Raw genomic sequence first — 117716 nt, 5'->3', positions numbered from 1 at the left:
AATAGGTTTCTCTACACCTCCTGAAAAAAGACTGTACTGTCTAGCTCTCCATTCCGCTCCCCTGTTCTTCATCCCTCCGTCCACCAGGCAATACATCTGTGGCAAGACCCAAAACTGAAAAGAAGGGAAGACTGAGAGAGAAACAGAAGAACGAGAAGGAGTTCAGATCACACAAAAGGGTAAGGACAAACGGTCATTAGGCTTATAGAGGCATGTTGGCTTTATGCTTAATCTCCTTACTGTGTGTGTGTGTGTGTGTGTGTGTGTGTGTTACCTCTTCGGGACCTTCCCTGGTTAAAAACACTAACCTTGTTGGGACCAGTAGTCCTAATGGGGCCCAAAACCAGCTTCTAATGAGGTAAACCATCATTTCCCTGCCCTGGATAAGGTTATGGTTCTGGGTTAGGCTGTCCCCAATTAATGGATGCATTCAGCATCCTAACAAGGAAAGCTGAGCAAACTGTGTGTTGAAACCATGTGTGTGTGTAGTAGTAGTAGTGTTAGCGGTAGAAAATTTCATTATTGTGTCAAGTGTCTTTCAAAATGATGCAAATACCTGTTTTCCAATTCACTGTATCTTTAAGATTATGACTTGCTTCTTAGTTGCGTATCATATTCTGCAATGTTAATAATGCATGAATCAACTGCTACCGGGTTATGATAGTAATAGGGTACACTATAAATAATGTGGTTATTATATAAAACTGAGGGTCAGTAAATATGAGAGGTTTGTGAAATGATTAACAATACACAAGAGAAGAAGAAAAACACATTTCTGCCTTTTAGAATTCTATTTAGTTAAACTGTTTTAGGGAACTCACTGAAATGACAATGCTCTTGTTTTTCTTGGGAGGAGAGTCTTAGTGAAAAATAGTCTCTAACACTTCCAACCACAGATCTGTTATTAGTATTAGATTATCTGCTCAACTGTACTTTACTTATACGTTGTTCATTTTTAACACACCTTCGACGTACACTGCATTTGTTCCAGAGGAATAAAAAAATGTTTTCAGTCACAGTGTAGAAAAGCTACTGAAACACTGTTAAAAGTTAAACAAAGTCTAATTTAATTTATAACCTCTGATTTGGGTCTGTCTGTGCAGCTGGTTGGGTTTGACTCCTGGTCCCTCCCTGGGTACTCACAAAGCTTTTATACTCTTATCTTGATGTATACATTGCGATAATATTTTCTGAACTGGGTGTAGCCGAGGTCTTGTCAACATTCATGTTTTGACACAACCTGCTGATGTGAGCAAATTATGGCAGATAACACAGCAATATCAATGAATTAAACATGAATTATTGGACTTTTTTGATCTGTAGGAGTTGGTGACACAAGCTGAAAACACAGTATCTGATATTGCCACTAAGGTGTGAATGTTTTAGCAAACAATTGCCTGTTTATACATACAGCAGATTTGGAGAAACAAGTGCATTTGAGTCCTGTTTGTGTCCAGTGTAAGTCCGATATTCATTCTTCTTTTAGTGACTTTTAATGACATAAAATCACATCGGAAAGGAATCAATGCCAAATGTGTGCACAAAGTTCACCAGAGATATCAAGCAAGTCTCACTGATCACTCTAGTTACATGGAAATGAATGATCATGTGATTATTTATTATTATTTATTATTATATAGTCAGTGTGAGAACAACATGTTAAGTGTTAAAAACACATAAAACACTTAAAAACAGAATTGTTAATTATTTGCTGATATTGTACAGACCAAGTGGTGTGTGCATGTAGCTGCTGGACTGGAAATTGAGTGACTTGGATCATTTGTAGGTGCTGACAACTAAAGTAAGACTTGGATTCAGAATCTCTCTGCGTCTCTCTCAGCTGTGATCAGTCTGTCATCTGGTTGATGGAATTTCAGACGGAGTCAGATTATCTGGCACAGCGAAAGAAAAGGAACAGATAGAGAAGATTACAACATACATTTAATGTTTATCTGTCTTTTTATCTTCCTCCTTGTGTCTCAATAACAGCACCTGTCTTGCTTTTCTTTTTTCTCAATTATTCCTCTTTTCCCTCTCCCTGTTTTTCCCTTTCTTTCCTTTTACCCTCTCTCCTTACTTACGTACCTCTCTGCTATTTTTTCCCTCTCCTTCCTTAATTCCTGCCTTTTCATTTCCTCATATCCTTCTTCCTCTTCCTCTATTCTTGCTTTTGACCCTTCCTCTTTCTGTTTTCATCCTTCCTTTCATCCTTCCATTTTAATTTCTTTTTCTCTAAATATTCTGTCTATGTTACAAGATGTTTTATTTTTCACAGTGTTGCTCAACTTTAGCTAATGTGTCTTAATCTACAGGCATAAAATCTGATATGTTTAGACAACACACACACACACACACACACACACACACACACACACACACACACACACAGAGGCCATGGCTGCACACTTTGTCCCAGACCTCTGCTGTGGAAATTAGATGCTGAAATATTGATAGGGAGTGAGTGAATGTGTGTGTGTGTGTGTGTGTGTGTGAAAGAAAGAGAGAAGGAGAGAGGGAGGGTGCTTACATTTAATTTCTTCTGTTCACATTGTATGTGTATATGTATAAATGTGATGGTAATTCTATTTGTTTTTATTATTAGATTTTTTTTTATTATAGACATTTCCTTCTTCAGAGTCAGCAAAGGTCTGTCAGTGAGAGATACAAAATGAGAGAAGCAGATGAGTGAGGGAGCAACGGCTGCAGGAGGCCTCATTGCTACATGGGGAGGGAGGCAGGGAGGCTGACTGACCACTGCTCCGTGTAGAGGGGACACAGACATAGAGCTGGTAGTCAGCTAACAGCCACGAGAAGCTGCCCTCTGACTGTGTCTCTGCAGGAAAGACAGGGACTCACTAGAAGTACATTTACAACCCTCTGAGAGAATCACGGTGTGGGAAACTGTGTTATACCTGGGGTTGCAAGAGGCTCTGTGTGTGTCTGTTGGAGATTGTCAGTATGTAGCCATAGTCCTCAAAAATACAGAGCTATATTTTTTTTTCTCAGTTCAGCCTGTCTGAAACATGCTGGTTCAGCTCCCAGTGAGCTTGCTCTGTTCCACTCTGCTCCGTTCAGAGCAGTCTGAAGCTGGTGACTTTTGCTCACATGGAGCATTATAGGTCCTCTCTAAGGTTACTGCTTGTCACCCCTAAATATCCCTTTATGTTCTGAAACAGTGTTTGAATTAACTCTCCCCAAAAAGACCAGAGCTCTTCCAGAAGCAACTGAATGATTAATATATGAGTATGATTAATAGATATTTTTTCCATTCAGTGACAAGTTAATTATGAAACAAATTAGTTATGAAACTAGAAACAGGATCAAATAGTGACCTTTTTTTTCTTGTTATATTTGTTGTTAAAGGTGGCAATAGTTTAAATAGAAGGTGTGTAGCTGGTTTGAGTTTTGCCTACAGAGCGTTCTCCCTCTGAAAGGCAGCTGTCACTGCTGCCCGGTGTCAAACGTCAAATGATCTAAATTAAGCTGGATAATGTGAGAGTAAATAATTTAGTGTGTTTAATTTGCATGTATATAGGTTTCTCACATTCTTGAGGGCTGTTGACTGCAATCATTGATTGAACTCACAGTAACTTATGTTTGTGATTTGTGATGAGAAAGACAAAGAATTTTCATCAGTCAAAACATCAAGGAAAGATTTTGGTATCGGTCCCAGAGAATTAAATGCCAATAGCTTCTTTCTAGAGCGACCATTCTTTGAATAAAATTACCTTTTTTCTACTTGGGTAATATTTATACAACTGTATGCTGTCTTATCCAGCTGGTGTAGTGGGTCTATTCCTGTGTTGTGCTGCAAAGGGGACCACACACACACAGATTTATGACAATACACCAAGAAGAGCAACAGCATAACTCCCAGTAAAAAAATAATTAAATTAAAGAACAAAATATAGAAGTGTTTACTAATTTGTTAAGGTTAGAGGACCTCGGTGACAATAGAATCAGAAAATAGTGAGTTTTAAACAATTATCGCCACACTAAAAAAACAACAACAACATTAACCGTCAGTAACAGCTGTGTCCAGAGTGTCTCTGAATTTTTGGTCAGATTAAAATAAACAATATACAAAATGTCACTTATTGAGCTTCAGAGGTGCTGGCCAGCAGATTCTACTCCCTCTGGACAGAGCCAGGATAGCGTTTCCAGCCTTTGTGCTAAGCTAAGTTAGCCAGGTACAGGCAGTCCCTTCCTATTTACTGCAGAGACATAAGAGTGGTATCAATTTTCTCATTTAACTCACAACAAGAAACATAAAAGCAGTTGCAAAAGGTTGAAGTATAGCTGGTGGTGCAAGTACAACACATACTTATTCTTGATACCACCACCTCATCATTCCTTTTAAACTAGTGCGACACATGTTTCCTCTCATAAATAAGACAGCAGCTAAACTCCCTTTTAAAAAGTTCATTTACATAATTTCCTTGCAAAATTACATCAGACAAGCAAGAGACCACAGATGAAATGTGATAGTACAGAGAGGGGTTCTAAGGGAGGTCTTTAACTTTAAGCCCTCTTGCACTTCAGGTGTAACTCGCTGACTCGCTTTTCAAAAAGAAGCCTGAACAAAGTGTCTAATGAGGTTCAGGAGTCACAGCTGCCAGGTGTCAAAAAGTCAAAGGATCAAACTAAACCTTCATCAAGGGAGGCTGAATAATTTACTAGGACTAATACACTTACACACACACACAGACACGCACACACACACACACACACACACAGCTGCAATTAGTGTGGCTTATATGCACATCTAAATCTGTCCTCAATGAATAACACATGCAAGGGCACATAACTTCTCTCTCTCTCTCTCTCTCTCTCTCTCTCTCTCTCTTCAGTTTATACTACAACAAAAAGAGGTAGGGTTGTCAAGTCCAGGGTCACATGATACAATCAGTCACAGGTCACATGTGAGTCTGATCAATTTGACCAACAAATGTCTCTTACTTGGTCCCGATCATTAAATGTAAAGCAGCAAGAGAGGAAATTAGACAGGAGGTTTTTCTCTATAAAAGCAGCTATAATTGTTGGTGCTACCTGAAAAATCTTGACAACTGTTGGATGGATTGCTCTGACATTTTGCACAGACATTCATGGATCCCAGAGAATGAACGGTTGGTTTTGTGATCTCCTTACTTTTCTCATAGTCTCATAGTGTTGTTATATTAATATTCTAGTTGTAAGGTTTTCCCTCAAGTGGTGGTTATGGCTAGAGTAAGAAATGAAAGTGAAAGTCTGTGCAGTGTCCTCTGAAGTGATGAAAATGTGACTGTGTGTGTGTGTTACCTATTTATATGGATCCTATGGATCCTATTAGCAGACACTGCTCTGTTATCTTACTGACCCAAATGAATTTTAACAAGCACTGTTTTCATGTGTCTGCTGATACTTTGATGTTTACTGGTAAAACAGCACCTCTCTCTCTCTCTCTCTCTCTCTCTCTCTCTCTCTCTTGCTCTCTCTCTCTCTCTCTGTGTATGTGTGTGTGTGTATTGCTCCCAGTAGTCACCACTGGGGCTAATCTACACACAGAGCAACAATAACAAAAGTACATTTTGCCTGTTGTTGATGTATGCATTACAAGTTTAGCTTATGCTACAGTACTGTGCTGCTGTGTAAATATAGATATAACACCCTGATGGACTGTAGGAATAGATAGTAAATTATTATTTTGATAAATACATGTTCTTGTCATTCTCTGTGTCTTTCTCAGGGTCTATAGGTGACTGCCGATGTCCAGTCTTAAGGACAGAAACCAGAACCATGGTCATTCTACAGCAGGTAAACACACACAAACACACACACACACACACACACACACACACACAGAGAGAGAGAGAGAGAGAGAGAGAGAGAGAGAGAGAGAGACCCACCTGACACTAGAATGAAAGTTGAACTTATGCATTTTTTTCAAGTTTGCCTGTGTGTGTGTGTGTGTGTGTGTGTGTGTGTGTGTGTGTGTGTGTGTGTGTGTGTCTGTGTGTGTGAGTGTACGCCTGCAACTTGTTTCAGTAAAAGTTCAACAACACTCATTAAGGTTTAGTTACTCATTATGCTGCACTGTTACCACTGAATCATTGTAGTCAAACACACACATATACACACACAAAGAAATCAGACAACATGCTGGATGAATTTGTACCATACGTGTGTGTGTGTGTGTGCGCGCGCGCGCACACGTGTGCATGCAAGCAGGCATCGGCCTCAGTGTTGGTCTTTCTGATATTCAGTTAATGCGTTGCTGAACTTTTCAGCCTTTCTGATCAACTAATCAACTCTGACAGCATCCCCCCACTGTGGAGGCCCAAATGGGTCGAGCCAATAAAACACATGCGAGCACACACTCACGCAAACACACACACACACAGATCAGCCCTCACCCCCTCTCTGCTGTGTATCTGACCTCCATCTAAACTGCACAGAGTGACAGAGTGTACTGGACAGGAGGTGTGTGTGAGTTAAATCTCCACTGCTCCTGGATAACACAGGACTTTATTTATTTATTTATTTTTTTTAAAGGGAAGAAGAAAGAAGAAGCATTGTGGATAATATCTGATTTCTATTGAACAGCTGAATATTTTTTGTTTTCATTGTGGAGGAAAGCTGAAAGATGACTTGGAAGGGAAAATGATTAATGATTAAATTTACAGATTTTTTTTTTTTTACATTAACAACAGCTATGCTTAGTCGACATATCGAAACAAGGAGGAAGCATTCATGATTTTTTTTTTTTTTTTTTCTGTTCACACTCAGCGTGGTGTGCAGATCTTAACTACACATTTTAACCATGACGACAAAAATGAACAGGAAGGGCTCTGATTGGTCGGTGGAGGGCTGGGACGCGAATGTACGCCGTCTCAGCTACAGATACACCACCCTCATTAAGGTAAACTCAGCATTCAGTCAGGAAGACAATATGCTACTGAACACTGATGCTGAATTTAACAGATTTTATGTAGTGAGTATCAGCACACAGGTTAATTTAGACTCTGAGTTGACCCATTACTAATGTAGTTTGTGACTCTTAAGTTACTCAAGTTAGTTAAGTTAGTTCATCATGTCCTAAACACTGTTTGGGTTTTTGCTTTGTTTGGGGTGGGAGAGGAAGTTTGTGCTTTGATTAAAAATTGATTAAAAAATGATGATAACAAACACCTAACAAACCACCATGTACCATAGGACTAGACGTATGTTTTCTACATGTCTAGTATTTATAATGTGAAACTTTGCTGCATCAGTGTGGTGTTGTGTGATCTTAGGTTTGAAACCTACACACACTGGAGGCCATGATTTCATGGCATCACAGTGGTGATTTTTCCTTTTCCTTAACCATAAGAGAAAAGGTAGTTCCTTGCTCCTACAGTGTATTTGCTAAAACAGATATGTATTTCCCTATAAGGACTCTTGCTTGGCATGCTGTTGCATCAGTAATAATGGTTAAGTGTTTCTACCTGGCTTATGTGCTAACAAGTGCATAACTGTCTGTATGTCAGTGATTGCATGTTGGTGATTTCTTTGGTGGCTATTGTGTTGTTTTTGTTCAGTCATGTGTTATGCTCCAGTGAACTCTGAGCTCTTTCCTGATCTCAGAGGTTGTTAGCCTGGTTTGCTTTGTTGCAAAAGGAAAACAAAGTGGCCTGAAGGGCTCTGGTCGCAGGAAGGTGAAAATGTGATCCGTCAGGAGAACTTGGCTCAGGGCTCAAAATTGGTTTACATAAGTTTAAATCAGACTCCTGAAGTGGTAGTTTGCTTTTTTTTTTTTTTTTTTTTTTGAGTTGTTGAATTGAAAGCAATGTAGCTAAAACTCAGGTTGCATTGAACAAAGCTAATGAGACAGTTCAGTTTTCTTTCAGAAGACCTGCAATTTGTTTCACCTTCTGGTTTTGAAAGTGAGGCTGATAGTGCTGCCATAGCAAGATACTGTCACATGCAAATGCTCACTTTGTAGCATTCAAACAAGTTTGGCTTTCAGGCCCCACAGCAATTGTGAGGTGTTCTAACAGAATAATCATACTCTTTTAGTATTCAATCCTAACAGATGTATTAATTTCAAAAAGCTAATACAAACAAATAATTTAAATGATACATTCATAAACACTATCAAAAAGATTTATGAATTAATAATCATTTTACCTTATCCTGTCTTTAAGGGGCCTTTACATTACATTGCATTTATGTGAATATTTTGCAGGATTTTTATGCTAGTTTGATTTTTCAGTTTTTAATAAATTAGTCTATTTATTATTCAACACTGCACAACAAAAAACTACACGAGGTAAAAAACGAAATATCAGAAATGTCAGCGACTTCTTAACAAGCCACAAGATACTTTCAGAAGATGCTACATGATCCTGTAATTGTTTTTTCTGCATATCTACTGTAAATGTTGTGCGAAGCAGTGATACAGGCTGTAATTTTAATTTGTTTAGAAACCATTTTTATATTCTCACAAAGCGTTCCCATTCTGAAAGTTACTGAAAGCCAGTCTGTTTGTTGTTTTTCTGTTGTGTTTTTTGTCTCTGCTATCTTCAGTGACATGCTGAATTCCATTGTGATGGAGAACTGGCATTCATTCGTTTATTCAGCAGCTCTCACTTATTGGACAATCACAGGACAGGGTCATTATGGTTGTTACAAATTTATAGTGAACTTTCAGTTCATTGGCTTCCTGGTGAATAACTTTACTGTTTTAATTCACTCTTACAGCTCCCATCAGTGTGGTGTTTGCCTGCAGCTATGTCCAACAAGAAAGCTGTAAAAACCCACTGTGCATAGAACTGGGACACAGTTCAGGCAGTGTGTTAATGTTAGAGAATCATTGTGGTTTGGGCAAAATTACTTCTTTGTTATGGTTAGGGGACTAGCTCTCAGCAATTCTAATTAGGCAACGTTCAATCTACAAGAAATCTTCGTCAGGCATTTTCAAATCATTTTTATTTGACAATGCCAGACAAAGATCTCTCTAAACTACACAGCAATATACAAAGAGTTAACAATAGTGGCATCAGTAGGGCATGGTGATATGGCTGAAATCACTGTAAGAGAATTCACTGCTAATATATGTCATTATATAGCAAATGTTTAACCACATATGAAATAATCAAACTGAATTTCAGTGAAATGAACTGTTCTGTATTAAATCAGACAAAACTCACACATTAATCAAAACTTTACATATCTATTTTACTTGTAGTAATTTTCCAATACAATAATATACAACTCAAATAAACCACTCTGAAATAGGTCATTCTGCAGCATGAATACTTTTACTGTTAATACTGTAAGTACGTTTTGCCAATAATACTTCAGTGTTAGTGTTTGAAATCTGGACTTGTAATTATTTTTTGTTATACTGGAGTATTAGCACTATTATTTGAGTAAAGGATCAGGATACTTCTTTCACCACAGACTGTTTCAGAATATCATTTTCATTTTATAAAGATACTATCTCAGTACACTTGCTGTGTCTGCTCTTCTTTTCTGGAGGCAGACTAGAGACAAAATGTTAATGCTAATTGTTCATTGAAGTAGAAAGAAAAGCTGGTCTGTCTGTGTTTTTATGGAGGAGTTTATTCAGTGATTCAGAAATACCAGCACAATTAGCTTGTCACCATATCTCACCCTCTGACCTTTGACTTGTCTAAGTGATCTATCTAAATGCAAATGAGGTGAGCTGGTAGTACCTTTGTAAATCATATGGCCTCTTAGCAATCTTCTGCCACCCTGCCTCTGAATGTAATTGGATTAGTCTCAGTTTCAGTTTTTTAAAATGTTCCTTCAGAGGCTTTGTCATTCTTACAGGAACAAAATATTGGGAAACACATTACTTAAAAAAGTGTATCTGCAGCACACTGTTTTCTAACCGGTGAGTGAAAGTTTCATAAACACCAGCAGAGGGCACACCCATCCCTGAAGAAGACCTCATACCTGCAGACAGATACTGTGCAGTCTGCTGTGGTGAGCTGTGGTCTGCAGTGCTCACTTACAGACCCTGGAGGGAGCTTGTATTACTTGTAGTAAACCTTTTACACATTGCGGGTAACAAGATACTGCAAAGTCCTGAAAAATAGTCTAACATGAGCAATCTTGCTCCAGAAGAATGATACTGTAAAAAAATAACTTATGCAAAATCCTGTCATAGCAAAATGATCATATTTTGTGCCTGCAAAATGTACCTTTGAAGCAGCTTTAATATTTTTTACAATGATGATACATAAAAGCTCAAAACTGCAGTTATCCACTTGCTGATGAACATCATGAAACATGTACCCAGAGTGGGTAGAGACCAAAAACAGAGTGAATTCACGAAGGGACAATTAATATCCTATGCCTTTATTATACAGTGATGATGGACAGATGACAGGGAATTAGAGAGATGGAGAAGACATGTAACTAATGGTCCCAGTTGGATTCAAACTGGTGATGTTGTGGCTCAGCATTTTAACCCATGGAAGTGCCCCAACACTCTTTTCTGTTTGTCGTCTTGTGTGGTTTGTTACCTTTCCACACAAGCAGCCGTAAGTGAATACCTGGCTCATGTCTGGCCTGAATTATTTACCTGAAGAGAGAGATGATGAGAACACACACCCATCCCCCACAGGCAGCATGGACATTACATCACTGCTAGCACCACACCAACACTGTGGCTTGTCGTGTTTGTCTGTGTTAGCTTAGAGTAGTAGCCATGGTGTAAGACTTTTTCCCTGAATCTGTCCTGTGTATTTAGATAGGCATAAGATAAGCTTTTTAAACGTTAAAAGTAAGTTACAAGTACTCTTTATTATTTATTTGAAAGGCTTGGATGCTGCTTGACTCTAAATTGAACCTGGTTGGTAAAGCACTGGTTTTCACTACAGAGTGACATGGGGGTGAATTTTCTCTCTTGTGCCATCCCACTCTGACAAAAATACCTTAAATGCCTTAAATTCTGTCAGTGTGATACACAGACCGTTGTCCTTTACTCTGCATTGCAACCAAACAGCAACCACCAAAACAGACAGGAGAGAATAAAAAGACAACAAAGAAACTACAGTCATGTTCCCATTGACTTTTTTCCCTGTCCTGTCCCAGTCATATAATGAATAGTAAAACTGACCTGGCGGCCTTTTCGTGGAAAACATGTAACCTTTTATGCACGATGACTTCTTCAATATCTGCTGACCTCTCACAAAGCTAGCTGAAAACTACCAGTCCGTGGTTGCACTCTGGTTACACAATCAGTTAAGAAAAAGCTACACAATGCAAGTGAGTAGATGAACAGAAGAGTTTTGTGTATTACACACCTACTGCCTGGGTGCTGAAAATTAACCACTCCACTGGATTCTCAGACAATTAGTGGGTCATGAATTACCCCATGGCTGGCTTTATTTGTCTCGGTGTCTGGTTAGTTGACCTGGGGGCTTCATCGATCTTTAAATGACCTCTGTAAAAAGCCTCTAAAGGCTGTGAAACACTGTGTTATAACAACTCTCTGGCCATGTGAGACTGATGGTTGTGATGGGAGAATGTTGTATAAAGACACCCACAGCTAAATGATTGTTGGAAAAAAAATCAGGTCAGGCAGTTAGCAATGTGCGCAGCTCTTAATACATTTAAGATATATTTGGACATACAGACATTATGTGTTAGTAGTCATTGTTGGTTTTGGTCTTCAGAATGTCACCAGACTTATCCATTAGCCAACAGCAGCGGCATTATTCCTTGAACTGTTTGTGGTGGCTGGCTGGTTTGCTTGTCTTCCTAGCTTACAGGAATGGCAAGTGTCTGTTATGTTTAACCCTCTACAGATCATGAAATACTCCATCCTGCTCTGTCTTTTTACCTCACACAAGATTTCATTGTTTCACTAACTTTTATTCATTGTATAGCAAATACAGTATATTTTAGTTTTCTTTGTAGTTCCTTAGATTTACCTCTAGTTGCGTATCAATATCACCTAGATTATATCCATCTGCACATGGTACATGTACTGTGAGAGACTCCTGTCTCCTAAGAGATGAGAGCAACGAAAAGTAAAGATGTATGGATGATGGGAGAGAGGAAGAGATGAAGGAAAAGAAAGAAAGGGGCACAGAAAAAGAAATACAAGAGGAGATAAAAAGACAGACACCAAACAGATCCTCTGAGCTAAATAATTCAACATATGGTTTCTGATAGTTTGCCATTGGCCCTGCTCGCTGCTATTCACTCTGTAACAGGCTCTGTTTGTGTGTGTGTGTGTGTGTGTGTGTGTGACAGGTGCTTGGTGGTGTAATGTTCAGGTGGCTCAGTTTGCCAGACAGAGTATTTACCTAATTAAACTGACATATACAGTATGTGACACACACTCAAACAACCATCACACACACGCACATACAACCTAGAGTCATCAGGTCACATCTCATACTACACAAACAGCTAGTGCTCTTCCCATTTTTCTCTCCTCTTATAGAGTAGGAGAGGGGGGAGGAAAGGAACTGTACTTGAGCTAAATGCTAACAGCAGCATGCTAACATTTTTACAATGTTAATGCTAACAGTAGCATGCTGATGTTTGGCAGGAAAAAATGTTTACCATGTTCTCATGTTCGTTTAGCTTGTTAGCATGCTAACATTTGCTAATTAGCACTAAGTACAAAGTACAGTTGAGGATGATGGAAATAGCATCAGGTATTTTGTCATAAGCCAAAATATTAAGTTCAGGGAATCAAAGTTATTACAGTTCATCCTCTGGGATCATAAATGTGTTAAACCCTCTGTTGTCAATTTGGAAAAGTCAGAATTAACAAAGTCAGTAAGACATATCATGTGGGAACCATGAATATTGGTGAAATTTTATTCCAATCCATCAAGTAGATGTTGAGATATTTCACAGGATAAGTGAAAATGTTGACATGTTTGCACTTGAGGAAAGGTTTGTAGCTCATTTCATCCTCTGCAGCAGCATCCTCTCCCTCTGTAGATCATCTTGAGCACCTTATTAATGGTGTCCTGCCAATAGGGGCATCGGTTCAGAAAACTCTCTTATGGATCATGTTGGTCCCTCAGAGGATGAACCCTTTAGGAACACAAGGATCTAGACATCTACTGTTATTAGATTGTTTTGTTTTTAATAATATCTTATTTTATGACTGCATATTTTATCATTTTTGTATTTATGATCATATTAAACTATGATGATGATGATGATGATAATACTCTTTCTGGGTTAAATCTAATCAGGAGTGTGGTCTTTCACAGATAGAGGTGAACTAATTGTTACCTAATGATTTATTAATATTGTAACTCCCAGTATGTTCTCCAGTAACTCATCATTATCTACCATATAGTCCTCATTAAGAATTTATTAAATATCAGGTCGTTCCTGATTTGTCCCTTAGTAACTACTCACATTTTGTGTACTGTCTTGTAAAGTGTTACCATTTTCATCACCAGTACACTTATATTGTCCTTAATGTTTCTCAGTCAGTAAACACATAGTTTATGCTGTATAACCTGCAGAATTCACATTGCAATATGAGCCTTTAGTGTATTTATCTATACAGAAATCCAACACCATAGGACACACCTGAGGAGGAAGTGACATCTTGTTGCCATGGGCGACAGGGGAGGTTGTAGGTTGACAAAGTGTGAGTGTGACAGAGAAAGAGGGAGGGAGAGCAGGAGGATAGTTCAAAGATGTTACTGCAGCTGAAAGTAACAGGTAGCAGGAGGCTGGATTGTATCTGATATTTTTGATTTTTTTTTTTTAATGTTCTCGACAGTTTAGAGTGGATAAGAAATACACAGAGAGATGGGATGGAAAGTCACAAACCATTATGCTGTTTTGTGTGACCCTGTTGGACAGTAAGATGTCTGATATTAGACCTGTTTTTCTTGTCATCATTTCTCTGGCATCACTTAAAGGGCATTTCAGGCATTTCAGCTTTTTTTAGATGAACCCCTGGAAGACAAGCAGAGGTGACATGTGACTCTGACACCTCTCTGGAGGTGCACCTGTGATGAAGATTTTGATGTTTTCAATGACAGCTCTATGTGTTGCCCTGTGGACTTAACCTGAGTCATGATAGTTTGATATTTTATTTATTTTCCACAGGAGTGGAAGATACAGAGGAATCAGAAATTATCAGATCACCAGATCAATTTACACACCTTTCTACCTGTTGTGGATATCTTACTTTTTCTCTGTGAACTGGAAGACTGCCACCATCAGATATCACAGTCAGAGTGTGTGTGAGTTTGTACTGTGCATGTGAAGATGTACAAGCGTCGGGATTATGTGGAACTCTATGAGAAGGATCAAGCCAAATGGGCACTGATACGCAACGTCAACACTGTAATGAAACACAGCACACTGCTGCCGGTACGCTGCAACTGTGTGTGTGCTTGTATGTGTGTGTGTGTGTGCATGTGAGTGAGTGTTTTAAGTTTCATGAATCATAATTATATGTCTTTACTCTGTGGGATTTGTTTTGCGTAAGTAACGTGTGTGTTTCATGCATCAAATGTTAATTATCACCAGCCACAAAAGAGAGGCTGGTAACCTTGTGAATCTGTGTGTGTTTGTTTGTGTGTTTGTGGGTCATTATAGCACAATGTGGTTCTGGCAGGTTTTTATATTTCTGTCTGTCGACAGATTTTCTTATCACAATAGCATCACAAACTTGCAGCATACATTCATGAAACTTTCCAGGTGTGTAGTTGAAATGAAGGCTCGGTTTGAAGATGGGTGTAGTCTGACCCATGAGCACTCAGTACTAATGTAATAATGTAGTGTAGTGTGTGTGTGTGTGTGTGTGTGTGAGGGGGAGAGAGAAAGAGAAAGACACAGAGAGAGATGTTGTCTCATCTCATATTGCGTAACTGTATGTTAAAATAATTATACCTGAATCACAAAAATGTGGTTTTCTGTTTTAACGTACCTTTGTGTGTGTGCGTGTCTGTGTGTGTCTTGGTGGATGTTATTAAGATCCACATCACAAAGGCAATGCTTTAACTTTAACTACAGTCGTGTACATTACAGAAAATAAGTGATTCTATTTTAAAGACATGGTCTTTAAAGAGAATTGTGCTTATTTGCTTTCTTGCCAAGAGCTTATTGAGACAATTTATATAATTCTCATATCTGTCTCATATCTGTTAAATATGAGGCCAGTTAGCTTAGCTTAGCACAAAGACTGGAAACAGGGGAAAACAGCTAGCCTGGCTCTTTACAAGAGTGACAAATTCAGATTTTAACTGTGTGTGTGAAAAAATAAATACAGCTGTCTTACTCATTTAAATGTGCTGCACTGACCAAAGAAGTATATGCAGGTGCATATTCCTAGTAATTTTTTTCAGTGAAAGGTGTATTTCTGCCTCGCCATTACCGCGCTACAAGATAAAATTGCCTTTGTGATAACTTGTCAGAGTAGTTAGATCCTGTCCCAGAGAATTACACACCACTCTGCAGTGTTATGACATCTGATAAGCCTTCACACTCATGGATCTGTTATTTAAACTGGATTTTCTGCATCATATTTCAACAGCCTATACATTTTACAGGAAACATTATAGCAACCAGAATACATTCTATATTAATAAAATGAATTTTGTTAATTGATATATTTGGCAAATTGCAAATATGCTGATACTAATTTCAGGCAGTGTAATTGTTTTCCAAAAATATTTGATCAGTACAGTATCCATTTGTGGTAACTACATCATTATTTAACAAACATGCCTCTGAATGTCCTACAATTATGTTTCCTACATAATGCATTTGTTCTTGCAGTTTAGTTGTTTAAATGTAATTTCCAGGAGAAGGGTATAGAATGCCAGACTAGTTCATGGTCAGAAGCAGTAATTTCCTGAGAGGCACAAACTATTCATTAAAGAAAATGATGGTATGGGCCTCAGAAGAGAAAAACATATGATCTCATCTCTCTGTTCTTACACGATTTCTGTTAGGTACTGGTACAATTAGCTGTTTACCTTTGTTTAGCACAACTATGAATATTAGCACTGGCTGTGAAGTACAAATGCAAACAGCTAACTAACTTTAGCCATACTTTGTCAGGTTTGGGTGAGATGTTGTTGGTTTTTATTTGCCAGTCTGTGACTTGAATGTCATGGTGATATAAGATAGGCTCAAACTGAGGCTAGTGGTGACTCTGTGTCACTGTTGGAACTGTAACTGATTACAGGTATCTGCATCCAGGAGTGAAGCCACTTTTCAGGCCCACATGGGGTGAAAGTTGGCTACTCAAAAGGTCTACACCTCTCTGTACTAACCCTTCTTTCCTCTCCTACATAACAACTGTGTGATGGTTAGATGTCCTCCCTGTCCACCTCGACAAATTCCTGGTAACATGTTTTGTGTTTTTTCTTGCCAGAATCTCTCAGTCCAGGCTGGACTGTCTGTCTGGATCAGGAGATCATCTGGGGTTTATATCACCCTTTTCAGACTGCACTGTCTATTTAAAAGCTAGAACTGATTTTCTAATCCTGCTGACTTAATGTAACAGCTTTGTAATCTGAGTAAAAGTCAACCCACTGTAAAGGAAGATCTATAGTAATATATATGATATGAGGCTTAATTTGCCACACAGTCTGACCTTACTTAAAAGGGTTCATATCTCTAGACTGTATTAAGCCTGGTCTACGTGCAGAGTGAAAATGGTTATGATTCAGATATTTGAAAAAATAAACATTGATTCTAATCATGGGTCTGATCATTTTATAACATTCATTTAGATGGTGTAATCTAGGCACTGTTCGTTTTGGCTCTGATTCTGACTCTGATTTCTCATGTGGTAGTGCCTCTTGTTGTTGATTTAAAATCCTGATTCTTTTTCTGATGCTGATTTGGCTAAATTATCATTCTGATCCTGATCCTGATCCTAATTGCAGTTTTAATTCTTGACTTCTTTCCAGGGCGACTATGTCTGGTTGGACTTGAAGACGGGTCGGGAGTTTGAGGTGCCGATCGGTGCAGTGGTCAAACTCTGTGACTCAGGACAGATCCAGGTGGTGGATGATGAGGGAAATGTAAGTTCTGAAACACTGTGTGTTTTCTTACTCAGTTTTTAAAGGTCCCTTTATGTAATGAATGTGTAGTGAAATCACTGCACTCCCCACTGTAGCATAATATATCTGTTATGCTGTCTATTATGGGTGCTGTGAATGAGTCAACAGGGGAGTGATTTCAGGCACAGTGCTATTCAGTGCAACTGATTCTAAATAATTTGAGATCCTAAATTCATACATATTTCTCTGGAGCAGTAAAATTAAGTTAAGCTCAGCTAAAAAGTTTCCAAGCTTACCTGTACCTGACTCAAATTAATTTTCACAACAGCAGTAAGCAGTTCGTTAGAACTATGATCCAACAAAACTGCCTTTAGCCAGGAGCTTATCATGGCTATCTGTCAGTGTAGCACAAGTTACCTCCAGAGCATGCATTCATCCTGTAATGTGGCAAATTCAAGCAAAGCAATCTTCTGCACATGTTATGACATTATGGCTTAAATACAGTCCAGCTTTGTTCCTAGTGTGGAGATAGTGAAAATTGCAAGAATCAGACCCAGACTGGGTCTGCGCTATCTGCCCTCAAACTAGAACTCCAGAAATTATGTCTTCAAACATAAATGCCAGTTGAATGCTATAATAATGAGACTGTTGTGTTATTTACTCCCTCTCCCCCTCCAGGAGCATTGGATCTCCCCCCAGAATGCCACCAACATCAAACCAATGCATCCCACCTCCATCCATGGTGTGGAGGACATGATCCGCCTGGGAGACCTCAATGAAGCTGGAATTCTCCGTAACCTGCTCATCAGATACAGAGAAAAACTCATATATGTGAGTATTACTGTTTTGTTTTTGTTTATTAATGCAGTCTGCTTGCAGTGTGATCTTCTGTTTTTCTCACTCAGATATAGATCACAAGTGAAAACCTTAGGTTACACTTTTCCAGTCTTCAACTGTCCAGTGTTGGTGAACCCACTAAAGCCTCAGATTTCTGTTTTATATACTTGCTTTTCAACCACATGTTTGCATAGACAACCAGCTACATTATGAATGGAATTGTTCACGTACTTGTCTATGTATTATGTGTGAGGACATTTGGTGAATTCTGAGATCATCATCATTATCGTAGAAAAAATGTTGTGACAATGGCAAATATGTTTCTCTCTTGGTGTATTCGCTTATCCTCAAAACTTTCCTCCACTGTTGTTGCTGCTGATGTACCTACCCTGTCACAATCCCATGCTGCCCCTACTACACTACCATTCATGTTAACTTGTTGAACGTGTTGTGCATTCTGAGATGCTTCTCTGCACACCTCAATTGTAAAGAGTGGTTATCTGAGTTACTGAAGCCTTTCTGTCAGCTCCAAGTCTGATTTTTCTTTTCAGAGCTGCTACTCACTAGACATTCTTTCTTTTTCACACCATTCTGAGAAAACTCCAGAGACTGTTGTGGGAGGAAAATCCTCAGAAGTTTCAGAAACACTCAAATCAGCCAGCCTAGGACCAACAGTCATGTCACAATCACCTTTTTCCCCATTCTGATGTAAACATTAACCAGATACTGACCTGTATCTGCAGGATATTATGCAATTACACTGCTGCCACATGATTAGCTGATTGGATAGCTGCATGAGTAAGCAGGTGTACAAGTGTTCCTAATAAACCCCTCAATGAATGTATATATGTTATTACAAGTACCATAATATCTCAATATCTTTTATTTGAGGGTTTTAATTGAACATGTTCTTTTAATGTGTTTTTAACCAAACGATATGAGTTTATTTCTTATTTATGTGCACTCTGCTAATTCTGCCGTTTCTGTCATAACTTGATGGCAGTATGAGGCAAGGACAATCAATTCAGTTTCACTGATATGATGCCAATAAAGATGGCTTCATTGCTAACTGTTGAATGGTTTCTAAGCATTAATGTCTTACCTTAGTCCATTCATAGTTAACAATGCACCAACACTGATACTACATTTTTTTTATTTGGCCCCTCAGTGACTACTAGGCGTTTTAAACTTTTATCCAGGGCTTGAATGAGCTTTACTAACACTCAAATCCATTCTCAGATTTCTGCTGCTGGCTTCTTCTCTGCTTTCGTCTCAATGTCCTGCTTCGTTATTCTCTCTGTTTCCTTACTTACTGTCCTCCCTCCTCCCTCTTCCTGTTTCCTCTGAAGACAAACTGTGGTGGCAGGGTAAGTCAGCACCTTCACCTCAAGCATGGCTGGAGAGGAATCTGACCTACAATATCACACTAAATGCATGTATTTAATGCACATCTTTAATGCAACAGCTGCATGGTCTCAAAAACAGCCACATGTGTATTCATGCAAATGTCATATTCACCAGTATCTCTAAACAGTATGCATGTTGCATGTTTTGAATATTTCATGTAGGCACTGTTCTCTCCTCTCATTAACTTGATTCTACAGATTCTCCAAACAAAGAAAATTTTAAAGCTAAATGGACATTATGATGGACTGAATGTTTAATTTTATTTTGCTCTTCACAAACTGCTACCATTGAGTGTGACATACAGCACACTGTAGAAAACACAGTATGTCATGACTCAAAGACAAAACTAAACTGGCATGGAGGGAAAACGACCTCTTTTTTTAAACGCTGTGGAGGTGTCATGTTGCTGCAGGATAAGTTAAAAGGCTTTATAGGACTGATTGGCTCAGAGTCAGCGATGACCATGTTCAGCATTGGCGCCTGGGTGCATGTTGATTTGTTTTCAACATGGCCGTCTGTTCTCCTGTGGCGAACACTGATACGTTCTCATTGTCATCTTTCAACATCTGAGCTACGAGACCTGTGTCACCTCTACCTTCCACCAATCACAACTCGTTGCCACAGGTCAAAACAACAAAATAAACGAATGAATTAATCAAGCTGAAAACAACAAAAAGAGATAGTGTGCATGTGTATATGCATGTGTTTATGTGTATGAGAACTGTATGACACTATGGTGGAATTCAATTTAATGAGCAATTTTACGTTTGTTACTTAAAGTTTATTTTGTTAATTGTACTTCTCTACTTTTACTTAGGTATAAGGTTGAATGTTTGACCTTTTTTTGTAATGGAGTATTTTTACATCGCAGTATGACTACTTCTGCTTGAGGGATCTGAGCAATGCTGTCCAGTATGTCTTACATATCACTGGAATGAACACAGTCAAACTAGCCATAAAGTTCAGGCTAACAGCAGCTTCAGTCCAAAATAATTAGCTGTTCATTCTCCTCCTCTCTATGCAGACATATACTGGCTCCATCCTGGTGGCCGTCAACCCTTATCAGCTGCTGCCCATCTATACGGCCGACCAGATCCGACTCTATACCAACAAGAAGATTGGTGAAATGCCGCCCCACATCTTTGCCATTGCGGACAACTGTTACTTCAACATGCAGAGGAATAACCGTGACCAGTGCTGTATCATCAGGTAAGAAACTGTTCAGACTGCAAGCAAAAGTGGCTCAAATCCAAATCCCCCATATGTGACAAAGATCTTCCTTTTATCCACACTTTTGTGATCCCTTAACTTTTGGTCTGGCACGATCATCAAGTCACACAAATGTGTCAAATGCTTTGGTTTACGATCAAGTACCTGCAAAAGTCATGGGCTGATTATGAGACAATGGCCTCATAAAAATGTGTGTGTGACTCTTAATAGTGGTGAGTCTGGAGCAGGAAAGACAGAGAGCACCAAACTGATCCTTCAGTTCCTGGCAGCCATTAGTGGTCAACACTCCTGGATCGAACAGCAGGTCCTGGAGGCCAATCCTATACTAGAGGGTAGGAGCACACACACACACACACACACACACACACACACACAGTCTGAGTCTGAGGCTCGTTACTTTTTTACTTTTTGTTATGTGATTGTTGTTGTTGGAGCAGCTGATAACAGCACAGAACAGAAACCACATCGACCTGGGAGAAGGTGTGTGCAGGCATGGAGGAGGACAGTAGGTGGGCAGAGGGGCATGGCTGTGTCTGAAATGACATGAGAGTTAGTGGCATTGTCAGCCACAGCCGTGAAAGTCACATTTATTAATTTTTTATGGTTTGCATTTTTATGGCATTTTTTTATGGCTGTACTCTGTGAAGTACAAGGGATTTGACTTTGCCCTTTAAAAAAATCCATTTAGGTTTAACTCAGGGACAAGATGATAAAATGTATTGGTCATCTAGTGGTTGTATGTGCATACAGTTTATTTACAGGTGCATTTTATGTCTGAGATGGTGATAAAAGTATGTTATCTGTCCATCCCACGCTCCATGGAGAATGGCAAAGTGTGCTATAGTTGTACTGCATTGCATCATTTACATACATACAGTGCAGTGTGAAAGCCTCACCTAAAAGAAAATCAATACTGCAATGTCACACCACACTATGTGCATCTAATGTTTCAGTCTCATCTTAGGTTCTCCCTCATGGAACCTAATGAAAACATACAGTGTATGCATTTGCAAGAAAGAGAAGATATAGGACAGTTCCACTAAAAGTCATCAATAAAATCCTTGAGGAGAGTCCTGAACCTCAGCTGTGTCTGAAACACAAAATGTAAAACTTTGGTTCTGGCAGGTCTTTATCTGGTATTAATACAAATATATACATAAGTACACATGCATGCATGTGTCATCATTATGACAGGTTTCTGTTGTTTCTCTTCCAGCCTTTGGCAATGCTAAAACAATCCGCAATGACAATTCATCTCGTTTTGGGAAATATATCGACATCCATTTCAACAAGAGAGGAGCCATAGAGGGAGCCAAGATAGAGCAATACCTGCTGGAGAAATCCAGAGTCTGTCGACAGGTACGGCACAAAATGACAACACCTGTCCAACGTTTACACTCCTTAGGATATTTTCAGTGATGAACTGAAGCAGGGAATGAAAAATAATGTTTCAATTTGTTGTTTGGCATTTGAATATCCCAGAAGAGCTTACAAAGTGGTTAAAAAAAAAAAAAAAAAAAACTTCAAGTTATTTCTGTTTTAATGTAGAATCTATTGTGCAATCATGATATTTGGTCCATTGAGTGCCACTAAACACAACAACAATCAAAAGTCATTCTACTTTTCTACTACTGTAATTTGTATTTCATAGCAGTGTAGTTATGTGTATAGTATTTACACTGCACACATACTGTATACACTCTTCACTTCAGATGTTAATATATTATTGGTGCATTGTTCTTATTGTTCATACTTACACCTGTATGCTTATATTATCAGTTTGTTCTCACACAAATATTTGCACAAATTGTTTACCCACTCTAAGGTATTGTGATGTGTATATTGTGACTTTCTTTTTTTAATATCATCTACTTAATTTTACCATTTTTGTTTTATGCAACATTTAGTTTTTTCCTCTTTCCTCTCTCTGCAGGCCTACGATGAGAGAAACTACCACATCTTCTACTGCATGCTGAAGGGCATGACTGCAGACGAGAAGAAGAAACTGGGGCTGAGCAAAGCCACAGACTATGCCTACCTGACCATCGTGAGTAATGTTTCACTTTCACTCTCATGTGTTCAGCTTCGGCTGTGTCAGTCATTGACTTTGAAATTTGTACTTATTGAATGGTCACCCAGTCAGTGCACAATAACCTTTAAAAACTGACAAAACAAAGGTGATGATACAAGTTTGACCTCAGGGATGTAAAACAACAGCTGCTCAGACCAGTTATTAAGTTTTATCCTCTATAATCAACCAGTAGGGATTCCTTTTGCTATTCACTAATCCTTCAACCCAACACTAACTGAAATATTAAAGGACAAAGTGATGATATTGAATATCTGATAACTACATGGTGTTTTTTCTCTCTCTGCAGGGTAACTGTACAGTGTGCGATGGCCGAGACGACTTGAAAGAGTACTCCAACATCCGCTCTGCGATGAAGGTACTGATCAAAAGCACACACTGATTACAGGAAAACAAAGAGACATTAACTACAGGTCTGTGTTACTTTGACACTTAAACCAGCTAGTTAAAATCTTGAGCTGATTAAATATCACTTTAAAAAGTGGATTCTCATGCATTCCAAACAAACTGGAAGGTGATTATGTGTCCACAGACTTACAGATTTCCTTTGCTCTGTCCTGCAGGTACTGATGTTCACAGACAAAGAGAACTGGGAGATTTCGAAGCTGCTGGCTGCTATTTTACACATGGGAAACCTCAGATATGATGGTAAAGTGTCATAGTCAGCACATAATGTCACAATGTCAGATGTTTTTATTAAACACAGCATAAGTTTAACCACAGGTTCACTATATAGTCATTTAACAACAGTATCTCCTAACAGCAGGCATTTCCTCTTCAGTCTGCATTTAAACACATTTCCCATGTATACAACTATTAACAGGCACATATGTTGAAAAAATGTTTATATACAGATTGTGACTGAAAGACTAAAGCAAGAGTACAAATATAGAAATAGAAAAACGATACATGATTTTAGCGTGATTTGCGATTTGCTCAGTTGATTTAATTGTTTTTGCTGTTGTTGTTATTTGTTTGTTTTTACTGCATAGTGACCTCCCCACACCTCCAAAGCCAAATCTATATTCTTGCTTTACATGTGATGTAATGTTTCTCCAGAGTTGTGTGTCTGACACTGAGAGAGAAATTTGACTGGCATTGTAATTTTTAAACCCCTTTTGCTCAATATTTTTGTATTTTCATTTTCATCCTCTCTATATGCTACACACTCTGTTTAACTTTGACCCTGCAGCTCGAACCTACGACAACCTGGATGCCTGCGAGGTTGTCCGCAGCCCTCACCTCACTACTGCTGCTACACTGCTGGAGGTGATACACACACACACACACACACACATACACACACAGAGCAAATCAAATCTTTCAGAAGCTTTTAGGTCAGATATTTTGACAGTAAACCTTTTGATAAAAGCAGTTTTATATAACATAAGAATGAATAACCTGAAATTTTATTTTTCATTGTAGTGTGATTAATTGAATGAACTAAAAAAGAACTCCTGTGTGTGTGTGTGTTTGTATGTTCAGGTGGACGGTAAGGATCTGATGAACTGTCTGACCAGCCGAACTCTGATCACCAGAGGAGAGACCGTCTCCACCCCGCTCAGCATGGATCAAGCTCTGGACGTACGGGACGCCTTCGTTAAGGTACAACACTAAATCATTTAAACTGTCTTATATTTATCTTTGTTAATCCACTCATTAGTTAAAAGCCTGGGGATATCCTCTGTCAGAGGAACTCAACATGTTATCACTTATAACCTTAAATGTGGTTATGTTTGCATTGAGTGTTACTCAGTGTGTGAACACTAACTAAAGTGTTAAACCTATTTCCTTCCTCATTCACAAAGCCAATATTTTATATATTTTAAATCTATCTTTGTTTACATTCATGCTTTCTAACTAACAGTCTTCTTCTTTCCTTCGCTGATACATTGCTGCATTTCTTGCACATTATTGTCACTGAAAATCAGTGAAATAGCATGAAACCAATGGTGCTTTTGTGTGTGTGTGTGTGCACAGGGTATTTATGGACGTTTGTTTGTGTGGATTGTGGAGAAGATCAATGCGGCCATTTACAAACCTCCATCCTCACAGCCCAAAGTTCTTAGACGCTCCATTGGACTGCTGGACATCTTCGGTTTTGAGAACTTCGCTGTCAACAGGTACCACACATACACACACACACACACACACACACACTTGCATGCTCACATACAATAATTATACCCTTTCCCCATCCCATTTCTGTTTCTTTTTTTCTTTTAAATTGGCTACAGCAGTCTCAGTCCTGACAGGTCCACACAGCCTGCTATACATTATAAAATGTAATGTGTTTATTTAGAGCAGCAGCCTTGAGTTGGTCGATTGAGAATTACTTTGACCTTGTTGTTGCTGCAGCTGTTAACTGGTTAAATCTGGTAGCAGTTTGTTTTGCTTAAGACTCAGGAACATGTGATTGTGATTGGCTGAAAGGTGAGAGGGCGGTGACAGCACCACTGTGACACTATTTTCTATTATATTTCTTCCATCTCTTAACATGCATTTCCTATCATGAGATTGGATTCCATTGTTTTCATCTCCTGTAGTTCTGAGGAACCATATATCAACTCTGAATAAAGCTGTTGTATCTCTTGCCTCTTACAGTTTTAATATTCAGTATGTGAACCTGCACTGAAATTTCCTCCTCTCAACCCTGTTGTTTGAGAGTGAAACTGTCTTCTCATCATCAGTTTTCGTTTCACCTCTCGTCCTCCTTCCCGCAGCTTCGAGCAGCTGTGCATCAACTTCGCCAATGAGAACCTGCAGCAGTTCTTCGTCCGTCACGTCTTCAAACTGGAGCAGGAGGAGTACAACCTGGAGCACATCAACTGGCAGCACATCGAGTTCACTGACAACCAGGACGCTCTGGACATGATCGCCATCAAACCAATGAACATCATCTCACTCATTGATGAGGAGAGCAAGTTCCCTAAGGTACGAACACTCAGATGACAGATGGTGGATCGTTTATCGCAGGTTTATGATTTATAACAAGTTTTCAAACAAATACATGTATCTATTTCTATCTGTCTTTGTGTCTCCTGCAGGGCACAGACACCACTATGCTGAACAAGCTGAACTTTCAGCACAAACTTAACACAAACTACATTCCTCCAAAGAACAACTATGAGACTCAATTTGGCATCCAGCACTTTGCTGGGGTGGTTTTCTATGAAACGAGAGGTCAGAGTCACTTCATGCACACTAGAAAGCATCACTATCACTAACCTACATGCCTACAACTTGTTTTTCTATTCCTAACTGACATTGGTCTAAATTGAGTTTGCTTTTTCAATCTTTTTCACATAGTCAGTGAAACAGCAGTCTCTTGCTGCTTTATTGCATACTTGTGCTACACTGTGCAGTGCTGTAACACAGTGTTTATGTATGTGTTTGTGTTTTTATTTTATGTGCATGTGTGTGTCCATCCTGTAGGTTTCCTGGAGAAGAACAGAGACACTTTATACGGTGACATCATCCAGCTGGTTCACTCCTCCAAGAACAAGTTCATCAAACAGATCTTCCAGGCTGACGTTGCTATGGTATTGGACACACACACACACACACACACACACACACACACACACACACACACACACACACACACACACACATACAGTATATTGGCCATTCAACACTCAACAAGGTTTGGCTTGCTTCAGTTTACACACTTCCATTTATTTTGAAAGTTCTGACCGGAAGTATTACTGTACACCGCCTTGTATGTGAACAGCGAGGGACCAAACATTAACAAAGGTGATATTAACTGCAGGGATGTTTAGTAGAATGCATTACGTGGTGCAGGAAGAATTGAAAATTAAATATACAAGTAAGTACAAGTAACCATATTAATACCGCTCAACATAATAGCAATAATCATTTTTCGTAATAATAATAATCATCACGAGGATTATATCTATCTCATTTCCACTGAAGAATGTGAAGTTTGAGTCTCTCTTAAAGAACAATCACCTGATAATTTATTTCAATTTGATTAATTAGATTTATTTTGAAAGTGATTAGCGAAAGTTTTACTGTTTATTGTGTCTAACTTGAGAAGTAATTTGATGTAGGTCCTCCTTGTGACCACTAGAGGGCAGTACATGGATGAAAGCGTTGACAACAAGTGTTAGCAATTCTACGTCTCCACACCAGAACTGCATTAACAACTCTTAATAATGATATTAACTGTAATTGCACCAATAGTGATTTAGTACACATTGACGTTAGGAACGATTAGAAATAACGCGTTAGTCAAATGTACGTAGACTGTATACCAATAGTATAGTAGTGTTGCAGTTTCTTACTGTGACCACTGGAGGGCAGTATTTACCTTTCTAAATAGTGAGCAGCACCAGTGTAAAGACACACACAATACCGGTGAAAACTTTCAAAGTAAAACAGGATACCGTCTCCGAATGCACCGGTTGGTGCAGGAGTCTGTCGCTAGATTGTGAGGGTTTCCTGTCTTGCTTTATCTTTAATTGGGTGGTTAACATTTGATGTGGGCGGGTCATTTTTATGACAATGAGGCGGTTTCCAACCAAGTTAAGGTTCAGTCCACGGTGGACATTGAGGTAGGCTAGCTGTCTTAACGCCAGATTGTCGCAGTTTGTGTCAAAACAGGAGACGTCTCTCAAATCTGAACACACTTATGAGACAGGAGAGACGACATTTGGCGTGACTTTCACTTTCCACTTATATGATTAGCTCCGATGTCCATCGAAAACAAACACCTAACTCGTTTAAAAATCATGGAAAAAGACGCTCCCCTAAAACACCAGAACTTACCTGAGAATTAACACGTTTAACTATTTTCTTTGGTATGAAAGTAATTCACTAATAGTTGTCAGTACATTTAATGGTCTATAGCAAACATGAACTGCTAACGTTGAATTCGGCTTACTTAATTTTCCGAATTGTAAACAGATAAAAGTTTTAAAACGAGGTTTAACCTGTAGTCCACAGCATAATGCATTGAATCCATGGCCGCTTTACATGGATCCATGTAAGTGAAAACTTGTAGCTAAGTATTATCCCAAAGATCTTGTTGAAAAAAAAATATGTATTACTATTTAAGCCCGTGCTGTATAGAAATGTAGATTTATGCAGTGATTGAATTCCTAGTTAATTGGAAAAGTGAAAGAGAAAAAGAAAGTTTCCTTAAAAACATAAGATAAGTTTATGAAGTATGTCTAAACTGGAGCAGCTGTTGTGGCTTGAGTCTGGCTTGACTCATGTTTCAGATATCTGTGGTTTCCACCAAAGAAAAATATCTTTTTAAAGTAATAACTTCAAACTTTAAAACAGCAGTTTGAGAACCAAAGAGATGAAATTATTCAATAATTCACACACAATCAGGTGAATGTTTTGTGAGGCACAACCCCTACTAATGAACTGTATGTAAAGTAGTTAAAACTAGCTTCACCTTGAGCAGCTACTATATTAAAATGCTGCATATAGATTGATGTATCAGTATTAATAATCTCTTGATGAGGGATCAGATATCAGTCACAGGAGACATTTTAATGCAGAGCTAGTATTTTACACATTAAGATAATAAAACCTCTGTATTTTTACTTAAGTATGATTTCAAATGCATAGCTTTTACTTGTAATGGATGTATTTTACGTCATTGTATAAGTAATTTTTCTTGATTAAAAGATCTGAATACTTCCACTGATTTGGACTGAGCAAATAATACATTTTAACAATGATTGTAATTATAAAGATGTCTCCCTTGTGAAATTATGTTAAATTAGCAGTATTTCATTATCGTTTAATCTGCCATCATTATTTTCTGAATTAATAATCTGTTTTGTCTGTAAAATGTCCATAATAATTTCCCTCAGCCTAAGAGATGTGTCCAGTTTATTTGTTTTATTTGACCAATGCTCCAGTGCTCAAACAAATTCAGTTTGTTATCATATATGATCATGAAAAAGCATCAGATCCTCACAGTTGAGAGGCTGGAATCAGCCAGTGCTTTTCATTTTTGCTTTAAAAATAGTTGCTGGTGAGTCAGTTGACTTATCAATCATGGATAATTGACTAATAGTCCACCCTTTTGACATAGTAGTTGCTGTTTTTGTTCTGTTGATTGCCATTTATCTCTGAACCTGCGACATCAGCAGACAAAGACTTTTATATTTAGAGACTGAAAGAGGAAAAAGGTTAGTGTCAGAGCTCAGGAAGAGAAAAGAGAGTCCTCATTGTTTCTGACCCTGAAACTTTCTACACTTTGTCACTTTGTGTGCATGTGACTTTGTGTGTGTGTGTGTGTGTGTGTGTGTGTGTGTGTGTGTGTGTGTGTGTGTGTGTGTTCAGGGAGCAGAGACCAGGAAGCGCTCACCCACTCTGAGCAGTCAGTTTAAGAGATCTCTGGAGCTGCTGATGAGGACTCTGAGCGTCTGTCAGCCTTTCTTTGTTCGCTGCATCAAACCCAATGAATACAAGAAACCCATGGTGAGTATCTGCACTTTATATACAAACAGAATAGAATTACTTTTTAAGGATTTTGAATAAAACCTTTTGGTAGTACATAGATCCTTAACTTAAGAGTACCAGCACAACAGTAGAATAATACTGCACCATAAGTAAAAGTTCTGCATTTAAAATCTGACTCAAGTAAAAGTACGAAAGTTTACTCAATCAGATTACTGTGCTTTAACTATCAAAAAAGTAAAGTAAAAGTACTGGATCTGCAGCAGGCATGGGCTAGTATGAGATTCTGATGGTGTCATAACCTTAAGCAAAAATATCACAGTTTCTCAAAGTCGTGATATTGAAATTTAAACTGAGTTATTTTGCAATGCCTCGTAAGAAAAACAACTTTTTCCATTGAAAACATTCTATTATAACACATAATATTTGGAATATTAGTAAATGTGTGTGCTAAGCTAAAATAATCAAATGTATTTGAAAAAAATTAAATAAGTGCTGTCCCTTTAAAAAAACAAACAAACAAACAAACAAAAACACAAAGAAAAAAACACATTTTAACATTCCAGCTACACAGGAACGGTATGATGGAAAATATTGGTGGTTTTGAAACCTTGACTTTTTAAAATCACGGCGGAGCTTGAAACCAGTAACCAGCCCATGCCTACCAGCACATTCTGACAGGTATCAGTAGGGTAGCACATTCCATCAGGTGGAAAATAACTAAACTAGTGTAGAGATTCTGATGGTATGATAACCTTAAGCAAAAATATCACAGTTTTGCTGTATCATGATGTTGCAATTGAAGTTCTAAAGTGAGTTATTTTGAAATGCCTGGTGAGAATTTTATTTTTTAGACACTACAGAACAATTTAAAGATTAGCAAACATGTATATTAAGTTAAAATAATATTAAAAAAAATAATATTTTTTAGTTTTAAGACTTAAATCTCCTACAAAAAAAAAGTTGTGTTTCAATACTAATAGTTTTTCAGTATAGACCTTTTCAGACTATTTGATTAATCAGATAGTGTTAAATGGAGGGCCAATCAGTACACAGATGCATGAAAAAGAAAACATAATAGAAAATTAGAAGCAAAGACAGTAGCACCCAGTGTTTCAGACATATGGCCTTTTAAAGTTTGGACTTTAATTTAAACACCTCTGACAAGGTGTGAACTTTATAATGGCCACATTTTGAAATTATGACCTTTAACCTCAGCACCTTCATCAGGTTATGTTTAAAAAATAGAACAAAATCTACTTGGAGGTAACTCCTGAAGTGTTGCCTGATTTTAGAGGACATAATCTGAAATTCAATAAACTGCAAACTTTTAACACTCCAACCTTAAATTCATGCTTCCAGTTACAGCTGTCATGTTTGTGTCTGTAGTTATTTGACAGGGAGCTGTGTGTGCGTCAGCTGAGGTACTCAGGTATGATGGAGACCATTCGTATCCGCCGTGCAGGATATCCCATCCGCTACACCTTTGTGGAGTTTGTCGACCGCTACCGGGTGCTCATGCCTGGAGTCAAACCGGCATATAAACAGGTAGAGGTGTAACTATGGTGTGTGTGTGAGAGAGAGAGAGAGATGAGGTGTGTTTAATTACTGTATTAGCCTGAATATAGGACAGTATTTTTTTCCTGGAAATTACTGTTGTAAAAGGGGGGTCATCTTATATGTGAGACAATAGTGTGTCCACAACATTAGATATTGTTTTTGAATGGAGGGTCCCAGTCTTCTTCAGAGTGTTGCATAATGGGTTGTTTGTAGCCTTGATGTTGCCAGGCTAGCGAGTTCATTTATAGAGTTAGACAGCCCTGAAAATGTTCTGTTAGCTCAGTTTAACCTTCAGGAGCTTCTGAAGGATTATATAACATTTATGCTGCCAGCGAAGAAATAAACTGATGACAACTGACCGGTGCAGAAACAGACTGTGGACTGAATCATCTGTCAGGCAGTCAAGAATGACCACAGTCTCAGCTCCAAAACACACTAACTGCTGGAGAAAATAATGTTGCTTGTGTTTGTGTGTGTGTGTGTGTGCGCGCGCCTGTCACGATAACACAATTTCTGATGCCTGGAATCAATCAAATGATATGATGTCTGTTTTCCTTCTACCCGCCTGTGTTGCAGTTTCCTCCCTCTCTCTGCTGGTTTGGACATCCTGTCTATGTGTGTTTGTGTGACAGTTTAGTGTAAGCTTTTATACGATTATATTTAAGTTTAAGTTAAAATTGGGGACATTGTTGGGTTTTGGTTTGGTCTGTACAGCTGTGACTCAAGTGATAATCCTGTTTGTTTTTCTTAAATTGAGCTCACAGTAACTTATCACAGCACCAAACCTATTCTTTAACATTGTCATTGTGACATGTCAGTATTTAGCTCAAAGCATCACTGTGCCTGAGTGCAGCCTCATAGAGCTGCTAGCATGGCTTTAGACTTTCAGTCCTTTAAATATGGTAATCACAGTCTCTCTCTCTCTCTCTCTCTCTCTCTCTCTCTCTCTCATTCTGTTGTTGTGTCTCTCTCTCTCTTCAGGAGGACCTGCGGGGAACCTGCCAGAGGATCGCTGAGGCGGTGCTCGGCAGAGATGACGACTGGCAGATGGGAAAGACCAAGATCTTCCTCAAGGTACTCATGCATTGAAAAACAAATCTACTCAACTGCACTGACATGAACAATAAGATGAAACAATAACATATTTAGATGCAGCCTTGGGGAAATGTTTTCAGTTAAATTTTAATTCTTTATGCAACCCCAATTCTGCTTTGTTACTATACCTTTACTAGAAGAGTTTTATTATGTTACATTTTGGAGGGAGATGACTACAAGAAAATCCCATCTGGATCAAATCTGACCTTGAATTTAAAAAATAAACTGACCATATCACAGAAGAATGAGCAGATCCTTCATACGGCCTCTCTGATGTTCATGACACCAACACCTGCAAATAGAGTCACAGAACAAACATAAGAGGCTTGTATTTTGTGAGGCCACATTACAAAATGAAATTGAGTGTTTAGGATGTGTACTAAATAACCACATCATTTTCAGTTCAGTCATTCACTCTCTCCCGTTTCCTAAATTTTAAGGGTTTTCCGTATGTGCTGGCTTAAACAATTTCAGATGACTCCTGTCTTAATATTTCAAGTCACGTCACCATCACTTTTTTCCAATGTCATAATCTTAAACTGGATAAAAGGATTTTTGTCATCGGACATCTGGATCTTAGCTGAGCAAACGGTCCTGTGTCCTCCCAAGAATGTCTCAGAAACACAGATTTTTTATGTGAAACTGCTTTATTCTCTGTTTTTACTGATTTTAATTACTTGGCCTGTTTGTTTTGGTTCATGTAACAGAACTCTTGAACTCTTGAGAAACTAAACAAGCTAAGCTAATGTTAGCACCAAAGGTTTGGTCTGAACAACAACTGAACCTCTTTAGCCCCTTGCTGCCACATGACTGACTGATTCTATTTTCATTATGAACAGGTGTGTAGGTGTACCTAACAAAGTGGGCAGAGCATTAATACAGTGGTGTATCATATAATCTTTATAATTTTTTCCTTGAGTATTCAACACATTATACAACAGACAACCTTGTTCAGCCTGCCCAGCATCAGCTGACTGGGAATGAACCATTTGATCACAGTAAATGAGGCTGTCATTGTTTCCATTACACATCTCTGCTGATGGGAAAGACTGTGTGTTTTGGTTTCTCACTGTGTGTGTGTGTCTGTCTGTCTGTTTAAGTGTGTGTGTGTGTGTGTGTGTGTGTGTGTGTGTGTGTGTGTGTTTCAGTTCCCATCAGGTGTGTATATAAAATTTGAGTATGCACTGCATATGTGTAAATGTGTGTGTTCTGGCTTCCTGCCACATGAGGACAGATGATGTGCTAAGGTCAAAAGTCACTGGGAAGGCACATCCGTTAGCTGGTTGCCATGGTGACACTGTCATTTCTTTCCACAGAGGTTAAATGAAAACGTCAGCTGATGATGACTGAGGCTCAGCGGTTTGTTTTGACAGTATGGGACTTGTGGAGCTCCCCCTGGGGAGTTTTACATGATGTCAGATCTTGGTTTAGGCCAAAATACATTTCTGAAACATCCAGGCCCCTCAGGTTGTCTAGGACAGGTCTGCTCTCTTTCCCAAGAGTCAAAACTCAACATAGAGAGGCAGCTCCACATATCTGGAACAAAGTCCCAGATAACTATTTTCTGAGAATAACCATCATTATCATACAACTGGTGATCCCAGCTTTCCCCGAAAAGGTGGAGTTGGGTTTGTGAGAAACATTTAGATTTTTTGATTCCTTCACGTCCTGTGTGCAGAGCTGTCCCACCATTGACTGTGCCTGAAACCGATATGAAGGACGGGGTACTAGGAAGGGTAATAAAATCTATGGCGTTTGAACTAGAGGAGTTAAGATGTGTTTCCCTGTCTTAGCCCAACTTTGTGTTTTAAATTGATTGGTCAGGTTTATTTTCACACAAATCTCTTAACTCTTTTTTTTTTACATCTCATCTCTGTCAGGCCTCACTGCTCCACTTAACAGGAAGCAGGACAGGAAGTAGAAAGTGCAGTGCTGTGAAGGCAGGGCAGTACCCACACATCCCTGACAGGATGTGGTCAGATCAGCCAGAGGGCAAATGGACAGATGACAGGAGGAAGAAATGGAAGGATTTTTAGTGTCATGTAAGCCAGTTGGGAAGCTGCCAGATCAAAACCTGCAGCAGGAAAGTTCTATAAGTGTAGCTTTGTGTTTAATGTGACAAGTGACAAGTTCACTTTCAAACACTTTGGTTCAGACTGAAATATCTCAGCAACTGCTGGATGGATTTCCATGAAATTTTGTAACAATATTAACATTTTATAGAGGATGGAACTTAATGATTTGAGTGATCCTTGGACTTTTCCTCTTGCGCCACCATGAGGTTGACTTTTCTTGTCTTGAAAAATGATCGGATGGATTGCTGTCAAAGATGTTCATATCTTCCTCAGGTTAAATTGTAATAACTTTGGTGAGCCCTTAGGTTTTTCTCTAGTGCCATCCTCAGATAAAAATTTCAGCTTGTCCAATACTTTGGTTTATGACAAATCACCTACAAAACTAATCACATTCCCATTGTCCTCCATATGTCCTGTGCTTTGTGTTTAGTGCTAATTAGAAAAAGTAAGCATGCTAAAATGGTTAGGTCTTGACTGTAGTAATCAGTATACCTTCAAATCATCAGCATTGTGAGCATGAACCACCACCAGTGTCCCAGTACAGCCTCACAGAACTGCAGAGCTTGCCTCTAGGGACTAAAAAGAGAAGCCACTTCACTTATGGTATCTAATTAGGCAGTGCTCTGACATTTTTAATTATTTGTCTAATTGAAGTGCAACAAATACTTGTAGGATAATCAATATTTATCCTTGCTCTTGCTGTTCTTGTTATCTACACTACAAAAAAGTTATTCTTCTTCAGCCCCTGTAATTACAGCCATGACACTGCTCTCCTTTGAGAGGCAACTCTTTAAATTTTACAACCAAAAAGTCAGAATGACTCCAAAACATCAAACAGAGTCACTGTGTCACACTTCTATCATTTAGATCTGGTTAGGCTCAGTACAACTAAAAATACTTGTTTAAGGTTTGCATTTTGTGCTCACATTTGTTATTTATTAGTTCTATCTCCTGTGGTGTAGGATCACCATGATATGCTGCTGGAGATCGAGAGAGACAAAGCCATCACTGACAAGGTCATCCTTATCCAGAAGGTGGTTCGAGGTTTCAAGGACAGGTAGGCCTTAAAAACCTGATTTCAGTGTTTGTATCCTTTGATGAAAGTGCACAGTTGATCCTGCTCATACGGCGCTACTGTAGCTACCTGTGCTGTTCACTCCAGGGCAGTGAGCCACTGATAAGATGGATTCATTCACATGTTCACTAAAATACTGTTCATTGTCTGGGTTTAGTTTTTTAGTTAGAGGAGACACCATATTGTCAATATATAATCAGCAACATCAATACTGTTACTGTGATATTTCTATTCAGTATCTTATCTTATTTCTTTAGCGAACATCTAGGGGGAGATTTAAATTTAGATCACTAAATCTCCCACTAACATTACTGACTGAGACAGAGCTTTTCTTGGTATTTCTTATTAATAGTAGATCAACAGGTCAAGCAGCTAAATCATCTTCTGAACAGCAGATTCGTTGATGAAACATGTAAAACATTTCGTCATAGTTCTCGTTTTTAAAGGTTACTTCTTATTGAGTCTTTGTTTTGTTTTGGTTGTGAAAACTGGGTTGACAACAAATTATTTTGGTCACTGTTTTTCATTAACAAAGTTAATGCTGTTGGTGCTAAAATGTTTTGCCATGTAAATATTCAGGAAAACTGATTTTTCATCTCCTGCCATCAGATCTAACTTCCTGAAGATGAGGAAGTCGGCTGTGTTGATCCAGAAGACATGGAGAGGGTATCACTGTAGGAAGAACTATGGAGCTGTGAGGAGCATCTCTGTGTTTCACACCCCGCACCATTAGTATCAGAAAAAGTATCCGAAAAGGTTGATAATAAATCTCTCTTCTTCACTTGCCATGTCCTTCCTTCTCTGTGTCCCTTCAGATGCGAGCAGGCTTCTCTCGCCTGCAGGCTCTGGTTCGGTCCAGGAAGCTGTGTGCATCGTATCACGTGGCCCGTCAGCGGATCACAGGCTTCCAGGGACGCTGTCGGGGCTACTTGGTGCGCCGGGCGTTCAGACACCGGCTCTGGGCCGTCATCACCATTCAGGCCTACACCAGAGGCATGATTGCTCGCCGGCTGTACAAGAGGCTGAAGGGAGAGGTAGATGCACAAGTCTGCCAATTTAACATGCCCAGGGCTGGATCCCAAAGTTGCACCATTCCACTGTTCTTTTTATTTTTCCAACTTGTTTTACCATTTAAAATGATCAAGTAATCTCTCAAATAATTCCCTCAAATTAATTTTGCCACCGTTGTTCCATAGGTCCCTCACAACATGCTGTTTTTGATTTTGAACTGAGATGTCAGCAAGACAAAGTGCCCACTGGGAGCTGAGCCTGTGTTGTTCTGGTAACCAGCTGCTGTTGTTTTTTAATGGCGGACTCCTTTCTGTTCCCCTTCAGTACCACAGGAGGTTGGAGGCGGAGAAGATGCGTCTGGCAGAGGAGGCCAAACTGAGGAACCAGATGTCTGCGAAGAGAGCGAAGGCTGAGGCTGAACGCAAACACCAGGTGGGAGTTGAACAAGGAATTCACAAATTTCTATTCATATCTAAAACCTCAGGTCATGTGTCATTTAAAATGAACTGGAATACCGTGTTCAACTTCAGGATATCTTGTATTTCTTTTCTGGAATATTCCCCTGGTCTTACTCAGTATGTTTACTTGGTGAATATATTTTCTCTCTTGTGAATCCAGTTTTAGAAATCAGGTCATTGGAGAGAGACTGCAACTCTGCAACTTATTAGCATAAGACCCACACTGATTGTTAGCTTTTTGAAAGCTACAACTTTGTTTTGTTCTGTAAGCCATTCCAACAGAGGGCACCCAAAATGTATAATAGAGCGTAGAGGCCTGCTTCACAGATATTAATGTGATACTGTTCATTTCTAGGAGCGTCTGGCCCAGTTGGCCAAAGAAGACGCAGAGCGGGAGAAGAAGGAGAAAGAGGAGGCTCGGAGGAAGAAGGAGATGGTGGAGCAGATGGAGAAGGCCCGTATGGAGCCCGTCAACGACTCTGACATGGTGGACAAGATGTTCGGCTTCCTGGGGACGACTAACTCTTTCCCGGGGCAGGAGGGACAAGCCCCTGCTGGCTTTGAAGTGAGCTAACAGTTTTCCTCTCACAGTAGAAGACAGAAGTTGATTATTGTCTCTTGGATGTTTGAGCCACAAAATATACTAAACTGCAAATTGTATAATCAGCACAAATATAGAATTGAATTGAAAAAATCTTTAAATTATAAATACATATGGTAAGGATTTATTTTAACTGCAGGATCTGAAAAAAAAATCTTAAAAAATCACTGAGCAAAAAAAAAAAAAAAATTAGAAAACTGACATTTAGTTACAAAAGACATAATTTTTCTCTTTTCAGTCACATTCAAATATTGGATCTGATTTATTTCAGCTCCCAGTCAGTCATTTACAGTACCTTAAAATATTAGAAAGACTTTACAGATGTAGTTTGACTACTGTGACTCTGAAGTGTTTCAAAGAGAACTGAAGGCACTTGTGATTTAGCATGAAAATGTCAAGAGATTTCCAAGGATTTTGTCATTTTTCATTTTAGTAATCTTGACACATTTTACTGCAAACTTGAAAATGTAAGCCTGTTGAGCTCTTTCTGTCTGCAGCTTGATGAAAAGGAATTGTTGTATTTTGTTTTCAGTTATTTTATTTAATTTCAGCATTTCATGTACTGTAATGTGTAATTTTGATACAGCCTCACATTTTAACATGTCAGTGTTCAGCTGCCTCTTGACATTTATCCCACTTTAAGTGCATTCAATGATTTGTTGTTGCATGTTTATTTAAAAAACTAAAATATCCAGACACATTGAGGACATGGAGACTGATGAGAAGGAGGGAAAAGAAATGTCAGTTATCAGAAAATGTGTGGCATGTAAATGAAATGGATTGAATAACGTTATTGCTTATTCTGACATTGTCTAAAGAGGTCAGAGAATTGTCTCATTACTTAGAGAAGACTCTGATTTGAAAACATTAAAAAAACACCAAAGTTTCAAAGCACTGACTGAAGCCTTGTCCCTGCTGCAGGACCTGGAGCGGACCCATCAGGAGCTGGTAGAGGAGGATCTGGACGAGGCTCTTCCTCTGCCTGAGGATGATGATGAGGAGGATTTATCTGAGTACAAGTTTGCCAAGTTTGCCGCCACCTACTTCCAGGGCACCACCACGCACACCTATGTCCGACGACCTCTCAAACAGCCGCTGCTCTTTCACGACGATGAGGGAGACCAGCTGGTACGTCACCTGTGATCCTGTAGCAGTCTAACCAGTTTTATACAGCTGTGCAGATTTTTGCTGTTTCTTGGAAAGAAGTTCACATCTGGCTGACCAGTCAACTTTAGATACTTTTGATTATGCATTAATTAAAAAGATGATTCATTATTTTGTATATTTCTATTTAATTTACATCTGTATGAAAACAGAGAATGGTGCAACATTTCATATTTTTGAGGCTGTAATGTAACTTTTTCAGTCTCTGGTCAAAACATGTCATAACAGGCATTTTTAAAGAACATTTCACCTGATGAACTTGATGAATAAATATATCTTCCATGTCCCGGCCCAGGCTGCTCTGGCAGTGTGGATCACGGTGCTGAGGTTCATGGGAGATCTGCCAGAGCCCAAGTATCACACGGCCATCAGCGATGGAAGCGAGAAGATCCCCGTCATGACCAAAATCTATGAGACGCTGGGGAAGAAGACCTACAAGAGAGAGCTGCAGGCTCTGCAGGGGGAGGGGGAGGTGAGGAAGATGAGAGGTGGGAGGGGAGGAAGAGTTAGGGTTAGGGATTTTGAGTTTATAAATGATTAACTGCTGCTCTGTACTGTGCTGCTGTTAGTGATCTTACTCTAATTCATCAGCACCGTATCCCCCTGTAATGACAAACAACATCTCTTACATTAGATTGTCTCCCTCTGCAAATAAGTTACAATAAGTGGAGTAAGTCTGACATGAGATTTACTGTGGACCTCCATCCACAGAGGATGAGGAACCTCCTGATCTTTCTTATATCGCCACCATCAGGCCAAATTTCTTTAAACGTCAAGATGAGAAAGAGAAGAAACCAAGAACATTTAGTGATTCCAAAAGCCCAACTAACTTAAACGTATTATGTAATACATAAGATTATTATATCATCAGTTCAGGTGCATGTTGTTTCTCGTAATGAAACCATTTCCTCCATCTTCTTTCATGAAATTCTGAATTTCCTCTCTCAGCGTGGACATGATTTCTGTTACCATTATTTAGTTTTACATTTCAGAGCAGAAATCCTTACAACTTTAAGTACATTTTCATCAGGTAACTCCCTCGGGTTTTTACATTTTTAGCCCATTAACAGAGGTCACCTAATTTATTTGATGTGTTGGGATATTAAAAAAAGGCATCTGTTTGTTACTCAAGAATGAATGTGAGCAGGACTTTGTGGAACATTCAAACCACTTACTGGTCCTCTGCCTGACTTCATTCTGAGTGTGTTATGTATCATGTGTGCTGCTAGCAGGAGAATCTCAGATGAGCCTGTGAGCTTTTTCTTATCTTGTTCTGCGTCCAGACGCCTCACTCTGACAGCCACAAGAAGAACAGCGTCCGACACAAACTGGTGTCCCTTACCCTGAAGAAGAAATCCAAGATCACTGAGGAGGTGAGAGGCAGAGAAAGGGGGATCATGAAAACAGCTTACCTCTATGATATTTACATCTCTTGGTGGCATGTTGCATTACTAGAAAAGTTACAGTGTGATGCTTCACAGGTCACCAAGCGCCTTAACGATGGCGAGCACGGTCTCCATGGCAACAGCATGCTGGAGGATCGGCCAACATCCAACCTAGAGAAACTTCACTTTATCATCGGAAACGGGATCCTGAGACCAGCACTCAGGTACACACACATGCAAAAAGTCATAATAGAGTTTAGCTGGTAAAAATTCGAATTCATTATGAGCATCGGTATATTAAAGTGTACTGTCTGGCTTGGATGTGATTAATGTATTTATGAAACATCAGCAGAAGATCAAGGCTCATGTAAAAGATAGTAAAAATCCTTCACTTTCACTTCCACCTTTGGACTTACAAAGATCTTTATCAAATTTCTTTGGACTTAAAATTGCTCTGAATTGAAGAGAAAGCTCAGAAGACTTTAAGTTGGTTAAGACTGGTCTGAAAACCATGGTTAAACTGCTGCAGGTATCCATAATAATAATAATACTGTTAATACTGATGATCCAAGATGACAGAGTGGTGATGATAAAATCTGTACTACCAAAAAAGTAATAAGTAATATGCTGTAAGTATAGCCTTTTTGAAAATAACCTATTTCATCTGGTGTATGTGTGTTTGCTTGTGTCTGTGTTAGGGATGAGATCTACTGTCAGATCTGTAAGCAGCTGAGTCAGAACCCGTCCAAGAGTTCCCACGCTCGCGGCTGGATCCTCATCTCTCTGTGTGTCGGCTGCTTTGCCCCGTCAGACAAATTCGTTAAGGTCAGGACATCATACGTTTTGGGATTTTCAGAATTTTTTTCTATTTAAATACACAGAAGGAAGAAGCATTAGTCTAAAATGACTTACTCCATTTAATATAATAAAACACATGCTCATACGAAATTGACTGAGATCACAAAAGTATTCGTATATTTCCACAGCTGGTTGATTTGTTCCCAGAACTGCTACTCTAAATTTACAGATAGAGCAGGTGAATTCCAGGAGTGTTTTTTTTTTGTTTTTTGTGTCAAACCTAGATGTTTACATTTGTGTTCAACCTGTCTGTACTCTGAGGCAAATTCAACATATCCAGGACATCTTTTTAGTTACCTGGCTGGTTATCTAGAACACTGTGCTCCACGGGATCCACTATGAATGATGATGACATTTTCCAAGAGAACTGATTGGTCAGTGAGCAGAGTGTTCATGTGTGCTGATCTGTTATCTTGAACATAATCTGCTCATGAGACCAGCATAAATTAACCCTGAAAATCCAGAGTTAAACCATAAGTTACCACTCTAACCCCAAATCCTGCTTAATACAGGTCTCTGATCCTACAGTTTGTATGTATCAGTTGCTGTCACTTGTTGTTGTTTTTTTTTTCTGATGTTTTTTTTTTTACCTACAGTACCTGAGGAACTTCATCAGCAGCGGGCCGCCGGGTTACGCTCCGTACTGTGAAGAGAGACTGAGACGAACATTTGTTAACGGGACGAGAACACAGCCTCCGTCCTGGCTGGAGCTTCAGGTTCAGACACACACAGATCTGACTGATTTAAGAAAAAAACTGAAGGCAGTTGTCTGTCACACACATAAACATCTTTTGCAGCAGTTTCAAGAGGCAATTTATCATTCATTCACAAGCATTTCAGTTAGAAACTAAGTCAACCAAAGCTCTGAAATCTGTATCCAGGCCACCAAGTCAAAGAAGCCCATCATGCTGCCGGTGACGTTCATGGACGGCACGACCAAAACGCTGCTGACAGACTCTGCCACCACAGCGAAGGAGCTCTGCAACGCCCTGTCCGACAAAGTCAACCTACGAGACCGCTTCGGGTTCTCACTCTACATTGCGCTGTTTGACAAGGTGGGCACATAAACACAACTCACGCATTTGTACCACCATAACCCTAAAGTTCCCCTCCAGTCAAAATGTGTTTTGTTCTCACATTCATCTGCTGAAAAGGGAAAGTTTCCAGTTTAACACATGTATGTATGAGCATGATTTCACTAGTTCTGAGCCTGCTGGGGTTCAATATGCACCTTACAGGAGTGTAATGTGAAAACGTTCAACCTCTACCACACACACATACACATACAATAGACCTTTCAGTGACGTCTGCAACATTTTGTGTTCAGAAGAATATTTGAGAAATATTTACCCATTCATAGTTCCTGGATTTTTCAATGAGAAGGAATGAGTAGATCTTGATTGAAGTAATTTAACTTTTTGTGGAAAAAATATCAGTCAAACATTATTATTTAGATCTGAGTATATTTGTGTTTCTTAAAACATGTCTTTTGATCTTTAACCTAAACCTATTCTACCTTTAACTGTAAAATGAAGACTGCCTTGAAATCCTTGAAAGTTTGTGAATTCGAGAAAAAAAAATCAAGGCATTGAAAGTTTTTGAAAATAGATATGAATAGACATGGGTCATTGAAAATGCTTAAAGTTACATATTTTAGGAATAGGCTACATACCACTATCTGCTATCTGTGTGTCTTCAGCTCTTTTACTTGTAAATGAGTCTCTGTCTCTATCACTCAACTTACAAAATATGTTGTTTTGTTGTGCTGTGTAAAAGACCACATAGTCAACCATCTCTGTAACACAGCACACCTGAGAAGTGTTCACACATTCAAGTCTCTTTCTTTTAATTGTTGTCTGTGAGCTCCTGTGAAGCTTGATAGTTTTCATTTTTGTCATAAATTGTAAAACTGAAACTAGTCTTTGACAATAACACTAGTCTATACTAGTATATACCTTTGAGTAATATTAGTTATAAAATCAAATGATATTTTTCAAATTCTGATTTTAAAAGTCCAGTTAAAGTTAAAATATATTTAAAATATAAATAAATTAATTGCTTGTGGTAGCAAAAGTAGCACTAAATATATTTTCTCCTCCTCCAGGTCTCCTCTTTAGGCAGTGGGAACGACCATGTGATGGACGCTGTGTCGCAGTGTGAACAGTACGCGAAGGAGCAGGGAGCCCAGGAGAGGAACGCCCCCTGGAGGCTGTTCTTCAGGAAGGAGATCTTCACACCCTGGCACTGCCCCGCCGACGACCTGGTCGCCACCAACCTCATCTACCAACAAACCGTCCGGGGGGTCAAGTTCGGAGAGTACCGCTGTGACAGGGTGACTGCATTTTTCTTCGTGTTGTTCTGTATATTAAAGGAATAGTTTGATATTTTGGCAATTTAGGTAAGAACTAGCACAGTCCCCATTCAGAATGTGCCTGTCAGTAGGGGCTTACTGCTTGAAGTCTAGTGCTGTTGCAGTTGAGTTCCACCTTTCTTAAAACCCTGGCATGTGTGTGCTATAAATTGTCTGGGTGCAGCACTGCTCTTGTAGTGTAGCTCCACCTTTTTATTCAAATCAGGTAACATTTAGAAAAGCGATGCGATCAGAACCACTCAGCTAAAAAAACTTCACAGTTGATACTATACACCTCCTCGGGTCCTCAGCAATACATACGTGAAGTTTGAAGTACAGACAGAGATTCCTGTTAGAGACACAGGAAACAACATCCCTCAGAAGTAACACATACTACATACATACTGCGTAATGATAGGTAGGAAAAAAACATGCCAGAGATAGAGAACTGATCCAGATGAACAGAGCAGTTCATCTTCATGTTTCTCAGAAATTGTCAATTGTCTCACAGCTTAAAAAAAAACAAACTCTTCTTTACTTTGTCTGCTTCTCTTGCCTCTGTGTGTTATATAGTTTTTTTCTTTTGTTTTTTGTATCCTCAACATTCCAGCTTACCTTTACCTGTCTCTCTGTGTCCTCAGGATGACTTGGCAGAGCTGGCCTCTCAGCAGTATTATGTTGACTACGGTTCAGAGATCCTTCTGGAGCGCCTGCTGAGCCTCATTCCCTCCTACATCCCGGACAGAGAGATCAGCACTGCAAGGACGGTGGAGAAATGGGCTCATTTTATCATGGCTGCACACAAAAAGGTGCTCATCACTACAACAAAGTCTGTCCACGACCTCCCAGTGAATTTATCTAGAATAATTAAGAAAACAGTTTTACTATATTTGTATGTACATTAACTGCATGTAACACCATCTGCTGCTTAGACACCATATAGATATCTCTCTTTCTTTTCGAGCATTAACATAATAAAACACGTCACTCTCTCTATGTTTGTTCAGGGCATCTACACCCAGAAGAGGTTTGACCCACAGAAGGTGAAGGAGGAAGTGGTGGACTTTGCTCGCCACAAGTGGCCTCTGCTCTTCTCTCGATTCTACGAAGCCTTCAAGTTCTCAGGTGACCATCAACAACCTCTTTCACACCTTAACATGAGGCACAGAGACTGCGCCAAATATCCAAATCATCCAAAACACTCATTAAAAGGTCATTAAAAGGACCATTAATCAGAATTTTCTCTTAGTATGTTTGTTTTTATTACCTGCTGCAGGCAGCTTCTCTGTACCTATTTAAAGAGAGTTACTTTGATAAAAGGAGCTTACAGTATAATTTGATTAAACTAATATCAAACTGGATTTAATTGAAAGTGTCACTTGTAAGTGTAAGTGTTAAATTACAGTCCTCTCCCAGGACCTCTCACAGTTTTTAGGAATCTATGGGGCCTGTAAAATACAGAATTACTGAGAATGTGTTTTGGTTTTGTGATAGCGATTTCTTCTCTTTCTCTACCTCTCAGGTCCCAGTCTGCCTAAAAATGATCTGATCGTGGCTGTCAACTGGACGGGAGTTTATTTTGTAGATGAGCAGGAGCAGGTCCTCTTAGAGCTTTCCTTCCCAGAAATCACTGCAGTTTCCAGCAGCAGGTGAGGCACACTGGGAGCTGTAGTCACTTACGAGAGGGAAGAGGTCTGGGTGGTTGAATGGATCAACAGAACACTGGAGTTTGATGCTGGAGATCACTACTCGTTTACCTGACAGTCAACACTGGTTTCCTTTAATCATGACACCTTTAACTCTAAGTAGTTATTTTAACTTAAACCAATTATATATATATTATATATATTATAACCTTAAACCTCCCTGACCAAATAGTTTTCGTGGTTAAGTCTCACCAAACCTTAACTGTAGCTCTGTCAGACCAGGAAACTGGAAAATAATGTTCTCCTGTTAACAGGGATGTCTTACCTGGAGGTAAGTGAAAATCTGCATATTTTCTTTTCTATTTTTTGGCAAATTACACTTTCAGGGGAGGAAAGTTGCAGGGTCAGAGTTTCACCTTGGCGACCATCAAAGGAGATGAGTACACCTTCACTTCCAACAATGCAGAGGACATCCGTGACCTGGTGGTGACCTTCCTTGAAGGCCTGAGGAAGAGGTCCAAGTTTGTGGTCGCGCTGCAGGACAATCCCAACCCCAGTAAGTCCTGAGGGTACAGTTTTTATTTTGTGATGATTTTGGTTTCCTTAAAAATCCAATAAATGAAAAAAGGAGATTTACACCTGATTTAGTTTTTCTTTTGGATAGGTCTATTTCCTTGTGGTTTTGATTAGTATTTTATACAGCAGCTGCTCAGGTGACAGTCTGAAGGAAAAGTTCAAATCATCCAACTCTGAGCAGTTTATTTTTGGTTCATTTGTCCACAGATGATTTTTTACAGTTATAGAGAAATCAAAGTGTCCGGGTTTAAAAATGTCCCAAAATGTGTAATTTTAGCAAGGAAAGGATCTATTTTTGTCTGTGCCTATAGAATAAAAATAAGGATTTTCATTATCAGTTAATCTGACTTTTTTTTTCATAATTAATCAAATCATCATTCAGTTTGTAAAAAGTCCCAAAATAGTGAACAGTGTCTCTAATTTTTCATAATTGCTGCACTGACTGGGATGTGGAATTGTTGATCCTTTAACTCAGAGGAAAAGGAATTTGTTTCAGTTTTTTTAAGTTGAGATCTGTGATATTTTGGTATTGGTATATGTTTTGGCCCTGAATGTACTCAAAAGACTGTGTTTACATTAAAATAGTTAATCTGAAATATGTGTAACAGCTTTTCTGAGTGTACATACTGCATCGAAGACAGTCCATGTCACCACAGAAAAGCTTAGTTAAATAGTTAAGTTAATCATCTCACCTCAGAACAAACTCTCTTTTGGTTTTTTCCCACAGCTGGGGAGGAGTCAACATTCCTGAGCTTCCTGAAGGGAGACCTGATCCTGTTGGACCAGGACACCGGCGAGCAGGTCCTCAACTCTGGTTGGGCACACGGCGTCAATGAACGAACAACTAAGAAAGGAGATTTCCCAGCTGACTGCGTCTATGTCCTGCCCACCATGACCCGACCTCAGCAAGAGATAGTGGTGAGAGGGGAAAAAATGCAGACAAACACAGACAGAGGTGTCTGTTAAAGCTCAGTCTGCACAACTTCATTCCAGCGAGGGATAAATATCAGTAGCAAGAAACAACAAAAACCAACTGAATCCAAGGAAATGAAATACAAAGGGTCAAAATGAACAATGTAGAGATTTGACATTACTCTAAGTCCATGAGAGATAACAGAGACAAAAATCTATTTCAGCCAACATTGTTCATAGAGCAGCAGTAACCATTTTTAACAGTAACCATGAGTGAATTATATTACAATTACAAACCTTTGACAGAGCAAAAACAAAAAAGACATTCACTCCAATATTATTGTTCTTTTCCCTGGCAACATAAAAACTTATTTTGGGGGAGAGAGACAAAGAGCTGAGAGGATCTCAGAACTTTTAAAGGCGATAAAATAAACATTTTAAAGAGAGCATTCTTAAGTGTTGCGAGTCCTTGGCCAAGAACTTTACATTAGTTACTCTTTTTAATCACTGAAAACTCCTCATCTGGCTCTTGATCCTTTTGTCTAAAAACAAATTTCAATCAAATGAATAATGTTATGTAACCTGATGTAATCCAACCAATCAGGCGCTGGTAACCATGACACCGGACCAGCGACAAGAGTCGGTTCGTGTTTCGCAGCTTGTCATGCCAGAGAGCGACGGCAGAATGAAACCCTACACTCTGGAGGAGTTCTCTTATGACTACTTCAGGTACACAGACACACACTACGATAAAAAACAAATGAACATGAACATTATACACAGTTACGTACACATGCCTAGAAACACAAGCACAAAACATACAGGTACGCCCAGGCTCACATACACAAAAGTAACACTTAAGTTACATTCTCACAGTCTTTTCAATCCTTAGATTATTTCAGCTCAGGTGTCAGTCCTCATACCTTTGGTGTTCTTAATTTACCTTTGAGTCAAATAGATACATAACATTAGCTGACTCAGATTTATTGATTTAAATTGTATCTGCCTTTATAGTTACAGATTGTCTGTTTGGAAACTTCCTTCAGTTAAACTCAGACAATAATACAAGTTATGAGCACAGGACTTGTCCCTTGACCCTCAGTCTACTTTCGTCACACTTTCTTCAACGTAACATCTCATATTATTAACACATAGTGAATGACAGTTGTGTGACAAGTCACATGATTTGAACTCTGTATATTTTTGTTTTAGCTCTATTGATGTTTTATACGTCAAAGACAGCTCTCCATTTTTCTGTCCTGAGTTAACCTCACTGATCACTGACACTTAGCATCATTTTGGATTATTTTCCTGTCAGCATGTCACTAATGAAACCTGCTTCTTTCAGGCCTCCCCCCAAACACACTCTGAGCAGGGTGATGGTCACTAAGAATCGTGGGAAGGACAAGATGTGGAGCTGCACCAGAGAGCCGCTTAAGCAGCCGCTGTTGAAGAAGGTTGTGAACCATGAGGAGCTGGCTCAGGAGGCCTGCATGTCCTTCATATATATCCTTTAAACAGCTGATGTGATGTTGTTGCCGAGTGACAGTTTTGACCATTTCAGCATTTTCTGCAGCCTCACAAAAAGTTCAAATTACTCAGGCTCCTCCACCTATCAGGCTTTACTAATATTATCAACCCTGGATAACTGGACTAACCTTACAAAGCCAGTAACCACATTTATTATGTATTATTAGATTATTTTTATAGCTATGTAATGTTGCACAATTTTTGTATATATGTTTTACAGAAACCAAATACTCAGTGAATATATTTTATGAATTTCAAAACAGATTTTTAATCTGTAATTTTTTTTTATCTATAATCTGCTGCCTACAGGTTTGTCTTAAATCTTTTGACACACGTGAACTTGACCCCGTTTCTATGTTTTCATGACCACAGCAATTCAATATAGTTTTATTTAAATAAATGAAACCACATCTTGAACGTTTTTGGTGTTAAAAACAGGTGATCCCGTCTGCAACCCCACATTGAGAAACACTGGAGCAAATCTTCATGTGGACATTAACCTCATGATTTTCAACCAAAACCTTGACTTTTAACAGGCTCCATTATTGTCTGATGACATACATTATCACAGATTACACAGCATGTAATTCATTCAGTGACCGTGTATGCAAATAGATTTCTATACATCTATAAGTCATCATGGACCAATGACTTCACTTGACAGAAAAGGTACGTTTGAAGAGAAATGGTTTGTGTTGGATGTGGACACCAAACAAATTTAGTTATATTTTTAATTCTTTTATATAGTTTGTTAAAAAGCACCAGAATATAAAATGGAAGTATCCTCTATACTCTCTGTGTTACATCCAGATTTTCATTTTAAGGTCAGATAGACTTTATTTATCCCACTTGTGGGAAATTCACTCATTACAGCAGCAATGACAAAAAAGAAAAAAGAGTGAATAATAACAAAAGATAGAAAATATAATATAAAAGAGGCACAGAAGGATAAAAAAAAATGTTGTTCTATAATTTGTATTCAAGCTGATTAGGTTGTTATATTCCTTGACATTTGTCCCACCTATGATGAAGTACATGGGCGACTACCCATCCAAACGGACGCGCTCAGTCAATGAGTTGACAGACCAGATCTTTGAAGGAGCGCTGAAGGCTGAACCCCTGAAAGACGAGATCTACTGTCAGATCATCAAACAGCTCACTGACAACCACGTCAAGTGTGTAAACTGACTCCATAGTTACTCAATATAATCAGTGATAATAACTTGGTGCAAATTCAAGGTTCACACTCGCACTTGTTTTTGACTCATTGGAAAGATATGATCATGTACATGAATCACTCAGTACAGTAATACAGCAGGCAGAACTTTTCTGTGCAGAAGCTGAATGTGTGTTTGGTGCTGCTGCAGGTACAGTGAGGAGAAAGGCTGGGAGCTGCTGTGGTTGTGTACTGGTCTGTTTCCTCCCAGCAACGTGCTGCTACCACACATTCAGCGCTTCCTCCAGTCCAAGAAACACCACCCTCTGTCTGGAGACTGCATGCAGAGGTTGCACAAAGCTCTACGGTGAGACTTACACTTTTATTTGTTTTGACTGATTACTGTTGAATAACGTGTAAGTCACACAGGTTTTATAACAATATAAACCAGACTTTTGACTTTTTACCTGTTAATTCATGGTTACCTCTGGCCAGCTGGTTTATAAATCTGGCTTTTAAAAGACTTCGACAAAAGAGACGTATTTTACTGTCTAACTAAAAACTTCATAGACAGTAGTCATTTACTTTAAACTCGAGAAAGTTTGTCAGAGAGAACAAGTTCACAGTAATTTAAAGCTCTAAATTAAGGTGATAGCTTATCATTTCCAAAGTTACCTATCATTTCAGTCTTTCTGTCATTGTTGTCATGGTAACAGTAATGGATCCAGGAAATATCCCCCACATTTGGTGGAAGTGGAGGCCATCCAACATAAGACAACCCAGATCTTCCACAAAGTTTACTTCCCTGATGATACAGATGAGGTACAACATGAACCTACAGACACAGACATTTCCACTTGACAATGACATTTTAAAGCTGAAATTGTTGGTGTTTGTCTCAAACCTTCAGGCGTTTGAGGTTGAGTCCAGCACCAAAGCAAAGGAATTCTGCCAGAACATTTCGACCAGGCTGCTGCTCAAATCACCTGAAGGCTTCAGCCTCTTTGTCAAGATCTCAGACAAGGTGAGAGGTCAAGGATTGTCTCTCAGAAGTTCAGAAGCAGAACTAAATGTTCAAAACCTGTCACTGCATTTTTAAGCAAATGATCAAGATCAGGATATGTGAATGTCAGGATATGTATTTTGTCTCAGAGGGGTTCGTCAAAGCAGTGACCTTGTTTTATTCCTCAAAAAAAAAAAAGAATTATACGTTGTGTATATTATTTCTCATATCCCTACTTGTTTTTTCAAGCATATTCTCTTAGTCTTCATATATTAAGAATACACAGGGTTTTGATCCTTGATGATTTTTTTTTTTTTTTTTTTTTTCCTGTGTTTGCTTTTTACTTTCTGACTGTGTGTTTGTATTCTCAGGTGATCAGTGTACCAGAGGGAGATTTCTTCTTTGACTTCGTCAGACATTTGACAGACTGGATCAAGAAATCTCGACCAGCTAAAGACGGTTGGTACCAGCATCTGTACTGTTGCACTAAGAATCACTCACCATCAGTGTTTGGCATCACTTTCATTTTTCCCACATTAAAACAAATCTGGGTCTATGAACAGAGAGTTGAGGGTTTGAAATTTAGACCATTCATGAACAATTATGTTGGAGTCTAAACAAACCTGCACTTCAGTAAAACTAATATTATACCAAAGTTTTAAGGTTGATCACATTTATGTTTCCTCTCTCCCCTCTTGCAGGTATCGTTCCCTCTCTGACCTACCAGGTGTTTTTCATGAAGAAGTTGTGGACCAACACAGTTCCAGGGAAGGACTCCTTTGCTGACTCCATCTTCCACTACTACCAGGTCAGTTTTATGGTATTCACACTGAGGAAAAGGAGAAAATAGTTGAGTTACAGTAGAGTTTTAGGCAGAAATGCTCTGCTACACTTCACAACTGTTTCAGCTGACACATCCAAGAGAGACTCATCCAAGGTTTTTTTTGAATTTTAAAATCAACAGGATTATCACATGCTACTTATCTTTTGGCGATTTGCTTCTAACAATTTTAAAAGGATCATGATTTATATTTTATTTGTACTTGAACTGTGTAATTAATGACAGCTCTTCTCTAAATCAGGAGCTGCCTAAATACTTGCGTGGCTACCATAAGTGTTCACGAGAAGAGGTTTTCCAACTTGCAGCGCTCATCTACCGCGTCAAGTTTGAGGATGACAAATCCCACTTTCCCACAATTCCCAAGATGCTTCGGGAGCTGGTTCCTCAGGATCTCATTCGTCAGATGTCACCAGACGACTGGAAAAGGGTAAAACCTGCAAAACGCCAGTGACATTAATTTCATTTTTCCTCACCTACTAAATGTTTACACTAGAAAATTAGTTATTTTTACCTGTAAGATAGTGAAGGCAGTTGCTGTCTTTGAATCTACTGTAAATCAAAATTTGGCATCATGTGATTAAGGATTGAACTGACTTTGCGTGTTTGTGTGTGTGTGTGGATTACAGTCTGTGGTTGCATACTTCAACAAGCAGGCCGGTAAATCAAGGGAAGAGGCCAAACTGATGTTCCTGAAGATCATCTACAAATGGCCGACCTTTGGCTCTGCTTTCTTTGAGGTTAAGGTAAACACACCTGAGCCATACTTCCTGTCTGCAGCCCTCACTCATTAGTCTTAGCTGTCTTCTTGTTTTCCTCTCTGTTATCTTTTCCTTGTGTCTTATGGGCAAAGCTTTTTTAAAGCCTACTTTGACATTTGTTTTATCAAATGTAACCAGAGGAAACACCTGATTATTGAACAAGACCCTCCTAACTTTTCAAGTGTCATCTGTCGCAGAACTATTTAATATGAAACGTTACTACTCTATATGTAAGATATGATGACGATCAGTGGATATTTAGACGTCGCATCAACATCAATATCTGTCTTTTGTCTTTAGCAAACGACAGAACCCAACTATCCAGAGATCCTTCTGATCGCCATCAACAAGCATGGGGTCAGTCTCATCGATCCGAAGACAAAGGTTTGTATTTGAATTACATCCCAACAAATTAAAAACGGATTTTTTAAGCTGATGCTGATGTTGGTACTTGAGGGGTTAAACTATATATCAGCCGTTATTCATTTTAAAACAGAAACAGCCAATATAAATAATGTGTTGGTTTCTTTAACCAACACAGGGTATCTCAGTCAGAGGCCCGGAGGGTAATCAAGGCTTACCTCTGTTTGTATTTGTGCAGGACATCCTGACCACCCACCCATTCACCAAGATCTCCAACTGGAGCAGTGGGAACACCTACTTCCACATCACCATTGGCAACCTGGTCAGAGGAAGCAAACTGCTGTGTGAGACCTCATTGGTGGGTGGCAGCAACACACACGTTTATTTGACAGATATAATTACTAGCTAATATACAGATTAAAATTTTACCTAAACAAAATGTATTAATTACAATGAATTGTTAACAATTAAACTAGTGGTTTTCAACTTTTTTGGCTTGTGACCCCCCACAAACCAGTCTTGTGAAACATGGTTTAATTTAAGTAGTGTTAAAATAGCTTACACCATAAAATACTACATCAATATTAACAATTTCAAAATCTAATATGCTCACTGTTATATTGGTACTTTTACTTAGGTAAAAGCTCTGAGTACTAATCCACTGAAACACATCCATGTTGTTCCACAGAGGATTCCAGTTATGTCTTTTCAACATGTCTGTGTTTCCATCACGCCTGCAGGGTTACAAGATGGACGACCTGCTTACCTCTTACATCAGTCAAATGCTAACCACCATGAACAAGCAGCGCTCCGGGCGGGGCCACAGCAAGTGAACTTCTTACTGGCAGGAGGCCACTGAGCTCATCCGGCTCTTGCGCCCTATTGGTCAGCACTGCAGCTGGGGGCGGACCTTTGCGCACCAGCTGTGGAGGATGAGCCGCAGTCCTTCTGCTAGCTCAGAAGGGTCCAAGCTCACCGGGGAGAGTTCAGCTGCCAGCAGCGAAGACCCTGGTGAGGGCCCCAGCAACTATTACCACTACAACTACAACTATGATGAGGATGAGCCATCCAGTGAGGATGACTACCTCTAACACATCCACCAAACTCTCCGTCCAACATGTCAGTCCTCCAGCTTTGGTTCAGGATTCAACAGTCAGACTGGCATGTACAGAAATACTGTGTGACGTCAGTACTGCTGTTGACATTATTTGACTGATTCAGATCAAACTGAGGACAGTCAGTTTCTAGATGGAAGCTTGAAGTGAATGTTGCAGTGACCCCAAGTGGCAGCAGGTGGTCACTGCCTCAAGGTCTGAAAACTTTAAGGACTGTGCCTGACTATGTGAAAATGATGTATTGTTGTTGTGACAGTAAGCTCCTTAGATATAATTTTTTACTAATAACCAGATCGTCATCATACTCTGGAAGAAGCAAGGCCACACTGGCTGAGAACAGAGGTTTTGCACCAGTGATTTTACCAGCTGTCAGAGGTTTTGGCCTTTAGGTACAATCTACGTTATCTCAGTTACTGTGGAGGGCGCACATTCTCTCTTCCACTCCCAAACAGTGATTTAAACCAACAAGACTATTTCTAGTAACTGTAGTTAGCGGCATGGCTCTATGCAAGACAATATTTGTCAGTTTACCCAATATTACCATGTTACACTAACTGCTGTAGTGGGATACTGAACTGCAGGCAAAAAAGCATTGAATTCAGTTGCCTTAAAAAAAAAAAGGCCTCAGAACTTATTAAAAAGCCTTAAATTTAATTTACAGAAGTTTCGAATATTTTTTGGGCTGCTGTAGAGTACCATAACTTTGTTGCTGCGGTCATAGGAGGTCATACATCTACAGTTGACTAAACTAACTGTTAATTCAGCTGTTAAGTTAATGAATAACTGTAGGCCTTAATGTCTCTACTGGTTTTCCATCTTTACCAGTATCATTGTGAAAAGCTATTAAACGACATTGGTATTAAAAATGCTTTACATTTAATTTGGTCAACACTGCAGAAACCCTGCATAACATCCAGGAGTTAATGTGCACTTTAGCATATGAACAGTCATACGTCACTGTACTAACTTGAGCATTCAGCTCAATGGACAACTTAGACTTTGTTTCTGTCTTGACTCAGAGAGTAAACATGTTTGATTTAGGTAACAATACGAGGACCTCGGCAGCACCACTCTCATTCATCAAACAATGTTGGGTTTTTTGAATGAGTGTGTGTGTAATGAGCATTAGATCATCACAGTGAAGCTATGGGCATAATTTTCTCTCAGAAAACACTGTCAGAAAGAGGTATTGTGGTGTGTGGTCTTGACAGGTACCTGCTGTAATTCTAAGTGTTGATGTTTGCATCACTTCTTGTTTAGGTTTAGAAAAAAATAGATTTTTTTCTGGCCTTAGATCGAAACTGTAATTGGAGTCAATGGACCTGAGCTCATTTATTTAAATCTCTACTACTGCTATGTGTGACACACTAGAAGTGCACCTGTAATTGTGATGTATGGCCCATACTGTGTCAGTGTTTTTATATACTTAATTAATGATTTATGTTTACACCTCTTTTCTGTAACATTGTCAATTATTATCAGCTATTTAATTTTACATTTTATGCCTTAATTGTTTCTTTATTTCTGTTGAGACTACATTCTCCAGCATCCTGTGCGATGCAGCTGCTGTTCCTGTGGGGCTTTTGCAACACTCCTGTAGTTATTAACATTATTTTAATTAATATTTTTATTTCAAGGGCCACTTACTAGCTTTTTCTGGGGCTTTTAGTTGAATTCCCCAGGCTTCATTAGCAGAAGGTGCTTACTCATTTGTCATATAGATTAGATAAATGAAGCCAGTCACATCTCACACCAGTTCTCTCTGATTATGATGCAGCTGCAGAAAAGGCTAATAAGTGGACCTTGACTCTTTTTGCTTAATAGTGTGCTAATTGTTTTTTTTTTTGTTTGTTTTTTTTAACTATTGTTACAAATGTTATTTGTCTTAACCCATGCTCAAGTTTGTGGATGAAACTGTGCAATTATATCTCTGAGCTCTGGATTTTCTATTACTGTGTTAAAGGGGAGAAATTTCCACATTACACTTCTTGTCCTGTTTACTGAGAAACCTACATGCCGAAGTGTTAGCAAATCATTACCTAGTATAAATAAAAATGAATTTGGGTCTTGAAACTGGCATTCAAGTGCATTGAAATAACTCAAAATAACTAGAGGAATGAAGTACCTTCACACAAAGGCTGAGCTTCAGACATTTCTCATCTGCATCTGGATCTGGATCTGGACCTGCATCAAAATACACACAGTGATGAACAATCATGACATTCAATTCAAATCAAAAGGAGCAGTAGTTCATGAGAAATGTGAAGAAACTTCCTGATTTGGAACTGGGGCTGCTTTGTGAAATGTTGCTCAGAGTAAAAATGTTTGAAGTGAAAATTCTGAGTCTTAAATAGTTCATGAAGCGGTGATGATTCTCTGACAACTCACCTTTGGAGGCCTGCTATCAGCTGAATAAGATAAACATTTAGAATATTTAAAATACTCACCCAATGGCTCTCCCGCCACCAGTGGCCTTACCTCCACTAAGGCTATATTAAAAACATGACTGGTTTATTTCATAGCGGCACAGATCAGATTTTTACTAGCACCTGAAACAAGACAAATGAACAGGAGAAATAACATGTTCCTGTGTGTTGAATTCTGTCACATTGCTTTAGTGACTGACACTTTCAAGTCTGCCTTGTGTGAAAAGATTTTTTTATTTGTCTACATGTTGACGTGACAAACTCTTCATCCATTAACCCACACTTCAGACTTTGTTTGTATCATGAACAAATACAGTGGTATTTTAACCGTGCCAATCATTCCATTTGATATCTTAATGTTGTTCGGATTGTTGTTTTTCTTTCTGGACTAATGCAAACTCATGTTTTTGCCTGTTGTGTTGCTTTTTAGATGGTTTATTAGGTTTGGTTTTGTATGTGACTGTGTATAACTCAATCATTGTGACTTCCTGTAGTTTTCATTCTGTGTAATGCGTGCTCTCACCTTTGTATAACATTAAATAAATTTGGCTCTTATTTAGTCCTGGTCAGTGGGGGGTTTTAAAAATGAACTTTTAGAAAGGTGAAAAATAAAAATAAAAATGCTTCACTTTTTCTCATAACCACAAAACTAATAAAATCTGTTTTTTTCTCACAGCTTAAAAATGCTCTTATGTAGATGACTGCCGTAGAGAAACAGGTGATCACACTTTCTGTACAGGACATGTTTTGGAGTGACTGGAGTGATGACTAGTGTGTTGCTTGAAGCAATATTTATTCAGAATTAGATCATTTTAGCCCATTTGTGTTTGATTTAAAGTCAAAGGAAACTTGATCTAGAATCGTATGAAGTAATACATGTGATGTGCTGGGCAAAGCATTTAAAGTTTTAGAAAACATCAAATAATGAGTGAACATCCAGAGTGATTTTTATGATTTTTCTCTCCGAAATCCAGGTGACAGGACAGTATGGGCATGTCCTTGAGATGCAAACGAAATCAAGAACTGCAAAAACAAGGAAGCCGCTTGTTGTGGGTTGCTATGGCAACACACAATATTAAAGTGTCAGAGGAATCTCCCATTCATGAACTGTATTTTAGACCTCAATAAGCCCTGGACAACCAGACCTGCAACATTTGCAGAACAGCTTCACCAAATTCAACCCAAGAAACCTAATGAAAAGTCTGATTGTGCTGAATACTGTCAGAGAATCAGTAACCTGAGTATGAATACACAGATCCACTCAACCATCCCAGAATGGACAAAACAAGCTCTGCATTGTGCACCAGTGCAGCAGAGAGAGACAGAGAAAAGGGATGATCCTCTGAATCAACAACTGTGGCACAAAAACATCCCCTTCTCTTGGTCACTTGGAAGAAATACACTTAAAGTTTTATCATGAGAAATCCTGTTCCATGTTTCAGCTTTAACAGTCCTGTGCTGTCCATCACTTCACAAAATGCTAATTAGACTAATGACTACCAATCACAAATCAAAGTAGAGTCTCGGGAGACTTGTGTTTCTCTTTGTGATGAAAAGGAGGCAAATGCATCCCAGTGGCTGAACAGAAAATAAAGATGATAAAATTAAGACAAAGAAATAACAAAGAAGTCATTTGCATTTCCCTTATGCATTCACTGTCTGCAGCACAGTGTGGCCGTTAACATTCAGTGTCTAATCTATCTGATCTACCAGCAGAATTTCGTTTCCTGATCCGGTTAGGTTTTACGGACATTTCATTCAATTTTCTATTATTTCATCTGTGTTTATTAATCCCTATTTTATACTATAAAAATATATTTGAGTGTTGTAAGCTGAATTACTTGTAGATATTAGAGATTTCACACAAATAACATCATAAATATAAATCATATGTTTTTGAAGTGTGAGTAATGTATTACTAAAACATAACGTTTTTAAATTCATATAAAAAGAATGTATAGTGTGGATGTTGAGATAAATCCTTGGAATTGCCAGAGGGTTCACATATTTTTTCTTGACGTTATATACGTTCATAAAAATCACAGTTATGTAAGTAACTTTGTAAAGTTACAAACTTCCTGCTAGCATTAAATCATTTTCTTTTGAGAAGCTTTACCACACTTTTCAGCTCCAGTTCCATGGTTTGCCATGTTGTAAATACTATGCATGTGCACTGACACAGATAACTACCAACACAGACACAAGCTCAGTAGGTCAAACTTCACTTTTAACACTTGATAAGAAGAATCCAAGAGCTTTCTTTACATCAAGCCCTGTTACTACTAAATCCACTTAATAATAAATAGCCACATCAATAACACAGCAATGAAATGAGGTGCAGTAGCAGAGGTGTAGCTCACAGTCAGTCAGTGATTTGCATCATGGAAAAACGTGTTTTTAAATTCACCCCAACAAACTATACAAGCTTTCACAATGTCTTTACACTTTAGGTATTAAAAGCTTAAAGGCTGATGATGATGACAACCTCCACAGACAGTGGTACCAACAACCAAATACTTTTTTCTAATGTTTTAATACCAGATGACAGTAGCATTTACAATCAGAGAAAAGTTACAGTAAAAAAAAAAAAAAAAAAATTGTGAACGCTTCTGTAAAATAAAAATAGTCGTTCAATAAAGCACAAAATGTAAAATGCTACAGGGATCTAACCATTTGAAATAATGGCATCTGGACAATTATAGACTGGTCTATTATACCCACATTATTTGTTATTTTTCTAAAGCAAAAAAACAATGTTGAGCATTTATACAGCACCACTGACGTGAGCCTGTGTCCACATTATTTTTAGAGATGTTGACAGTTGATGCTGGACCTCATTATTTCAGTGTAATTTCGTTGTATTACTGGTACAACAAATCTTTTGGGCACCCTGGTGTAATTGGGATCATAATACAATTCATGTGTAAAGTACAAGTGTAACAACAGCCAATGTGTCAGGGTACAAACCAATCACATGGCTAACCCAGGCCCAAATCCTCCTTCCAGTATCAAGCCATAAATCCTAAATCACTCCACTTCCACTTCTGCAGCCAAATCTAAAACTCTGCTTTAATAAGGAGTTGAGTAAAATTCATTTCTCCATTTAATTATTCCCTGACATGGGCACTGACTTTAAACGTACTCCGTTAAAAACCACATTTTTTATCTATAGCGCATTATTACAGGCATCAAGACAGTAAAGCAGGTACTCTGTGTTGTGCTCATGATGACTGGGTCAGAAAATAAGACATCATCAAACAAAGCCTTGCACTTTAGTTCTGCTAAGAAACAAGAAAAACTTTACATGCACAAAGTAATTTTGTTCATCAGTCTGAAGTGAGCAATGAGAAGTTATTTAGCTCCAATAGGGAAGTTTTTTTTTTTTTTACAGTTTGTGGGCCTGACAACTATTTGGTGTCATTAACATTTCCTCTGATTATCACTGATTGTCCTTATGTGGCTTTCCTCTAGATTCTTCTTTATGATTTGAATGCACTAATTTAGGTTTGCTTGCATTATCTTTCCTGGAATAACGTGCAGAGCAGCATGCAAGGGTTGCCTGTACGTGACAATAGTCTAATACAGTCATAGCATAACCAAATGTTTGTCTTAAATATTAAGATTGAGATGCAAAAACAGAGCCTGAGGTTAAACCTCTGCTTTCAGGATGCCTGATAAGACCTCTTGCTAAGAGATAAAATGAAAGCTATCGTTTCTGCTGTCATGTTGCCCACTTCTCTGCTGTTCATCTGCATGCTCAGTATGTTCCAACACCTGTTTTGTCAAATTATGACTACAACTTCTATCTTCCATGTTATGTTGCTAAGATTTATTTATAACATAGCCAGAGTTTGGTCAGAGTATGTGACACTATGTACAGCCGGGTAGTGCAGAAGTGTATTATACAGTGGAGTGTAGGGGTTTGAGAAATTTCTATGAATTCATAAGGGGAAATGGGTGCACCTCTCCTGCACTGAACTGCAGCTGGGTGCTCTGCCTTTCAACACAACAATGTCTGTATTTCCCAAAACTGAGGTCAGGAAAAAGACGGCACATCAGGCGGTCATCAGAGCATGGTGTTTTTGACCTCTGGAGTGCTGCCTTTTTACCTGACTGTGTTCTGGGAAATACAGATGTTTCTATGGTTGTTAGGATATTGTTTTCAAATGAAAACATTTCATCACATTAATAACCAGTGGAAATCTCTTAACAGACACCATTTAAGTCTACATGAGCTGAGAATTTGATACCAAAAACATTTTAAGTATCACTTCAAGAAAGCATTTATAAAACAAAAGCCGGATAAATTCAACACATGCAAAGCTGGAAATGCAATCCATCTCCGAAACAGTGCTGCATTGACACCAGACAACAGTCTTACTGTTGGAAACATCATATTCAATAGAATAAATATGGCTGTGCAGCTATAATGATTGATAACTGTAGCTAAAATGCTTAGCCTACCCAACAGATCAGCTACTATATTCTCAACAGGAACACAAATACAGTAAAACTAAATGCTAACCACATATTCATATTACAATACAATACAGTACATTAATTTGCTTGGTTGCATTTGTAGTCTTACACAGTCATGAGATTCTGCATTGTAATGATTTAACTTTGTACTTTTAGATCGTATTAGCACTGTTTCTTTTTTTTTTTTTTCTTTTTGACCACAATGGACCACAATCCCATGTTGCGTCTCATGTTGCGTTTAAGTTTTTTAGGACAAAATAAATATTCCAGAAACTTCACAATCTGTCTTCAAACATGTATCAACACCACCTCAGTTAGATAGACCACAGCCAGGCCTGTGTGAGTCCAACATTAGACCGAAAGATGGTACAGGACACACACAGACAAAGACAGGGCAACTTCAAGTCTACTTGAGACCAACAGCAAAAATCCAACAAATCCTGAACTTGAAAGTCCAAGTCTCAGAATGACCTAGAATGGGATATTAAACACTAAATGAAAGAATAGTTGGGTAAAATAATGTGAACATGGATTCAGGCTGTAGGTTAAATGTAATGAGCGGCCCACTGTGAACAGCGTTGCACTGATACCTGTAGATTATGTGCATCCAAGGAGATCTGTCAAATAAAGTCCTGTACATTTACTGTGCGTGGGTGAACAAGATTATTCTGACTCTACATAATGAAAACAAAGCCACAATCTTTTTAATGGCACTTACTGCAGCATGTCCTGCTTCATCTCCAACACCATGCAGGAAACTGGCAAAACCCCTCAGAAAATCAAGGCCCCTAACCTCATGGATTTCACACCTGAAAAATTGTAACAAGACACTCTGGATTTCAAATCTAAAACCAGATAAAGTTAGGAGAGTGTAGCATAGATGAAATATATATAGTCATACTTCCAGAAAGGACTTTGTGCGTATATTTGAGGAAAAAGCAGATGCTGTATTCACTGCCTTGTAAAGAGAGTACAAGGTCTGGTTTCTCAAAAGCATCTTTTTCGAATTTGAGCAAACATTTGGCACAAATCTGTAGCCAAAGTGAAATGACCCAGCCAGAAGATTTCTCATATGCTTTTGAGAAACATGGCCCCACTTTATAATACATTCACTTTAGTACAAACAGAAATAGTAACTAACAATACCGTCTCAAGCCTCGAGTTTACATTCATTCTGTCAATCAAACAGTGTACAGTTCATACACTGCATCCAACAACTCAAAGACAAGCAGAGATTAAAATTTAAGACATGGTTTAAGATTTGGTCTGATGTACCTGATATCGAGCTGAAAATGAAAAAGTATATTTCATACAGAAGAAACACAGAGCCCATTTTATCACTGTCCAGATGTCTCCTGCTCTGAAGTTACAGTTTCCATCACCATCAGCTTTCACTCCCTCGGAGCTTCACCCTGACTCCACAGCTCTTTCTGTCAGAAATCTGGTTTTTATCAACTAGAAACACAAGACAGAAAGAGTGAAAGCAACTCACGTTACTACAGCAGTATATATTCATTGTTTTCTTCTTTCTTTTGTGAGGTTTAGTTTCTTGCATCTTGCGTTGTTGAGATAAGCTGGTGGTGTTGAATGACCAGGGGTGAAAATGTTTTCAAGCATGTCAGCCTCTGGGCTAGTGTTTAACTGTCCTCACTGCCCCGGCATTTTAATGGCATCTATGAGATTACAGTATGGAAATGGACACTGGTGCTCCCGGGCTCATGTCCAGAATCTCTCTTCTCTGTCACTGATGGCAGATCAGCGAATGAGGTTTGGTTCAGTAGTTCATTTTGGCCCACAGACTGAGAGAGGATGACAGAGGAAGTGGAGAAAGACAAGAGGTTGCTGTCTCTTACTTGACTTGTTCTTTTTTACTGTTCTGTTCTCTGTCACTTTGTCCCAATTTTTGAACATCCATTATTATTTTTTCTCTTCTATTTAAAGGCCTTGAAATCAGCTTCTTACTGTGAGTGGTTTTCTCTGACTCTTTTTGAAGTGTGGCAGGGCTTAATTTGAAAAAAAGATTATATTACAAATTTAGCAATACTGAATTAAAATCAAAGCATATGTAATTTTTGAGTGTTAACTCAACCATTGATGTTTTTCAATACAAGTTTTCAGGGGCATCAACACTCACTCTCTCTAAACAAGTACTTTCCCCCCCATCTCTCACTATCTCCACCTTTCTTTCTTGCCTCTCTCTCTCTGTCTTTCTCTGTCTCTCTGTACGTCTCTCTCTCCTCCAGTCACTCCTCTGTGATGGTGGGCAGGTGAGGGGTGGTGGGTGAACTGGGCGTGCTCCGCAGATCGGGCCGCACATTGACGCTGGAAACGGACCACACGTCACTCAGCTCTGCAAAGTGAGGAAAAGGCCAAAGAGTTTAGAATTTATAACTTAACATGCTAAGGAGCATTGTGGGTAATGGACAGTGGACAGGGCTCACGGTAATCGTACACAAGAAACATATATGAGGGTTGGGATTAAGCTCCACAGTTTCACTATGAGCTCTCTAGTTTCACAGAGCTTTATGTGGGTTTCAAAGAGGATTCAAACAGGGTTCAGGGATCATACAAGGTTTCTGAAGGGTTGGCATGCAGGGCTGACATGCAGGCTGTCATGGGTTGAAGACCAAGGGGAGGGAGACGAGTGCTCCGGCAGGGGGATCAGAGTGAAGGGGGCTCCAGTGAACACAGATGACCTCTGAAGAGTCTGATACACACAACACACATAACACAGACACAACACATACAGCAGGGAAATCACTGCATGCAAAGATGGCAGTCATAAAATAATGTCTTGTCTCTGCTGGTTGAGCCACAGCCAAGATCAATATTAATGGCATCTTTGCATGTTCAGAACAAAGGGTTAGGGTTAGCTACAAGTGAGTCTGTATTATCACTACCAGCTTTTGAAAATTGGCATCCTCTTGTTTAAGTATCCAGCTTTATAGTATATAATAGTTTATATGCTTTTTACCATTCTTTCACTCGAGCAATGAGACAAGATATCCTAATCTGTGGCTAACTCCCTCATCAATAAAGACCCAAAACCACAGTATACGCAATTAATATCAGCCAGGATGGAGACAAGACATTAGATACTCTTGTTTTACATTCATCCACAATGACACAGTGTAGATACACAAGCCTCAACAAAGAGAGAAGAAAAATATTCTCATACCTGTCCTGAACTTGCTGTATGGTCCATTCTCGTGAGTCTGACGGCTGCCGGACCAGAAGGGCAGGCCTCTCTCTCTCCACCTGTGACACACACACACACACACACAAAAATCAGAGGAGCAGAGAATAACCAGGTGTGTTAATGTGCTTCTGTGTTTAGCAGAGTGCTTTGAAACAGCCATGTGTACCACTGTAACTGCTTTGATGTGTACACTCGGCATTAATGAGGGTGTGGGGGTGTGTTTGTGTGTGTGTAGGCTGCCATGTGTGAGTGAGTCCAGGTGAGTGTTGACTAAAATCTGGGTATAAAAGGGAGAAAAGAGGTACTGTTGATAAAAGAGATGGTGTGGGGAAAACAAAAACAGTAAAAATAAAACCACAGAGGAGGCCAGGAAAAAATATCCAGCCCTTTCTGTTGAAAGGTCTGTTCTGGCAGGAGGGGAAGAATCTCACCAACATCACAAACACCACCACCACGAAATTTGAAAAGTAGTAGAAATTGTCATCCCCTCTAAAGGAGATACTGAAAAGGTGCAGTGCGGGGGGGAGTTTCCGAAGCTATTCAACCGTCCAACGAGCACTTCTGTTGAAGCATACTGGCTGGGCACTAAACAAGCCAAATTTACTGACCTGATCTATTACTGAGAAAGCTGTTCATGAGAATTCCCAAAGCATTCATCAGTTTCCCATGACTTATTGAAAAACCAACTCAACAATAAATGAAAAACTGTGCTTAGAGAAATAAATAATCTTAAATCTGAACAATATAATGAGCAGTGTTGGTATGTTCACTTCTTTCAGGTTAATCTGTACTTTTTTCTTGTCTGACTAATTTTGTTGTGATGGACTCCAACTCAGGGCGGTCTAGTAGTGTCACACTATCTCTGCAATTCAGCATGAAAAAAAGTATTAGAACTGATACAAATGCTAGCCAGTACTACATCAATGAGTGCCAGGTTGAAACATAAATCAGCCCTCACAACCCAGCTAGCATTCCTGTGTTTTGTCTGTGTCATCTCTGTCTCATCTTTCACTCATACACATTTTCCATCCTAACATTCATCAAAGACATATTTGCTGGCTGCAGTGACATCTCAGATTACATATTAATAACAAAATCTCATCGGCAGCCAGGATGACTCAGCTCTACGCAGCCTCACCACCCCAACACCAGACGTTACAATTAACAGGGGAAAGTAATTATGAGAGCAACTGTGGGTGTATGTGTGTGAGTCTACGCACCAATGGAATATGAAAATGGTGATGATTAGGAAGGCAGACACAGCATCAGTCAGAATCCACATTAGACTATATTCCTCCGGAGTCTGGAGACAGGGAGAGAGAGGGTTGATTACATTTCCTGGAAGAGTGTGAACATGAATATAATTTTTCCACTTAGTAGAGACCATAAAGTATTGTGCTTAGACTTGAACACACATATTAAAACCTTGATAAAACTCATTTGAATCTACACAGACGTGCAGGTGCTGAGGGAGAACATTTATGTAACCAAAAGGTCAAAGACTCAATCTTCAATCACCCACGACACCTGCTGAAGAGATTTTCAGCCTGATACAGAGCCTCCTACCTGCCCCCTGAATGAAAATCATGGCGGATGAGAGAAAATTCTAGATGTCTAAAATGTAAATATGCAAGTCTGTTGTTTTCACTGGAATATTCTGAGCCGTCCGTCATGATCAGAGTTGCTGTGTGCTTGGAAACTTACAATTCAAATGAAAACAGCCAGTGTGGTCATTGTGAGTTATAACTCCTTTAATACAGCATGAAGTATGTGATGTGGAAATACTAATAGTTGTAACTAAGCGTTGCCAATTTTCACTCTAACAGGAGTTTTGATCTCATTGGATTGGATTACAACATTTTCTCTCTCACGTTTTTTCGTCTTTGTCACAGATAAATAGAGAAAGATTTGTTCAAACATTTCACAGTTACTATTTCTAAACAAATCTGATCATCTGTTAAGTATCACAAACAGATTATAACAAAAAAACAGATGCCTCAACATTTCAGTAGGCTAGCTAGGCTGCAAAAGAAGCTTGAGTTGCAGCCACAGACGCATTGTCAAAACTGAGGGAAATAAAAGTTTGTGGAAAATACTATAACTCCACTGAAGTGGACTACCTCCTTACATAATTATGTGTCTTTTACTTCAGTTTTGTAACCAACACAGACCTTAAAGTAAAAATCTGTTTTTATTTCTAGCAACTGCAATTTATTTGAAGTGACAAAAATGTTTTTATCTAATATCTGCACAGCTAGGATAGGACCCTGACAGATAGGACAGCAGACTTAAAGGGAAAAGAAAATAATGGTAGAACAATGCAGTAATATGTTGAATGCTAAGATCACAGATTGAGCTACATGCAGCCAAACTAAACTAACCTTTAAGGAATATAATGAAACTTTTTCAAGACAGCCAGGAAAATGATATCTGATAATAGAGTTGGAGAGTTGAATCTGCTCACCATGAGGAAGAGCGGCTTGTTTATGCTGGACAGCACGTGGATGGAGTTGGTGGTTACAGACTGAGCTCCAGCACACCAGGCCAGAGTGTAGAGCCACGGCTGGCTGATCACATACAGGTTAGTACTGATGTTCACTGACTGGTACTTACTGAGGAGAGAGAGAGGGGTGGGGAGATGGGTGGGAGGAGAAAGAGAGAGGTGTAATTTATCACAATAGCAGTATTAAATTCAACTCTCTCTCTCACACACACACAGACACACACACACACACACACACACACACACACACTGTGTGGGATGAAAGCATCCTTTGAAAGTCTAATGATCTTCTGCTAAGGTGAACAGAGTGAGCGAGACAGAAAAACAGGCAGGGGATGAGTGAGAACAGAGAGACAACAGAGACAGAGACAGAGACAGAGAGAGGGAGAGAGAGAGAGAGAGAGAGAGAGAGAGAGAGAGAGAGAGAGGGAGGGAGAGGGAGAGAGAGAGAGAGAGAGAGAGAGAGAGAGAGAGAGAGAGAGAGAGAGATTCAGAGACATTGATTTTCTATTATGAGGAAGATCAGACCTAAGAGGAAATTATTCTTTGCCAGATTATACAACCTGGAGTTTTATAATCTTGTTATTATCTCTGGTTTCTGACTGTGGTGTCACATTGAAGGTCAGTTCTCAGGTACCAAGTGCCTATTCAATACCGGTGCTTTTTTCTCCTCCATACAAAAAAATCTATATACCTGACCATGAAGAACTTATTATTTCTATGCCAGTTAAAACACTAAAAACTGAGACATAAAAAGATGAAGTAATGTTAATGAACTGGTAGCTAAGTTAAATACCATTAGCTGTACTTAAAAATGTCTTGAGTGATACACAACCCCAGTATTTATACACTGGAGTTTGTCCATCAGAGTCAGAGGAAATTCTTTAATTATCAGTAAATTGCTACACAGTTACACTATAAAAGAATCATCATGTTAAGTTTGACCATAAGCTTTAAACACCATGCTCTGATGATGATAATCAAAAAAAGGCTTATGACGTCTTATGAGCACAAATTTTATCACACAATGTAACGACATGATTCACCCAACAGCCATCTCTAGCTGGTGACAAATACAGTGCCATCAAAGCTGATATTCCCATGTTTTGATGAGACATTACAGTGAATATGAATCAATGTTAACAGTGTTGTGTAAAACCTGTCAAAGTGTGAATCACTCATCCATATGCCTCTTTCTTTCCAGATTGTTCTCCCACAGTTTCTGTTTATGTTCAAGTAGCTCCCACTCGTTTCTCTTGTACTACTTATCAGCTTCTCTTCGCCTCTTCTTCTCTGAAGCACCTCCTCTCATGTATTCTCCCATCTCTAGCCTGTCCTGTACCTCCTCCACTGTTTCTCCTCACTTCTTTCTCTCTGCCCTCCTATGATTCTCACCAAATCTCTCCTCCACTGAATAACTTTCTTTTCACCTAGGTTTTTTTTCTTTCCTCTGTTACTCTCCTGTCTCTCCCCTTTCTCTCTCCTCACTCCTGCCATGACCTTCACACCAACCTGCCCTCAACCTCCCTAGTCGTCCTCCTCTCATCTTCTTCTCACTTCCCTAGGGTTGACAACAAGATGGAGTGGCTGAGAACGTGGTGGTCACCTGTACCTTGAATTACATAACCCACCCACCCCCACCCCCCACACACACACACACACACACACACACGTATACCAATCTTTGTGAGGTCCCATCACTGACATAGTACACTCCACAGCCCCTTACCCTTACTCTAATGTTAATCATCCCTACTGAATGTTTAACCCCAACGTAAACCTAATTCTAACTCTAACTCTAACTCTAACACAAAGATGGAAATACTGTTCATTATATGTCTTTTAACATATAAAAAACACCATATGGACATGTCAGCAGGGTTAAAAACTTGATTTTCAGTGTGTTTGCTGTAAATTCTTCATGAATCATTGTTACATGGCTGCAGAAATCACACGTTTTGCTTTAAATTTCCTAAAATATTGTTGATACCGTGACGTTTATTACTCCATTAATAAATTCATGTGTGTGTGTACCTGATCTGTTGTTGAGACATGGTGCTGTAGTGTAGGTTCAGTCTGGTGATGTGGCCATCTGTCAGTTCCTGAATAGAAGCTTTTTCTCCAGAGGTCTGCTGCAGCTCTGGGTCCATAGCCTGAACCAACTCCCTATCCTCAGACGGCAGCCATAGCACCTACAAACACACACACACATCCAGATATGCACACAAAATATTTTTTCACCACTTACAGCAATAATATAACAGCAATAAATAAAATCAGAATATGCCTTGACTGACCAGTCAAGTTGCAGTTTATACCCATATCTGTCCAGCTTCATAATATATGGTAAATAAAAGCTATTAAGTGTATTTTTATCATAATCAGTGTATACAATTCTTGAGTTATGGCCAAAAATGATTTTTGTGAGATCTCAGTGTCCTTTGACCACAAAATTCTAATCAGTTCATCCTTGAGTCTAAATGAGCATTTGTTCCAAATTTGAAGAAATTTCCTCAAGACACAGTTGTTGCTTGTGCGGAAGCATAAAAACAACTGCTCAAGGTTACTGAATACTACTGAATACTATTCATCGATTATCATCTAAGTCGTACAACAAACAAACCCAGAGATACATTATATAATTCAGTTCTATGTCACCTTTTCACTGTCAAATTGAGAATTTCTTTATGGTTACCTGTGAGGAGTTGATGTGGGCCTGCACCACATGCAGAGTGGTGTTAATGTATGACTGACTGTAGGGATGTCCATGTGGTGGCCTACGCAGGTCAAACAGCACTAGTCTGCCACTACGGGCTGCTACCTCCAGAAACTGGGCCAGTGAGGGAACAGACTGGTTCTGGGCCTGCAAACGGTCCACCTCAGACAGGGACGACACTGTACCAAATGGATCCCTCTGTAAGAGAGTGATGTGGAAAAAATATGCTTAGTCATTTGGAAAAAAAAAATCATAGAAAAAAGTATAATATAAATAATGTATAGGATATTAATAAAGTGGTCCCAGTATGTGTCCTTTCATGGAAGGAAATACAACAAATTTAAGGTGCATGGGTGACCTCAGATATGTGAGAATCAGTTAAAATGATCTGTCACCTTCAAAAGACCAGGTTATTTTCCAGTAATAATCAGTACTATAAAATGGCAACAATGAGCCTGATTCACACTGCACTCTATTTCCACGTCTTTCCTCAACATTACCATAACAGAGTGTGTGTTTTTTAGTCTCACCGATAAGAACCAGTCGCCAGCATTCAGCTGCTGTAGCTCAGCCCAGGTGAACATGGAGGCATCAAGGTGTGTTCGATTTGGGAAAACCTCAGCAACGTTAGTGGTTCTCCTCAGAGTTGAGTCATGCATCAGGAAAGGAACACCATCATAACTACAGATAGAGTTGGAAAATATTTAAGTGAGACGGTGGGGAATCAGGAAGTAAGCAAGAGAAAGTACAGGTCACAAAAATGAACAAAAGAGCAAGTGAGGGGAGATGGAGAGAGAATGATTTAAGTCACCAGTAAGCATTTGATGCTCCAAAACACTCAAAACTGGCTTTCATAAAGCCATCTATCTGAGTCATGAATAACACAGACAAGCAAACTTGTCATCTTGTTTAAGCACAAGAGTGATATCAGTTATGTGCATGCCCATAAATACACATGCACACTAACATCTCATTTTTACACACACAGGAACTACCAGACTCACCAACAGCATGGGCTTACTCTAACCTGCTAATTCTGATTCATGCCATGCAACTAATCCCTCTGTTTTCAGTGTGCTAAACCACCATCCGTGGGCTAACAGGAGGGCTAATGGGAAACTGGATTAGCATGGCAGTAATCACCTTAGCGCTGAGGGCAGCACGCTAGCATCTGATCTGTATAATTAGCACCAAGGCACAGACTCAGCATCAGTTCACTGTTGCCCAACTGCTCCTCTGATAATTTCAGCAGCATGAAAACATGTTGTGAACTCTTGAGTTATTAAATACTGCTAATGATGTGATCATTTCAGTTGGGTGACCTTGAAAGAATTGTGACTGTAAATTTTAAAATGCATGTTGCTCAATAGGGCACAATAAATACATTTCCTGATCTTTAGAAGAGAAAAGTTGATATTAAAAGTTACAACTTAATAATCAAAGGATATGAATGAATTGATATTTGATTTGATACTGATATTTTAAGTTTCACAACATATGGCATTTTGGTGCAGGTGGTTGTGGTATAAGTGGGATCATCTACTCAGTGATGTACTTTTTTTACATAGAGATGACAGATCACTTGTATAAATCCATGAACACAAAAAAACAGAAATCACTCCACATTGAACCAGACAATTCCAGCATAATGCCGCTCCATGTGTGATTTTAGATAGCGTGACAGCATGACGCAATCTCATGCATGACATGACATGTGACAGAAAAGCATTGGCATCAGTCCCTTTTACAGAGATGTTGATTCAGCTCAATGACTACCTCTGCTGCCAGCTTAAAGGTGGGACTATAATGCCCCCCCATTCTGTTTTCAAACCTTTCTTACAGAACAATAATGCAAAATAATGGCACTAGACTGTGGTTATCCAGTTCTGCAGCTGAAAGACGAATTAATAAACTGCAATGGCCTCCAATGGTGATGACAAACCTTAGAGAGCACCAAAATATGTATTTATTCATTATTATTTATTACTGTTTAGTATTACAAGAATAAATGGTCCAACAGGTACATATACACACACAGGTGAGAAGAGTTAATACCTGATCGTGACATCAGTCTCCAGTCCTTCTCCTCCAGCTTCCACTGCCTTCTCAAATGACATCACTGTATTTTCTGGAGCAAGCTGGAATAACACACACACACAATGAGACAAAAACATTCCCACACTGATGAATAACAATGCACATATACACACACAGCTAGAAACACACACATTGTCCATCTCCAGATCTCACCACTGAAGTTGAGGACTAGAATATTATCATAGCCAACAGAAAAGTCAAAATTAGTAGTAAAACACAAATTTGACACAGAATTGAGACAAGTCCAGCTGTCACGATTCAGTTCAGTCTTACCATTGGAGCACCTCTGTGTCCGATGAGTGCTGGGGCCGGTCCCAGCGTTCCTGCTTCTTTAATGCAGGGTGAGTACATTCCCAGAGGGACCAGGTAGAGAGAGAACAGCACGGACAGGTAAAGACCTAGGACAGCAACCTGACGCACTGGAGAAAACACAACAACACAAAGATACCAGTATTACATTACATTAACTTATTTATCTTTTTTAATCACTAAATACAAGATATTTGGGTTTTTTTTCACTCCAGGACTTCAGGACTCCAGGACAATACAGAATTTTACTTTGCTACTTGTTCTCTTCTTTTTTAAAACTCGGGTCTATGCCATGCACAAGCAAACATATCCATATATCAACAGATACACATTCAAGTAGTAGGAGTATCCTAGTGTAGAAAAATCAGGATAATATACACTCAATCTTTCCTGATAGGATCAGCATGGTGGTCTGGTGCTGAACAGCAGCCATATGGGAAACAGCTGAATGACGGCTGCCTGGTTAGAAGGCAAATCTGCCTGGTAAGACTGACCAATCTAGGACTAGGACTGGTATTATTGAGAAAATCATTCAAACATAAAACTGGAAACATTCATTAAATATATGTTGATTTGTAAAAGCTTGTTTTACAGTGAATGTATGTGGAAATGTCTTGTATGTATTTGGTCAAGAATAGAAGTAGTAGTAGTTAAATTTTGAAAGTGGTTGTCTGCTTACATCACTAAAACACAAGGTGACCGATAATAGTTAAACTGATTATCTTCTTTGTCCTGCTGCAGGTAACCAGAGCATTAAAAGAAAGAGAGAGGAGCCCTGCTTGGTTTGAAATGTCAGCAGGTGCTCTTTGTCAGGCTCCATACTGTTACCTCTCACTGAGAAAGAATCCCAGCAAGGCTCAGCACAGACACAAGTACAGCTGGCATGTTGGCACTGATTGGCTAACAATACCGCCCAAACTATTGACCAACTGTTAAAAAGCTGATAATAGAGGATAAACACAAGTCCTGCTGGACTCTGAATGTTACAAAGTGTGATGAATGAATGGAAGAAAGACAGGAAAAGAAAGAAAGAAAAAAGAAAGAGAGAGAGAGAGAGAGAGAGAAAAAGAAAGAAAGAAAGAAAGAAAGAAAGAAAGAAAGAAAGAAAGAAAGCCCAGCACTGCTCCCCTCTCACATTTTAATACCCATTAATTAAAACTGCAAAATTAACCCATCAACTCTCTCCTCATCCAGGCTTGGGTTAGTGTTCATCTTAATACAGCACAGACAGGGAGGGGAGCTATCTCATATCCTGTTCTTTGGCAAATCTCTCTCTCCATTACCTCCTGCCAGGAGAGACCCCCGACATGACTCAGCATCACTCTACCTGCTGAATCACCATGGCAACCAGGGACAGTACCCATGGAGACCAAAGAGAGAAGAGAGACACAGAGAGACACAGAGGTCAAAGCCATTCAGTGGAGAGTCAGACACGATGCAGGACAGCAGGAGTGACCACAAGATGAGTTAAAAGAAACAGAAAGCAGCAAATTAAAGTGAATGAAAGAAGACAGAATGCATCAGAGAGACAAAGAGAGGGGTGCAAAATCAAGCAGGAAAATGAGACATTGATTTTCTGTTAAAGGGAGGTGGAGAGGGTGAAGGAAGGATGACAGGGAGGTCTACAGCTGTATAATCAGACAAGTGCGTCATGCTGCTGAAGGGTATGTTTGATTTCAGTATAGCTGTATTCCCGCTGGGCGGAGCAGCTCAGTACTACAACAACTGAAGCTATTAGACTGGAAACCCTGCACTGTCTGCCAGCAATCAGTCAATATGTCATTTCAACAAGGTCTTTCAGCCTTTTCTTCCCTCCAGTTACTGCTATATGTCAAGGACAGCTCTCTCTCTTTCTCTTGAACATTCCCAAACATCAAGTATCTCGATGTACAATGGGACCTGAGGGGACTGGCTAAGATGTTTGGTGGTCTGGATTAAGATTTTAAAAAAGTAAAATATACCAATTAAGACCACTCAATGAGGGTGAACACTCTAAACAGGTTTTAGATATTAATACTTGTTTAAGTTATAATAAGTACTCTAAACATAGAAAATATAATATATATCATAATTATGTAATTATATTTCTCCTGGAACAGGTGACTAAGCCACAAATACAGATAAGCAGATAAAATGCTTAACGAGATACATCTGGAACTACTACAACTGGACTTTCTTACAAACACCCACCTCATTTCTAATAAAAGATAAACACTCATCAGCTTGCTTACCTCTCTTGTTCATGCGGAAGAAATGTAATGCTATTGGCCAGGAGAGAATCGCCATTAGTGAAACTGCAGCCACATGGAGGAAAGGTGCTGTCACCTGAAGATAAAAAGTGAAAGAGAAAGACAGAGACAAAGACAAGAGATTGGCCAAAATGTCAGTACAGTCTCAAATATTTGATTCAAAATATAAAGCACAAATTACAGTTTGTATAAACACAGTAAAAATAGACATAGTATTAACACACTGTTTTGCAAATGATAAAAAAACATCCTGTATTCCTCTCATGTGACTGGCTGGTGTGTCAGGGTTGGCTAACCTGCAAAGAGAGGAGAAGAGTCTTCCATTCTTTGCTCCAGAGGTCAGACAGGATGGCAGTGGCTGTGACGGAGAACGCCAATGTCACCACGATGCCAGTCTGACACAAAAAGAGGAGAACGAGAAAATGCATCTTAGAACAACTTATAACAAGAGGGAATGCAAAAATACAAAGAACTGTCTTTATGTGTGTGTGTGTGTGGGGGTGGGTGGGTGCATGCGTATACCTTGTGGCTCCAGTGGAGGTAAAGCCTCTGACCTTCAGAGAGCAGACACACTGCCAGCACCTGAACAGCGTTCAGATATTCATTAAAAACCATTGCATGCTAAACTCTGTTTATGCAGATTTCTCCTCCACTTCATCTGTGTACATTTTTCTGTGTTATATAATTAGTCTTACATAATATTTGTCACCAAGCAGACAAGCTCCTGAATGTCACACAAAGCGCAGAAACGTTGCAGAAATGAAGCACATCGAAAAAATAAAATATAAAGCAACACTTCAACCAAACAATTAAGTTGGGCTCCATCAGATACCGGCTAAAAAAGCCCCACTACTGAGATCACTGCTTAGAACAGTAGCAGTAAGGCCAAGTGTCTTGCTCAAGAACACTACAATGGCATGGCAAAGTGTTTCTCATCCACATAAACAAAGGATTTCTCAGCACACCCAGGGATTTGAACTGGCAACCTTTGATCAAAGCTGTCTACTTCTGTAGCCGAGCTGCAAAGAGTGTTTACTCAGATTTCTGAGTATACTAAAGATATATTTTCTGTCTGCTTCTTTTTCATTTCAGTTCTACATTCATACATGCGTAAGTGCTTAAACTGGACTGAAAATCATCAATATCAGTGTGCATACCAATAGTAGGGCGATGTATGTGAAGAGAGCAGCAGCAACAACCAGCAGGACCAGAGACCAGGGAAACCAGAAACCAAGAGTCCCAAAGTTAAACCTGAAGACACACATAAAAAACAGTCATCAGCCATCACATGCATATTATGAATTATTGAATTAAGGCTTGGTCCCATTCATTCACTGTCAAGATGATCTGTTCACTTTTTCCTTTATTTCATTAGTTCATATAAGACAGCTACCCCTGACCCCATCATAATGACAAAAACTGCTCTACATCACAATAAAAAACACACTTTGCCAACATGTATGTACAGTACTTGCAGTGTGTGACCCACCAGTCAAAGTCGTTGTAGTCATTCTGAGCTTCACTCCAGAAATAGAGGAATACAAAACTCAGGAAGAAGGTGAGGATCAGGAGGCCAAAACTGCCACACTCCACCTGTAACACACACACAGAGGTCAAACTACCCACTTCTACCCAGAGAAAGTAATTTAACTTACTTATATGAGTGATTAACTAAATCTGTGAAGTATACTTAGATCAAATTACATAGCTACACAGTTTCAGTACAAATATATCTTAATGAGCCTGTAGTCATAGCGACTATAATTTAAAAAGTGTTTGGAGATGAGGTTTAAGATTTATAGCAAAAATACCCAAAACAGCAACTCGCTGATGCAACACAATCTGACATATACAGAGGAAGTCAGTCATATTACTGCATATGGAAGCAGTATATTTTGATACCAGCTGACAGAGTATATGCAGCATGTGCTGATATATTTTCTGAGAAAAGCAGTAAGCAGTAGAGTCAGCAGGCAGGATGGAGGAAAACTGGCTGGGGAATCAATACTCTGCACAATCAGCAAACTAACCAAACTCAACACATTGCTTATAGATGGTGCTGTGTGTGTGTGTGTGTGTGTGTGTGTGTGTGTACGTGTACGCGTGTGTGGGTACCTTGCTGCAGCAGCACTCTCCTGGTTGTGCCCGCGCTCTTTGGTATCGTCTCCATTGGCAACCATAGAGGCCGGCCAGACAGGAGACAAACGGCTGGTGTTCATACCTGGTACAGTCATTGAGGAATAAACCAATTAAATTAAAATCAGTTACCTAAATAGAGCATTCAGACGTCTATCCGAATTAACATTTTATTTAGAGATAAAGTAGTCCGGAAAACAACAGACTAGACTCATTTTGGAGTCATTTTATCAGCGCACTGGAAAATAAATAAACTGAGATGAAATTGAACAAAGTCTGGTGTAAAATTTCTGTTCTGATGGCACATTTTGGATCTAGTTCACGGTTGATGAAATATCCAAATTCACTAAGCTTTGAGTCTAATGAATCTCATATCAACCCTCATTACACTTTTAATTTGCAATGTGAAATACACTCAGATAGCAGCTTCTATGATTTAGCAGCTGCTGACTGTCAGGCATCACTGATGGGTGTGGTTGGATGTGACCCAAAATCTGCTCTGCCATTCAGAGACGCCAGAGTGAAGATGCATCTGCAGTGAGCCAAGTGAGCTGTCTCAGTTTCAGGAGCTGTAATTTCTCTGTTAATCTTTCATATCTTGGCAAAAATTAAAGTTTTTCAACCTAATGGTTCTGAACCAGGTCCTCCAGTTTTTGAAGCAATAACTTTGTGAAAAATAATGTGTGCAAGACAGTTGTAATTACTGGTTCAATGTGTAAGAGATATATTCCCTCAGAATATTTTATCTTCTCCTTCCTCTCAATCAACAAAGTGTACAGATCCCAATTAAATCAGAAACGATTTTGATAATGGATCAGAAATGGGTCAGATTCAATATTCAGATTTGATTCTGGATTCAGATTTAATCAAATGATCCCAAACCCCAACTGACACTTCATAAAAATACAATAGTCATACCAATTTGCCACAAAAATGATAAAATTGCCCTCTTAAGATGATGCATTCAGGCTGTCTCCGCACAGCTAGAAGCACTGTGACTCATCCTTCAGTGCAGACGCAGAAAGTAGGCTGTTGTACTTTAAAACAAATAGTTCTCCACGAAAACAGTTCACAGCAAAGTTTGTAGATCATCCTCAGTAACCAGGACATTGTTTGGAAAGATATTACTGCTGGTTTTTACTTGTTTATGTTTTTCCTGATGCTTTAAATTGGTGGCAAAACAATTTCAAATTCTCACGAACTCAAATATACTGAAAGGCTAGACACCTCTAGAGGGGAGTACAGATATAGAGATGGATAACTGATGGTCACACTGTCTTCAAAGCTACGTAAATATGAACAAATACTGATGACTGCTAACTCAATAGTTTTCATAATGACTTTAAAAAGTCAAATCAGGCTGTATGTTAGAAAATAAACTTTTGGACACACTGAGGTGTAAGCGTCATCACTGACCAGTGGTAATGACGATGTGTGTTGCTCTGTACCTTTGCAGCAGCTGCCGCCGCACCACCTTTAGCTTCCCCAGCTTCAGTCTGGTCACGGGTATACACTCACCCACAGCCCGGCATCACAGAGACAGAGAGAGTGAGAGAGAGAGGGGGGAGAAAGAAAGAGAGTAGTAGGATAAAGAAGGGACAGGACAGAGAGAGGATGAAGGGAAAAAAAGGCAGGACTCTTGGCTATGAGACAACCTTCACCTAGAGGGAGAGAAGAAAGTTTGAATCAATGTCAAATGTACTTATAATAAAACTAGACTCAGCAGGACTCTGTCTGTGTGTGTGGCAGTGGAGTCCTGATTTCATTCCTGTGGCCTGCTTAAACTAACTCAGAAGATACAGATACTCTTACAGAAATACACAGTGACCTATATCTTGTGTATACACATGTTGTGTGATTCTACACGTCTGCTCAGGTGATTTATGACTACTGTGTACACACACACACACACACACACACAGCTGCCTGTCTTATATGGTCTTTTTATGATGCCAGTCTATCTTTCCATATCCAGTGCTGCCTGACCTCTGAATGACTCCACTAATGCTACAATCAGACCAGTCAGTAAGGCAACTTAACAGACTCCAAATCAAGTTAGTCAGCAAGCCAGCCAAGTCCTGAACTCAACACAGAACTGAAACAAGTAGCTGATAAATCAGTCGATTGACAGAAAATCAGGTAAAAGAAAAAAATCTATCAATAATTTAAGTCATTATTTTCATACTATATTTAATTGTAATTGTTACATTATATTTGAAATTTTGTAAAAATAAAAATAAAAAACTGGCTTATTGAGAAAATAACTGACAGATTAATCAATACTCAAAATCAGTATTAGTTCCAGCTCTACTCCACACAAACCATCTCTACCCATGATAATGCCTAACTGCATGCTGCTTCTGGTGGACGTCCTTCATGATAGGCTCATCAAACTGTTTAAGTTTGACTTGAGTGGATAGTAATGGTTATGTGATTTTTGATGAGCCTGATGTCAGCCACAAGCCAGTTTTGACCTCCTCACACCACTTCCTTTCACATTACACTCTAGACATAGGTGAAGCCATAAAAGGCTGGTCTGAATGACAAAATGTCCCATATTCAGACCTGAGACAGTATACACAGCATGTTTTTACTGATTTCTAACATACGGAGACACATTTATTTAAATGTTAGACATTTGAATATAATACTTTTAGCCGCCCCTTTGACACCAGCAGTGACAGTGTGGTTTAATAATAGTTACACAACAGTTCTACATCCACTGCTCCACTAAACCAAATACCACAGCCCCACAGAAAAACTAACTTTGCTGTCATGCTAAACCATTCTAAATTTTTACTTTCTCCCAGCTCACAGATCAGACCCAGTAAACCACTGAGCTTGCTTGTTTCTGCTGTGGTGATCCTGATGTGTTACAGACCCAGATAGGTGGCCTAAATCTACTTAATGTGGGTCCAACAGCAGCTTGGAGTTAAGAACAAAGAGGTCAGCTTAACAGTTTAACACACACATTCCATTACAGGCCAGTGTGAACAGGTTTGGTCATAATGATGTATCATTTCAATACAGAGAAGCAGATTAGTAGTCGTGATGGAAGTGTTTGGTAACACTGATGTTACTTAACTCACCATCAGTACATGTGCAGTGTGTATGTCAGTATACAGATATATGGGTGAACCAGGTGTTTGAGGCTGACAGATGGTTGAACACTGTGCTACAGTACTTCAGGACTGAATAATAGATGCTGGTCTCTGTAGTTGCTTGTTTGTTGTCTCTTGCCTCCTCAATGAGCAACAACCTAATAACCAGAGTGTAACGCCTTTGGGAAGAACTGAGACTCACATGGTTTACAATAGAAGAGATGGTAATATCCTAAATGACAGATCTGTGATGTGGAACCAGTCTGCCAATCAGACCCTAACCCGAACCCTGGGGTAATGGGTAGGGTTTGACTGAGAAGCTTTATGTCAAAGCAACTTAAAAAACCAGTTTACCAAATTTCTTAACCTCAAAACAAGAAATTACACTTAGTTATTTAGTTATGAGTGATTGTTCGTTTTATCTCCGTTTTGTCTCTGCCACGAGACGACCAGGCCGATTCAAGCAGCCAAGTCATCACATGGTTGCCATGGCAACTGTGACATCAGATCTGTTATTATTAGTGCTGTGAAAAGGATGAACGGAGGTGGGGTAAACAAGAAAGAAACCAGGTGGAGTAATAAAAGGGGGGAGACCGAAAAACGATGGAGAAAATGTGAGAGAGAAATTACCATCAGGCGGCATCAAAGCTGTTATGCACTGAACACAGAACCACGCATATTCTCCAGGGTGACAGTACTCTCTTTACACTATGTTGCACACACACTCAGTGAATAATTCAGTTTCAAGTGAGCATAGAGGATTAAGTAATGTGAGAGAGACATAAAGAACAGAAACAGCAAAAATGAAAATGATATGGGGTGGGTGAGATCAGCATCCAAATACTGGTGAGATAGCTGAAGATTTTTCATGAATAACAATGTCAGCCTGCAGACAGGTCTACTCTGCATTTGTGAAGGGACTTAGAATAATTGGAGGAATGACTAGAGGAAAACAACGCAAGTCAGAGATAAAATGTTGATAAAAGCAGTTTAAGAGACATGAAAAAGGTTTTGAGGGACATGACATAGTTAACATTTAAGGTGCCATATGAGATAATAGAGACAAAAATAAGACACAAATAAAAGATAGATTTACTTTAGACCATTGCATTATTCAGTCATGATCTCTCAACAAGTGATTTTCACTGTGAACAGGCAGCGAGTAACTGCCGTGGTTTCACTATCAAAGTCTGAGCGATTTAACCATTTCATCTCTAATTATTCTGTAAAATACGGTAAGATGCTACCATCTAAAAATGGTGGATAATTAATTTTTGGAATGACAGAGTTCATTTCATTTTTCTTTTATAACAAAACACATTGCTTTTTCTATTTGAATCATTTTCATTTACAAACTTCCATCAAAGTCTAGATACACACCTTCTACCTGCTGGGTAGGAAGTCCAGTGTATAATAATATGACATTAAAAGTGACCTGAGACAAAGTTGTTTACCTGATTTGAATCTTGACAGCCGTGTTTTGTCACTGAGCAGGTGCAGATGTCACATAGACAAGGTTATTTAAAATGGGAACACTCATCTGACATCAGCTCAGGCTGTTATTCAAATCACAGGTACACTGTTTTCCAGCATGTTTCAATCTTCACTGATGCTCAAGTTCACAACATTTCTAATTCTGACAAATGAAAAAAAAAAAAAAGGGCCATGATTAAACGTTTGTTTTGAATTTTTACTGTAATTTAATGTTATGAAAGACTCACAATTTGATGGGCAACTGGACAAAAGGGGCATCCTGCTCTGAATGTAATAAGAACCAAGTTCTTTGTCTCCATTGTGCATGGTGATAATGGTGGTAGCTATTATAAATGTCTCCCGTCATCTGCATTCAGTTGCTTTCTAAAGGCCTATGAGAACCAATATGTGTTTTAAAACTGGAGTTGAAATAGTTAACCAATTAGTCAATTAGCTGATCACCAGAAAATTAAAAAGCAACCATTCAAATCAATTAATTGTTTTGGTCATTTTTCAATCCACCACCTGCAAGCCCACCTCCGACTGCTGATGAGAGCATTTCTTTTTGTCTGTCAATACCAGTGCATCTTTCACTTTCACTGTATTAAAAACTAATGGTTCTGCACCCAAAATGGGTCAGGTGTATGACAGGTGGTGACATGAAAAGAGCAGTGACACACTTAAAGGACTCTCTGAGCTCCTGAGGTAAAAGGACAGTACATTCCTTAAATTTAGGCTGAGAAAGTTTCAAACCCCCCGCTGTCCATGAAGTGAGGACACAGACAAAGATAGCACAAAAAGGAAAGAGGGGAGGGCAGGAGAGGAGACGTAGAGGACAACACCACAAAAAAAAAAGGTGGACAGGATGCTGATGATTAAAATGCGTATGATACTACAGAAATTCCTCTCTCTTTATTTTTATCCTCAGTCTTTTTGTTAGCATTTGCATCTACCCCTTCATTCCCTCTCTGCCCATCTGTCTATTTTCCCTTCTTCACTATTTCACTTTGTCTCTCTCAACTAATTGTCTTAACCTCAGTTTTTCTTCTAACCCCCCACCCCCCTGTCCATCTGTCAGTGTTCCTCTTTCTCTCTGAACAGCCTTTGGACGCTGGCCAGTACTTTAGCAGCTTGATATCAACCTACATGACTGGACAGCACTTCATTCAGCCAGCTCTTTACAGAGAGAGCCAAAGTCAGATAAGGTCAGCTGTCCTCAAACTTTTCTATTCATAGTGTATTTATAGCAGGCACTTTAATCTAAATGATAAATGTTCATGAAAATGTTCCATGGTCGGCTAAAACAATTCATTTATATCAGACATCAAATAATAAACTGCTAATGCCTGCTAATATGTTGTTGCTAATGTTGAATAAAATTATCAAATGTTTTAGACGTAGGATATAAACATTAATCATTTGCTCCTAGTCCCTGGTCTATGGTGAAAACTGCAGCAGATGAAGTATCAACAGCACTTGCAGCTGTGGGTGTATTCTGAGTGATGATTCAAATCCTCAAAAAATAATAATAATAATTTAAAAAAAAAATAGTTCAGAAAGGATTTACATTGTGCTGGATTACCTCACCATATTTCAAGGTTCAGATGGCTCAACTAAATGGCTTTTTGGAAGTGGTAAAACAAAAAAAAGAACTGGCATGGTACCTGCACTCAACCAACCAAATTTCAGTCTTCAGTTCCAGCCTTCTGAAGTGCTCTTGATCTCAGCTCAGCAACCTAACCTCTGTGGAAAGGGCAACAATTATGAGTACATTAACAAAGCAACATTTTATTTTTGACAGTGTTTGGGGGCCATAACCTATCTCACTGGTGAGATAGTAAACAATCAACATGTCACTATTATTGCATGATTTCTGACTATGTGATCACAATGTTCATGCCTGCAGAAGGACAGTGTCTAACAATGAAGCAGTGCAGCATTCACGATCTAAAAACACAATAAACCAAAGTAGTGTAGTAACTATTAATGTGTCATAACCTTTGAACGTGGAGGCCTCTGCAGAGATTTGTTTTCTGACGGGAGCAATCTATCTTCAGGCAAGGGAGAAAACCTGGCAAAATACACAGAACACAAGACATGTAAGGCAGAACACCAGGTCATTGAAGGTGTGAGCCAACAGCTGTAATCACTGAACCAGTCAAGCACCACGGGAGCAACATGACACAGGTGAGAGTCAATGTATGACACAGAGTGCAACATGCAGCGCTGCTCTGATCCTAGTGTGGGACATCCTTGGGTCCATCATACCACCAGAAAAACAAACAGAAGAAAAGATGGGAAAGCTGCCATATGTGTCTCGTTCAGAGGGATCCTCAAAAAGCAAATAAACACATCCAAGTACATAAACCTAACAACCTAAGATACATACACAACATGCATAATCATGCACAAATAACAAAGAAAAGCTGTCATCATGATGATTCTCTTCACATCTCTAGTGCCTGCCAGGCTTTATTTCATCTGTGATGTGGAGGGATTACAAAGGATGAGTGTTGTCCCCCTCCCACAAGCACAGTATGGCGTTTTGTAAAATTCTCAGACAATTCAATCAATATTTCACGACAAGCACCTGAAGCTTTACTCTGCATTTGTCTTTGTCATCACTGACTGAGCCAAATCAAAGTCAGTTTCAACAACAAGCATTAAAGGTATAAGATGAAAATTTTCAACATTAAAATGTCTTGTGTACCTATATTATCACAATGTTTCCAGAAATTTTCAAACCTAGAGAGATCTGTAATTGTACTCAAGGTTTGGTCGCCTAGCGACAGCATCGTATCCCCTTTGCACGTGTCAGCATTGTGGTTGGAAGTGTCCAAAACTGATTTTGTGGTTCCCACCATTAAATGAAACATCAACAATATTGACCTTTTAAATGCATACTCTGCATAACTGCATATCAAATCACTTACTAAACTAACAGTCAGCCACTCTTGCTGCACACAGCGGCAATTCAGAATAGCTTGGTTTATATATTATATTATACTTCTAAATAGGGCCAATGAAATATTATATCTTCCTGTGTGAGAATCAGTGTACAAGGCCCGAATCAGAATCAACAGTATGTTAACATCCCAAAGTATCCCTAAAATGGACAGAATGGAAAATAATCAGTCAATAATATTTTATTTATGGGTGCAACATAGGTCTAAATTTTCTGCTACTGACCCATTAAAACATGAAAAGGGTGTTTTTCATGACTGTTCCAGTTTCCACAAGCCTTGTTCTACTTTTCCAAATGGACGGATTGTTGAGGAAGTGTTTCATGAACAAAGTCTCTTTTTCTCCTCTGCTAAGACCAAGGACTTGACAATATTTAGGTCAAAGACAAAAGATTTCATCATTTAGGGCTCCTACAGTTTAGGTTAACATACCAAAAACTTCAGAGGCTAATTTTTCTTGCCATAGTTAGTGATACATGGAGAGTAAAGAGTTTTTTCTGCAGGTACTTTAGCTCTAGCCAGGTGTGATATGGACACTGAAGCTGTCAAATGTGCTGCTCTGCTTGTACAGGTGGTTCTATCTGATCTGTGCAGCATCCGTGCAGAAAGCACACTCCAACATGGAAAGTCCTCAGTTGGCCTGTTGACACATGGTGCCAGTAAATGGTTCCTTCAGGTTAAACAGAGCACCAATGTCTGAGATTTCCGGATGATTACCTAATCGTGCACACATACATACACACACACACACACACACACACACACACACACACAGTTTGACTGCAACATTTAAGGAGAAATCATTTACAAGGCCTGACCTATCACTACTTTAAGCAGTTGTAAAGAATCTGGAAAGATTTCTGGAAAAAGTATTTTGGAAAGACCTTGCATCAGTATTTTATTTTATTTTAGATATTAAAAGTTGATCCTAAGTGCCGGATTATATTTTAAGCAGCTTTCTGGCATCAGACAGCCCGCCCAGCAGATAAAAACTGCAATGCACCAACAACAACCTAAACTAACAATGTTGACTACCACAATCTCATGATAAGTGAGTTTTTCAATATTTAATCAAAAATAAAAAATTCAACCTGCTGCCTGGGTCCCTCCTGGATCATAATTTACCATCTAAATGGTACATGTAGCAACACTGCGGGTCTGAACACAGCTTTCACCATCAAAATGTCAGAGAAGCTGTAGCTGAGCTGTGTTACATCTTCATGATGATGTGGGGAACTGAGGCAGGTGGGTAGAGAAGAGGTGAGCAATCTGTCATGTTTCACTTGCCTGCTCGGCTCCATTACATCTGACAGGATCACCGACTGCCTCGTATCTCCGCCAAGAATTAAATTATAAGTTGACAGGCCTGAGTACAACTGGAAATATGGCACCTATTCACATGGACCATTTTCTTACAGCATCCAGAGAGGATAATGCAGAGGCAAACCCATACTCTGACATGTTCCTCTGAAACCAGTAAGACATATCATACTGCTTGGAAATCACTGAAGACACTTCTTTAAATTTCAAATCTTGCTTCATAATAATGTTTAGATGTTTTCATCAGTATTAAAGTATTAAAAAGAGATTGCAGACATACATCCACGGTTACAGTGCAAACAGTAACCAGGCATTGCCATACCAGGTAATTCAAATGTAACAGTTTCTGATGGAGATTCAGCACAATGTAAAATAATAAGCTAAACAGGCCATATCTAATTCATCACCATAGAAACAGGACAAATCCATGCCAAAAATGAACACTGACCTAGGACACCAAGACATCTATGACTTCCACTGCACACAAGTAGGTGACCACTTCTACACTCAGAGGCCACTTAATTAGGTACACCTAATGCAATCCAATACAACAGACCTCCCATATAATCTACTTTCTGATGAATAACGTTCAGGTTTTTTGGCAGTGTCATCGAGGTATCAAACATATAAATGAATTTACACATTTTCAAAAATTTCAACAAAAATTGAAAATTATAAACTTTGTGTAAGGGTAGAATTTATGGCAGACTATTTTGGTTCCTCATCAAATAATTAAGGACTCCATTATTTCCATAAGGGCATGCAATTCTATAAAAATACTAATTTCATACTAACTTCAACTCTCAAAGTGAAAATACAAAGATGCTGGCTCTGTTCCAGACAGTCAACAATGAGATGCAAAACAACAAACAAATCCACATTTCTCAGTGTCAGTGTAAAGAGGAAGTCTCCAGCCATGGAAGATGTGCCACCATACAGACATATATTAATTCATTAATAAACATTATAACTTTCAGCTCTATGCCAGGTTTAGTCAAGTCATTAAGGTGTTTTCAGACTGACATGAACAGACTCACAGAGACATTATGCTTAAGAGCAGAGAGGTGTATGTGTGTGATGGACAGACAATTATGTCTATTTAGTTTAATTGGCCCATGTGGAATAAATTAACTGACAATGGCAATACACATGTCTTCACTTATGTGTGTGTATGTGCCTGCGCCTGTGTTTTTGTATGTGAGTAATAATAATAATAATAATAATTAAAGCTGCGAGCAGCGTTGAACGGGCCCTCGCACCCGGCGCCCGTCGGGGGAGCGGCGACCGCGGGACCCCGGCAACCGCGGGGTCAACGCAGGTCGCAGGGCACACGCTGGCGTAACAGTTCACACTTCCCAGATGTTAAAATTTTAAATAAAAGCTTTTACGCTAATTATTTTCTGTGATAATATTTTTCAGAGCTCATCATCTGTGACAGCTCTTGGCTCTCTTGACTGTAACCTCTCTGTGGCAGCTTCTCACAGACTCAATCAACTCCTCTTCCCCTCCCCCTCAAACACAAACACAAACACACCCACACACACACACACACAAACACACAGAGAAATACCCCCTCCCAAAAGGAGATAAAACTCAGTTTTAACTTGAGTTTACAAGCTTTGAGCTTTGAGCAAAAGCATTTTTTTAAGTTCTGTTATTGGGTGCATATATAAATCATTTATGCTTAAACAAGGCTTATAATGAAGTTATTTGAACAGTGAATATCTCATCTGCCTAAAGTCAGGGCGAAGCCACTAACCAGCTGTAGGGATGGGTATCATTAGGATTTTATCTTTATCCATACAGACCCCTATCAGTCCAGCTCAGACTGTTACTGGTTTAAGAGAGTGAAGTTTATAGCAATTTGCAAAATTTGGAGATTAGTGACAAACTAACCAGTTAGACTACATACAGACAAGCTTTCATTTTAGCTGTTAGTAACAGTTTGCCATGAGCTTAACCAGCGTGCTGTGCTTCCTGTTAAACATGTCATGAGACTGTGGACAACGCTGAAAATATTACTTTACTAACTACTGGCCAAACAGGCGCTTTGACAAAGAAAAGGTAAAGGCCAGCAGCTTTTACTTTTCAATGCACTTGTCGTCAACTTGAGTGGCTTATATTCAGCTGGTTCACCTCGACGCTGGAGGACCTAGTGAACTTTTCCTGTCGCCGTACACTGAGTAAGACGAAAAAATCAGCTGACCCCGTGTGAAATTTCCTAACTGATCAAAACCAAACTGTAAAGACAGCATCAATCCACGCTCAGCTTTGGTCAAGGGGAGACATATGGTAAGATTACATGAATTCATGTAATCTTCTTTGAGACTACAATTTCAGACTTAACTAAGTCATTCACTAGTGTCTTGGCAGCATTTATGGGTTCTTTAGACAGGTCTCTAACTGGTTTTCTTTCCAGGGTCATTGAAATCTTTGGCTTCCTACCTCTGCCAGGCTTGTTCTGCACAGTGTGGCTCTCCTTGAATTTCTCGGTGACGCTTCTCATTTGAGTTCTTGACGCTTGGAAATGCTGTTATAACTTTGTATATCCTTCTCCTGCTTCCTAAGCATCGACAATTCTTCAAGTCTACAGTGATTTCCTTAGTTTTTGGCATGATGCTTTCTCAAGTGACAGCTCAAATCTTAACTGAAGTTTTTATACCGCGTGTAAAGCAGCTCTTGGCTCTCCTGACTGTAACCTCTCTGTGGCAGCTTCTCACAGACTCAATCAACTCTTCTTCCCCTCCCCCCTCAAACACAAACACAAACACAAACACACACACACACACACACACACACACACACAGACGCACACACACAGAGACCCCCTTCCAAAAACCCATCAAAGAGTAATACAATGGCTCCATCTATAGGATAAAGTAGAGAGTCGCAACAGGAAGTTACCCCAAAATCTGAGGTTTCAAACAGGAAGTTGGGTTTCTGAACTTTGACGGGCCAGAACCGGCACACGCTTCGACCAAAACTCACAATTTTCGGAGCCAGTCTTCCAAAAAATTCCTCAAGGAGGGGCTGACAACATTTGAAGTGAATCTGGTCACCCGTCTAGAAACTGGACATCACACTATAAAATATGTCATTTCCTGCTATAAATAGGTGGTGCTACAACAATTGTATGAATATTGACATATGGATGTGTGCAGATAGGTACCATTAACAATCCTGTAAAGTTTGATGCAGTTTGGACAAAGTATGGCCGAAATATAGCAAAAATAAAGCAACTTCCTGTTTCGTGGCGAGTAATCGAACTTTGAGGGGCCATAACTTCCACGCCCTTCAACAAAAACTCAAAATCTGCCGCAATTTAACATCGTCTATGTCTTAAGAACATACTATTAAGTTTTGAAGTCAATCGGATAATGCGTCTAGGACTAGTTCGCGTTCAAGCGACCCCTGGAAATGGCCAAAAACACACAATTTTTTCACCTTCCGGTCAAAATAAAAATACTTTCTGTTGGGTTTAGAATATGGCTCCAAGAGACTTTTTGGTGCGTCATGGGATGTTACATATGTGTGCAGATTTTCAGATTTTTAGGCGCAACGGGCTTGAGGGGCTGTTCCGTTTAAAAATGTAGGTGGCGCTACCGAGGCCATTTTACCACGCCCATGCTCAAGACCCCTAAATTATTAAATTTTTCGCCGTGCCTGACGCGTCTGCAAATTTTGGTAAGTTTTCACGCATGTTAAGGCCCTCAAAAAGCCGATCTAAGAGGCGGAAAAAGAAGAAAAAAAATAATAATAATAATAATTAAAGCTGCGAGCAGCGTTGAACGGGCCCTCGCACCGGCGCCCGTCGGGGGAGTGGCGACCGCGGGACCCCGGCAACCGCGGGGTCAACGCAGGTCGCAGGGCACACGCTGGCGTAACAGTTCACACTTCCGAGATGTAAAAATTTAAAATAAAAGCTTTTATGCTAATTATTTTCTGTAATAATATTTTTCAGAGCTCATCATCTGTGACAGCTCTTGGCTCTCCTGACTGTAACCTCCCTGTGGCAGCTTCTCACAGACTCAGTCAACTCCTCTTCCCCTCCCCCTCAAACACAAACACAAACACACCCACACAAACACACACGCACACACAGAGAGATACCCCCTCCCAAAAGGAGATAAAACTCAGTTTTAACTTGAGTTTACAAGCTTTGAGCTTTGAGCAAAAGCATTTTTTTTAAGTTCTGTTATTGGGTGCATATATAAATCATTTGTGCTTAAACAAGGCTTATAATGAAGTTATTTGAACAGTGAATATCTCATCTGCCTAAAGTCAGGGCGAAGCCACTAACCAGCTGTAGGGATGGGTATCATTAGGATTTTATCTTTATCCATACAGACCCCTATCATTCCAGCTCAGACTGTTACTGGTTTAAGAGAGTGAAGTTTATAGCAATTTGCAAAATTTGGAGATTAGTGACAAACTAACCAGTTAGACTACATACAGACAAGCTTTCATTTTAGCTGTTAGTAACAGTTTGCCATGAGCTTAACCAGCGTGCTGTGCTTCCTGTTAAACATGTCATGAGACTGTGGACAACGCTGAAAATATTACTTTACTAACTACTGGCCAAACAGGCGCTTTGACAAAGAAAAGGTAAAGGCCAGCAGCTTTTACTTTTCAATGCACTTGTCGTCAACTTGAGTGGCTTATATTCAGCTGGTTCACCTCGACGCTGGAGGACCTAGTGAACTTTTCCTGTCGCCGTACACTGAGTAAGACGAAAAAATCAGCTGACCCCGTGTGAAATTTCCTAACTGATCAAAACCAAACTGTAAAGACAGCATCAATCCACGCTCAGCTTTGGTCAAGGGGAGACATATGGGAGAAGATGAGTAGAGAGATGGAAAGAAACAGAAAGGGTGATGGAGAAAGATTACATGAATTCAAAATAACCTACAATTCCTTAAAATTAATTTGAAGCCAGTTTAATTTTTTGAGCCAGCTTTGACATCTGCAGATATGAGTTTCTGAAGAGGGGCCTGCTGAGGTTAGATGTGCTGAATAATATCCATTTTCATATCAGAAAAAACACTGCATTAAACATTGTCTTAGCTCACTGAGCTGAGGTCAACAGGTAATATAACCAACCTGTGAGGTGGCTCACCCCCGTAAGATAAACACATAAATGATCCCTGATAGAACCGATAATTAAAGGCACATCAGTGACAGGGAATGCTATTAAAACTAAACTATAAACTGGTGACATTAACTGCAAAAGAAGATTTTTATTGATACATTTCAGGTAGAATTTAGTTTTCAATAAGGAAAATGCTGTAAGAAACCTGAATTTGTTGCAACAAATTTAAAATAAAAGCTTTTATGCTAATTATTTTCTGTGATAATATTTTTCAGAACTCATCATCTGTGACAGCTCATGGCTCTCTTGACTGTAACCTCCCTGTGGCAGCTTCTCACAGACTCAATCAACTCCTCTTCCCCTCCCCCCTCAAACACACACACACAGACACACACACACAGAGACCCCCTTCCAAAAACCCATCAAAGAGTAATACAATGGCTCCATCTGTAGGATAAAGTAGAGAGTCGCAACAGGAAGTTACCCCAAAATCTGAGGTTTCAAACAGGAAGTTGGGTTTCCAAACTTTGACGGGCCAGAACCGGCACACGCTTCGACCCAAACTCACAATTTTCGGAGCCAGTCTTCCAAAAAATTCCTCAAGGAGGGGCTGACAACATTTGAAGTGAATCTGGTCACCCGTCTAGAAACTGGACATCACACTATAAAATATGTCATTTCCTGCTATAAATAGGTGGCGCTACAACAATTGTATGAATATTGACATATGGATGTGTGCAGATAGGTACCATTAACAATCCTGTAAAGTTTGATGCAGTTTGGACAAAGTATGGCCGAAATATAGCAAAAATAAAGCAACTTCCTGTTTCGTGGCGAGTAATCGAACTTTGAGGGGCCATAACTTCCACGCCCTTCAACAAAAACTCAAAATCTGCCGCAATTTAACATCGTCTATGTCTTAAGAACATACTATTAAGTTTTGAAGTCAATGGGATAATGCGTCTAGGACTAGTTCGCGTTCAAGCGACCCCTGGAAATGGCCAAAAACACACAATTTTTTCACCTTCCGGTCAAAATAAAAATACTTTCTGTTGGGTTTAGAATATGGCTCCAAGAGACTTTTTGGTGCGTCATGGGATGTTACATATGTGTGCAGATTTTCAGATTTTTAGGCGCAACGGGCTTGAGGGGCTGTTCCGTTTAAAAATGTAGGTGGCGCTACCGAGGGCATTTTACCACGCCCATGCTCAAGACCCCTAAATTATTAAATTTTTCGCCGTGCCTGACGCGTCTGCAAATTTTGGTAAGTTTTCACGCATGTTAAGGCCCTCAAAAAGCCGATCTAAGAGGCGGAAAAAGAAGAAAAAAAAATAATAATAATAATAATAATAATTAAAGCTGCGAGCAGCGTTGAACGGGCCCTCGCACCCGGCGCCCGTCGGGGGAGCGGCGACCGCGGGACCCCGGCAACCGCGGGGTCAACGCAGGTCGCAGGGCACACGCTGGCGTAACAGTTCACACTTCCGAGATGTAAAAATTTTAAATAAAAGCTTTTACGCTAATTATTTTCTGTGATAATATTTTTCAGAGCTCATCATCTGTGACAGCTCTTGGCTCTCTTGACTGTAACCTCTCCTGTGGCAGCTTCTCACAGACTCAATCAACTCCTCTTCCCCTCCCCCTCAAACACAAACACAAACACACACCACACACACACACACACAACACACACAGGAATACCCCCTCCCAAAAGGAGATAAAACTCAGTTTTAACTTGAGTTTAAAAGCTTTGAGCTTTGAGCAAAAGCATTTTTTTAAGTTCTGTTATTGGGTGCATATATAAATCATTTATGCTTAAACAAGGCTTATAATGAAGTTATTTGAACAGTGAATATCTCATCTGCCTAAAGTCAGGGCGAAGCCACTAACCAGCTGTAGGGATGGGTATCATTAGGATTTTATCTTTATCCATACAGACCCCTATCAGTCCAGCTCAGACTGTTACTGGTTTAAGAGAGTGAAGTTTATAGCAATTTGCAAAATTTGGAGATTAGTGACAAACTAACCAGTTAGACTACATACAGACAAGCTTTCATTTTAGCTGTTAGTAACAGTTTGCCATGAGCTTAACCAGCGTGCTGTGCTTCCTGTTAAACATGTCATGAGACTGTGGACAACGCTGAAAATATTACTTTACTAACTACTTGGCCGAACAGGCGCTTTGACAAAGAAAAGGTAAAGGCCAGCAGCTTTTACTTTTCAATGCACTTGTCGTCAACTTGAGTGGCTTATATTCAGCTGGTTCACCTCGACGCCCGTGGACCTAGTGCACTTTTCCTGTCGCCGTACACTGAGTAACACGAAAAAATCAGCTGACCCCGTGTGAAATTTCCTAACTGATCAAAACCAAACTGTAAAGACAGCATCAATCCACGCTCAGCTTTGGTCAAGGGAGACATATGGAGAAGATAGTAGAGAGATGGAAAGAACAGAAGGGTGATGGAGATTACATGAATTCAAAATAACCTACATTCCTTAAATTATTTGAGCCAGTTTAATTTTTTGAGCAGCTTTGACATCTGCAGATTGAGTTTCTGAGAGGCCTGCTGAGGTTAGATGTGCTGAATAATATCATTTTCATATCAGAAAAACACTGCATTAAACATTGTCTTAGCTCACTGAGCTGAGGTCAAAGGTATAACCACCTGTGAGGTGGCTCACCCCGTAAGATAACCATATGATCCCTGATAGACCGATAATTAAGGCCATCAGTGACAGGAATGCTATTAAACTAACTATAAACTGGTGACATTAACTGCAAAAGAAGATTTTTATTGATACATTTCAGGTAGAATTTAGTTTTCAATAAGGAAAATGCTGTAAGAACCTGAATTTGTTGCAACAAATTTAAATAAAGCTTTTATGCTAATTATTTTCTGTGATAATATTTTCAGACTCATCATCTGTGACAGCTCATGGCTCTCCTGACTGTAACCTCCCTGTGGCAGCTTCTCACAGACTCAATCAACTCCTCTTCCCCTCACCCCACTCAACACACACACACACACAGACACACACACACAGAGACCCCCTTCCAAAAACCCATCAAAGAGTAATACAATGGCTCCATCTGTAGGATAAAGTAGAGAGTCGCAACAGGAAGTTACCCCAAAATCTGAGGTTTCAAACAGGAAGTTGGGTTTCCGAACTTTGACGGGCCAGAACCAGGCACATCGCTTCGACCCAAAACTCACAATTTTCGGAGGCAGTCTTCCAAAAATTGTCAAGGAGGGGCTGACAACATTTGAAGTGAATCTGGTCACCCGTCTAGAAACTGGACATCACACTATAAAATATGTCATTTCCTGCTATAAATAGGTGGCGCTACAACAATTGTATGAATATTGACATATGGATGTGTGCAGATAGGTACCATTAACAATCCTGTAAAGTTTGATGCAGTTTGGACAAAGTATGGCCGAAATATAGCAAAATTAAAGCAACTTCCTGTTTCGTGGCGAGTAATCGAACTTTGAGGGGCCATAACTTCCACGCCCTTCAACAAAAGCTCCAAAATCTGCCGCAATTTAACATCGTCTATGTCTTAAGAACATACTATCAAGTTTTGAAGTCAATCGGGATAATGCGTCTAGGACTAGTTCGCGTTCAAGCGACCCCTGGAAATGGCCAAAAACACACAATTTTTTCACCTTCCGGTCAAAATAAAAATACTTTCTGTTGGGTTTAGGATATGGCTCCAAGAGACTTTTTGGTGCGTCATGGGATGTTACATATGTGTGCAGATTTTCAGATTTTTAGGCGCAACGGGCTTGAGGGGCTGTTCCGTTTAAAAATGTAGGTGGCGCTACCGAGGCATTTTGCCACACCCATGCTCAAGACCCCTAAATTATTAAATTTTTCGCCGTGCCTGACGCGTCTGCAAATTTTGGTAAGTTTTCACGCATGTTAAGGCCCTCAAAAGCCGATCTAAAGAGGCGGAAAAAGAAGAAAAAAATAATAATAATAATAAATCGCAATTAAACGCTGGCGAGCAGGGCCGTTGAACGGGCCCTCGCACCCGGCGCCCGTCGGGGGAGCAGCGACCGCGGGACCCCGGCAACCGCGGGGTCAACGCAGGTCGCAGGGCACACGCTGGCGTAACAGTTCACACTTCCCAGATGTTAAAATTTTAAATAAAAGCTTTTACGCTAATTATTTTCTGTGATAATATTTTTCAGAGCTCATCATCTGTGACAGCTCTTGGCTCTCCTGACTGTAACCTCTCTGTGGCAGCTTCTCACAGACTCAATCAACTCCTCTTCCCCTCCCCCCTCAAACACAAACACAACACACACACACACACACACACACACAGATACCCCCTCCCAAAAGGAGATAAAACTCAGTTTTAACTTGAGTTTACAAGCTTTGAGCTTTGAGCAAAAGCATTTTTTTAAGTTCTGTTATTGGGTGCATATATAAATCATTTATGCTTAAACAAGGCTTATAATGAAGTTATTTGAACAGTGAATATCTCATCTGCCTAAAGTCAGGGCGAAGCCACTAACCAGCTGTAGGGATGGGTATCATTAGGATTTTATCTTTATCCATACAGACCCCTATCAGTCCAGCTCTAGACTGTTACTGGTTTAAGAGAGTGAAGTTTATAGCAATTTGCAAAATTTGGAGATTAGTGACAAACTAACCAGTTAGACTACATACAGACAAGCTTTCATTTTAGCTGTTAGTAACAGTTTGCCATGAGCTTAACCAGCGTGCTGTGCTTCCTGTTAAACATGTCATGAGACTGTGGACAACGCTGAAAATATTACTTTACTAACTACTGGCCGAACAGGCGCTTTGACAAAGAAAAGGTAAAGGCCAGCAGCTTTTACTTTTCAATGCACTTGTCGTCAACTTGAGTGGCTTATATTCAGCTGGTTCACCTCGACGCCGGTGGATGTAGACGTGCACTTTTCCTGTCGCCGTACACTGTGTAACATGAAAATATCAGCGACCCCTTGTGAAATTTCCTAACTGATCAAAACCAAACTGTAAAGACTTTGGTCAAGGGGAGACATATGGTAAGATTACATGAATTCAAATAACCTACAATTCCTTCAAATTAATTTGAAGCCAGTTTAATTTTTTGAGCCAGCTTTGACATCTGCAGATATGAGTTTCTGAAGAGGGTGCTGAGGTTAGATGTGCTGAATAATATCCATTTTCATATCAGAAAAAACACTGCATTAAACATTGTCTTAGCTCACTGAGCTGAGGTCAACAGGTAATATAACCAACCTGTGAGGTGGCTCACCCCCGTAAGATAAACACATAAATGATCCCTGATAGAACCGATAATTAAAGGCACATCAGTGACAGGGAATGCTATTAAAACTAAACTATAAACTGGTGACATTAACTGCAAAAGAAGATTTTTATTGATACATTTCAGGTAGAATTTAGTTTTCAATAAGGAAAATGCTGTAAGAAACCTGAATTTGTTGCAACAAATTTAAAATAAAAGCTTTTATGCTAATTATTTTCTGTGATAATATTTTTCAGAGCTCATCATCTGTGACAGCTCATGGCTCTCTTGACTGTATCCTCCCCTGTGGTAGCTTCTCACAGACTCAATCAACTCCTCTTCCCCTCCCCCCCTCAAACACACACACACAAACACACACCACACAGAGACCCCCTTCCAAAAACCCATCAAAGAGTAATACAATGGCTCCATCTGTAGGATAAAGTAGAGAGTCGCAACAGGAAGTTACCCCAAAATCTGAGGTTTCAAACAGGAAGTTGGGTTTCCGAACTTTGACGGGCCAGAACCGGCACACGCTTCGACCAAAACTCACAATTTTCGGAGGCAGTCTTCCAAAAATCGTCTAAGTATGTGCTGACAACATTTGAAGTGAATCTGGTCACCCGTCTAGAAACTGGACATCACACTATAAAATATGTCATTTCCTGCTATAAATAGGTGGCTGCTACAACAATTGTATGAATATTGACATATGGATGTGTGCAGATAGGTACCATTAACAATCCTGTAAAGTTTGATGCAGTTTGGACAAAGTATGGCCGAAATATAGCAAATTTAAAGCAACTTCCTGTTTTGTGGCGAGTGATCGAACTTTGAGGGGCCATAACTTCCACGCCCTTCAATGAAAAGTCCGAAACTTTTGCAATTTAACTTCGTCTATGTCTTAAGAACAAATTATCAAATTTTGAAGTCAATCGGATAATGCGTCTAGGACTAGTTCGCGTTCAAGCGACCCCTGGAAATGGCCAAAAACACACAATTTTTTCACCTTCCGGTCAAAATAAAAATACTTTCTGTTGGGTTTAGAATATGGCTCCAAGAGACTTTTTGGTGCGTCATGGGATGTTACATATGTGTGCAGATTTTCAGATTTTTAGGCGCAACGGGCTTGAGGGGCTGTTCCGTTAAAAATGTAGGTGGCGCTACCGAGGCCATTTTGCCACACCCATGCTCAAGACCCCTAAATTCTTAAATTTTTCGCCGTGCCTGACGCGTCTGCAAATTTTCAGGAGTTTTGACGCATGTTAAGGCCCTCAAAAAGGCGATCAAAGAGGCGGAAAAAAAGAAGAAAAAAAATAATAATAATAATAATAATTAAAGCTGCCGGCAGACCGTTCGAATAATAATAATAAACAACGAAAAAGAGGTTGAACGGCATGCCCGTCCGCACTCGTCCGGCCTAATAAGCCGAGCCGTTGACGGCCTCCACCCGCGCCGTCGGGGGAGCGGCGACCGCGGGACCCCGGCAACCGCGGGGTCAACGCAGGTCGCAGGGCACACGCTGGCGTAACAGTTCACACTTCCCAGATGTAAAAATTTAAAATAAAAGCTTTTATGCTAATTATTTTCTGTGATAATATTTTTCAGAGCTCATCATCTGTGACAGCTCTTGGCTCTCCTGACTGTAACCTCTCTGTGGCAGCTTCTCACAGACTCAATCAACTCCTCTTCCCCTCCCCCCTCAAACACAAACACAAACACACCCACACAACACACAGAGAATACCCCCTCCCAAAAGGAGATAAAACTCAGTTTTAACTTGAGCTTTACAAGCTTTGAGCTTTGAGCAAAAGCATTTTTTTAAGTTCTGTTATTGGGTGCATATATAAATCATTTATGCTTAAACAAGGCTTATAATGAACTTATTTGAACAGTGAATATCTCATCTGCCTAAAGTCAGGGCGAAGCCACTAACCAGCTGTAGGGATGGGTATCATTAGGATTTTATCTTTATCCATACAGACCCCTATCAGTCCAGCTCAGACTGTTACTGGTTTAAGAGAGTGAAGTTTATAGCAATTTGCCAAATTTGGAGATTAGTGACAAACTAACCAGTTAGACTACATACAGACAAGCTTTCATTTTAGCTGTTAGTAACAGTTTGCCATGAGCTTAACCAGCGTGCTGTGCTTCCTGTTAAACATGTCATGAGACTGTGGACAACGCTGAAAATATTACTTTACTAACTACTGGCTGAACAGGCGCTTTGACAAAGAAAAGGTAAAGGCCAGCAGCTTTTACTTTTCAATGCACTTGTCGTCAACTTGAGTGGCTTATATTCAGCTGGTTCACCTCGACGCCGGTGGACCTAGTGCACTTTTCCTGTTGCCGTACACTGAGTAACACGAAAAAATCAGCTGACCCCTTGTGAAATTTCCTAACTGATCAAAACAAACTGTAAAGACAGCATCAATCCACGCTCAGCTTTGGTCAAGGGGAGACATATGGTAAGATTACATGAATTCATGTAATCTTCTTTGAGGCTACAATTTCAGACTTAACTAAGTCATTCACTAGTGTCTTGGCAGCGTTTATGGTTTTTAGACAGGTCTCTACTGGTTTTCTTTCCAGGGTCATTGAAATCTTTGGCTTCCTACCTCTGCCAGGCTTGTTCTGCACAGTGTGGCTCTCCTTGAATTTCTCGGTGACGCTTCTCATTTGAGTTCTTGACGCTTGGAAATGCTGTGATAACTTTGTATATCCTTCTCCTGCTTCCTGAGCATCGACAATTCTTTAAGTCTACAGTGATTTCCTTAGTTTTTGGCATGATGCTTTCTCAAGTGACAGCTCAAATCTTAACTGAAGTTTTTTATCTGTAAAGCAGCTCTTGGCTCTCCTGACTGTAACCTCTCTGTGGCAGCTTCTCACAGCCTCAATCAACTCTTCTTCCCCTCCCCCCTCAAACACAAACACAAACACACACACACACACACACACACACACACACACACACACAGAGACCCCCTCCAAAAATCCATCAAAGAGTAATACAATGGCTCCATCTATAGGATAAAGTAGAGAGTCGCAACAGGAAGTTACCCCAAAATCTGAGGTTTCAAACAGGAAGTTGGGTTTCTGAACTTTGACGGGCCAGAACAGGCACACGCTTCGACCAAAACTCACAATTTTCGGAGCCAGTCTTCCAAAAATTGTCAAGGAGGGGCTGACAACATTTGAAGTGAATCTGGTCACCCGTCTAGAAACTGGACATCACACTATAAAATATGTCATTTCCTGCTATAAATAGGTGGCGCTACAACAATTGTATGAATATTGACATATGGATGTGTGCAGATAGGTACCATTAACAATCCTGTAAAGTTTGATGCAGTTTGGACAAAGTATGGCCGAAATATAGCAAATTTAAAGCAACTTCCTGTTTTGTGGCGAGTGATCGAACTTTGAGGGGCCATAACTTCCACGCCCTTCAATGAAAAGTCCGAAACTTTTGCAATTTAACTTCGTCTATGTCTTAAGAACAAATTATCAAATTTTGAAGTCAATCGGATAATGCGTCTAGGACTAGTTCGCGTTCAAGCGACCCCTGGAAATGGCCAAAAACACACATTTTTTTCACCTTCCGGTCAAAATAAAAATACTTTCTGTTGGGTTTAGGATATGGCTCCAAGAGACTTTTTGGTGCGTCATGGGATGTTACATATGTGTGCAGATTTTCAGATTTTTAGGCGCAACGGGCTTGAGGGGCTGTTCCGTTTAAAAATGTAGGTGGCGCTACCGAGGCCATTTTGCCACACCCATGCTCAAGACCCCTAAATTATAAAATTTTTCGCCGTGCCTGACGCGTCTGCAAATTTTCAGGAGTTTTGACGCATGTTAAGGCCCTCAAAAAGGCGATCAAAGAGGCGGAAAAAGAAGGAAAAAAAATAATAATAATAATAATTAAAGCTGCGAGCAGCGTTGAACGGGCCCTCGCACCCGGCGCCCGTCGGGGGAGCGGCGACCGCGGGACCCGGCAACCGCGGGGTCAACGCAGGTCGCAGGGCACACGCTGGCGTAACAGTTCACACTTCCGAGATGTAAAAATTTTAAATAAAAGCTTTTACGCTAATTATTTTCTGTGATAATATTTTTCAGAGCTCATCATCTGTGACAGCTCTTGGCTCTCTTGACTGTAACCTCCCTGTGGCAGCTTCTCACAGACTCAATCAACTCCTCTTCCCCTCCCCCTCAAACACAAACACAAACACACACACACACACACACACACACACACACAGATACCCCCTCCCAAAAGGAGATAAAACTCAGTTTTAACTTGAGTTTAAAAGCTTTGAGCTTTGAGCAAAAGCATTTTTTTAAGTTCTGTTATTGGGTGCATATATAAATCATTTATGCTTAAACAAGGCTTATAATGAAGTTATTTGAACAGTGAATATCTCATCTGCCTAAAGTCAGGGCGAAGCCACTAACCAGCTGTAGGGATGGGTATCATTAGGATTTTATCTTTATCCATACAGACCCCTATCAGTCCAGCTCAGACTGTTACTGGTTTAAGAGAGTGAAGTTTATAGCAATTTGCAAAATTTGGAGATTAGTGACAAACTAACCAGTTAGACTACATACAGACAAGCTTTCATTTTAGCTGTTAGTAACAGTTTGCCATGAGCTTAACCAGCGTGCTGTGCTTCCTGTTAAACATGTTATGAGACTGTGGACAAGGCTGAAAATATTACTTTACTAACTACTTGCCGAACAGGCGCTTTGACAAAGAAAAGGTAAAGGCCAGCAGCTTTTACTTTTCAATGCACTTGTCGTCAACTTGAGTGGCTTATATTCAGCTGGTTCACCTCGACGCCCGGTGGACCTAGTGCACTTTTCCTGTCGCCGTACACTGAGTAACACGAAAAAATCAGCTGACCCCGTGTGAAATTTCCTAACTGATCAAAACCAAACTGTAAAGACAGCATCAATCCACGCTCAGCTTTGGTCAAGGGGAGACATATGGGAGAAGATGAGTAGAGAGATGGAAAGAAACAGAAAGGGTGATGGAGAAAGATTACATGAATTCAAAATAACCTACAATTCCTTAAAATTAATTTGAAGCCAGTTTAATTTTTTGAGCCAGCTTTGACATCTGCCAGATATGAGTTTCTGAAGAGGGGCCTGCTGAGGTTAGATGTGCTGAATAATATCCATTTTCATATCAGAAAAAACACTGCATTAAACATTGTCTTAGCTCACTGAGCTGAGGTCAACAGGTAATATAACCAACCTGTGAGGTGGCTCACCCCCGTAAGATAAACACATAAATGATCCCTGATAGAACCGATAATTAAAGGCACATCAGTGACAGGGAATGCTATTAAAACTAAACTATAAACTGGTGACATTAACTGCAAAAGAAGATTTTTATTGATACATTTCAGGTAGAATTTAGTTTTCAATAAGGAAAATGCTGTAAGAAACCTGAATTTGTTGCAACAAATTTAAAATAAAAGCTTTTATGCTAATTATTTTCTGTGATAATATTTTTCAGAACTCATCATCTGTGACAGCTCATGGCTCTCTTGACTGTAACCTCCCTGTGGCAGCTTCTCACAGACTCAATCAACTCCTCTTCCCCTCCCCCCTCAAACACACACACACAGACACACACACACAGAGACCCCCTTCCAAAAACCCATCAAAGAGTAATACAATGGCTCCATCTGTAGGATAAAGTAGAGAGTCGCAACAGGAAGTTACCCCAAAATCTGAGGTTTCAAACAGGAAGTTGGGTTTCCGAACTTTGACGGGCCAGAACCGGCACACGCTTCGACCCAAACTCACAATTTTCGGAGCCAGTCTTCCAAAAATTGTCAAGGAGGGCTGACAACATTTTGAAGTGAATCTGGTCACCCGTCTAGAAACTGGACATCACACTATAAAAATATTGTCATTTCCTGCTATAAATAGGTGGCGCTACAACAATTGTATGAATATTGACATATGGATGTGTGCAGATAGGTACCATTAACAATCCTGTAAAGTTTGATGCAGTTTGGACAAAGTATGGCCGAAATATAGCAAAAATAAAGCAACTTCCTGTTTCGTGGCGAGTAATCGAACTTTGAGGGGCCATAACTTCCACGCCCTTCAACAAAAACTCAAAATCTGCCGGCAATTTAACATCGTCTATGTCTTAAGAACATACTATTAAGTTTTTGAAGTCAATTGGATAATGCGTCTAGGACTAGTTCGCCGTTCAAGCGACCCCTGGAAATGGCCAAAAACACACAATTTTTTCACCTTCCGGTCAAAATAAAAATACTTTCTGTTGGGTTTAGAATATGGCTCCAAGAGACTTTTTGGTGCGTCATGGGATGTTACATATGTGTGCAGATTTTCAGATTTTTAGGCGCAACGGGCTTGAGGGGCTGTTCCGTTTAAAAATGTAGGTGGCGCTACCGAGGGCATTTTACCACGCCCATGCTCAAGACCCCTAAATTATTAAATTTTTCGCCGTGCCTGACGCGTCTGCAAATTTTGGTAAGTTTTCACGCATGTTAAGGCCCTCAAAAAGCCGATCTAAGAGGCGGAAAAAGAAGAAAAAAAATAATAATAATAATAATAATAATAATAATAATAATAATAACAGACCGAAAACAAAGAGGGTCCTTGCAACTCGTTGCATGGCCCCGTTGGGCCCACGCAACTCGTTGCTCGGGCCCTAATAATAATAAACCGAACGAAAACAAGAGGGTCCTTGCAACTCGTTGCATGGCCCCGTTGGGCCCACGCAACTCGTTGCTCGGGCCCTAAATAATAATAAAACCGAACGAAAACAAGAGGGTCCTTGCAACTCGTTGCATGGCCCCGTTGGGCCCACGCAACTCGTTGCTCGGGCCCTAATTAAAGCTGCGAGCAGCGTTGAACGGGCCCTCGCACCCGGCGCCCGTCGGGGGAGCGGCGACCGCGGGACCCCGGCAACCGCGGGGTCAACGCAGGTCGCAGGGCACACGCTGGCGTAACAGTTCACACTTCCCAGATGTAAAAATTTAAAATAAAAGCTTTTATGCTAATTATTTTCTGTGATAATATTATTCAGAGCTCATCATCTGTGACAGATCATGGCTCTCTTGACTGTAACCTCCCTGTGGCAGCTTCTCACAGACACAATCAACTCCTCTTCCCCTCCCCCCTCAGACACACACAGACACACACACACAGAGACCCCCTTTCCAAAAACCCATCAAAGAGTAATACAATGGCTCCATCTGTAGGATAAAGTAGAGAGTCGCAACAGGAAGTTACCCCAAAATCTGAGGTTTCAAACAGGAAGTTGGGTTTCCGAACTTTGACGGGCCAGAACCGGCACACGCTTCGACCCAAAACTCACAATTTTCGGAGCCAGTCTTCCAAAAATTGTCAAGGAGGGGCTGACAACATTTGAAGTCAATCTGGTCACCCGTCTAGAAACTGGACATCACACTATAAAATATGTCATTTCCTGCTATAAATAGGTGGTGCTACAACAATTGTATGAATATTGACATATGGATGTGTGCAGATAGGTACCATTAACAATCCTGTAAAGTTTGATGCAGTTTGGACAAAGTATGGCCGAAATATAGCAAATTTAAAGCAACTTCCTGTTTTGTGGCGAGTGATCGAACTTTGAGGGGCCATAACTTCCACGCCCTTCAATGAAAAGTCCGAAACTTTTGCAATTTAACTTCGTCTATGTCTTAAGAACAAATTATCAAATTTTGAAGTCAATCGGATAATGCGTCTAGGACTAGTTCGCGTTCAAGCGACCCCTGGAAATGGCCAAAAACACACAATTTTTTCACCTTCCGGTCAAAATAAAAATACTTTCTGTTGGGTTTAGAATATGGCTCCAAGAGACTTTTTGGTGCGTCATGGGATGTTACATATGTGTGCAGATTTTCAGATTTTTAGGGCGCAACGGGCTTGAGGGGCTGTTCCGTTAAAAATGTAGGTGGCGCTACGAGGCCATTTTTGCCACACCCATGCTCAAGACCCCTAAATTCTTAAATTTTTCGCCGTGCTGACGCGTCTGCAAATTTTCAGGAGTTTTGACGCATTTTAAGGCCCTCAAAAAGGCGATCAAAGAGGCGGAAAAAGAAGAAAAAAATAATAATAATAATAATTAAAGCTGCGAGCAGCGTTGAACGGGCCCTCGCACCCGGCGCCCGTCGGGGGGAGTGGGCGACCGCGGGACCCCGGCAACCGCGGGGTCAACGCAGGTCGCAGGGCACACGCTGGCGTAACAGTTCACACTTCCAGATGTAAAAATTTAAAATAAAAGCTTTTATGCTAATTATTTTCTGTGATAATATTTTTCAGAGCTCATCATCTGTGACAGCTCTTGGCTCTCCTGACTGTAACCTCTCTGTGGCAGCTTCTCACAGACTCAATCAACTCCTCTTCCCCTCCCCCCTCAGACACACACAGACACACACCACACACAGAGACCCCCTTCCAAAAACCCATCAAAGAGTAATACAATGGCTCCATCTGTAGGATAAAGTAGAGAGTCGCAACAGGAAGTTACCCCAAAATCTGAGGTTTCAAACAGGAAGTTGGGTTTCCGAACTTTGACGGGCCAGAACCGGCACACGCTTCGACCAAAACTCACAATTTTCGGAGCCAGTCTTCCAAAAATCCTTAAGTCTGTCCTGACAACATTTGAAGTGAATCTGGTCACCCGTCTAGAAACTGGACATCACACTCATAAAATATGTCATTTCCTGCTATAAATAGGTGGTCGCTACAACAATTGTATGAATATTGACATATGGATGTGTGCAGATAGGTACCATTAACAATCCTGTAAAGTTTGATGCAGTTTGGACAAAGTATGGCCGAAATATAGCAAATATAAAGCAACTTCCTGTTTCGTGGCGAGTGATCGAACTTTGAGGGGCCATAACTTCCACGCCCTTCAATGAAAAGTCCGAAAATTTGCCGCAATTTAACTTCGTCTATGTCTTAAGAACAAATTATTCAAATTTTGAAGTCAATCGGGATAATGCGTCTAGGACTAGTTCGCGTTCAAGCGACCCCTGGAAATGGCCAAAAACACACAATTTTTTCACCTTCCGGTCAAAATAAAAATACTTTCTGTTGGGTTTAGAATATGGCTCCAAGAGACTTTTTGGTGCGTCATGGGATGTTACATATGTGTGCAGATTTTCAGATTTTTAGGCGCAACGGGCTTGAGGGGCTGTTCCGTTTAAAAATGTAGGTGGCGCTACCGAGGGCCATTTTGCCACACCCATGCTCAAGACCCCTAAATTATTAAATTTTTCGCCGTGCCTGACGCGTCTGCAAATTTTCAGGTAGTTTTGACGCATGTTAAGGCCCTCAAAAAGGCGATCTAAAGAGGCGGAAAAAGAAGAAAAAAAATAATAATAATAATAATTAAAGCTGCGAGCAGCGTTGAACGGGCCCTCGCACCCGGCGCCCGTCGGGGGAGCGGCGACCGCGGGACCCGGCAACCGCGGGGTCAACGCAGGTCGCAGGGCACACGCTGGCGTAACAGTTCACACTTCCGAGATGTAAAAATTTCAAATAAAAGCTTTTATGCTAATTATTTTCTGTGATAATATTTTTCAGAGCTCATCATCTGTGACAGCTCTTGGCTCTCCTGACTGTAACCTCTCTGTGGCAGCTTCTCACAGACTCAATCAACTCCTCTTCCCCTCCCCCCTCAGACACACACAGACACACACACACAGAGACCCCCTTCCAAAAACCCATCAAAGAGTAATACAATGGCTCCATCTGTAGGATAAAGTAGAGAGTCGCAACAGGAAGTTACCCCAAAATCTGAGGTTTCAAACAGGAAGTTGGGTTTCCGAACTTTGACGGGCCAGAACCGGCACACGCTTCGACCAAAACTCACAATTTTCGGAGCCAGTCTTCCAAAAATCCTTAAGTCTGTCCTGACAACATTTGAAGTGAATCTGGTCACCCGTCTAGAAACTGGACATCACACTATAAAATATGTCATTTCCTGCTATAAATAGGTGGTGCTACAACAATTGTATGAATATTGACATATGGATGTGTGCAGATAGGTACCATTAACAATCCTGTAAAGTTTGATGCAGTTTGGACAAAGTATGGCCGAAATATAGCAAATTTAAAGCAACTTCCTGTTTTGTGGCGAGTGATCGAACTTTGAGGGGCCATAACTTCCACGCCCTTCAATGAAAAGTCCGAAACTTTTGCAATTTAACTTCGTCTATGTCTTAAGAACAAATTATCAAATTTTGAAGTCAATCGGATAATGCGTCTAGGACTAGTTCGCGTTCAAGCGACCCCTGGAAATGGCCAAAAACACACAATTTTTTCACCTTCCGGTCAAAATAAAAATACTTTCTGTTGGGTTTAGAATATGGCTCCAAGAGACTTTTTGGTGCGTCATGGGATGTTACATATGTGTGCAGATTTTCAGATTTTTAGGCGCAACGGGCTTGAGGGGCTGTTCCGTTTAAAAATGTAGGTGGCGCTACCGAGGCCATTTTGCCACACCCATGCTCAAGACCCCTAAATTCTTAAATTTTTCGCCGTGCCTGACGCGTCTGCAAATTTTCAGGAGTTTTGACGCGTTTTAAGGCCCTCAAAAAGGCGATCAAAGAGGCGGAAAAAGAAGAAAAAAAATAATAATAATAATAATTAAAGCTGCGAGCAGCGTTGAACGGGCCCTCGCACCCGGCGCCCGTCGGGGGAGCGGCGACCGCGGGACCCCGGCAACCGCGGGGTCAACGCAGGTCGCAGGGCACACGCTGGCGTAACAGTTCACACTTCCCAGATGTAAAAATTTAAAATAAAAGCTTTTACGCTAATTATTTTCTGTGATAATATTTTTCAGAGCTCATCATCTGTGACAGCTCATGGCTCTCCTGACTGTAACCTCTCTGTGGCAGCTTCTCACAGACTCAATCAACTCCTCTTCCCCTCCCCCCTCAAACACAAACACAAACACACACACACACACACAGATACCCCCTCCCAAAAGGAGATAAAACTCAGTTTTAACTTGACTTTACAAGCTTTGAGCTTTGAGCAAAAGCATTTTTTTTGCAAGTTCTGTTATTGGGTGCATATATAAATCATTTATGCTTAAACAAGGGTTATAATGAAGTTATTTGAACAGTGAATATCTCATCTGCCTAAAGTCAGGGCGAAGCCACTAACCAGCTGTAGGGATGGGTATCATTAGGATTTTATCTTTATCCATACAGACTCCTATCAGTCCAGCTCAGACTGTTACTGGTTTAAGAGAGTGAAGTTTATAGCAATTTGCAAAATTTGGAGATTAGTGACAAACTAACCAGTTAGACTACATACAGACAAGCTTTCATTTTAGCTGTTAGTAACAGTTTGCCATGAGCTTAACCAGCGTGCTGTGCTTCGTGTTAAACATGTCATGAGACTGTGGACAACGTTTGAGCCAGCTTTGACATCTGCAGATATGAGTTTCTGAAGAGGGGCCTGCTGAGGTTAGATGTGCTGAATAATATCCATTTTCATATCAGAAAAAACACTGCATTAAACATTGTCTTAGCTCACTGAGCTGAGGTCAACAGGTAATATAACCAACCTGTGAGGTGGCTCACCCCCGTAAGATAAACACATAAATTATCCCTGATAGAACCGATAATTAAAGGCACATCAGTGACAGGGAATGCTATTAAAACTAAACTATAAACTGGTGACATTAACTGCAAAAGAAGATTTTTATTGATACATTTCAGGTAGAATTTAGTTTTCAATAAGGAAAATGCTGTAAGAAACCTGAATTTGTTGCAACAAATTTAAAATAAAAGCTTTTATGCTAATTATTTTCTGTGATAATATTTTTCAGAGCTCATCATCTGTGACAGCTCATGGCTCTCTTGACTGTAACCTCCCTGTGGCAGCTTCTCACAGACTCAATCAACTCCTCTTCCCCTCCCCCCTCAAACACACACACACAGACACACACACACAGAGACCCCCTTCCAAAAACCCATCGAAGAGTAATACAATGGCTCCATCTGTAGGATAAAGTAGAGAGTCGCAACAGGAAGTTACCCCAAAATCTGAGGTTTCAAACAGGAAGTTGGGTTTCCGAACTTTGACGGGCCAGAACCGGCACACGCTTCGACCCAAACTCACAATTTTCGGAGGACTTCTTCCAAAAATTGTCAAGGAGGGGCTGACAACATTTGAAGTGAATCTGGTCACCCGTCTAGAAACTGGACATCACACTATAAAATATGTCATTTCCTGCTATAAATAGGTGGCGCTACAACAATTGTATGAATATTGACATATGGATGTGTGCAGATAGGTACCATTAACAATCCTGTAAAGTTTGATGCAGTTTGGACAAAGTATGGCCGAAATATAGCAAAAATAAAGCAACTTCCTGTTTCGTGGCGAGTAATCGAACTTTGAGGGGCCATAACTTCCACGCCCTTCAACAAAAACTCAAAATCTGCCGCAATTTAACATCGTCTATGTCTTAAGAACATACTATTAAGTTTTGAAGTCAATGGGATAATGCGTCTAGGACTAGTTCGCGTTCAAGCGACCCCTGGAAATGGCCAAAAACACACAATTTTTTCACCTTCCGGTCAAAATAAAAATACTTTCTGTTGGGTTTAGAATATGGCTCCAAGAGACTTTTTGGTGCGTCATGGGATGTTACATATGTGTGCAGATTTTCAGATTTTTAGGCGCAACGGGCTTGAGGGGCTGTTCCGTTTAAAAATGTAGGTGGCGCTACCGAGGGCATTTTACCACGCCCATGCTCAAGACCCCTAAATTATTAAATTTTTCGCCGTGCCTGACGCGTCTGCAAATTTTGGTAAGTTTTCACGCATGTTAAGGCCCTCAAAAAGCCGATCTAAGAGGCGGAAAAAGAAGAAAAAAAATAATAATAATTAAAGCTGCGAGCAGCGTTGAACGGGCCCTCGCACCCGGCGCCCGTCGGGGGAGCGGCGACCGCGGGACCCCGGCAACCGCGGGGTCAACGCAGGTCGCAGGGCACACGCTGGCGTAACAGTTCACACTTCCCAGATGTAAAAATTTAAAATAAAAGCTTTTATGCTAATTATTTTCTGTGATAATATTTTTCAGAGCTCATCATCTGTGACAGCTCTTGGCTCTCCTGACTGTAACCTCTCTGTGGCAGCTTCTCACAGACTCAATCAACTCCTCTTCCCCTCCCCCCTCAAACACAAACACAAACACAAACACACACACACACACAGATACCCCCTCCCAAAAGGAGATAAAACTCAGTTTTAACTTGAGTTTACAAGCTTTGAGCTTTGAGCAAAAGCATTTTTTTGCAAGTTCTGTTATTGGGTGCATATATAAATCATTTATGCTTAAACAAGGGTTATAATGAAGTTATTTGAACAGTGAATATCTCATCTGCCTAAAGTCAGGGCGAAGCCACTAACCAGCTGTAGGGATGGGTATCATTAGGATTTTATCTTTATCCATACAGACCCCTATCAGTCCAGCTCAGACTGTTACTGGTTTAAGAGAGTGAAGTTTATAGCAATTTGCAAAATTTGGAGATTAGTGACAAACTAACCAGTTAGACTACATACAGACAAGCTTTCATTTTAGCTGTTAGTAACAGTTTGCCATGAGCTTAACCAGCGTGCTGTGCTTCGTGTTAAACATGTCATGAGACTGTGGACAACGTTTGAGCCAGCTTTGACATCTGCAGATATGAGTTTCTGAAGAGGGGCCTGCTGAGGTTAGATGTGCTGAATAATATCCATTTTCATATCAGAAAAAACACTGCATTAAACATTGTCTTAGCTCACTGAGCTGAGGTCAACAGGTAATATAACCAACCTGTGAGGTGGCTCACCCCCGTAAGATAAACACATAAATGATCCCTGATAGAACCGATAATTAAAGGCACATCAGTGACAGGGAATGCTATTAAAACTAAACTATAAACTGGTGACATTAACTGCAAAAGAAGATTTTTATTGATACATTTCAGGTAGAATTTAGTTTTCAATAAGGAAAATGCTGTAAGAAACCTGAATTTGTTGCAACAAATTTAAAATAAAAGCTTTTATGCTAATTATTTTCTGTGATAATATTTTTCAGAGCTCATCATCTGTGACAGCTCTTGGCTCTCCTGACTGTAACCTCCCTGTGGCAGCTTCTCACAGACTCAATCAACTCCTCTTCCCCTCCCCCCTCAAACACACACACACAGACACACACACACAGAGACCCCCTTCCAAAAACCCATCAAAGAGTAATACAATGGCTCCATCTGTAGGATAAAGTAGAGAGTCGCAACAGGAAGTTACCCCAAAATCTGAGGTTTCAAACAGGAAGTTGGGTTTCCGAACTTTGACGGGCCAGAACCGGCACACGCTTCGACCCAAACTCACAATTTTCGGAGGACTTCTTCCAAAAATTGTCAAGGAGGGGCTGACAACATTTGAAGTGAATCTGGTCACCCGTCTAGAAACTGGACATCACACTATAAAATATGTCATTTCCTGCTATAAATAGGTGGCGCTACAACAATTGTATGAATATTGACATATGGATGTGTGCAGATAGGTACCATTAACAATCCTGTAAAGTTTGATGCAGTTTGGACAAAGTATGGCCGAAATATAGCAAAAATAAAGCAACTTCCTGTTTCGTGGCGAGTAATCGAACTTTGAGGGGCCATAACTTCCACGCCCTTCAACAAAAACTCAAAATCTGCCGCAATTTAACATCGTCTATGTCTTAAGAACATACTATTAAGTTTTGAAGTCAATCGGATAATGCGTCTAGGACTAGTTCGCGTTCAAGCGACCCCTGGAAATGGCCAAAAACACACAATTTTTTCACCTTCCGGTCAAAATAAAAATACTTTCTGTTGGGTTTAGAATATGGCTCCAAGAGACTTTTTGGTGCGTCATGGGATGTTACATATGTGTGCAGATTTTCAGATTTTTAGGCGCAACGGGCTTGAGGGGCTGTTCCGTTTAAAAATGTAGGTGGCGCTACCGAGGCCATTTTACCACGCCCATGCTCAAGACCCCTAAATTATTAAATTTTTCGCCGTGCCTGACGCGTCTGCAAATTTTGGTAAGTTTTCACACATGTTAAGGCCCTCAAAAAGCCGATCTAAGAGGCGGAAAAAGAAGAAAAAAAATAATAATAATAATAATAATAATAATAATAATAATAATAAACAGACCGAAAACAAGAGGGTCCTTGCAACTCGTTGCATGGCCCCGTTGGGCCCACGCAACTCGTTGCTCGGGCCCTAATAATAATAAACCGAACGAAAACAAGAGGGTCCTTGCAACTCGTTGCATGGCCCCGTTGGGCCCACGCAACTCGTTGCTCGGGCCCTAATAATAATAATAATAATAATAATAAACAGACCGAAAACAAGAGGGTCCTTGCAACTCGTTGCATGGCCCCGTTGGGCCCACGCAACTCGTTGCTCGGGCCCTAATAATAATAATAAACAGACCGAAAACAAGAGGGTCCTTGCAACTCGTTGCATGGCCCCGTTGGGCCCACGCAACTCGTTGCTCGGGCCCTAATTATAAGTTTGTGGATGTTTGTAAAGATGTCTGTCCTCAGTATGAGCAAATAAGCTTCGGGCTAAGAGCCATAAACAGGTTAGGGGAGTTTTAAAGCAGTGGAGGACAGAAATAAAGATATGGAATAACATAAGACATTTGTTTTAAGGTAGAAAATGTACATGATAATCGTCAAGAAAATTATTTTGTGTGAGTGATAGACTTAAATTATTTATATTTCGTTTTAAAATTAGTTCTGCCAATATGTAAATTCCCAGCTCCCTCATGTTTGTGCAAAAATGTTCTCAAACCCTGACTTGTAACAGGCAGAGGCAGTGAACCGTGTGGGCCACTCGGGTCGTTTGGACCTCTCTACCATCAGTCCACGGCCATTTGCAGTGATTACTTGCACCAGGAGGAAAGCCATTACTGGAGGGAGGAACATGCTCCAAGAACACAGTCAAGAGTTTTTCCGCTGCTTTATCCCCCGTCATTTAGAAATTTGGACAGGTTGTGTTTTTGCCCTGATGATTTTCATACAAGGCAAAACTGATCATTTCATCTCTTCCATTTCTGTCATAAACCCACATGAGGTTGAAATTAGTTAATATTCTGAGAATTACTGTTCTCAGAGTGGTTGAATTATTACCTCCTGATATGATTTATTTTCTCTTTTTTTCTTCATTCCAGTCCACAAGCATTCATTTTTCTAACTCTATGCACTCTGTGCCCGTGTGTCATGCAGTTTCCTGACATTTCATAAGCTGTTGTTGCTGTTGCCCCACTTTCCCCTGGGCTGAGTTAATCTCTCATGGTAACTCTTTAAACCAGCAGCATGTAGTTCTCTCCAACACAGACTGACCCATTCTTTGGATTCAGAACTGTCTGGTTGATGATTTTTACCCTTTCTGATTCACAGGCGTTTTTCCAGGGCAAGCTGAAGATCACAGGAAACATGGGACTAGCCATGAAGCTTCAAAACCTGCAGCTGCAGCCTGGCAAAGCCAAGCTGTAGATGAGACATTGGAGCTACCTGTACCTACACCTCTGAACACTGAATAGAGTTAACCACCAAGAGTTTAACAGCAAGTCTGATTTCAGATAAATGTTACAGGGTTGTAAGCCCTCTCATCACTGGACTGAGCCACTGTTTCTACTAGTGACCTCACTGACTGACCAGGGGATAGATTAGTCAGCAGCTCCACCAGTCTAACTGGAGAAAAAGGTAGATGGAATGATAGTTATTTGTCTAATCAAGTCCCTGTCTGCAGGCCCTCTCATGATAACACTGTCAGTAGACTAGAGTAGAGACAGGTGCTCCTACTTTGTGATACTAATTCACTTCATGTCCACTTTTGACTTTCCAAATTTCCAATATGTATTACTGATGAAATCTTTGAGTGTATTGTGTCTGGAGATGTTGTGAGTAGAGCAGATTGATGTTGTTTCCCACAATCATGGACACCACAGTCTAAGTGCCTCCTTGTCTCAGATTAACAGTTTTTAGCCAACAACACAGAAGTGTTTTTCACTGTGGCCGCCCACTGTTTTAATGGAGGGGGTTGTAATTTTCTGCCGTGGTATCCTTATTGTTTGAATCTCTAAAAGATTTCTACCAAATAAATTTGTGCTGCAAGGTCCATTGGGTGGTCTTGACTCGTGTCTGTTTTTGTTAGGCAGGAGCTGTTATTTAGCACAAGTCCATGACTAATTACCTTGACTTTCTGTTTCTAATAATTTTGCAGACTTTAACAAAAAGCCCAGAACAGTTTATGTGTGAAATAAAATGAATTTAACAACATGCTGACTCTGTGTTTTTAAGATGAAGGCATCTTATGATCAAATTGTAATGTCGAGTTTGTGGATGTTAAAATGGAAATATTGGCCAGATGTCCAAACATAAGCTTTAGTGTTTATTCAGTCTGAAGGGTAGACATTAAATTCACATGATCACACTCCTCCTGGCTCCACAGGATATTAACACACAAAATGACTCCTCACAGACAATTTAGGGGGCCAGTTTGAGGTTCTGTTGGTGTGACCTTCCACAATAATGGTCCTCTGTTCAGGCGCGACAGCACTTGGATGTCACCGTCAGGTTTGCTGGGTCTGTCTAATGTTCCCCCTTTTTTAGGACCTTGCACTTTTCCAACACTGCAGCGACCTGGTTCCAGACTGCCACGCTGTAGTTTTTCCTTTGTAAATGGAGGAGCATGGCTAAAAGACAAATCTGTTAACTAGCTCTGACCCAGATTCCACTGCAGCTTTGGCTTGGCTCTTGTGGTTTGCTAGGTCTTACTCTGTAGTCACACTGGGGTTATTTCATTGGTCAATGATGACTGCTTTTTGAGTATAAGATTTCAGAAGTGTGATGTCTTATTTCTCCCCTTTTATTTTGCAATGAAACATTTAGAAATGTTTAGGATTATTTGCATCAAACCTAGTTAACAAGTAGAGTAATGTCACAAATGCACCAATTTTCAGGTGAATAGAATAATAGATTAAAAATAAAACCAATCAATAAATATTAGAAGTTTTATTCTCAATGATAATCCACCATTCCCCCAAAAAGTAAAATCACTTAAAGGAGTATGCCACTAATTTTACATGAAGTTAACTTGTCATGAGAGAACTACTCAGCCTGTAAAACAAAAACCGAAGAGCTAAAATGTTAACTCTTTTAAGGTGTTTAAAATACTTAAAATACTGCACCACTATCTTACCAGAAGAGGTAAGCAATAAAAGATGCTATTAAGATGCATTATGGGAAATGTAGGCTTGAGCCTTTCTTGAGCCTGATCCATTCTACGGACTAAAAGTGAGGATATCTCTGTGACAGCTGCATCAATTTTTACCAGTCTTTTAAAAAAGATTTCTAACTTTATGGAAGTGCAATACTAAATCAGTGGCATGCCACTGTGATATTGTGATAATGTAAGGCCTTGATTTGCAATTTGCATTGAAGCCTTCAGTTATCTCACGTCTCTTTGTGCTCTACTGTCACCATGACCCAGACCTTTATGAAATGTTTACTACTTTCATATAACACAGCAGTGATTCATCTTGTTTACAGGCCATTACTACCCTATAAAATAATTATCTGCTGCAAGATGTGCTGGGTTGTGTATTTGCAAAAACCAAGGGGTTTGTTTTGAACCACAGACACTGAAGTGGATAGTTTGGAGCAGGGTTAGTCACGAAAAAAACACCTCTCCACAGATGCAGCAAAGCCAGAGAAAATGATTTCCCATTTGACTGCACGTTATATCTGATAGATATTGTCCTAAATATCACACATCTGGGGTTAGCAGTGTTAATTTACAAGTGATGACCAAGAGAGCAGCAGCTGAGAAACTTTACTGGGCACATTTTACATTACAAACACACTCTGGGTGAGACTGAGTCCTTTTTTATGTAGTGCTTATATATGAGACAAGAGAGCTGCCCTTTAAAGAGCTGCGCTCAGTGGAAAATGGTTTCTTCAAGGATTAGTTTATAGGAATGCAGATAGAACCTCAACTGTGTGCAAAAAAGAGCAGGCAATATCCCAGCTGTGACTGATAAAAGTGTAAACAAAGAATTATCATACAGGGGCTGTTTGACCGTGAGTCTATTCTTAAACTCAGCACGGGCAACAGTGTGGGTATGAAATCATGTAGATTTTCTCTTCATTAATAGTGATCAGAGATCTCAGAGTTCTCTGCTGATCTGTTCCATGGCCAACACAACCCATGCTGCTCTGTGTTATGTCCTGGAGAATGACATTAAACATGAGAACCTGCAACCTGTTCAGAAGAGTTGTAAAATGAATCTGTTGGAACATCTTGCTTTGAGAAATTTGTCTGAACATGTTCCACTGAAACAGCGGAAACTTACTGAAAACATGAAGCAGTGACCAGAGAGCACCTCCAGGGGAAAACAGCCTGCCAAATAATGTGATGAGTAGTAACAAGAATATGGATCAGAGTGTGTTTTCTCCAGTTGCAGGGAAAGGGGGGAATGGGGGGATGGGGTGAGGTTCAAGACTACAAACCAAGGTCTGTCTCTCTGTCAGCCTGAGAACAGCAGCCCAGCAGACATGTGATCAGCAAGTGAGACTCCAAAAACCCCATCAGGCTCACTACAACCGCAAGGGACCTCGTATCTTCCACCCCGGTCCAAACAGTCATCCCTCATCTTCATTCTTGTCTGCAGTTGGTGGCTGCAGTTCCAGTACAGAGAGGGAGGGACGGTGGAGATTTATACTCTAGGAAAAAATACTAGAGGGCACTTCTAGAAGATTCCCTGCAATATCTCAGTTTAGAGTAAGTCCAGATGCACTTTTTGAAAACATTTTCTCAGTTTAAATTTCAGACTTTTTTTTACGTGATTGTTTTAATGAATCACTCACTTTGTATTTGTAGGCTGTTTGATCAAAGGCAACCTTCATATAACTGTATCTAATGGAGGAACACCCAGAGGTTTTGATTATGTCAAAATAAAACAGATTTTTCAACTGCAGAAACAGCTACCACATTTTACAGCCCTTTCCTTGAAATGTCCAAAGAATCAACTGTTAAATACCAGATACTTTCTAATACATTATCTGAAAAATATCCAGGATATTAAACAAATAATGTTACTGCTTTGTTACCCCCAACACTGAATCGCAATTGGCTGTTAATTTTTACAGAAAATACACAGGGGTACATAGGCTATAGGTTGCTCTTTTACCTCCAAGATCTGTGCCGCCCTACAAAGTCAGAGAGCATTGTACAAAATCAGTGAAGATGAAAAGAAAGGGGTTTTCAGGCTGACTAGCAAATTGTATGACAGATACAAATGTTTAATAGTTTCAGTGTATGCCTTTCTGGGCCGATTACTAACACACAAAAAGCAGACTCTGCCTTTACATAATCGTCACAGAATACAAGTTTCTGTGAATAAAATGTGTTTGTTTCAGGTTTGTTTGAGAAAATTTATTTTTGGTTTGTCCATAAAATTAAATAGATCTTTTTTTGCCAGGGGTCCATCTACTATTATTGCTGAAATCTGAAATTACTGAAATGTAATAAATTAATTTACCATTAAATACCTTTAAATATGTGACTTGAGAGTAGCTTGAACACACCAAATTGCATTGGTTCCTCTAAAGTCAAAAGCTTTTTTCCTCCATCCTGAGTGGATTTAGTAATATCAATATATTATTAATATTCATCAAAGTAGATAATTTTTTTGGGGAACAATCAATACATTTAGGAACACAAGATAAGGCTAACCACTGGCAGTGCACCAGCTAGCTTTCACCTGATATAGGGCTCCTGCTTCAACATCAGCTGTGGAAGAAAGTGCAGAATTTTGTGCAGATTTTACATGCTGTTTCCACAGAAATTGAGGAAAAACATTGTTTAACATTTTTTTCAAATATAATTATTCGCGTCCTTGTCCCTCTGTGCTTTATTTGAATGCCTTACACACAAAATATAAAACCATCTTTTCATTCTTTTAAATCTGATACAGAATCTGATACAGAAGGTAAAAAAAAAGGAGATAGAAATGTAAAAAAAAAAAAAAAAAAAAAAAAAAAAAAAACAGACAAAAGTACCCTTGGTGATGAATCATCCCAAAACTCTTCCGCATGTAAATCTAAAGTTCATGCATCATAATGGCAGCAGATGTTCACACACTGTGTCTGACAGGAGGTGGGCTTGTTGAAAGAGAGGCCTAACCCAGAAAGACACAGGACATTAGATCACATGCTGCCACCTCTTTGGCAGCCTGCTCTTCCACTCTCTCATTTATAATAGGAATATTTAGGATGACTCTTAAGCTATTTGCATCTTTTATCAGTAACCTGCACCACAGATGTTTAATATTCACTATACCCTAGAGAGTACAACTGTGTTTGTAGTTGTTTTAGTTTCTGAACATCCAAGACACGGCCACCCTATCTGTTTGAAGTGAGCTAGCCTTTAAGTGCATCCAAGTATTTCTTCCTCTAAGTCTGTGGTATGATTATCATCTCGGATGAATCATGTGGGTTGGAGAGGTTTTGTTGAATCTAAAGGAAACTTTACCAACCTCCACAAACCAAGCCATCACAACACAAACTTGTAACATATAAATTGGAAAGACCTGCCCCTGCTGAGGGGGAAAAAATCAATAGCTGGGAAAAAATATGAGAAAAAAGGAAAGAATTTGTGTTTTTGGCTCCCAGTCAGGTCAGAGCCGTCTCTCTCACTCACTCCCTTCCTTTTCACTCTCGCCTGTTCCCTTTCCTTTCTTTCTCTTAACTCTCTCTCTCCCACTCCCACTTCTCTCTCACATCTGGAGGGTATCTGGTGTGGCTGTGTGACTCCTTGCCTGCTATGGGACAGCCTGTGTTTGGACTGGACGTCAGACTTCAGTGCATTTCAGCAAACGCTGTTCGGTAGGGGTAAAGTACAGTAGTAGACCAGAATGTTGCTTTTGCAGACTTTACTACTGCATGTTTAATGGCTGGCTGTTATGTTATATGGAAGTTAGGCTGAGCTTTTTATTGTCAGCGTCATTCATCCATGCATGACAGCTGTAGCATGTGTATTTCAGACGATCCAGACTATTTAACAGTGCAGCAAAGCAACCTCACAACCTCTGCTCAGCTGACAAGGAGTAGAACAAAAAGAATACAAGATGATGAGCTTTAAAATGCTCAGCATTTCCGCTAATAAAGAGTATTTTCTCTTCAAGTCTTTAAATGATATGGTAACATGAGAGTGTTGTTGACTCGGTGAAGGCATTACAGGTCCTCTGTGACCCCTGGATGCTACGATGTTTTTTATCTAGCCAGGGCTGACATTGTACAATAAGTGCAGGCAAGTGCACAGGCTTTTATTTTCATTTGCTGTGGGTGTATGTATGCTTCTGCATGAATTTTCTGTGTGTGTGTCTACTTGTACTTGCGTTGTGTGTGTGTGTGTGTGTGTGTGTGTTTGCCACAGTCACTCTGATAGTTGTGGTGCGACAAGCAGAAAAGGCTCTTCTGATGGATGGCTTTTAGACTTTTGCCTTGAGCGCTGCCTTGAGTGCCTACTTGGAGTATTTCTATCAGTCCTGGTGGAAATGATTAGTTTGCTTTTTCAGGGCTTTTGCAATCCTCACAAAAACATGCCCTTCCTTGTGCTTGTCAACCAACAGAAAAAGGCTAAATTCATATTATTTTATGTGATCTGTATGCAAAGACAACAATTGTTGATTTGTGTGACTGCATGTGTGTACGGAGTGATTGGAACGAGCTGTCAGGGGTGATGCTTATGTGCTTTTTTCATATTATCCCTTGCAGTTGGTGAGGACCAAAGCTTCAGACACAGCAGAGAGGACGAGCAGAGAGCCGACTGTCTTTTGCTGTTGGCCTGGTGCGTAAATAATACAGACCCTCCATCAGTTAAATACATGTTCAGATATAATGATATTGTTCATTTCTATACACCAGTTGGAAATGGCACTGGTAGAGTTTGAAAAGATTGAAAAGAACTGAATTGATTTGATTCAGTACATATCAATACTATAAATGAAATTGTGGTAAGTAGATACATGTAGTTCTACACACTCCAGCTTCAGATATCAAATACAGACACATGCTGCAAGTAGCACAGACAACAATGGAAGTGTTTCCAGGGGACAGAAAAAAGTTCTGAACCTGGCTGGGATGTGTTATTAAGTTTACAAGTCATGAAGTATTGAGCAGCAAGTGCATCCCAGCAGCGTTCATCACTATTTGGTTGTGCTGTGTGTATTTGCAGTGCAGGTGTTGTCAAACTGATGAAGATGTTTTCTTAAAGGATGATGCTGGTATTTTCGATTATGTATTAGTATTATTATGTTTTTGGGAGTAAATGATTGATAATTGCAAAAATCTCTGCAATCAGTTCAGAATTGCACAAGACCAGTGTGCTGGGCAACCTCAAACTGCTGCTGCAATGTAAGCCAACTGGGCATTTGTCCACGCCAAAGTACGTCCAGTAAAATGTCTGTTGTTGCCACTGACGCACCATAGGATCTATAAATTGATAGCATGGATTGATAAACTGTGACTGTAAAAAAATATTCTGAGGAGCACTCGTTGATATTGCATTCATGGGAAAGGTGTGAGCTCTGATCTTCAGAATGACAAAACTTAAAGTGTACAGCCACACCAGCTAGCTCAAAGCTAAATACTCATCACGCTAACATGCTCATGTGTCAGAGGTGTCATGTTTACCATGTGCACCATTACATTTGTTAATCAGTACCATACACAAAGTATAGCTAAGGATGATGGAAATGTCATTAGTTTTTCAGGT

General features: G+C 39.8%; 3 protein-coding genes and 1 long non-coding RNA gene across 5 annotated transcripts in view; 3 read left to right on the top strand and 1 right to left on the bottom strand.

Annotated features, from left to right (window-relative positions):
- The first annotated feature begins 14247 nt into the window (after positions 1-14247).
- myo7aa (myosin VIIAa) lies at positions 14248-55517 on the top strand. The gene is made up of 49 exons (XM_051078954.1): positions 14248-14352; positions 16905-17018; positions 17676-17828; positions 20266-20450; positions 20682-20803; positions 21688-21830; positions 22405-22518; positions 22850-22918; positions 23124-23208; positions 23753-23829; positions 24046-24165; positions 24541-24683; positions 25284-25494; positions 25608-25743; positions 25996-26102; positions 28888-29025; positions 30394-30552; positions 31546-31638; positions 34697-34791; positions 35419-35503; positions 35625-35843; positions 36145-36252; positions 36634-36843; positions 37801-38007; positions 38339-38515; positions 39327-39416; positions 39525-39652; positions 40127-40253; positions 40883-41002; positions 41168-41341; positions 42391-42618; positions 43278-43445; positions 43644-43761; positions 44159-44285; positions 44669-44838; positions 45586-45776; positions 46375-46499; positions 47119-47276; positions 48322-48475; positions 48668-48823; positions 49173-49278; positions 49367-49480; positions 49831-49918; positions 50161-50267; positions 50542-50727; positions 50927-51043; positions 51359-51442; positions 51660-51779; positions 52162-55517. Exons 1-49 carry the CDS (start codon positions 14248-14250, stop codon positions 52252-52254), a joined length of 6624 nt encoding a protein of 2207 aa, XP_050934911.1. The 3' UTR covers positions 52255-55517.
- A 1959-nt stretch (positions 55518-57476) lies between these two features.
- On the bottom strand, positions 57477-76181 carry gdpd4a (glycerophosphodiester phosphodiesterase domain containing 4a; the record flags this gene model as incomplete). The annotated part of the gene is made up of 16 exons (XM_018684000.2): positions 57477-61791; positions 62620-62699; positions 63861-63943; positions 65105-65252; positions 67178-67335; positions 67839-68057; positions 68390-68540; positions 69915-69997; positions 70230-70375; positions 72497-72590; positions 72811-72909; positions 73037-73096; positions 73672-73765; positions 74004-74107; positions 74630-74735; positions 76099-76181. Coding segments are annotated over 16 exons (1815 nt in total), but the record flags the coding sequence as incomplete, so codon positions are not given.
- Positions 76182-106769: 30588 nt separating this feature from the next.
- LOC108888153 (uncharacterized) lies at positions 106770-111217 on the top strand. The gene is made up of 2 exons (XR_001961773.2): positions 106770-110230; positions 110336-111217. It is a non-coding gene; the product is annotated as an uncharacterized LOC108888153 (long non-coding RNA).
- A 2235-nt stretch (positions 111218-113452) lies between these two features.
- The window catches only part of LOC108888157 (podocan), a 6039-nt gene continuing 1775 nt past the window's right edge, over positions 113453-117716 (top strand). Inside the window, exons 1-2 of one of the 2 annotated variants that reach the window (XM_051078955.1) lie at positions 113453-113720; positions 116717-116789. The gene's annotated coding sequence lies outside the window, so the exon portion shown is untranslated. Of the gene's footprint in view, positions 113721-115010; positions 115826-116716; positions 116790-117716 lie in introns of those variants that run through there. The other variant, XR_001961774.2, reaches the window with a different exon arrangement.

Source organism: Lates calcarifer, linkage group LG21 (assembly GCF_001640805.2).
Source record: "Lates calcarifer isolate ASB-BC8 linkage group LG21, TLL_Latcal_v3, whole genome shotgun sequence".
In the NCBI taxonomy this organism is placed as follows: Eukaryota; Metazoa; Chordata; class Actinopteri; family Centropomidae; genus Lates; species Lates calcarifer.
This window is presented reverse-complemented; position numbering and strand designations above follow the sequence as displayed.

Excerpts from the sequence above, each read along its gene's own strand:
- myo7aa (XM_051078954.1), top strand. The coding sequence starts at position 14,248 with ATGTACAAGCGTCGGGATTATGTGGAACTCTATGAGAAGGATCAAGCC. Across the intron at positions 39,417-39,524 it reads AATCCAAGATCACTGAGGAG|GTCACCAAGCGCCTTAACGA; the intron begins GTGAGAGGCAGA and ends GATGCTTCACAG. Across the intron at positions 50,268-50,541 it reads CCATCTTCCACTACTACCAG|GAGCTGCCTAAATACTTGCG; the intron begins GTCAGTTTTATG and ends TCTCTAAATCAG.